This window comes from Talpa europaea (assembly GCF_964194135.1).
Source record: "Talpa europaea genome assembly, chromosome: 10".
In the NCBI taxonomy this organism is placed as follows: domain Eukaryota; kingdom Metazoa; phylum Chordata; class Mammalia; order Eulipotyphla; family Talpidae; genus Talpa; species Talpa europaea.
In genome coordinates this window covers 49,056,668-49,200,846 of record NC_140077.1, presented here as the reverse complement: position 1 = coordinate 49,200,846, position 144,179 = coordinate 49,056,668, and the positions used below count along the sequence as shown (strand labels likewise).

At 36.7% G+C, this 144,179-nt stretch overlaps 2 protein-coding genes and 1 pseudogene across 4 annotated transcripts; 1 reads left to right on the top strand and 2 right to left on the bottom strand.

Moving 5' to 3' along the window:
• Window positions 1–37,627: 37,627 nt before the first annotated feature.
• Window positions 37,628–54,364, top strand: NRBF2 (nuclear receptor binding factor 2; the record flags this gene model as incomplete). Of its 2 annotated transcripts, XM_084244680.1 has the most annotated exons (4): window positions 37,683–37,712; window positions 48,113–48,197; window positions 51,985–52,025; window positions 53,650–54,364. In XM_084244680.1, 4 exons carry the CDS (start codon window positions 37,683–37,685, stop codon window positions 54,358–54,360), a joined length of 867 nt encoding a protein of 288 aa, XP_084100806.1. In that variant the 3' UTR covers window positions 54,361–54,364. The 2 variants fall into 2 exon arrangements, with proteins under 2 accessions (XP_084100807.1, XP_084100806.1); XM_084244681.1 differs by lacking the exon at window positions 48,113–48,197 and having other exon boundaries at window positions 37,628–37,712.
• An 8,780-nt stretch (window positions 54,365–63,144) lies between these two features.
• JMJD1C (jumonji domain containing 1C) lies at window positions 63,145–104,631 on the bottom strand (the record flags this gene model as incomplete). The annotated part of the gene is made up of 22 exons (XM_084244829.1): window positions 104,596–104,631; window positions 103,187–103,330; window positions 102,903–103,089; window positions 101,124–102,793; window positions 97,954–98,126; window positions 95,491–97,691; window positions 90,283–90,484; window positions 87,473–87,687; window positions 86,490–86,642; window positions 83,388–83,477; window positions 82,992–83,122; window positions 82,578–82,791; window positions 81,622–81,836; window positions 80,363–80,641; window positions 79,334–79,502; window positions 78,670–78,760; window positions 77,746–77,876; window positions 77,272–77,394; window positions 73,925–74,064; window positions 71,527–71,703; window positions 63,479–63,610; window positions 63,145–63,234 (listed from the first exon to the last, which is right to left on the bottom strand). Exons 1-22 carry the CDS (start codon window positions 104,614–104,616, stop codon window positions 63,145–63,147), a joined length of 6,948 nt encoding a protein of 2,315 aa, XP_084100955.1. The 5' UTR covers window positions 104,617–104,631.
• An 18,191-nt stretch (window positions 104,632–122,822) lies between these two features.
• LOC311178719 (small ribosomal subunit protein uS2-like) lies at window positions 122,823–123,586 on the bottom strand (annotated as a pseudogene). Its single transcript has one exon. The product of its transcript is annotated as a small ribosomal subunit protein uS2-like (transcript).
• Window positions 123,587–144,179: the final 20,593 nt, after the last annotated feature.

Sequence of the window (144,179 nt, the reverse complement as noted above, 5' to 3'; positions counted from 1 at the left end):
CGCAATCCAGCGCTCAACTGCTGTGCCACCAGGGGAGGCCCATTAGGTCCGTTTTTAATAGCAAGATATACAGTGCAGATTTGCAGCAACATGGATGGCGCTGGAAGGGATCATGCTCAGCGAAATAAGCCAAAAAGAAAAAGAAAAATACCGGATGGTCTCACTCATAGCAGGAATCTAGAAAACTTAAATAAGGGACCAGGAAAATGAATAACTATAAGAAAGTGAAAATCAAAATCAACAAAAAACTATGAACCAGAGACACTTTTAGGGGGGCGGGGGCGGGAGGGGAGGGATTGGGGTCAGAATGGGGGGGCTGCAATTGTATGGGGAATATAACAATAAAATTTATAAAAAAATAAATAAATAATAAAACAAACAAAAAAAAGATATACAGTGCAGGCCCACAGCCCTGCGGATCTGCTTAAGTTAGGGGATATACTCAGTATATAGAAAGTAGGTGTCTGAGTATCCCAACTGCTGTTTCCTTCAGTTTTTTTGTTTTTTAAAGATTTGTTTATTTATTTATGCATACAAGAGCTGGGGTACAGGCCAGAGATATGGGGGTGGGAGGATTCACCAGAGACAGAGTGGGGAACAGAACAGGCAGGATGACTGAAATACACTGCTGAGGGGAGCAGTGGGCGAGACAGGAGAGGTCTGCTTTGCCATGTAGGTTTCTCTCTGCAGAAACTCGTGCTGCAGAGGCTGCAGATTGCTTCACAGTGCGGTGCTTAACCCCTTGCGCCCAGTCTCCTTCAGTTTTGTCATGTTTTAGAGAATAAAATTTGACCTTTATGTTTATCTTAATTAGTAATAAATCCATTTCGGCTTATCTAAATTAATTAGTAATAATCCAGTTGCCAGAACTGTCATTTTATTTCTAAGCACATTTAGTCTGTTTGTAAATCTGCAATTGCATCTTTGCAACTTGAACTTTTAAATGCGTTAAAACTAGAAACTAGACATCCAAGATTTATTTATTTGTTTACTTATTTATTTGGCAACATATGGCCTAATAAGCACAAATGCAGTCATCCATCTGTGCATTGCACTCAATGTGGTGGGAAAGGAAGAACTGTCAGGCACACCAGCACTTAGGGGAATCCCTTTTGTTTTTAAGAAATGCTTCTTCAAAGGAATCAGCACCCCTGCCTCCCTTTGAGGACATGGCTGTGTGGGAGGCTCTGTTAGTCTCCCTACAATGACAAAACTGAGCTGGGGTTGGTGCTTCCCTCAAAATGCACAGTCTGGGCAAAAATACAGACACAAAGCATGCACAGAGAAGAAATCAGTGTGAGCAGAGTGTGGGCTGAAGAATCCTGCCTCCTAAGGAGGTGACAGTCAAATGACGCTGGCTCATCATGTGTGTCAAAGGCTGTGCTGGGCAGGTAAATAGCAATTAAGCATTTCCCGCCCACTCACAAATTCCTTGCTGGAACCACTGGCATTGCAGGAGCCTCTTCCACTATTGGGGCCATTCATATCCAGGCTCTTTTTAAAGAAGGAAACAAATAAACCTCTTAATACATCAGGCACTATTTTGGAATGTTTTCAATAATAACCACAGGAAATCTGTAACTTTTTCCCTCTTATGCGCTGGCATTTAATCACTTACACTTGTCTTGTTTTGTTTTCTGTAAAATGAAATGAAAATGCAATGGTCCAACAGTAAGTGCAGAATCATTATGTAGTGACTAAATACTCACTATAAGAAAACCTAATTGAACAGGATTTCTTTGGAGCAGGACATGTGCTCCCCTAAGCTTTGCACACAACTGTTCGGAAAGGCAGAATCAAAATATTCTTGTTTGCACAAAATATGAAGCTATATAAAATACCACATATAAATGGGTTCCATGAGGCAATATTAAGTAATACATATATCAAAATGAGACAATTATGTCAACTAAAATGTGATAAAATTAATTAAAACTGTGATAAATTTCAAGTGCTAGAGAATTAAAGGAAGCAACAATGAACTGGAGCAATCAACTTGCTGTGAATGACTGAACAATAAGGAAAGGTTGATACAACACATAGGCATAACTTATCCTTAAAATATAAGGCAAATAATATTTCCACTGAGGAAATAAGCTACCCAGATTTGAGAAACAGTTTGTCAACCTGTAATCTTTAAAATGCTATCTTTCAAATAGTTGTGTCAGATTCAGTCATCAACATCTATATTACCCAAGTGTTACGTTCTAGAGGAAAATATACCTTTGCCCGTATAGGTTCTTATTTCAGATATTACTTCTTATTGCAGTAAAACAATATATTAAACAAGCTTCTCCTTCTCTCCCTTGTACAATAGGAGTAATAACTATATTTTTTATGAAAGTCAATTATGCTCCAGAGAGTTGGAGTATCTATGAGGGGAAGACAGAAGGAGGAAAGAAGAGACAGTGAAGACAAGTGAAATAATTAAATAAAACAAATTTTGGATTGTTAGAAGTTTTGGTCTAAAACCTGTCAGCAAGGAGAAGTGCTGCATTTTGGAAGTTTTTTTTGCAGGTTGGGTAAATCAGTGAAGTGCCCACCTTGTGTAGGAAGAACGGCAACCACTTATGTGTCATAACTGAAGGAGCATAATAAGATCATCAAGTAGCTCTTCCACTAACCTGCCTCAGCCCAGTAATCTCCTCAACCAGTCACTATGAACTGACAAGTATAACACTTATATGTAATAACTTTTAACATTTAATCTTTCCCCAATGGTTGCTGAGCACAAAAGCAAACAGGAGATATTGTTCCTAGGTTTAATACCTAATTATTCAGAGAAACAAAAATAAAAGTAAATGAGATAATATCAAAATATATTATGAAAATCTGTCATTAAAATTATGTGATAAAATATCAAGTGCTATAGAATTAAGAGAAAAAAAGAATTAGAACGATTATGGACGGCTTTATTAGTGAATGAGTGAGCAAATGGGGGTATAAGATGTGGGATGACAGCATGGAGTAGAAGGAAAGATGGGAGATCTACAAGTGCAACAAGAACGGTGACAGAGGTAAAAGACCACCCCCCCTCATTAAAGAAAGTATTGAAGGCAATGTGGACAATAAGTAAATTGACAGAGCAGGTTCAGATGAGGGGAGCCTCTCCTTTATGGTCTAAAATCCTCACCTTTACAATAATTCAAGATGTTTGGTGGGACTGGATGGGGTGGCCTTCTTTCATTATCTCAAACTCACTGAGTACGTTTTCTCTTGAAGGCAGAGAGAATTCAGCCCTCAAGAACCCAAAAGAGAGCATTCTTTCTGGAGAGTACGGGATGAGGATCATCAGGGTCAAGGTATGTCTTGTGAAATTAAGAATGAATGAGGGCTACACCAGGGCATGCTATTAGTCATGTTCTAGAAGCATGTGGGTCTCTGAGAAGGAAAAGGCAGGAAAGCCATTAGAAAAAAAAAGGGAAGGGCCTCCGGTGGTGCAGCGGTTGAGCGCTGGGTTGCGAAGCTGCCCACAGCCTCTGCAGCGCCGGTTCGATCCCCGGCTGCTCCCCGGCCACCGGAGGAGGGTCCCACATGGCGCGCAGACCTCTCCTGCCGCCCGCTGCTCCCCTCAGCAGTGTACTTCGGTCCTTCTGCCTGCTCTGCTCCCCGCTCTGGCTCTGGTGAATTCTCTCACCCTCCCGTGCTTCTGACTGTACCCAGCGCATGTATAAACAAAACAAACAAATAAATAAAATATGCCTCTATAAAAAAAAAAAAAAGAAAGAAAGAAAAAAGGGGAAGAGGGCCTCTCTGGAGGCCTAGGGATTAAGTCTCAGCGCTATCACCACTACAGCCTGGGTTTGATCCCCAGCCAGGGAGCTAACCAACATGGCACAGCAGACATCGCCTATCTCATCCTCTGCTCTCCTTAGCAGTGTTTATCAGTAAATCCGCCCGTTCTGTTCCCCACTGTGTCTCTGGTGAATCCTCTCAACACCATTCCCCCCGCCCCACAACTCTGTCCTATACCCTAGTTCTTCTACACAAAAATAAATAAATAAAATCTTTTTAAAAAATAGAAAAAGAAAAAAAGGAAAAGCTGAATTAGAAGAGTGATCATTAATTAAAAGAGAACCTTTCTAAGATATACTTTGTATGGAGTCTAGAACTAGTCCATTCAGAAAAGCAATGACCCTGTGTCTCATTGCAACATAGAGTTCCTAAAAAATCAGAAAGTATATAAGATGAGTAAGGTCAAAAGATTTGGGTTGTTAGAGATGAAAGCCTGGGTCAAAGAAGGAGGGTTCTCTGTGACGGGATTATCACTCCAGGAGTGTCAGCACTTTAATTAGACAATTGCAAAACTGTTCTGTAATTGGTATAGTTATCTCTTCATTCACAGAATGACAGTATCCTAAGGGCTGAAAAGGCATTGGGGATACTTTTAATCAGCTATCAACCTTCAGAGAGGTTTTCCCCAAAGTATTCAAGACTAAAAGCAATCTCTTCTCCTTTTTAAAGTGGAAGAAGGTAAAATTACTACAATTCCCTTCCAATAATGAAATAGACTTTTCTTTCCAAGAAATTCTCCCACAACCCAATGCCAAAAAAAACAGCTTATACTGAGAGGCACGCCTACTTTGATACAGTTTAAAACTGATTTGCAGAGACCAGACGTTGTGGGCTCTGTTCTTGGAATAGCCATCAGGTACTAGTTCTCTCTCACCACAGGTTCTTGGATTCCTTTTTGCCTCTTGTAGTTGAATGTATATATGCATATTTGTGTCCATATGTATTATAAATATACACATGGATTTGTGTAAGCATATGGATATATACATGTATGTGTTTCTTAGCTCTATACACTAAAAGGGCCAAGAGGTAAAGGCCCAAGTAGCAATGAGCATACCTAGTACCACAATTGTGGTCTCTAACACCATTATCCACTAAAAAGAACCAGAATTCTCAGAAAAATGTCTGATTTCAGAGACAGAACAAGTTATATGCAAAAAAAGTCTAATATCTTTCTGTGCTACAAAGTAAAAAAGTGATCAAAACACTAAAGAAAGTCTGTTACAAAGGCCAACTTGAATGGGCTACTCCTGGACAAACTGAACATCAAATTTGAACACAGAATGTCCCAACATCAACCATGAATTACTAATCACTGAGTAAATAGGAATTCATGTGTCCATTTCAAAACCACATAGATAGATCATCATGTGACTATGATTGATAGGAAGGAAGGAAGGAAGGAAGGAAGGAAGGAAGGAAGGAAGGAAGGAAGGAAGGAAGGAAGGAAGGAAGGAAGGAAGGAAGGAAGGAAGGAAGGAAGGAAGGAAGGAAGGAAGGAAGGAAGGAAGGAAGGAAGGAAGGAAGGAAAAGAGAGGGCTCCTACTTACAGTGGAATGCAGTGCAGATATGGAAATAGTGCTGGAGTTGTAACTTACCATTTTGGAATTATCCTGGTTAAAACTAAAATAAGAAAAATATGTTTTAATTGAACTAAGGAAGAATTTTTAAAGAATACTAAATATTGGATTAAATTTTGATGAGACACAGGATATTTATATTTTCCTATCAAGACTGTGGGTGAGGTGGAAGGGGAAGAAAGATTATGCAAGAGACTAAGCAAGTGAAAGGGGGAAAAGTTAATTATATAATGGGAAAATAAGCCAACACCTTAGCCAGGGGATGAAAAAAAGTTACTGTCACCAACAATAGACAGACAGATACTATGTGCTTCAGATGCAATGTCCTGGAGGACACATCACCTATGGATTAATCTAGTAAAAGGTGAAAGATTTATACAATCTGAAGAGAAACCAGAGAATATGGATTAATCCAGTAAAGAATGGGCACGCAGACCTTTCCTGTTGCCCACTGCTCCCCTCAGCAGTGTACTTCGTCAATCTGCCTGTTCTGCTCTCTGCTCTGGCTCTGGTGAATTCTCTTACCCTCCCGTGCTTCTGACTGTACCCACTGCTTGTATAAATAAATAAATCTTAAAAAAAAAAATCTAGTAAAGAATGTACAACCTAAATTTCAAGGAAGCATCAGACAAACACAAAATGAGAACTACTGTATCCATCTTAAAAGAAAAGAAGGGGGAGGCACTCTATATTCTTTTTAAATGTCGTTAAAGAGATGAGGAAAATGGGCCTCCCTGGAGGCACAAGGGTTAAGATGCAACCTATGAAGCAATCCACAGTCACTGCATCACAAGTTCAATCCCTGGCCAGGGAGCTACCCACATAGCGCAGCAGACCTCTCCTGGCTTGCCCACTGCTCTCCTCAGCAGTATATTTCAGTAGATCTGCCTGTTCTGTTCCCCACTCTGTCTCTGGTGAATCCTCTCACCCCCCCACACCTCTGGCCTGTACCCCAATTCTTGTATGCATAGTGTTCCATATTAGCGGAGGCTAGAGAGACTTGAGAACTAAATGCAATACCACTCCTAGACAGGATCCACTAGAAAAGAAAAAAGTCTATAAACTGGAATTGATCATTAAATTAGAATATGGATAATAGATGATAACAAAAGCATTGTATCAACGTAAATTTAAGAAGTAAATATTTTGAAACTATTTCCAAATTAAAAACTTAAAAAAAAATGCTTTGCTATTCCATGGCTGTAAGGACAAAGGAATAAAAAGAAATAATGTCATAGAATGAATTGTTCTATTTTAATTATAACTGCAAATTAGTTTCTTACCTATATGAATGCAAATATTTATTTAAAAAAAAAAACCTTTTTGAAAGTGACATTTATAGAAAATGTCACAAGTGTCTGCTGGATTATCAATGTCTTTTTCCATCATGAAACCTTGCAGATGGAGTCAATAGAACTGGCCTGTATACAAAAATTTCCCGCCCAATATACTGATCCCACCAACACTTAACAGTATCAAATCCCAGATCATGTTCCCCTCTTCAAGCTCTTCCTTTAAGTTTTAAAGAACAATGCAATCTTCCCACTTGATATATTTTTAGAATCCTCCCCAAGTCTAAATCTGTAATAACAAAGGAAAACAGAGTATAGTTAGGAGTTCACAGTCTAACAACATAAACCCACTGTAGAGTTTTCTTGGACTCTATCATTCCTGCCAAACTCTAATTTGCATAATACAAATTAGATTCACCTTTTTCAATAATCACATATAGTATCTCTTAATGCCCTTCAAGAACCATGCTTGCTTTAACCTCTGAGGATATCCTTTTTTTTTTTTTTTAACAGTATAATTTGAACTATTTACATTAGGAAAAAGACTGCCGGCAATATGAGGTCAATACTGAACCTAAGATGAATTAGAAACATTTCTTTTAATGTTGAGATGTACTTTTGCAAAAAAGACTGAAGTGGAATCCAAAATATTTCATTCTAGATCATCAAAATACTCTAAAGAAGCGATTACAGAACTTGTTACAAGCTGAACTCACAGTCTGCCAGATGTCCCACGTGCAGAAAAATCTCCTTCAATGCTGGTCACTGAAGACACCTAGAGGATGTATTTAGAAACTGCATGGGAACAAGCCAGCAAATGCTAACTGCTTCCTACTGCTGCCTCTGGGTTTTAGTATTTGTTCAGGATATGGGGTAGAGGAGGGGAGCAGTGTTAGGAATCAGGCCTTTGGTACTGAAATCTGGGAAATTAGATCATTAGCACATGCCAGAGTAATTGTTTGTCATGCTTAATGTGTTATAGTAACTCCGTAAGTGCATGTTCTGTGACACGTTAAAATTGGGGAGAATGAGTGCCATTGCCTAAAAGAGAAAATCATTGAAAAAACAAGACAATCATTGAAAACCTGCATTGTAAGTGATAATCAGAGAAGATTGAAAATTTTTAAAGCATTTTTTCTAATGCCTTATTTGCTTTCCTATTGTTTAGTGTTACTGCTTGTATCTATGGATTATGTAAACTTTAAGAATTTAAAGACATGGCCTCCCTGGCGCAAGGGGTTAGTGGCGCAGCGGTTGAGCGCTGGGTTACAAAGCTGCCCGCAGCCTCTGCAGCGCCGGTTCCATCCCTGGCTGCTCCCCGGCCACTGGATGAGGGTCCCACATGGCGCACAGACCTCCCCTGCCGCCCGCTGCTGCTCCCCTCAGCAGTGTACTTTGGTCCCTCTGCCTGCTCTGCTCCCCCGCTCTGGCCCTGGTGAACCCTCCTGCGTTTCTGACTGTACCCAGTGCTTGTATAAATAAATAAATCTTAAAAAAAAAAAAAAGACGCAACCTATGAAGCTATCTGCAACCACTGCAGCAAGAGTTCAATCCCCAGCCAGGGAGCTACCCACATGGCACAGGAGACCTCTCCTGACTCGCCCACTGCTCCTCTCAGGAGTGTATTTCAGTCAATGTGCCTGTTGTGTTCCCTATTCTGTCTCTGTAAAACCTCTCACCCCCCCCCACACACACACACACAACCCTCTGGCCTGTACCCTAGTTCTTGTATGCATAAATGAATAAATCTTTTTTTTAAAAAAAGAATTTAAGGACACTGAAAACTCTTCTTTGGCTTACAACAGGCCCCAGTTTAGTCTCCCATTTGATGGAAAGGATAGCTGAGCCACCTTGGCTCAAGGACCTTCCAGTATTCTTTCCAATTAGCAGCAGGCTGGTGGAGACAGTGCTTTACTGCTTAAGGAAGCTGGACCTGCATGATCTGGGGCAGGCACGGAGGATGGGAGAGCAACAAGCAGTCACAGCAAATGTACTAATCGGTTAGAACACAACTACAATTATAACAAAAGTTACTATTTTTAACACAAACTTCCACGGCACAGAGAGAACTTTCAATATTTCAAGCAACACTTATTATAAGAATGCAGACTGTGTCTAGGACTCCTTTATAAAAGAATTCAGTCAGAGCCCTCCTTAATTTAGGTGTCACACTATTTTATGAGTAATTTTCCTTTCTTTTGTTATGTTTGGATCAAGGGAATTACTTCAGGGGCATCTGCTTTATTGACCCAAGTATTGATTAAAAAAAACTGAGCTCTCTGCCTCAATTTTTCCTTCTCTTCTGTTGGGTAAGGATCAAGGGACAGGAACAAGTTTTTCACCAATGTCTGGAAGTACTTACCAATAAGAAACTCAAATATGAGGCTGCATTTTTATATCCAGACAGGGTGTGGTTGAACATAGACTTGGAACTAGGGAACATGTGCATTTGACAATTTTCAATTTCTTTTTCAGGGAGGAAAACAATGGGTAGATTTGTTAGTTCCACCATAGTAAGGAGGAGGAGTTATTAATACACATGGGGATGGCATTATTGTTCAATCTTTATTGAGTACCTACCTAAAATGGGCAGAACTAACTGCTGTGAATATTTGTGATTCTTATACATAATGTATTTCAGTCTGGGGCTTAAATGATACAATTCATTTAAAACAGGCAAAAAACAAGCATAATCAAATGTTTTGGGATGCTTAAATATGTGCAGATGATGTTAAGAGATGTCAAAATAAAGTGGAACCAAGGGATACTGCTGGAAGTTTTAATATAAAAATAGTAATCCAGAAGACTCATAAAAGTAGAAGAGACAAAGGTATAATTTAAAAGAAATTAACTTCTCTTAGGAAGTATCTCACAATCCTACACCATCTAAGATTACAGAAGCTGCATTTTTTTCTTAAGATTTTTCTCAATTTGGGACTCCCTGATAGCACAAGGGGTTAAGTCTCAACACCATGAAGCTATCAGCAGCCACTGCAACATGAGTTCAATCCCTGGCCAGGAAGCTAATCCACATGGCACAGCAGACCTCTCCTGTCTCACCCACTGCTCCCCTCAGCAGTGTATTTCAGTAGATCCACCTGTTCTGCTTCCCACTGCCTCTGGTGAACCCTCTCAGCCCCTACACCTGTGGCCTATACCCCAGTTCTTCTATACATAAATAAACTAAATCCTTAAAAATAAATAAATAAATACATACATAATAGATCTACATGAATTCAAATTTTTGGAAGAAGTATAACATATGCTACAAAAATCTTTTCTCCCACTCTTGTCCCTTAGCAACCAATTTCCTGAGTCAGAAGCAATCAATGTTACCAGTTTTTTTCAGAAATCCTTTGTAATATATATAAACATACACATATCTTTCCCCCAAGCTTCTTTTAGTCCTGTACCTTGCATTTTCCACTTAATATATCTTTAAAAACATGAAATACAAAGAAGTCTCATTCTTTTTCATAGCTGCATAGTATACCATTGTATGAACAGGCCATGATTTATTCAATGAGCCCCAACTAGTGGATATTCAAGTTCTTCCCAAAGTTTATTTCCAAACTCTGCTATTACAAAAATGAAACAGTATATAAAGGTATATACTTATATCTGGAGACCAAATTCACTGTAACTGTATTCTGTCAAAGGACATGTGCATGCAGCTATTGCCAAAGATTCCCCAAAGAGGTCATACCATTTATACTGCACCAGCATTGTACACAGGTGTTTGTTTTCTCACCCTCACCAAAAGAGAATTTTTAAAAATATTGACTGCTTTCTCCTTTAAGCCTGAATATGGTAGTTTCCAAACCCCTACTTAGAGTTTAGTCTCCAAAAACCCACTATACTTCAACATGAACCCTCTGCTGCCATCTGTCACTGTCTCCACCACAAAGCCCACAGACATTGCATTCATCCTTACGTCTCTGCCTTTGTTCATATCAATTCCTCTACAGGAATGTCTTTCCTCATCAATACCGTCCCTCCAGCCACCCCGCCTTACAAAGTCATGTTCTATCTTCACCTCTTCCAGAAGCCCTTCCCAGCTCTCTGGCCCTTACTCACTCTTCTCTTGTAAGAGTTTCCTAATAGATGTGCCATTAAAAGGGCTACAGATGAATGGACTGATTGCTCTCCCTCAGTCTCCAGATAGTCATAGTCTGGGGCAAGAGTTTCTGGATTAGTCCTGTCCAGTTGTTCATTTTCTCCAGAGTTCATATGAAATCATCATTACCTATACATCCTTTGATGTGAAAAGAGAAGAGGTTTCTAGATTTCCTATATTCTTACTGGGTTTTGTTCCTTTGTTTTAGAATCAAAAAGTGTCTCTCGTTTTGTTTTGGTTTTTTTATGTATACAAGAACTGGGGTGTAGGCCAGAGGTGTGGGGGGTGAGCAGATGCACCAGAGACAGAGTAGGGAACAGAACAGCCAGACTGACTGAAATACACTGCTGAGGGGAGCAGTGGGAGAAAGAGGAGATGTCTGTTGCGCCATGTGGGTTAGCTCCCTAGCCTGCCTTAGTGGCTGGTGATAGCTTGACAGCACTGAGACCTTTTTTTTTAAGATTTTATCTTTATTTGTTTATGCATATAAGAATTGGGGTATAGGCCAGATGTGCAGGGAGCTGGGGGGAAGGGTGAGAGGATTCACCAGAAACAGAGTAGGGAGCAGAACAGGCGGATCTACTGAAATACACTACTGAGGGGAGCAGCAGACAAAACAGGAAAGGTCTGCTGTGCCACATGGGTCAGCTCCCTAGCTGGGAATGGAACTCATGTTGCAGTGGCTGGCAACATGAGTTGCCACCACCAGGGAGGCCCGAAAGTCTCTCTCTTGAGAATAGCAGTTGGGTTTTACTTGGTGATGTAATGGAAAAATATTTTTCTTTGAGCAGTATTGATCAAGATTTCCAATTCTGGGCCTCCCTGGTGGCACAAGGGGTTAAGCGTCAGTATTCTGAAGCTATCCACAGCCTTTGCAGCATGAGTTTGATCCCCGGCTGGCCGGGGAGCAACCCACATGGTGCAGCAGACCTCTCCTGTCTCACCTGCTGCTCCCCTCAGCAGTGTACTTCAGTCAATCTGCCTGTTCTGTTCCCCACTCTCTCTGGTGACTCCTCTTACCCCCTGCACCTCTGGCCTGTACCCCAGTTCATGTATGCATAAATAAATAAATCTTTAAAAAAATTTCCAGGGGGCCTCCCTGGTGGCACAAGGGTTAAGACACAACCTATGAAGCAATCCGCAGCCACTGCAGCACTAGTTCAATTCCCGGCCAGCCAGGGAGCAACCCACACGGTGCAGCAGAGCTCTCCTGTCTCCTCCACTGCGCCCCTCAGCAGTGTACTTTGGTCAATCTGCCTGGTCTGTTCCCCACTCTGTCTCTGGTGAATCCTCTCACCCCCCACATCTCTGGCCTGTTCCCCAGCTCTTGTATGGATAAATAAATAAATCTTTAAAAAAAAATTTTCAAATTCCAGGTTAAGTGGGTTATATTTACAGAGGAGAAAACTGAGGTCCAGAGTGACAGATAACTTGCCAAAGATTATGAGGAGAAACTAGGAATAAAGACCCACCTTGGACCAAAGTTGAGAATATATCATAAACCAATAATTAGAATTAATTCCTTTTTGTGTACCCAAGTTGCAAAAGCCAATTTCATTCTGCCTGACTTCAAGACCTACTTGTTTGATCACCATGCCACACTATTCCAATAAAAGCTTGCTGATATACAGAGGGGGATCTGCTGAGCAAAAATAAATAAATAAATAAATAAAAAACTACCTTCTTTACGCTTCAATGACAAAATAAGTCTTTGGGTATCAGGCATTGTTACAAGCCATCATCTTTCCACAACTGAATCTCTAAACCTCCCAGTATCTACACTGATGCTTGTCTTACTCCTTCAGATTATAATAAGGGGACCTCTGGGGGTTTCTCCTCTCAAAGCCCAGACCTCAACCCCTCCTTTCCCACGCATTATTCACTTTCTCTTTTGTGTCTTTGACCTCTCCCTCTCTGCTGGATCATTCCTGGCAACAAACACAGTTTAGTGCCTCCCATCTTTTTAAGAAAATCAAATCAATTTTTTACAAAAAACAAAAATAAACTTAGTTTATAAAACCTAATTGTGGTTACCAAAAGGGAAGGGGGGGGTGGAGTCAGTCAGGTAAAAGAGTTCGATTGTAAGGTGAAGAATAAAATTGGACTTTTAGTGGTCAACTTAATGTAATATATAAAGATGCACCCCAAGACATATGTTATAATGCCATATTACTTTAATAAATATCATTTTCAAAAATCATTCTTTGACCTACTTCCTACCATCATGCCATCTCTCTGGACTCTGTTTCCCTTCACAACCAAGTTTCTCAGGGGAACTGTCTAGAGACCCAGCAATTCTTTGTAGAATCAGGAAAGTTATTCTGTTCCCTCTGACCTCAAAATGAGGGTCCCCCTACAATCCACACTCCATTGTCATTCTATCCATTTATTCCTGGTTTTTAATTGATTAATTTTATTTCTTTTTCATCATATAGTTTTGAATAAAACACAAAGGGAAAAACACAAAGGGAAGTCTGCATGCTATACCATGCCAGTACATGGTCTGCTTTAGGTTCCTTGTTTGTCTTCATAATCTTTTCTAGTTTCAGCCATCATTAACCATTAGTAAATACTGCCATTGGTTTTTTTCCCCCTCCACCACTCATCATAAATAAAATACACTGTAGTGCAACTGGATAATTTTCTAATTCCTGAACATTCCTGAGAACTTGTAACCACCACAACTACCTTAGGCAATCCTTTCATATGGTCAGAAAAATTCACCAAACCCTGCGTGCAACTTGAGGTAGATAGACAAGGTTCTTACTGCATGCAGACAAAAGATCCTGCCAGAGATGACGCCCTCATCACAGGCCCCAGTGTCTCAGCTGTGGCTGAGTCTTGACCCAGCTCGTGTCACCTGTTCTGGCAGTCACTCTTGGTAGAAAAGGACACCATGCACCAGAACTTGATATCTAAGGTCAGCTGTGGTGATGGGGATCATATTAGCAGCACCTCTTTTTGTAAATATCACAAAAGTGAGGCAATAATAGAAAAGGGAGGCTCTTAATAGCTAACCCTTCTATAGTTTACTATATGTCAGATATCACACTTTAAAAACATTATTTCATTTTAAGTTTTACAAGTTTTACAATAAAATATCATCATCATCATCATCATCATCATCGTCATCTCCTCTATCTTTACCGGGGAAATTAAGGTAGAGAAAGATTAAATTACTTGCCCAAGTTCACAAGTAAGTAACAGAACGAAGGTCTGAAGTCCAGACAGGAAGCACCACATCAGCTCTACATCACAGTGGCATAGATGCAAAGGTGAAGAGAAGGAAACTGACAAAAGAATTAAAGCAGGGACTCTACTACCACTATTGTCTGCTCATGAGACATTTTATGCAAATCAAAAATAATCCCTCAAGGTGGACCATAATCCCAAAACTTTGTGATCAGACAGTATTTGTGTATCAGTTTTAAAGAAGTATTTCTCCTCCGGGCACAAGCTCCTGCTAGGACATGAGATTTGGCTAGTGATGCAAGGGCTGGATTTCAACACACACAGTATCCCTCTGCTGGGAACTCTGGACACACAGCTATGCATGATAGGTCCAAATTAAGGACACGAGAAAGAGATAGCACAATTATATGGCTCAACTTGATCTCTTACATAACTATATTTAAAGATTATGTCAAAGATCTACATGATTTAAAATGAAGTCCGGTGTATGTAATCTGTGCCTTGCTTGCCCCATCAGCCTATAAACTCAGGGGGTCAAAATTAATTTTGGTGACCTAATGGCCATGACTCTAAATATAACCTCCCCATTCCTACTTCCCCAAGAAGAACCTACCTGCCCCCAACAGAAGAAATTTCTGGAAAGCCCCAAAGGGGAGCCACACATGTCCCTACAACCCAGATGGTAATACAAGACACCACATGGTGTTCCATCACCTCCTGCTCAGTTCCCACTTGCCAACATCACTGGCTTCTTCTAAAACCACGCAAGAAGCCTTGCCAAAGCTTTTTAACAGTCACCAAGTTTATCAGCCCTCAGAGCACCAGAGAATCACAGGGAGCAATGCAGCAGATAGGAAAATGGTCTTCTCCCCAGGTCTGTGCCACCATCTTCCCACCTAAGCTCCAGCACAGTTCTATCTACATCTAGAATCTCCCAAAAGTTGTTCCTACCCCAGGTTCAGAATCTCACTAACTCTTTCTGTCAGTTTTTGATCTTTACTTTTTAAACATGAGAGACTCAAATCCAATCTAAGGAACTAAACAGTAAATAGATATTATCTCTCCATTCATCCATCCATTCATCTGATTAACATTGATTGAGACCAACTCTCTGCCTAGGTACTAAGGAAAAAAAATATAAAATCAGGTATAGTTACTATTCTCATAGAGGTTGTATTTTAGAGTAGGCAAGCAGAAAACAATCAAATGAATCAATTAATTAAAAAGAAGCTATTAACTAGTGACAATAGCTATGATGAAAATAAAACAAGATTATGTGACAGGAAGATACTGGGAAGCTACTTTGGATAAGTCACTATTTTTCAGTCCTATCAAGTCAAATAGCCTCTATTCATGACAAATCTCTTATGACAGCACTTATAATTCTAAAATAAAATTCATAGATGATACAGTCTAACACATACACACAATGCTCCCTATAATCAGAAGAAGATATAATTTATAATAAAATATTCATTTCAATATAGAAACAACTAAGTAGGAATATACTTGCAAACATAATGAGGCTGTCAGATGTTTGCTTCCCATATATTGAGTCACCATGAATGCAATAACCACAAATGCCCACTGATTACAGGATTGTTTCAAGCAACTCAAATACCACCTGGCATTGCCCTTGGTGACATGATTTACCTAAATAAGGAACAACTCTGGGTAATGCTTCAAACAAAACAAAGCATTATCTTTCATCAATTTACATAGTAATTGCATCTCCAGAAATTTCAGTGGATGTTTATGTTAGGCAAAAAATACATAGCCATTGGATATCTGTGGGTCTATGGAATGAGTTCTTGGAACAGATAATTATAAACAGGTTTTTACCTTACATGACTGTACAGTGGGACATTCAAAATCATACAGTATGTAGGTTGACCTTTCAATAGAAATACCCTACTACATACATATTGACATCTGGCATCACCCCATCACTATTTAGTGAACTCCCCAATCACTGTGACAGACTTGCTCACACATTAGTAAGCACTTGGATTGGTGCCACCCCCTAAAACCACTAGAATAAATGATTAATAAAGGACTTGCTAAGGAGTTACTCTTTAAGAACTAAATGACAAAAAGGAGTGAGCCAAGGGGAGGAGGAAGCATTCCAGGCAGAGAGAATATCTGGTCTACTTTCACTCCAGTGCTTTAAAAAGCATTCAAGGAGCAGAAAGACTGGTAGGACTAGAATTCATTTAGTGAGTAGTGTGGCACAAGAGGGCTTTAGAAAGGTGGACAAAAGCCAAACCATATAAGCCCTTACAGGCCAAAGTAAAGATTCTGATTTCAGGGACCTCCTTGATGGCGCAGAGGTTAAGTCCCAGCAAGCGCTATGAAGCTATCGCCAGCCACTGCAGCATGAGTTCGATTCCTTGCCTGGGAGCTAACACACATGGCTCAGCAGACCTCTCCTGACTCGCCCACTGCACCCCTCAGCAGTATATTTTAGTGTCTACCTGTTCTGCTCCCCACTCTGTCTCTGGTGAATCCTCTCACCCCCCACACCTCTGGCCTACACCCCAGTTCTTCTATGCATAAATAAAAATAAATCTTAAAAAAAGATTTAGATTTTATTATTAGTATGACAGAGACTTGTCAAGGAGGGTTATTAGGCAAGGGAAGGTCATTATTTAACCTTAACTACTGTGTGGTAAATAATACTTTTTTTAAAAAAGCAGAGTCATCATAATGCAGGTAAAAAGCAAACAGAGTCAGGACGCTGTTGTAGGTCTGGCCTCAGGTGCTTTCAGAAAATGAAACCACACCCATTTGCCACAGACCTCCAGGACAGAAACTAACCAGTCACCTCTGGGCTTAGGCTTCACTCGATTTGCATTTTATTGCATCCATTAGAATTAGAGTGACTAATGTGCACAAATGACCTGATTCTCAGCTACACCTAATTGATGAGCACTATCTTGCTTTTTTTTTGTGTGTGTAAGCCATCCTCACTCACAACTCAAAAACACGACTGAAGTTTTACTTGGTTCTGTCTACTGGGCTACTGACCTAGAGCTCAAAAGGAACAACTTGTTCTAGTTCAACGAGCTTTCGGTTCCTCATTTAACAAAGGTAGTCTGGGGAAAAAGTGATGTGATTTGGCCTAGGGTATCAGTAGCAAAAATGAAAGAAATGGGTGACTTCTACAGTACGTTTGGGAAAGGAATCAACAGGACTTGGTAATGAATTGGAATTGGGGGTGCTGGAGACGGAAAATCAAAGATGACCACTGTGGATTTGCTATGAGCCTCTGGGTGCTTGTTGGTGCCATCAAATCTGAAGAATAGTTTTTATGTGCACTGATGTGTATCAAGAGTTCTGGTTGGGCATGTTCTGTTTGAGACACCTGTTAGACACCCATGCCTATTTTCAAACAGGCAAATAGGCCGTCTGGAGGTCAAGTGGAAAAGAAAAGGCTGGGTTACAAGTCAGGATCCACTGGCAAGTGGATGGAAAAGCAAGCCTGATGAGATTGTGTAAGAGGAGAGAGTTTGTGTGCAGCAGGGCAGAAGCCCCTGCACATACCTCTAGAAATTGAGTGAGAGTGGGGATGTAGTTCGAAGAAAAATTAGGGCAGTCATATTATGGAAAGCAAAGCTATGGGGAAGGGTACACATTTCATGGAACCTAAGAGCTCTACTATTATGAAGGAATCTTAAGTTAAAAAATGCAAACTTACGACAACAAAATTAGGTACAGAGTGACTATTGACAATGAGAGAAAGAAGTTACCTCATGATAGGTTTTTTTCTATATATTTTGGCTTCATGTTGACCATAACATTGTATAATAAGCTTTATAATATAATTGTCTATGGCTTGAATAGAGTTTGATTTATCCTCTAGCATTGTTGATTGAATGCTTTATTATCATTATTAATAATTTATAGGGTCGTCTGTGGTGGCTCAAGGGGTTAAGATACAACCTATGAAGCTGTCTGCAGCCACCGCAGCATGAGTTTGATCCCCGGCCAGGGAGCAACCCACATGGCTCAGCAGACCTCTCCTGACTCGCCTGCTGCTCCCCTCAGCAGTGTATTTCAGTGGATCTGCCTGTTCTGTTCCCCACTCTATCTCTGGTGAATCCTCTCACCCCCCACAACTCTGGCCTCTACCCCAGTTCTTGTTTGTATAAATAAATCTTTAAAAAATAATAATAATAATTTATAAAGTTCCAGCTTCACAAGTCGTAGTTTGTACTGTCATGTACATTTTTAGGGTTGATGTCACATTTGGAAAATATCTACAGTTGTTTCAAAAGGTGTAGGATATTTGGGCACTCTAAGCTTTCCTCTATAGTAACTACCTTAATGTTTAACTACCTTAATTTTTTTAATTGATAGTACTCAATCATTGTTAGCAATTTCTTTGTTATAGTGTCATGTTAGAAGTTTTATGTTCAATTTATCAGTATCGGTTTTTCATGTTATTAACTGAAAAATTCAGGCCATAAAAAAGGCAAGGCATAGTTATTTGGGATCAAAAAATTGCAACTGAGGGTACACAGTTTCAGGCAGAAAGAAAGTGTACCCCCTAGAGGGACAAAGTCAGGGTTTTACCTGGGGGAAAATATATAAGTGGTTAAAGATAAGTGGTTAATATTAATAAGCTTAAACTATTCTTGGCTATAATTGGTTACTGATTCTCTGGACAGGATGAACAGAACCTGACTGATTAGAACTTCTAACTTTAATTAGAAGTTCATAATTATATTGCAGCACTAATTACAATAGGTGAAACCTGGAAACAACCCAAATGCCCAAAAATAGATGACTGGATCAAGAAGATGTGGTGTATATATACTCAATGGAATATTATTCAGCAGTCAAGAAAGATAAACTCATACCACTTGCAGCAATGTGGATGGAACTAAAAGGAATTATACTCAGTGAAAAAAGTCAGAAGGAAAAAGAAAAATGTCGGATGGTTTCACATATAGCAGGAATATAGGGGAACCAAATAAGACATCAATGTAAAAAAATAATAATACAACACACAACAAAGCAAAAACAGACAATTATAAGTCAGAGACATCCTGCAGGGGAGGAGGAGGGAGAGGCATCAGAGGGAGAAAGGGAGAACAGGGGACTGAGGTGATGGTGCACGGGTGCATTGGTGAAGGAAACCCTATGGGGACTACACCTGAGGGGATGGAGGGAAGCAAATATTGTTTAAAAATGAACAATGATGTAAAAAATTTAAAAAAAAACTTTAAAATTAAAAAAAGTTCATATTTATCAGTTCTATCTTGATGATTTGAGGGTTTCTCAAACAATTATTTCCTTTACAGTTTCTTAAAACAATTACTTTTGGTGTAGTTCAAGGAGACAGATAATGCAATTTCTCTGTAATGATTCTTTAAAAATGGCTCATAAATGTCAACTTTCACTATATAAATTTTAATCTCTTCCCTTTATTCATTACTTCTTTTCAAAATGTACCTCCTGGGCCTCCCTGGAGGCGTAAGGGGTCAAGTCTCAGCACTATGAAGCTGTCATCAGCCACTGCAGCATGAATTCAATCCCTGGCCAGGGAGCTAACCCACATATGATGCAGAGAAGAACTTTCCTGTCTCACCTACTGCTCCCCTCACAGTATATTTCAGTCAGTCTGCCTGTACTGCTCCCTACTGTCTCTGGTGGATCCTCTCACTCCCCACACCTCTGGCCTTCACCCCAGTTCTTATAACAATGAGATATCCACAGAAAGTGGAGGTTTCAGATTCCCTGTTCCAAACAAGGAGAAGTGGAGCTGAGCAGCAAGGAGAAGCTAGAAAAGAATGGGAAAATGATTTAGAAGGAAGACTGGAAGAACTGGAGGAAGCATGTGGAGGAGAGACATGTGAAGAAAAGTCGTGCTTGCTTCTCAGCCTCAGATTGTACCAGGGACTTGGGGAACATGTAAGGAGAGAGTTAAAAGAGACAGAGACAGGGCCTCCCTGGTGGAGCAGCGGTTGAGCGCTGGGTAGCGAAGCTGCCCGCAGCCTCTGCAGCGTCGGTTCGATCCCTCGCTGCTCCCCGGCCACCAGAGGAGGGTCCCACATGGTGCGCAGACCTCTCCTGCCGCCCGCTGCTCCCCTCAGCAGTGTACTTCCATCCTTCTGCCTGCTCTGCTCTCCACTCTGGCTCTGGTGAATTCTCTCACTCTCCCGCGCTTCTGACTGTACCCAGTGCTTGCATGCATAAATAAATAAATAAATAAATAAATAAATAAATAAATAAATAAATAAATCTTTAAAAAAAAAAAGAGAGAGACAGAGACATTGATAAGAGAGACCCATGGGCAATGGCAGCCTTTTTCTAGATATATTTTTGATTTTGCACTTTTCCTTCCAGATGTGCCGGGACCCTTCTATACCTTTTCTGTGATTACCCACCATAAGGTAGCTTAGACTGTGGCAAGCTTTCCGGTTTCAGTGGCCTAGTTTGAGCAACCCTGTTTGGCTGGGCATTTTCCCACGAGGGGATAGGTAACTTTGTTTAATTGGAAACTATTTTAACTATCTTCTTTCCCTTCTATTGCACACTAAATCTATTAAAGTTATTTTCTATTAAAGGCCTTAAGCACTACGAGTATGTTTTGTCTTTATGCAGTGGATGGAAGAACCCATTTAGAGCAGGCAGGTTTGGGGGTCCTGGGGTGATCCTCAGCCTGTCTGCTAATAAACTCAGCAATTAGGTAATGAGTCTCACAAAATTACCTTTACTTGAAGAACACAAACTTTTCACCATGATTTGAATATATTTTTATTAAAAATTTTAATAACTGGACTTTCTGGTATTTCAAAATAAGTCAGTGTTTTTTCCTGTTTATTTTTCAAGAAGTGGTCTAGTGTATGTTTACTGGACTTATTTTAAGTAAACATGGCCTCCTAGTGCTCTGTGGAATGCTCTTGACTTTTGAAACATCTTAATATATTTATCTAGTCCAAAAACCCCCCAAAAATGACAAATGCAACCTTTAACTGATTGGGTTCTCATAGCAGTTTGACCATTTAAAAATATTTTTAATACATCTATTTGAGAAGTATGTTTTCCTATAATGTGTTCTGTTTGATTCTCTGTAAATATTATTAGCTCAAATTTTGGGGAAAGTGAGCTCTGTTATTTTTCAATATTGAATAAAATCAGTGCTCATCACTACAAACCAGAAGGGATGAGCATGACAATGATCCAAATCAACGAATCCATCAAAGTGAACAACCTCCTGACCTTCTTGTGTGTCCCACTAACTATACAAAGTTTGCTTTTCTTTACTATTACTTTTACATGGAGAATAAAATTTACCACCGTAAAATATGTTTCTTTGTCATAAGAATTATTTTAGGCTGTTTATTTTTAAGAAACATCAGACATAGGGAAGGCTCTGAAAACTGAATAGAAGTTATCCTTTTGTAAGAGACATTTATGTGTATAAATGAAAATATCTATTTATAAGGGTTTCTTACTGAAAGATGAGGATGACCAAATCTCTTTACCTCTTATCAAGGAGAACTCAGCAACTTAATCTTCATAACTGTCTTACCCTGTTGACTATGCCTTTCCCAGCAGTTGTCCATAAACCCGTAACTAGTCTTCCCCTTTCCTTCCCGAATCCTTTGTCACTAGCTGAAGATGTTATTTAAGGAGGTGACTTTTAGGTCATTGAGGCAAGTTACTCAGTTTTACTGGGTCTCTCCCATCTATGCTAGAGATATAGATTCTTGTTTGTTTTTCTGCTGTTAATATGGGTATTTCAGTCAAGAAGCCAGAAGGAAGTGTATACTGTATCAAATACTGCCAAGAAACAACTACTGTATTTAGCAAGTGGAGTTCTTTGGGGACACTGAGGATTCTCATTTCATTGGAAGGGACAGAAGTCGTATTAGAAAAGGATTAAGGAGAGAATGAGAGATTAGTAAGATTATTACTAATAGTTTGGCTCTGAGATTTAAAGGAGTCATTCCTAAATGATTAAATCTTTTTATTTTCTGGGTGAAGTCTGATATAAGATCATTAGTTAAGAGTGAGGATGGCATGATATGCAGGACTAAGAGAAGAAATATGAACAAACTATTACTTTAGAGTGTACATAAGAGAATATACTAGGAAAGGATAGTAGGAATGTAGGTGACAGACCCAGAGTCTTCCTAGCCTCTCAGCTAAAAAGCAGTTACCCACAAAGGTAACTAATTTTCCAAGTGCAACTTGCATCCACATAAAATATTTAAAAATCAATGTCACCTGCAAAGCAATTTTGAAGTCACTAGAAATGGAATTCCTCAAAATACCACAACTAAGGTTCTTTACTTAAATTTTAGAACTAGCCATCCCTTGGAAAGACAGTTCTGGATGAGAAGGTATTGACCATAAAAGTGAATTCAGGTTTCTCAACTTTCAATATGAAGATGGTTAATGCTTAACCAGGGGATAGTCAGGGATCCCAAACTGTTAAGAGATCCAGCTGCCCATGTGCACAAAGGCAAAGAAAGTAGGACTCTTAGTGTGATAGATTTGGTATATGTGTGGGCGGTGGGGTGGGGGGAGGTGGTGAAGGGGAACAAAAAGGAGGAGAAGGAAAGAAGAAGGGATTCCAAATAACAGAAAACCCCCAAAATTAACCAGCTCTTAATGGGCAAATGCCCAAACAGGCTTGGCCTGAAGTAGGACTGCTGAGGCCCCAAAACCTGCCATAAATCTAAAGTAACAGGACAAGGAACCAACAGACAGGAATTAGGCAGATCCCAGGGAGCTGAGACAGGAGAGAGAGAAAATGCAAAATATACCACATGGTCCAACATGAAGCCAAAATAACAACTGCCATTGTCTCCACCAAGGACCAAAAGCAGCCTCCCCCCATGCCTCTCACCCACTTGTTTCATTTCCAAGTCTCTCCTCAAAATATCTCTGCATGTGTTTCTCCTCCAGGTGTGTGCTCCAAGTGTTTCCTTCCAGCAGTACCAGGGTAAACGTCAGTGGCAAAAAAACAAGAGTGGGTGCTCACCTGCCTTATGTGGTATAAGGTCCACTTGGTCACTCAGCTCTGCCCCTGGTCCTCTGTAGCTCCCTTGCTCAGGAAGTCTGTTCCATGGCATACTGGGACTTGTAATACACGACAGCTTCCAATAAGTGGAGGTGAAGGAAATGGAACCTCCCTTTAATGGCAGTGTATCTGTAACAAGATCACCCCCAAACCTTGAAATTACAATGACCTCCTGTCTTCTCAAGGTTCTGAAGATCTTAAGGCCAAGTTTTAATCAGTGGTCAATGTGTGATAAGCTTTTCCTCACCCAGAGTCTCTACAAAACATGCTGAACATGCAATAAACAATAACTGCCATATAATCTATACAATCAGTTGCTCTATAAAGTGCTCCTTGAGGAAGAGAAAGGGAGGGTCTGAGATCAGAGCCTCATATTAAATGATGACATGCTAAATTTAGTCTAAAACTGGGGCATAGTTTACATACTCACATCTAACAAATTGAATCACACTGCTCAAAAGATAACTGGGAGATTGATAAAACAAATTCATTCCTAGTGCAATACAAGTATTGGATCCAGGAAGGGGATTTCAAGTTGTGTGATAAATGCCTTCTACTCTCAATATTGTTGGTATCTCTGAATGCATATAAATGCCTTCATTTGGAGATATGTGAAGTCTATATTACAAGCCCTGAATGCTCTGATCCTGACTAACTTTGTTTTGAGGATGCTTTGATTATTGCTTCTTGATAAAAACAAATCTCTTTTCACTAGTACTTAACGGAAACGATGTCAGAGAGTACAAAACAACCAAAGCTATTAGTTCTGGTAGAGTTATTAAATCAAGTTCATTCAATCATTTTTAAGTATAAGTACACCTGAAAGATATAGTAGTTTCAGTTCTGGACCCCTGCAATAAAGAAAATATCACAATAAAAAGAGATGTGCCTATATACTTGGAGTCTGGTATTAAGTATTAATTTTACTGTGATTTGTGTGGAAGAGTGCTGCACCTCCCCCTGCAGTGACCTTTAGGGCTAACCGTCCCTAGGTCCTGCTGGGCAACCAGCGCGCAGGGGGAGAACAGCAAAACCCTACCTGCTGCACCTCTCCCCGCAGTGATCTTTAGGAATGGCTTTAGCCACGGTCCCTAGATCCGGCTGGTCCCAGCGCGCGGGGAGAGAACAGCCTGAAGCAGAGGAAGTGCAGCGGAAGTTCCCTGAAAAGGCAGAAGCTTATCAAAAGATAACTAACGACCACCAAGAACCACTACAAGAATGCTAAAAATCTTATCCTGTCTTTCTAGAACTACAAACTTTAATCCCTTATCTGTCTTTCTAAACTTCCTCCTTTCTTCTATAATGGTCATTGCTTGTTATGTAGATCACCTCCCTGATAGTGATAGACTGAGCCAGCGAGCAAGCTAATTTCTTTGATATTCATTCCTGTGCTTTTAGAAAACATATATATACTAGTCACAAACTTAAAGAAAATTACACTCAGATTTTCACTCTTGAAGTGTGTCTGTTTGTCATTTCTTTCGCCGACTCCCTGACCACCCTGCACGCTTCTCTCAACCCTGAGGTGGCCTCATCGTCTACTGCTGTGCTGGTCTGCCGCAGAAGAGGTTGGCTGGACCAAATAAATTAGTTTTTTTAAAGTCTAAAGTTCAAGTAAAATTATTTTCAATTACTTAGTCACAATAAATAGTGTCAACACAGGACTATGACTAATTGAGTGTTCACCTATTCTTGGAATCTTTGACAAACCACAAGGCACATCTGGGAGTGAATATATTCAGGTTTGATAAGTCTTAACATGAAAGTACCAGTATAGTCCACTAAATATCCATTTTCACTTTCATTTGTTTAGAGTCACTAAGTCCTATTAAAATGTATTCCTTTGTTTAAGAATTTATCATCCTCTTGCACACAAAATATTAGGTGAGTCAGTATGTTGGATAATAGAGGCAATTTAGAGTTAAATTTAGACTGCATTTAGAGTTAAATCTTTTATTTGAATCAAGATTATTCCTACATCTACACAAGACCATGCTCAGTTTTAAAACAAACAAACTATAGCTAGTTTCTATATAAAGTAAAAGCCAATCCTATCTTTTATCTATTATGAAATTGAGAGTGGGATAGGATTTGTTCTCTCTTCCAGGACAAGGAGTGACCCAGCAGGAAGACAGGTCTTCATACCTATTATTTATAGAAGGGAGTATTATCTTCCTACTTGCTACCAATGATAGCAAAGACCTTTCAGAAATCAAATCATTATATGGTTATGATGATCACTTACAAATTTTTTGGATTTAATGAGATTGGTTCTTCAGACTTAGATATATTTGTGTCCTGTATCATTCTTGTGCACACATAAAAAGGGGAACAGAAGTGAACACAAAATTGGTTCAAGTATTTGTAAAGTGATGCAACTATCACAACTGCGCCTGGCTGTCAGTAGCTTAAAGTCACCTGATTTTAGAGATGGGAAAATGGGAAAAATCACAACAGGAAGCACCTTGCTGGATACAGAATTAATTTCCCCACAACTGGAACACTGTGCATATCTCTCCAATGTCTCCCTCCTCCCCACTCTAGACAAAGTCACTGTCCTAAACTTGCATTTTGTCTTCTTTCCAAGTTTTACCAAATATGTACCAAAAATAATACATTCTTCTTGTTTATAACAGGTCAATAAACAGAACTATACCATATATGTTCATTTCTGATTCTTTTACTAAACTCAAACAGTTGGGGGCCTCCTTGATGGCACAGGGGTTAAAGTCTCAGCTCTATAAAGCTATTGCCAGCCACTGAGGCACGAGTTCCATCCCCAGCCAGGGAGCAGACCCACATGGAGCAGCAGACCTCTCCTGTCTCTCCTGCTGCTCCCTTCAGCAGTGTATTTCAGTCAGTCTGCCTGTTCTGCTCCCTGCTCTGTCTCTGGTGAATCTTCTCACCCCCCACACCTCTGGCCTATACCCCAGCTCTTCTATACATAAACAAATAAATCTTTAAAAAATAAAATGTGGTATGTGATTATGATTTAATCAAGGAAGTTTACTCTGCGATATTTGAAAAATTCAAGAGAATTTTGTAAATTATTTTAATGTCATGACCAAATACTCTCCAATTAGTCTATTTTCCCAATTACTTTTCTCCCTTGCCACAAAATCTAAAATGGAAAAGAAGACTGTGGTGGACACAGCTGTCCCACTGTAGAAGAGTTAAGAGTCCTGTGAATTTTAGAACTGGCAAGGGAGAGTTTCAGCGTGGAATAACCTAAGTGTCTGGCCAAAGCTAAAGTTTGGCCAGCCTCCATGTACGCTGTGAAAATTCTTTGGCCTCAGTTCTATGTCCTAAGCTCTGAGGTTGCATCATTCTTCCAGTTTTTTCTGGACCAAATGTCAAAGCAAATGATGTAAATAAATATGTCAGGATAGAGTGTGTCAGGTGTCTGTTACAACCTTCCTTCTTCACTCTCTTTTTCAGTGTTTCAGAACCACATCCCTATATAGTTTCTCCCATTCACCCTAAGATTTTTTCAGTTCCGTCAAGGGTGGAGAGAATATAAAGAGTCATGAAAAAGACCTTCTCAGAAGTAAAGAGTTTAGGGACCTCCCTGGTGGTGCAGGGATTAAATGTCTCAGCGCTATCAAGCTATCACTAGCCACTGCAGCACAAGCTCGATACCCAATTAGGGAGCTAACCCACATGTCTCACCCGCTGCTAACCTCAGCAGTGTATTTCAGAAAAGATGCCTGTTCTGCTCCCCACTGTGTCTCTGGTGAATCTTCTCTTCTATGCATAAATAAATACAAATAAATCTTTAAAAAAAAAAAGAAGTGAAGAGTTTAGTTAAAGTAAGAGATAAAAGATTCACTTAATGGTAAAATTTGTGCATGTGTGTGCTTTGCTGGTCTACTATTTGACCCCTCTTTTTTCCATAGCTCTCACATGACTGCCCAGGCCTGTGAGTCAGAGGTCTCCTCTGTTACTGTTGCTTTGATGGAATGGCAACAGGGAACAAGGAGGGACTGAATAGATTAACAAAGGACTTATCTTGGCAACTGTGTAAAAGGAGGTTGGAGGCAAATCTCTGGTAGAAAGCTTGAGGAAGAATAGTCTCTAAACTTCTGCCTTATAATTTCAATAATTTCACCTCTACCATTCCATGCCTAAGTATCCTCTCATGTTACATTATCTAAAGGTAATCAAACCCTTCATTTTTCCAATATCTCATGATTCCCTGACTCCTTCCCAATATGTGGCAAACTGTATCCAGTGCCCTCCACAGGGCCAGAGGTAACAATGTGGGCTGTGGGAAGGTGGGGGTGGGGGAGGGAGATCCTGCAGCAGCATGGGGACCCAAGTCTGCAGGCTGCAGGGTGGGCTCCACTGGGAGGCTGCCATGCTGACCCGGCACTCCCAACACTGTCTGAGGCTCCAGGGATCCACACCTGAGGGAGCAGGTGGGGGGGAATTCCTGTTACTCAAGGAGTTAGTGCCTACTCCTCATGGCTACCCTCTGCCTTCCTCACACGGCCTGTTCCTACTCAGTGTGGTTTGTGAAGAGTTCTTGGCAAATACCCCAGAGAATAGAGCCACTAACGATAGTAACTCCCTTTTTAGATTCAATCTCTTGGCACTTAGGATTGTGAACTTAGGAAAACCCAAAATAATATATATAATTACTGTGGGTTACCCTAACAGTCTATTTCTTATCAACATTAGATGTCGCTCCAATGGATATTTAGGTGCTTGTATGGAAAGTACTGGGCATATAACCAGACAGACTGAGATTCAAAACCTAGCTCAGTTATCTACTAGTTTTATTCACTGGGCAAGTCCTAATTTAAACTTTGCGAATGAATGAGCAAAAAGACATTGTTAAAAAATTATTTATCAAAATAAATTTTAGAGGTCTAATTGGCTTTATTAAGCAATTCATGAACCTGGCAGCATCTCACAAACAATAGAAAAGTTTGCAAGGTTTTTGTAGTCAGAAAGAGGGTGGGACAAGGTTATTAACAAAAGGCAAAAAAAGCTACCTTTCCTTAAAGGAAGGCTGGGTGGCTCTTATCATTAAGATTACCTCATTTGTGCTGACCAGGAAACTCCAGGATGATTGGTTTAAAATTTCACTAAAATGGCCTCCCTGGCGGTGCAAGGGGTTAAGACAAAACCTGTGAAGCTATCCACAGCAACAGCAGCACGAGTTAAATCCCCGGCCAGGGAGGTGACCCATATGATACAGCAGACCTCTTCTGTCTCGCCTACTCCCCTCAGCAGTGTATTTCAGTCAATCTGCCTGTTCTGTTCCCCACTTTGTCTCTGGTGAATCCTCTCACCCTCCCACACCTCTGGCCTGTACCCCAGTTCTTGTATGCATAAATAAATAAATCTTTTTTAAAAATTCACTAAAATTTTGCAGTTTTAGTTAAACTTCAATTAGGTTAGGAATTAGTGTTGGTGGGCCCATCATTTTAGGCCTGTTGTTTGTTTGTTTCTTTTTTTTTTTAGCATAGGAGTGCTTTGAAACCTGCACAGTAGTATACAAAGTTAAGTCACAGCTATTGGGAAATCAGAATAATGTCAAAGTTTCAGGTTACGAAGAAATTTCAATCTTCAAGAAACACTTGAATCAACATGCTGCTTATCCTCTCTGCTCCATAGTCTTAAAAACAAATAACTGAGGGCCTCCCCTGGTGGCACGGCAGTTGAGCTCTGGGCTGCGAAGCTGCACGCAGCCTCTGCAGCGCTGATTCGATCCCCGGCCGCTGGCGAGAGTCCCGCATGGCACCCAGACCTCTCCTGCTGCGCCCGCTTCTCCCCTCAGTAGTGTATATGGTCGGTCTGCCTGTTCTGTTCCCCGCTCTGGCTCTGGTGAATTCTCTCGCCCTCCCGTGCTTCTGACTGTACCCAGTGCTTGTATAAATAAGCTAAAAAAAAAAAAAAAAAACCCAAAAAACCAAAACCCCAAATATCTGAAATTACAGCTAGTTTCCATTTAAAGTTAAAGGTAATCTTCCCTTCTATTCAGGTTGGAGTTGCAAATGGAAGGATTTAGTGGTCCTTTAATTATGAAGGAATGATGCAATAGAAAGATGAACCCTCATAGCCAGTACTCATACTATAATAGGAGAGAGGGTCATTTGTTACATGCAAACTATGCTGGTAAACTGGTTTCCTCTTAAGTTAAATCACTGCTTTTGTCACTTAAATTTTATTTTATTTTTAAAAAGATTTATTTATTTATTTCTACAAGCACTGGGTACAGTCAGAAGAGCGGGAGGGTGAGAGAATTCACCAGAGCCAGAGCGGGGAGCAGAGCAGGCAGACTGAGGAAATACACTGCTGAGGGGAGCAGCGGGCGGCAGGAGAGGTCTGTCGCGCCATGTGGGACCCTTGCCAGCGGCCAGGGATCGAACCAGCGCTGCAAAGGCTGCAGGCAGCTTTGCAGCCCAGCGCTTAACCACTGCGCCACCAGAGGAGGCCCTGTCACTTAAATTTTAATTTTATAGTCAAAGAGGTTAGTTTTTTTTTTTTAAACATTTTTTTTAAGAGGCATGTATTTTTTTTATTTATTTATGATTTTTATTTATTTGTTTGTTTGTTCTGTTTTATACATGCACTGGGTACAGTCAGAAGCACGGGAGGGTGAGAGAATTCACCAGAGCTAGAGCAGGGAGCAGAGCAGGCAGAAGGACCGAAGTACACTGCTGAGGGGAGCAGCGGGCGGAAAGATGTTAGTTTTTTAGATTGAGGCATACTTTTGCCCTGTATTACTCTTGTGCTTACATTAAAAGGTTAGTGAAATAAATCAATTAAATTTTTCTAAAACAATACAACTTCATCTTGTCACCTTGTAACAATTATAAGATCACCTAATGCCAGAGATGGGAAAATTACAACAGTCAATACCTATATACCCACCATCCTACTTAGATACAGCGCAATTCCCCACTGTTGTGATCCTTGTGCATACTCTTGTCAAACCTGAACTTCAGAGGACGGGGAACAAGGGGCTGAGGTAGATAATTCTAGGGCTTCGGAATCTAGGAAAAGAAACAATTAAGGGTCTCTACCCTTTTCCTGCTGTAAACTCATAGCAAGGCATTATAATTTTCTGGAGAGCTATACCATTTGTGTAATTTTTGTAAATTAACTCCTCAAGGGTCATTTGAGTCCACACCTGATTTACTCAAGGAAGATAAGTTTTCTAAGGACCCTGTCCTCACCCCCTAATGCTCCTCCCACCCCCATTTGATTTAATCAGCAGTGAAAATTAGCTAAGCTATATTTTTCAGTTTGTCTAAAGAACCAGATTCCAACTACTCCTAACTGGTGTGAGCAGCCTTCAATGTGTAAAGAAAACAGAGCATGTCATGTACTCCTTAAGTTCGTGACCCCCAAATCACAGCAACTTCATTATAATTCCAAAAAAAAAAAAAATCTCCACCATTGGGAGGAGATGAGCTACTCTTTACTGAATGCATCTGAGTATGTTTATTTATTTTTTTATTTTTTTGCTGCCAAAAAAAGTTTATTGGCAATAATTTCAAATATATTTTGCAATCTTCTTGTTTAATCATTTTAGAGTAACAATGTGAATAAATCACATAGTATTTATGAATGATAGACAGCTGTAAATAAATCTAAATTATTATTTTTTTTTCTATATTTTTTACATCATTCTTCATGTTTGTACAATGTGTGCTTTTCATCTTGGTTATAGTCCCCGTGAAATTCCCACCACCATTCACCAGTGAACCATCACCATGGTCCCCTGTGTTCTTCCCAACCCTGTTTTGGAAAGCTGTTTGGAGGGTCCTCAAAATGCTAAAAATAGAGTTTCCATATGATCCAGCAATTTCACTCTTACATATCTACCCAAAGGACACAAAAACATTAATTTAAAAGAACACCTACACCCCTATGTTTATTGTAGCACTATTTACAATAGGTAAGCTATAGAAACAACCCAAGTGCCCAAAAATAGATGACTGGATCAAGAATATGTGGTACATATACACCATGGAATATTACTCAGCGATCAAAAAAGATAAACTCATGCCATTCGCGGCAACTTGGATGGAGCTGGAAGGAATCATCTGAGCATGTTTAGATGACCAGCAGATATCCAACAATTCCCAATGCCTCCAACAGTCAATCACCAAGCTCTCCTTTATATACCTTCTGCCTTTTTTCCTCCTTAGAGACCTTTCCCAGACAGGGCAAGGGAAGACAGTCTGCAGAGGAGTTTACATTCTTTGTTCCTAATTTATAGATAATAAACTTCTCTTCCTCATGTAAAACTTTGATCTGATCTATTTGGGCAAGACCAAGCCACAGATTTACTGAGTTTGATGACAAAAACTATCTGTGGTGCCTGCAAGTAAAACCGAGCAATGGGCTTGCTGCCAGAAACACACATAAGCCCATCTTGTGGCACTGAGAAAAGAGTTTTGTTTAGTTTTGTTTTCAATTGCAAGATTGACCAGCAAGAAGATGAGGCAAGATTCAAATCTGTCTCCCCTATTGGGATCTATGACTGGTTTTAGAGAAATGGAGGAGGGGGCAGCATGAAGTTAGGAAAGTATAAAGTTATGGACGTGGCTAAGTCTGACTGGATAGTTAAATGGGATTATATAGGGAAAGAATCCCTCACTGTGGTCCAGGTTGTCCCTTTTTTTCTGTTTTCTTGGTTCCATGTCAGTAGTATCTTGGTTCTGCTGGCTTGGAATTTGGCTTAAGACCAGTTAGTTTTGTGTATGCTAGGGTTGTATAACCTCACACTGACACAGGGCACAAGAGGCACTAAAAGTGGCCAAGGACACTGCCCAAATAGTTTACCGGTCACTGTCTGATCTCTTTATCTGTGCATACAACGGCAAGACTACTCACGTTCAGGGAGCAACAATAATGGGATTTATTTAACAAACCGGGGAAAAACAAAGTGTAATCCAGGCTTAAAAAAATGGCCATTGACCTCATATGAAGCAGTGTCCAGTGTCTTCCACTCCTAAATAAAAGCAGCTAAAATGATGTCTTCCCACCATTGAGGACACGGAGCTCCTCTCATGAACTATAGGCCATGTGTTCAAGATGGTGTTGTTCAAGATGGTGCTTTTCTGCCTCTGCCGACTGGGGCAAGCAGCAGTCAGACTCTAGACTAGGTTCTGACTCACCAAGACAATAGAAGATATAATAGGAGACCTCCTGGGCTGCCAGGACGCCCCAGGGCAACACCAGACCAGGGACACTCAAGACAGCAGCTGCAGCAGCTGAATGATCCAACAAAGGGCTACACTTCCGTAGTTTAGAAAGGCACCAGGCCCTGGGTCTTCGCCTTTTTTGCTGGGCTGTAACTGCAGCAAAACTGGGAACAGTTTCAGTTGCTCGGCTAATTGTAAAGCCTCTGAACTTTTCCTTTCCGAGGTTGGCTGCTGGAGGCCTCCACTTTCAGAGACCAGTAACAGCCTTCTGGAAGATGAGGTGGGTGGAGGCTGGAATCCACTGACCCCAAATACTGAAGATCTAAAAACCTTGAATCCTGAAGACTGGATAAATCTGCACCCCCTTGGGCAGTCACTTATATTTCTTATCTGTTGCCCCACCCAAAAATATGATGTTCTTTAGCATTTTCCTTGGAGCTGTTTATCCTTGCCAGCAACCCCTTTCAGGGGGCACTGCCTGTAATAGTTCATGGCTTCAGCCACTGGTTACAACACTACTATAAACATATCCAACAGAGACCCGGGATTTCCACCAAAAGGTGCAGTGCCTCCACCCTGATGCCTTGGGGGAAGTTAGGTAAGTTTTATCTGAGGACAGTTTGACCTAGGTTTCTGTAGTGCCCTACAACAAGATATATGTAAGCAGTGCCTCTAGCTCTTTACCAAACTGGTGGTTCTGCCATGATTTGCTGACCCCTCTTCCTCCTGCTGCTGCTCTCGTATCACTTTGCTCATCTGTCTTGGGTCTACTGACTTGGTTGCTTCCATGTGTCCAGTACTGCTGTTGCTGCCCCTGCTACTACCCTCAGTTATTGTCCCTCTGGCAGGCCAGGTAGGTATCATGACTAAAGAAGAGAGTGGGCTTGGGGAGAATTCACTGGGCAGTCCATAAACAGAGGAGGCGTGGGAGGCTCATAGATTCCCTTTCCCACAACATAAGAGGAGGAGGGAACCCCAGATACCTTACTGACCATGTGAAGGTGTTATAGGACGGGGAGAGGGGCAGCCCAAAACCCCGCAAACCTGCCTATTCTAAATGGGTTCTGCCATCCGCCGCATCAACACAAAACATATGAGACTTTAATGGGAAGGAACTTTAATAAAACTAGGAAACAATACAGGAAAGGCAAAAAGTCTAGTTTCTAAATGAAGCACCCAAAGTTACCCATCCCCTCGTGGGTAAAAGTCCATCCATATGGGATTGGCCCAGAACAAGGCCCCAAAGCCTGCTAAAAGTCTAAAGCATCTTCCAGTGGGGACCCACAAAAAAGGGTCACAAACAACCGGACAAGCCCGGAAGGAAAAGAGCAAAATCAACATCAAGATAAAAGCTGCCATTGTCACCTCCCCACGGGTCTCACCCACATCTGTATCACCCAGTCCACGACCAAAAGACAAGCACAGTTTCTTCACGTGTCTCTAGGCTCCATGTGCCTCCTTCAGGTCTCCTGGCTCTATCCTGCTTCCTTCCTCAGTCTCTTCTGCAGCTTCTTTTCTTCCTGCTCAGCTCCACCCTCCCTTGGGTGGGGCAGGGAACCTCCCCCTTTCCTGGGGACCACCCTGTTACAATGGCTCCTGATGCTGACCTGATCTTGATCCTCTTTTCTGAGCTCCTGTGCTGAGATGAAAGAAAGAATAGATATAGTGAAGATTCCTAAAACAGACTGCCCCAGGATTCTCAGAACCAGTCTCAGGATCCTCCTTCTGGCATGCAGAGTATTTTAAGGTAAGAGCAATAAAACCCCTAGAGGTTGAGGGAATTTTGTCTATGCCTGAGTCCTGTACGCTTCCCTAACCTGAGAAGACACTGTCACTCTCTAAGCTTTTCCCTTTCTTCACCAAGAGGCAATTATTATTCCCCTCTTTCAAGACTTGGAAGAATGGAGTCTTTAAAGACTCCAGGTGAATATTAGTCTCTAAACGTGTCTTCTCTATCTGAGAATTTCATCTTTACTCCTAGAGTAAAATGAGGTCTCCCCTTTCCCCTTCTTAGCACCTTGGACATCTCAACACCAAATTTATACGCCTTTCTCGCAATCAATCTCAGGATCTGCATAATCATGGTAGCTGCCCCCCCCCCCATGCCCATGAATGATATTACATTTATTTTTTCCTTTCCTAACCTATCTCGTGTTGTTTTCATTATTCATCCAGTTCAAGAAGACCCCAGAGTCCTGGGTCGGGGTGTTCCCCTGTGCACTGACAATAGAGAACCCACACTAGGAAACCACAGGATCTGCTCGCTTTTCTTCTTGTAACTGAGCACACTGAGGACTTATAATTAAACAAATTATGTGGTCATCAACCCACACTCCCACTTGATGCAGGAATATCCTCAACGGCACCTCTGTCAAATCATCTTTCTAATTCACTTGAATTAGAACTAGGGAGAACACTATTACAATATACATCCTCACATAAACATCTTCACATTTCTTTATTTTCTATGCTTGTGCTAGTACTTCTATAGGAATTATAAAAGTCAAGGGTACATACATTTTACATTTTTCAAGGAATAATTCTTTTTTTAAGATTTATTTTTATTTATTTATACATATATAAACTGGGGTGTAGGCCAGAAGTGCGGGGAGTAAAAGGACTCACCAGAGACAGAGTGGGGAGCAGAACAGGCAGATCTACTTAAATACACTGCTGAGGGGAGCAGCAGGTGAGACAGGAGAGGGCTGGTGTGCCATATGTGGGTTAGCTCCCTGGGAAAGGAACAAACTCATGCTGCAGTGGCTGATGATAGCTCGATAGTGCTGAGACTTTAACCTCCGAGCCACCAGGGAGGCCCACATTTTACATTTTGATATCAGGGAACAGATTATGTAAATGTTCATACCCTCATGTTACAGTCATTTATAGTAGGGGGCTAATAGTCATGGGAAGATAGATTACAGTTCAAACAAAGGAAGAACTTTTTAATAGCTTAAAATATTCCACAACAGATCACTCTTTCTTGATGGAGTAGTAAACATGCAAGAGATTGGAGTATCATCACGCTTCTCTAATCATGTATATGATTACAGCAGTCAATATCTAAGGGATATATGAAATTAAGCCTCGTGGTATATTCTGGAGAAGCACCAGGAACCTCTCCAATGTGACAAGTCTGCTAATGGTAGGCCCTTTGGGTTTGGACTTTTTCACATGTAATACATTTTCCATGTAAGCCTCAGTGCCTTGCAGAACCAGCATTCAGATGTTCTCTCAAAATCCGTTGGCCCCATCTTGCTGAATTGCAGCAGATTTACTGCAGGGCACTTGTCTTTGATTCAACAATAGGCATGTCTACTGCCCATTACCAGGCATGGCCTGATAATTGCTATAATCCTCCAATGGCATTCACAAGAGATAGACTGGCTTTTCCTTATAGGCAACGAAGTCCTTCATGTATCTGAAGGAATACAAAACTGCCAGAAGGAAAAATAGGCAGTGGCAAGCTTCAGGCATAGCTGTGCTTTCCCAGACTTCAAACAAAAGAGACTGGAGAGTACTAAGAATGTTATTGGAATAGGCCAGGGTTCTTGTGCTGCCTGTTACTACCAAAAAGCCAATAAGCACAGACAGGAACTGAATCTATATAAGCACTTTGATTTTTCACATTGCAGGCCACTGATCGGGGTGAATGGTGGGCATAACACCACGAAGAGACTGTTCTGCCATCTCCCCCTAATTGGCCTTTTTATATTGAGTTAAACAAAGGCACTGACTCATAAGCAAATAGCCCATTAGAACAGCCTGTCACAGCTGATGTTTCTGGTATTTGTCATGTTCAGCCCCCAGAACTTATCATCAGCCTCTTGGTTACCTTGACCCTGGTACAGCTCATGGTGTCAATGTCCGACACTCCTGTGGGCGTCATCAGGGCAGGACTCTGTTTACAGCTAGGCTTTTTGTTTAAAGAAAACAGATCATTACTCACACAGCGTGTATGTGCAGCCTATGCTATGCATACAGATTCCTATACTAGGTATGATGCCTTTCCCTTCCTCTCTAGCCTCTTATATGTAGGTTTGCAACCTATTCCCTTGATGATCCAGTGACATCTAACATCATGTTCTTCATAAACTGTGGCTGTTGGGGCCAACAGCATGACAGCAAGCGGCCTAGAAGAGGGCTGGTGTGTGCAATGCTGTGTCATTTGAACATGATCATGTACATTCATTATGTCTCCTCTTTTGCTGATCTAAATGAAGTCACTCTCAAACACTGGTATGTGCTTGAATATATCATACACCACCTTTCTTATCAAGCCATTGCTGAGAATCCCTTTGAGGTTTTAAACATACCCACTGTGGATTGAGTAGTTTGGTGATATGGATCACTACCCACGGCTCGAATTTATCAAGAAAATTCTGCCTCTAGAATTTACCTCCCTGAAGGAGTTGTAATGTTTTTTTCCCCCCGGTTTCATCTGTTAATGACCAGAAATTTAGTGACATAAAACAGCTTGTGGGAGCCCCTAGCCCAGGACTCTGCAGCAGGGGGCTCCGAGAGGAGATAACATTTGTTATCTCACAATTTCCATGGGTCAGGAGTCTAAGCCTAACTTTGAAGGCTCTGGATCTTACAAGGCTGCAATTGAAGTACAGGCCAGGATGGGGAGGTCTTACCTTAATTTTGGGGTCTTCTTCCAAGCTCATATGGCTTTTGAGAGAATTCCTATCTTTGAAGTTGTAGAACTCCTGGTCATTCTATTATAGCTCCCTACCTGTTCCTCTACAGCTCAAATAATTAATTTTTATTGTGAGTGGATTCACTGACAGACCCCAGTGAAGTGGTTTCGCACATAATTGTTAAATGAGTCATTACTACATTTAAATGTAGCTATTTGTAAACAATATTATTTTCCTTATTCGTTTTTCAGGAACTTGAGGACAGAGCCCTGAAACATTCATATTTGTCTCCCTTTAGGTGTCTAGCTCAGTTCCTGTTTTAGCAATGCTCAAATCTGCATTTTGAAAAATAGAGATTAGGGGCAAGAACAAAGGTGGGTATAGGAGAGCAAGAAAGGGTGTAATTAGCGTGAATTTGAGGAAAGTCAGGCTGGAAGCAAACAAGGGAGGCCCCAACACCAGCCATTTTATCTAAGCTCCACACAAGACTGCGCCTCCTCACGTGACGTCAGGGGCGCCTTCAAGAAGCTGAAGCTACACCTATCGCGAGAAAGTTACGTCACTCGGTGTCCCGCCTTCCTCGAGTTCTTCCCACTCCCTCGTCCTCACTCCCACCTTGAAGCAGCCGCGTGTGACGTCAGGACGCGACGCGTGCGTGGTTGCGGCGCAGGGGGCGGGCCCGCGGCGCAGCGCCTGAGGAGGAAGTGGTGCGGGTTGTTGCTGCCTCAGCGCGCGCCGCTGTCTCCCCGGGCGCGGAGAGTGGCCGCCGTCCCCGCCGTGGGTCGCGCTGCTCTCTTGATCCCCTCCATGTGCCCCGGCGCCCGTGCTCCCCTTCCTCAGGCCGCCGCTTGTCCCGGGGTCTATGGAAGTAATGGAAGGACCCCTCAACCTGGTGAGTGGCCCACAGAGGACAGAGTTCACCGTCGGGCGCCTTTGCCTCAGGAGCCCTGTGGTGGCCCTGGCTTGCCGCTGACCCTCGAGGGAGGGTTGGCGTCGGTGGTCTGAAAGGCCGGGGGGCTCTGGCCGCTCCGGGCTAGCTGTCCCAATCCTTGCCCCCTCCGGGGGGTCCACGGGAAGCTCCTGTGTCCCAGTTCCCGCCTCCTCCGGGCGCCCCCTGCCGCAGAGTCCTGGGCTAGGGGCTCCCACTAGCCGGGGCTGCCACCTCCTCTCCAGGCCGGAGGAAATGCCTCCATGCGCCACGTAGCCACCTTCCTGCAGCTTGGAGAGACACCGAAGCCGGCCAGGGCAGAAATGGATGGTAATACTGGTTTTAACTTCCAACACAGAGGGCCTGAAGTCTGAACCTGCCCACTCTGGAGAGGTGGAGTAATACTCCCTCTCATCCTCGTTTCCCCCCTTTACCTACTTTCTTCTGCATCCACTGAGTCTCCCAGCACCAGTAACTTAGAGGCAGTTGGAAAAAAATAGCGACTCGTCGCGTTTAGCTCAGCTTCATCATTTTAGTTATGGAAAATACGATTGTTCTTTTATTTTCTCAGAAAGAGTGGTGATGGCTTCTATGTTTACGTTTTTTAGGCAGTACAGGTGTTGCGATCAAAACAACGGGAAAATTGAGTTCTTTTCTGACGGGCTACTGCTTGTTTTGGTTTTCCGTTGAGGTAGTTACCTGTTTTGGATACAAAAGTCGGATGACTTAAAATTGCAGACAGCAGAAACTTGAAGAGTCGCAGGTTTGCAATTCAGTTGCAAAGGTGGGATTGGAAAAAAGGAAGTGTGGTTAGTTTCTCAGGTTGAAATTCTGACCTTTAGTGGTCAAAGGGCTCTGGACTAGATTGAAACCATTCTATAGAAAAGCAGTAAAGGCTCGTTATTTAGATTGTGAAGCTAGATTGCTTGGATTCTGGCTTTGTCATTTAATAGCTTTGTGACCTTGGACACATTAGCTGATCTCAGTATGGTTTGTTGTGAGGATTAAAGGAGTAAATAGGTGTAAAATGCTTAGGCTATTGGTACTTGACACATAGTACAATGTAAAAATTAGGTATTATAACCAAACCATAAACCATTAATTTAAAATCTGACATGTAAATGTTTGTACTTGTTGAGCCTGAAAAAATGAGATCCTAGGACCTGAAATTATGGTTCCCAAATGACTGGTGCCAGGTTATTTGTTGTGGGAAGTGCCTTCCACTTTTACTGAGTTGAGGCCTCTCCCCATTAATAAAGAGTTGTTTATACTTAAAGAATTAGTCCAGATTTGTGAGTTTTTAAGAACCAGGGAAATACCTTGCACTTTTCTTGTTTTTAAGGTGACATATAGTTGTAATGAAATAATTGGATGACTCAATACTGAAATTTCACAGGCATATTATTAGAAATAAACAGCAGTTTACAAAGTGCTTCAAAGTTCAAGTGTCCTTGCAAAACGACCATTGGTTCAGTTCCAGTTAGCTTCACTTTATTTGGCTGCAGGCTGCAGACTATCCAGCCAACTGTCCCACTAGTGTGGTCACTTATGAGAAGATTGGAACTGGGTGACAGTTGTAGATGGTGCAGCAGAATCACCAGTTTAGGACAGATTTTTTTCTAGTGGAAAAATTTGAAGAGTCTTGTTAAGCAGGCTAGCATAATTCCATTATACAGTCATCAAATTTATGTGGACAAGTATCAGAAATTTGGCATCTTGAACTCTGAAATCATTTGAAATGTGAAAGACCTGAGTAGTTTGGTTGTTTGTTGGAAGATAATGATGGGGCAGAGGTTAAGATTTACTTGAATCTTTTTAATTGTAAAATTCCAGCCAATGACAGACTTTTGAATTTATTGTCACTCACTTTTGAAAGACTGGGTTTTTTGAAGACAGCACACATTCTTTTATGTAACAGCCAGCTTAGAATCCACTGAGTCAACATGAGATACAGTTCTCAGTACAATGATTTAAGGAACGCCTTTGAAAATCATAGTACAGACAAGCTTTTTCTAATGCATCATAGTATCATCCACATTTATTGCATAGTGACTTATGATAGTACTTAGATACATAATCATGCATTCTCAGAACAATATTGGAATTTAGTAAGACCTGTTTTCCAGTTTTACATATAAATAAGTCTAGATTGATAGAAATTAAGTACTTAGATTAGTGACTTAAATACATTATGGCCCAAAACTTACTTTGTTATCTCTTTCTATTAGCATCTCGCTCTAAGTGATTGAGCTAATCAGCCACCCATATCACCTCTCTCTAGCACTGTTTCTATGTTAATGTACTCATCATTTTTAGTTTAGTATGATCCTTATACATATACAACTGTAGACTTGGTGTCAACATTTAGTGCTTCTGCTCTAGTATTGATTGATTTATATTTGGTTGTCAGTAAAGGCCTGTAGCCTCATTTCCTCACAGTGAATTTTTTTCCAGTTGTATTCAGAAATATTTGACATGTATCAATCAGTGTATAAGCTTAGGCATATAGCATGATGGCTTGGTTTAGATATATTGTGAAACAGTTACCACAATAGATTTAGCTAACATTCATATATAAATACAACAAAAAGAAGACAGTGAAAGAAAAAAGCCATTTTTCTCGGGATAACTTAGAATTTGCTGTCTTAACTTTCCATACACCACACAGCAGTGTTTTACTAATTGTATCTATCTCTAGTACTTATCCTATAACTGGAAATTTATACTTTTTATTACCCCCCCCTCCCTTTTCTGGTAACCACAAGACTGATCTCTTTTCCTATGATTATTTTTTTAAGATTTATTTTTATTTGTATATGCATAGAAGAACTGGGGTTTAGGCCAGAGGTGTGGGGTGGTGAGAGGACTCACCCAAGACAGAGTGGGGAGCAGAACAGGCAGATCTACTGAAATATACTGCTGAAGGGAGCAGAGGGCAAGACAGGAGAGATATGCTGCTCCACGTGGGTTACCTCCTTGACAAGGGATCAGACTCGTGGTGCAGTGGCTGGTGATAGCTTGATAACACTGAGACTTTAACTTCCTGTGCCACCAAGGAGGTCCTATGATTTTTTTTTAAGACAACATATATGAGATAACACAATATTTGTCTTTTTCTACTTGACTTAGCATACTTCTTTCAAGGTCCATGTTGTAAATAGTAAGACTTCCTTGTTTTTTATGGCTAAATAATACTTTATCGTGTATGTTGTATAGAGGTATGTAAGTATACATACCAAGGTATAAAGGTATGTAGGTATACATTCTCAGGTATGTAGGTATGTATTATTCATTCAGCCATCTGTGGATACTTCGGTTATTTCCATGTCTTGACTTTTGTAAATAATGCTGCAGTGAACATGGGGGTACAGATATCTTTTGAGTTAGTCTTGTTGTTTCTTTTGAACAGATTCCCAGAAGCAGAATTGCAGGATCATATGGTAGTTACATTTTTAATATTTTTGAGGATCCTCCAATACTGTTTTACATAGTGGCTGTACCAGTTTACCACCTAACAGATGTGCACAAGGGTTTCATTTTCTCCTCATCTACCAGCATTTCTCTTTCTTTTCTTGATGATTGCCATTGTAACAGGTGTGAAGAGATATCTCATTGTGGCTTTAATTTGCATTTCTTTAATGAGTTGTTCAGCATCTTTCAGATCTTTTGCCCATTTTAAAATTTAGTTACCTGCTTTCTTGCTGTGTTGAGTTGTATGATTTCTTTAAAATTTTTGGATACTAATCTCTTATCAGATATATGGTTTGCAAATATTTTTCCCATTGCAGGTTGTCTTTTCATTTTCTGGATAGTTTCTTTGGCTGTGTAGAAGTTTTATGGTGTGATGTAGTCCTATTTGCTTGTTTTTGCTTTTGTTCTTGTGTTTAGGTGTCATAACCAGAAAAAATCAGTACCGAGACCCATGTCAAGGAACTTTACTCCTATATTTTCTTTTTTGTGTTTCATGGTTTTAGGTCTTACATTGAAGACTTTAATCCATTTTGAATTAGTTTTTGTGAGTGGTATAAGATAGGGGATTCTACTTTTATATGTGAATATCCAATAGTTTTTGAACTTTAAATAGATTTATTTCTTCCATTTTTTTACTTTTTGTCAGTATTTAATATGGAAAAAATTATAACTTAAAATTACTTAGTGTGTATTTAGGCATTCATGCAATACATTTCATTGTTTTTTAAGATTTTATTTATGTGTATAAGAACTGGGGTTTAGTCCAGAGGTGTGGGGGGTGAGGGGAGTGGTGAAAAGATTCCCCAGGGACAGAGTAGGGAGCAGACTAGGCAGGATCTACTGAAATAAACGGCTGAGGTGAACAGTGGGTGAGGCAGGGGAGGTTGTGCCATGTGGGTTAGCTCCCTGGCTGGGAATGGAACTCATGCTGCCGTGGTTGATGATAGCTTGATAGTGTTGAGACTTAACCCCTGCGCCACCGGGGAGGCCCTCAAAACTTTTAATTTTGACAATGTGAGCATAGGTAGCAAATGTCAAAACTTGTGTGAGAATTTCTGGTTCTTTTGTTTGCAGGCTGTCTGGGAAGTGATGTGAGACCTTAATTTATACATGACAGTTGCTCTGTTTTTGCTTACCTACTCTGCAGATGCTTAAGGATAGGGTCCCTTTGACTACATGGAGAAAATTGCATTCTGTTTTAAGTGTTTGACCCTTAAGACAGATGAGAATGTGTAGTTACTGAGCTCCGCTCCAGAGTGGTAATTCTTCTCATCCAAGAACAGGAATCAGATACCATGGTCCAAAGAATGGTATTGTATATACCTGGAATCTTTTAACAATCACATGTTAGTATAATCTTGCTTGGAATATTTCCTTGTTGCCCTGAAAACTTTCAAGAAAAATTTAGCCTGTGTCACAAGATAGCCAGGGCTTAATGGAATCACTCTGGGGAAAGGTGGTAGAACACTTAGCTGATCCAACATTTACTAAGTGCTGGGCCTGCCATTGGGCACTTTACATGTATCATTTATTCTGTCCTCACCGCAGCTATGTGAGATATTTCTCTATACTCTCAGTTTACAGGGGAAGACATTGAAATGCAGTGTAAGTGGTGTTTGTGGGATTTGGAAACAAGATTCCAAATAAAATATTGATCTATTAGATCAGTTTTTGCCTATTTGTTTTGAGTGATCCACAATTAGAAATTTTTACATAATGACCAGTATATGCATACATGTATGTATATTGCTGCAGAGTTGCTACATTGTGGAAAGTGCCTCCTGGAGTTGTCCAGGATGCAGGTATCCTCAAAATTTCACCCAAAGTAACAAAAAATTTAAAACAAACTTTCTGCTATACATGATACACTCTCGTTTTTACTATTAAATTTTTTTAAAGTGCTGTTTGTGACAAGACTGAATTGATTTTCCACATCACTGGTGAGTTGTGTCCTATAATTTGTCTTCATAGCCATTCTGAAAAAAGCAACCTAAACTGGAAACTTGAGGAGGAAGAAAGCAGCATTCTGTGTGTGAGAAATTGATCTTTAGCTTTAAAATTGAAAACAGCTCTTCCTGGACTTAGGTAATACTTGAGCAGTTATCTTTGGTGTGATTATAATACATTGATTAGGCAGTCAGTTCAGACACTACTTGCTTGTAGGAGACTCCTAGTGATTTAATTGGGGAAGGGAGTGTGAACAAGTTTTTTCCCTTGCTTTCCACTGAACATCTTACCGCAAGCTTTAGGAATACATTAGCTTCTCCTCTGCTACCTATTTGGTATTGTGTTTGGTATGGTGTTCCTTTTCTTTTAATCTTTACATACTGTTTTCCCCAGAGGTATAAAAATAAATGGAAGGTAATGAAAGACACTATTGTTTTCCTTTGAGAAAGAAAAAAATATTGAACCTATATTTGTAAAGTAGTTGGTATGTAGTAGAAAGTGCTTTTTAGTGAGGGAAGTTAGTAATCCAGTTGTTAGTGCTTTTGTTGGTTGCAGATGACAGAAATTCATTTCCAATTAATTTAAGTATTCCTTTGGTAAAGTGGGATAATTTATTGGAATCATAAGAAAGGTATAGGGGAGAGCAGGGGTATAATATAGGTGGATCTAAGAGCGTACAGGACCTGAGGCTCAAAGATAAATCAGATTCTCCCTCTCTTGCCTCTTGACTGCTTTCCTCCTCTTTGCAGACTGTTTTCTACCTGGCTAACTCCTGATTGTCACAGAAACTGTATCCCACTACATAGGAACAAGAACATTTCACACAGAGGGGAGTAGAGCATGTAGAAAGTGTTGGCTATCTGAGAAGAAGGATCCATCAAGGGACATATTTGTATTGGGCACACAGAGTAAGACATTACTCTTTACCCATTTGTTTTACCCACGATGACTAAATTTGAAGCTGTTTTACTTTTGAGAAAGGTTTTCAAACACTTTCACTCAAGAGGGAATAGGAAAATTTTGTTTAAAGTGTCCTAGAGATTGAAATAATAAATGGGGTGTACCAGTAACACATTCTCTTTCTCTGTGTGTATGTATATTTATATATTATTTTAGATATTTCAGAGTTCTAGTCTGTAATTTCCTTTGAAATACGATAATGTTCTGTCTGCATTTACCAAGTTTTGGGCTTGTTGCTAACCCTCACTGTAATCTCTTCCATTCTTCTCTCCGGTTAACCATTCTTTCAACCATCTAGCCACCTGACAAATATAGGTAATTACTGTGTGTCAGGTATTATTCTGAGCCTCAAAGACTCAACAGTGAGTAGACAAAATTCCTAGTCTTATGGAACTTTCTTCTGATGTTTCTCATTTTCAGTCTGTTGTCTTTCTTTTCTTTTTTCTTTTTTTTTTTTTTAATGTTTTAAGAAAGTCATTTTTATTCCTTGCTGTTAATTCCAATATATGAGTCATCCCTGGGTCAGTTTCTGGTATCTTTTTATTATCAGTCAGTTTTACTTACTTCATATGTGTAGTATATTGATACCACACATTGTGGGTGATGTTTGTAGAGTGAATGTTATCTTCCTCTTAAGAGTGCTGAGTTTGACAGTTAAAATACTGGCAGATCATCTTGATCTATGCCTAGTTAGGCTTTATTACAATGGATCTGTTTTAGTCTCACCCACAATGACTAGATTATGGTCCTTACTACCAAGGCTAGTCTTTCTGGGGCCCCACCCGAAAGCCCTGGGTATTCACCAACATTACGATATTCTTTCTAGGTCCAAACTGCAACCTATCTCCCCAGTACTGTGTGGCTTTTGAAATCTTTGCTTGGAGCATCTGCTTGGCCTCCTAGAATTGTGCCCTGCATGTATGCGGAGCACGTATTTGGCATTGGCCAAGGACCTAAGGGAATTTTTAAGTGTGTATTTTTAGGGTATCTTCCCTATAGTTAACCTCCAATCCTGGATCCTCCTCAAATTCCAGTCCTTTGGCTCTAACTCATCTCCTCAGCCTAGTAAAGTGCTGCCTTCTGCTTCGGCTTTATATTCCTACACTCCACTTTAGAAAATACCCTCATAAAGGAAGCTGGGATGAATGCAGGTCTCACCTTGTCGCATTTCCCAATTCTTGAAAATACAGCATTCTGTTCTTTTTGTTTAGTATCTGTAAACTGTTTTTTTGTTTTGTTTTGTTTTGTTTAACTTTGCAATTGTTAATAGCTGGAGAGTAATCTAATGCCGGCTACTCCATCATAGCTGGATCAGAAATCCATGTTTCCATGAGAATTTCTAAAAGAGTCTTAAAATTAAGTCTATTTATTGTAAATCCTAAATGTCAGAAAGTAGTTGAATGTGAGATTGTAATATCATGCTCCATATCATGTAATATCATGTAATATCATGCTCCATACTGAAATGATAGTGTATCACGACTTCATAAGGAATTGACGCATTCTACCTACCTCTTTCCCTTTCCCTTTGGTATTCACCATTTTGTTCTCAGATTCTAGCATTTTATTACTTTGTTTGCCTTGTTTATTTATATTCTACTATGAGTGAAACAATCTGTATTTGTCTTTCACTTTCTAATAGCATAATTATCTGGGTCTATCCATGTTGTCAAAAAGGCATGACAACAAGGCATGTTTCATCTTTTTATAAACAGCTGAGTTACTATCCATGCCACAACTTCTTCAGTCGTTGGCCAGTGGGCATTTAGATTGTTTTCTGTGTCTTGGCTATTGTATATAGTGCCACAATAAATGTATCTTTTTATTAAAGTTTTTCATATTCTTCAAATAGGTAGGAGTAGAGTTGTGGAATCGTATGATATTTCTATTTTTTAACTTTTTGAGGAAAATATGTTTTCATTAGAGACTGTACCAAATTACATTCCCCATTCCCACCAACTGTGTATAAGAGTTCTTTTTTTTCTCCACAACCTTGCCAATACTTATTTCCAATCTTATGGATAGTAATAGTTATTCTTACAATCTAAAATTGCTTATTGTAAAGTGGCTTTGAATTATTGGGTGGGGTTTTTTTGGGCAGATTTATTTTTAGCTTTCTATTTTCCTAATAAGAAGTGATGTTGAACATTTTTTGCATTGGCCATTATTGTATTTTCAAAGAACTGTTTACCCAGATCTTCCCCTTTTTTTATTGGATTATTTTTCCTGTTGTTGAGTTGTATGAGTTCTTTATGTATTTTGAGTATTAATCCCTGTTGGATGTATGATATGCAAATATCTTCTCCAAATACGTAGGTTGCCTTTTTGTTTTGGGGATTTCTTTTACTGTACGGAAGTGTTTCAGTTTGACGTAGTCCTATTTGCTTTTTTTTTGGCTTTTGTTTCCCTTGCCGTTGGAGTTGAGTCTCCCCAAACATCTCTGAGGTTGATGTCAGTGAACATATTGTCTATGTCTATATAATCTGTGGTTTCAGGTCTTATATACAAGTCTTTAATCCATTTTTAAAAAGATTTATTTACTTATTGAAGATTTATTTTATTTATGCATACAAGAATTGTGGTGTAGGCCAGAGGTACAGGGAGGGAGAGAATTCACCAGAGACAATGGGGAGCAGAACAGGATGGTCTCCTGAAATACACAGCTGAGGGCAACAGTGTGCAAGTAGGAGAGGTCTGCTGCACCATGTGGGTTAGCTCCCTGGCTGGGGATCCAACTCAGACCCTAGCAGTGATAGCACTTAACCCCTTGGCCACCAGGGAGGCACTGTGCATTGTTTTAAATAGTGATCTTTTTCTTTGAAAAAAATAGTGATTTTTTTTTTTCTTGTCCATGACTATTCAGTTTTCCTAACACCATTTGTTTCCTTTCTCCATTGTATGCTCTTGGCTTCTTTGTCATTAATTAACTGTTCATATTTATATGGGTTTATTTTGGGGTTCTCAAGTCTGTTCCATTGGTGTGTGTTTCTCTTTTTAGTCCATATTGTTTTGATTACTATCACTTTGTAGTATAGTTCAGAGCGAAGAGTGTGTAATACTTCCATTTTTCTTTTCTTCAGGATTTCTTTGGCTTTTTGAGTCTTTTGTGGCTCCATACACATTTTAGTATTTTGTTCTGTTTCCTTGAAAAATAACCATTAGGATTTTGATAGGCATTGCATAGATTCTCTGTATTGTTTTGGGTAAGATGCCCATTTTAATAGTGCACTTCTTCCAATCTGTGAACACAAAATATTTTCAATTTCTTTGTATTTTCCAGTTCTTTTAACACTGTCTTACACAGTATTGTCTTATACCCCCTTTATTAAGTTTACTCCCCAGTATTTTATTCTTTCTGATACAGTTGTAAATGGAATTGTTTTCTTAATCTCTTCCTGTTACTTGTTTACATATAGAAATGCAACTGATTTTTGTTTATCGATTTTGTATTCTGGCACTTTACTGTATTTATTTATTCTAGTAGTTTTTTTAATGGGATCTTTTGGATTTTTGATGTATTTTATGACATTTGTGAATGGTGATAGTTTTACCATTCAAATAGAAGGAGTTGATATGAAAGAAGCTTGAATTTTACTATGTGATAAATAATTTTCCGATTATTACACTTTTTTAAATCATACAAACTAGTGAAGGAGGCTTGTTGCAAATTGACAAATACAAATTAGATCAATATTTTTAAATGACATTCTATGACTGTAACTATTGTTTAATTTGTAAAGAACAGAAGAATTTGGGTCACTGGAGTTGAATGCCTGGTGTTAACTTCAAGATGGTTTATTAATAGAGTTGAGAGAAATTGTCAGTCCTTTCAGAGATTACAGTTCAAGGAGCTTACTCATTACTTAAGTTATAGATAGAGCTGTGATTTTTTGATGTATGGCAACAAACAGCATTACTTCTTGACTTTTTTTTAAAAGTTTTTTTTTTTTCCTAATTCGGGGAACTTAGTAATGTTTGTCTTCTAGGCCCATCAACAGAGCAGACGGGCAGATCGTTTATTAGCTTCAGGGAAATACGAAGAGGCTATTTCTTGCCACAAAAAGGCTGCAGGTGAGTATTTTTTGTAAGAAACACTGAATCAGAAACTGGAGGTGAATTTCTTTTCTCCAATATCTTCCAATATACTTTATTTAGAATGAAAGTCTTGCTAGTTATGATGTGTTGTTGCCTTGCATATACAAGGTTGTACTGACCTACTGGAATATTAGCTTGCATTACTCTCCAAGTGAATTTGTGGATTCCCAGATTCTCCTATCCTGATCTTTCTAAATCATGACTATAGGATGTACTATATATTGTTAATTGATTTTTGTACACAGCTTTTTGAGCTTGAAGATATCTACAGATAGAAGCTGATTGCAAAATGACAGCCATTTCGTCTTACTTATTTTAGAAAAGGTATTCTGGATTTCAGGTTTCATTTTGGGTTCTGAAACTATTAAGTAATTTAATTCTAACCGATTCTTTTTCACTGAATTTCTAATGTTAGGAACGCTTTCAGAAAAGAAGCTAAAGAAAGATCATAGGAAAGATTTTAGATGGGTTTGCATTACTATCTTAGTATCATACTGAAGATAGTATTCTTTTAGCTATGACATTTAGAATTATTAGCTGCTTATCAAAGTCCTCATTTTATGCCAACTAGTCATTCATACAACCTGGCATATGTTGACCAGAGAAATAGAGCTTCAGGATCATTTGTAAGTAGACTAATTTGTTTGCCAACAAACCTAAAAGTTCTCAGGAAAGGGTTTACACTATATCCAAAATGAATGTTGGTCACCTTTCATTGAGCAAGTCCTGTAGTCTTTCTCCTAAGGCAAGGCGCTTTTCTTTCCATCCAGGCCAGTAAGCTGATCAAAGCCGATGTTCTTTCCTGACAGTCTGCTGCTCCTCTGAAATGCAGACCACACAGTGGATAAGTCCTCTATGTCAGTGATTTTTGCTTTTAAGTCAGTAATTTTTAGAGAAAATTTTAAGTCTCACATTTAAAGAATTTCACTGAAGTATACCTCTTCAACTGTAGGGCTGCATGTATGTACTCCATAATCTACGTGTATTTTTATGGTGGTTTTATAAGACATTTAACTTGGGAGCTAATGCTCTTTAAATCTTTTGTTATCATGTGTTATTGTGTATCAGATTGTTGAATTTGTAGTCACTCTAAAGACAATTTCTGCACTATTTATGAAAGCCCTGTTATAGATGAAAATTATAGTGAAATGATACTTAATCCAGAGTGTTCATGGTTACTCATATGTAACCTGTGTTACAACAGTGATCAGTATAATTGGTGTGCGGAGTAGAAGGATATTCTGAATATATAAAAAGGCAAAAAGTTTCTTTCATTCCTAATCTACATCCTGTCTTTATTTGAAGACTTAAAAGTTAATGTTGTTTTTAACCACAACCCACTCCCCACCTCCCAGGATTTAGCATTATTAGGAAAACTTTTCTCTTTACAGCAGGTATAATTACATTGGTGTAATTCTCTTTGATACAGTCTCTTACAGTCCTGTTTCCGAAGTGGATATCATTTCTTTCAGGACAGCTAAAAGAGCAATAACTTAACTGGGGAAGTTGTTACCAGCCATTGACAATGATTAGAATGCAAAATTTTCAGAAGATGAGCTGCCCTCTGAGAACAAATTTTAACTAGAGCTTCCCAGGAAATTATAGTGATATGAAAATGATTCTGAGCACATCACTTTTTGTTATTCTGAGGCAATATTTGGTATGTATGTACAGACAGGCTGTATAATTTGTACTTTGCGACTAGTTTAACAGATTCATGAGACACTAGTAATAGATTTTTTTTTTTAAGAAGTAATAGATTCTTTAGATTGTTAGTCCTCCCCCAATCATTATCTACTTTAAATTTTAGCCTGTGCCATAATTAAATGAAGTTAATTTTGACCAGAATTGTTAGTTTTTTTTTTTTTTTAAGATTTATTTTATTTTATTTATTTATTTATTTATACAAGTACTGGGTACAGTCAGAAGCGTGGGAGGGTGAGAGAATTCACCAGAGCCAGAGCAGGGAGCAGAACAGGCAGAAGGACCGAAGTACACTGCTGAGGGGAGCAATGGGCGGCAGGAGAGGTCTGCGCGCCATGCGGGACCCTCCTCCGTTGGCCAGGGAGCAGCCGGGGATCGAACCAGCGCTGCAGAGGCCGCGGGCAGCTTCGCAACCCAGCACTCAACTGCTGCGCCACCAGGGAGGCCCCAGAATTGTTAGATTTTTGGGGGATAAGTATGACTTTTCTAATTGATCCTATTGTAAATTTGTGAAGCAAGTCCACGTGTATGTAATCAGACTAATAATTTTTTTCTTTTAAAACAATTTTTTTTTAAAGGCCCAGGTTTTAACTTCAGATGTGGGAAATACTTTCAATGGCAGCATGTGGCTCTTGTTGAGTTCTTTGTCCTTTGGGAACTTACTATCCTTGGATATCCTCTTTTGTCATGTTAGTTTCAAGGTTCTACAAAGGGAGGCATTCCAGCTGGTTTAAGCTTGGTTTTGTGAAACTGTTCTATTTGTTAAGAAACTGGACTTGAGCAAACTATAGTTCTGCAAACAGCTGTACACACAATAGGAAGAATGTCTAGGAAAATTCATCCAAGCTGTATCAGAGCTAATAATGTCTCAACAGAATTAAATGTGTATAGAAGGAAAAGAAGTAGCCTATATGCAGCCATACAGACTTAATAAAAGACAAGAAAAAGATGAGGGGGGAAAAATGTAAGTTTGGCTGGAGCAAAGGCTATCCATCAGGTTTTCTGTTGGGGAGGGAGCATGCATTTAATCTGGTAAAGAACTATGATAGAATCTGGCAGACAATAGTTCTGAGTCATGAATTCAGAAAATCATTTAAATATTTGGACTAAGATTAGACAGAAAGCAGTGTCTTCTGGTATCTGCAAAAAGGAACCTAAGGCACGAATAAGAGATGCTTAAAATAAGAGATGCTTAAAAGTTTTTAGTGAACTAATTGTACGTGTTAATATAACTTGTTATTTATGCCCCTCTTATTCTAGTCAGGATATAAAATACCTTGCAGAGGAGTACAATAAAATATATAATTTAATATATGTAGATAAAGAATACCATGGAAAGGTGAAATGGGAAAAGATTGGGAATATAGTTGACAAAATATACCATGAGTTCTTACATGTTCAATAAAAGAAAGATGTTGCCTTAAGCTTTCTAGCAATCAACTCAGGGAAGAAAATTTTGGATGTTTACAGTGATCACTTAATTCAAATAGATTAATTACCCGAGAACTCATACTACAATCAGAGTCTATTTAGTTATTGGCCATTTGTGGTCTTAATAATATATTGTCCTTAACTTAATTATAATGAATATGTCATATAAGTACTTAGGACTTTTAACTACCTAATGGTGGTTGGCTGATAATGTAGCTCAGAAATAATTCAATAAAAGCACTTCTATAGAAGGCCAAAATAATATAGTTTACGTATTTTTATGGATTAAAAACTCATTAATAATTAATAATCTCTTGATATTTTGTGAGCGCATAATGATAATGGGGTTTTGATAGTTTCATGTTTAATTTTAATTCTCTTGGCCCATTTTTCTGATTAATTGTAAAATCAGATATGATTACCACTAATATCTTTTTTTGGATAAGTTAGGAATCCTGTCCTTTTTTTAAAAAAAAAAACTCTTTACCTTCTTTTCAGGAACAGGATAATTGTGCAGCAGAATTGCTTATAAGACCAGTTCTCTTTGTCATATGAAGAGTATTGAAACTCTTCCTCTAACCTGTTAATTACAAAAATGACACTCAGATTTTTTTTTTTTTTTAACTAGCATATCTTTCTGAAGCCATGAAGCTGACCCAGTCTGAGCAGGTGAGATACTTCCTCGACATCTGCAACAAGGGTTAGAAATATTTCCTTGTGAATACTTAAATCAGGTATCAAATTAAGCATGGTGCCCCTCTCAAAGCACTAATCAGAAATAACAGCAGTTCCTCCAATTATGTCATTTTGTTACAACTCTGGTACGAAAGAAAAATGATTCCAGTCAGGGCCATTTTCTGTGTGGAATTTGCGTGTTCTCCTGTGTCTGCCTGGGTTTTCTCCAGGTACTTCAGTTTCCTTTCATATCCCAAATACATGCACACTAAGTTCATTCATCTACCTAAACTGTCCCAGTCTGAGTGAGTGTGTGTGTTGAGGGGTGGGGAGAGGGTGTCCTGTGATGGAAGGATATACTGCCAGGATGTGTATGGCCCCTTGCAACCCTAAACTGGAATAAACGGGTTGGAAAATGAATGAGCACAACTTATTATTTATTATTAGAAGTGTTTTAGGCCTTAATTTAGAAGTTTGGTGATGTTTTTGTGACCAGAAATATGTGTAGAAACTTGTTTATATCAATTATCTAGAGGTAAAATAGGTTTCATTTCACACACACACAAACATACACAATTCACCTAAAGTCACAGTTTTTGAGAATCTGTCAATAACCTCAGGTCAGGTCATACTGTATATTAAATGGGCAAGAGTACTTAAGAATGGAAACTAAAACTAAAGAACCATTCCTGGCATGGCAGGCAGAAATCTCTTTTCTCTAGTGGTTACACACAGACTTTAGATTGCTAAAAATGAAACCCCTTTGGAGAACCCATTTAGAGAGTGGGCCTTTCCTGGTCATTAGCTTAGTTGACTGTTAGTTCACAGTAGTTAAACCAGCCTGGCCAAATGGAGATCATTTGGACTTCCCTTTCCTTGTCAAAGACAATGTAAGTTGGAAGAGCCCCCCACTGCCTTTTCCTGATTTCCTAAGCAAAATTTGTTTCCTTGGTGACTTAATTGTCCTCTTTGTTTGGGAAGGGCCTGTTTAGGATTTAAATTTTTCTTTATCCAAAGATGGTTTCTCATTATGAAGGTACAAGTATGTTGGAGGTACTTGGTAAATATGTGTCTAGCTGAATTAGCAAATGTTTCCATGAAGGGCTATGAGTGGCAAGGGGGGAAAAGACCCTGTTCTACTTCAGACTGAATCAGGTGAATCTAGAGTTTGTATTCCACCCCTTCGCACTGAATTCTGACTGCAGCACTTCTCGTCAGACATGTAATATGGGTGTTTGTTGAGCCTTCTGAACACCCTGTTGACAGAAAGACTAATTGCAGAAGTAATGTTTCAAGAGGCAAGTCTTCTTGTTTTCTGCTGAGTACGGTAGCATTACAGAGGGGTAAGGCACATTCAAAACTGAGGCGATTCACCATGTTGATCTGGATTAGGACTTCTGACTTCCTGAATGGTGTATTGTTTATAAATGAATGTTTTAGCTGATCTAGAAAGAGTTAGATAATTTGAAATTTTTTTGAGGGGCTATTGAATTGCAAACATAGTGTATTAATTTTAAGTTTATTGGATTACTTAGAAAGGAGGATCTGAGAATAATATTTACTGGACATTAGAAGAGAGTCTTAAAAGTTAAATTGTACCTTTCCTTCTGTATAATAGGCTCATTTATCACTGGAACTGCAAAGGGATAGCCACATGAAACAGCTCCTCCTCATCCAGGAGAGGTGGAAGAGGGCACAGCGGGAGGAAAGACTGAAAGCCCAGCAGAGCACAGACAAGGATGCAGCCGCCCAGCTCCAGGCAGCCCACAAACCCTCTGCTGAGGATGCAGAGGGACAGAGTTCCCTTCTTTCTCAGAAGTACAACCCTTCCGCAGAGAAGCACCTGCCTGAAATTCAGAGGGTCTTTGACAGGGATCCAGACACACTACTATTTTTACTTCAGCAGAAGAGTGAGCCAACAGAGACATGCATTGGAAGCAAAGCCCCAAAAGATGATAAAACCATTATAGAGGAGCAGGCAACCAAAATTGCTGATTTGAAGAGGCATGTGGAATTCCTTGCGGCAGAGAATGAAAGATTAAGGAAAGAAAACAAACAACTAAGGGCAGAAAAGTCCAGACTTCTAAAAGGTCCAGTAGAAAAGGAGCTGGATGTAGATGCTGATTTTGTAGAAAAGTCAGAGTTATGGAGCTTGCCACCACACTCAGAAACTGCTACAGCCTCCTCAACCTGGCAGAAATTTGCAGCAAATACTGGGAAAGCCAAGGATATTCCAATACCCAATCTTCCTCCCTTGGATTTTCCATCTCCAGAACTTCCCCTTATGGAGCTCTCTGAGGATATCCTGAAAGGACTTATGAATAATTGAAATGGAGGCCCATAGAAGAACTAAGAAGGAGAAAATACAACAGTACAGTTAATCCAGAAGGAAAATCAAAAAGGGAAAACCACTGCAAGGGTAATCCCGGAGATGCTTCGTTGTCTGGCTTACTGTGGAGAAGAGGCATTGCCAGGACTCGGAAAACAGTCACTGTGAAATATGTCGCATATCTTGATTTACTGACTAATGATTCCAGACTTGGCAGACACTAAACTTTTGGAGGTTCACTTTCTCCTGATACAAACCAAATGACTTTGTTGCTTTTCAAGCAACGATTGTTTTTCTTATCTTCAGGGTTAAAATGCGTAAAAGTATGTTCTGTGTAATTAATCTATAATGTCATAAATGATAATGCAAAACCTAAATAATATGGTGGCCCAAGAAGCTGCCTTGTATTTGAAACCTGCTTTTTATCATGCATTGACTGTATGCATTTTGTTATGCACATTTTGTTTAATGTGGTGTGCACAACACACCTTTCTAGATGAAACTCTGTGTGCCACACTTTGCACTACTCATAACATAATGATAACCTCAAGACTATCAGGAGAAATATTTAAGTTTCCATTTATGAAGAAAGGAACCAAATTATTAGTTATGCTTTTTTTAAAAAAAAATTACCAGTTTACATAATTAATCAGGGTGCATTTTAAGTTCTAACTTTATTATATAATGCATCATTTGAAAATTTCAAGGAAATATCCTTTTTTTAAATGATGCCTGAGTGGAAGTAATGCTAGTTGGAAGTGTTTGATTGTAAGAAATCAATAAAGTAATTTGTGTTTTAAGTCTGTTGAATGTGGTTGGTAGTTACAAAGCAAGTTTTGTGGCTGTTGTGTTGTAAATTTTGAATATGAGGTTGAACAGATTAACTCAGATTTAGTGTTACAGATTTTCTTCAGTAGTTTAGCTAGCTTTCCCTAGAACTAGAGTGAAAGAGAACAGTTTCTTGAAGTTTCAATATGCCTCCCACCACATATAATGTAGTAGCCATCCCGAAAGAGTACAGAGGGTAGGAAACACTGCTTGGCGGTCTCTCTGCAGAGCCCAGTGCCCTTCCAGTGGTGGGACAGGGAAGAGGAGGATGCAAGTGGAACATCTGGGTACAGGCTACTGTGTGTGGTTAAAGCATGGGTTTCATTTACTGTGTGGAATTGTGGGAGTGCACCACTCTGCCTCCCCTGGGGGACCAGGGACAATTTGGGTTGAGAGGGTAGGTTTAAGCTTAACTGTCTAGTAATGAGGCTAGTAGAAGTAAGATGAGATGATGTGACTAGTCACATTTCACCCATCTCATCTCAGCACAGAGGAAACCAAAAATATTCTAGTTTCTTGAAAGAGTTCTCTAAGTCAAGTCAGTGTCCATCTGTGTTGCATCCCAGACTCAGAATATTTGCTTCCTTAACCTTCCTTAATAAAACCTCAGATTTAAAAGTTTGTTCAAAAGTAAACTATTAACCTAGCCCTTTCTAACAAAGGAGCTTTGTTATATTTTGACACAAATGTTTTGTAAATCACTCTACTTTGCCACTACCACCTTCTCCAGCCTTTCCATCCTGTGACTAAGAGCAGTTCAACATGTTTTTTACAGAACCTGTTCCATACATTTCCTGATCAAGTGCATGTTAAGTGACTAATGTTATTTTAGAAGTACTAATTTGTGCTATTTAGTACCCTTGTTTAATCTGATTCTTAAGTTTTGTGTGAGCCTTTACTTGAACATACCTGCCTTTTGACCAAGATTACACCATACCATTGCAACATGTTAGTACAGTCTCTTCCAGAGTAGATAAAACAAAAAATACTTTCTTCAACTGTAAGAACTAGCCGCTGGGCGCATAGACCATGTCCTAACTGGGGTTTTTAGATGTTCTTGTATCTTCTTTAGCTCAAGGCACCAAAAGGATTTAAAAGCTTGCTTTCACTAACAAGGTTTTGTGCATGTGCAGGAAATTTAGGTGCTCTTGTCCTTTCTTACTGAGTGCTGACCTTTTGCTGCTGAATCCAGATAACTAGGTGGTAGTAAAATGCCAGAAAACCTGGTCCTGAGTTCTTATTTTCAGCTTTTCACAGAATTCACTTCTTTCAGAAGGTAAGTGTATGTAGTTAAGAATCTTAGTTACGCTGCTATACTACACAGGTAATCATCAGCTGGAAATCATACAGATGAAATAGGAAGAAGACATTTCCAAAATAATCTCAAAGCCATTGTCTATCACTGGTATACTATCAAGGTTATCAAAATAATGAGAATATTTCATCACTAGGTAAGTCTATTCAAAATGTTAAATACATTATCTCCTTGCTTTGAACAACTCTAGATGCTTTTTTGTTTTTATATTGGATGGCATAATTTTTAGGGCCATTAAGACCTATTTATGAAGGAACAAATTGAGGCCCAAAGATAGAATTATGTGAAAATGTACACAAGATGGGGAGCAGAGCAAAGCAAAAAAGGTCTTTCCTAGGAGTCGGGCTATTTTTACTTGCCAAACTGGTGGCTGAGTTGTCATTTCCTTACTGTCAATTTCTTTGAATGGCACACAATGTACCACTGTTATTCTGCTTCCCATGAAGTTGGGAGATCTGGTGAAAATTGGGTTTGTCCTTAACACTCAGTTGGAAAAAGCCTAATGTCTATTTTCTGTGCTTTTTTCATTTATGGGGCTATGTGTGATGCGTAGGGTGTTTCTATACTCAAGAGTCAAGACAAACTACTAATAGACTATATATATAAAGATCAGAAGTGATCTTTATCATAATCCCATTGTGGCCTAATTGGAAACCTCTGTAGAAGCAAGTGACATGACTGCTTAAGAGTACTTTCAAGTTGTTTGTTTTTGTAGCCAGTCCTATTAAGTCACTGCGGACCAACAGTGCCATCTAGTGGATGGGGATAAACTGGTTCTTGTTTATCAAATGGGGTGTGGTGGACTACGGTTAACAAAAATTTAGTTGGTAACTAGTAAAACGTACTTTAAATACGCTGTTTAGTAAACATTCTCATTTGCATAGCTTATGAATATGTATAGAGGAAAAAAAACAGTGTAATCCAAATACAAGTACCAGATATTTAACAAAAACCACCTTTCCTTTGGTCACCGTAACTAAAGAATAGTGTAACCTTCATGGACGAATTACCGGGATCAGAGGATGTCTGGAACTTGGACAGGATCAGATCATGCTAAAATATGAAGAAATCTTGGAGAGGCACATGTGAATTGTCCTAACAAAAGTAAGTAACAGCATTTCCTATCTGTGGTTATGCAATGCTAATTCTATTTGTTGGGTCATAAAGCTATTAGAAACAGTTGAAATATTGAGACAATTTTCACTGAAAAAGCAGTCACCTGTCTTACCTTTTAAAATATCAGCTGAGGGTAGTGGCTCCTAACTTGTTGAACACCACAGAAAATATTCAACACCAGGAACAACACTAGGTATCCACAGGAGAAGTGAAATTCTGACAACAGATTTAAAACTGCTAACAGTTGGGAAGATGTAATTGTAATACTTAGAACAAAATGCAGACTCCTAGGTAGCCTAAGTGAAGCAGTCTATGCTGGACCAAAATGTCCTGCATAGTTCCTCAAAAGTTCCAATGACCAGGAATTTCAATGAACAGCAATTTCTCACAGCTACAATTTCTAGAACTTGTACATTTCTTTTAAAACACAACAGTGTCTTGGGCTCAATCTAAATGGCTTTAATTGCTGCTTTCATTTCTCTGGAATGGAATGTGAAATACACATCTCATGATAGTAGATGTGCCATCCTAATATCCTATTTTTTCGATCTTGTAGCTTGATGGGCTTTAGAAAGCTTTGATTATAAGAATCTTGTCCAGCTCTAGAATTGTTTTGAAATCACAAATTTGATTATCAGGAAATAATTTTAGTATAATGTGAATATTGTGCTAAGGGGCATTTCACGTGCAAGAGAAACAAAATGACGCCTCTTAAACCAGGAAGCATAACACACAAAACACTTGCCAACACCACAGACACTTGCCAGCTACCTTTCTTCTTGGTAACCAACTATCCACTAGCCACAAATGTCCGCCTCTAATGTTAAGAGTTTTCCCTCTGATTTCAGATAACCTGCCTTTCACCACCTCACAATCTCTCAAACTACAACCCTTCTAATGCCCACTTCTACTTCCAAAGCAAACTCCCCATGTCTTTCCAAAGTGCCATATTTGTGGTTTCTATTCGAAACAGTTGAAACTGCTACTATTTTATTTCAGTGTATCACTGATATTTTTTTAATGTTATGCCCGAAACCCATTTTTCCCCTTTAATTAAGTCTTAGAGTTTTTACTGGGCTTTGCACAGTGCAGTAATTTTTATGGACTAATGAAAATCAATCTCCTTTCTCAAAAGGTTGTAGGCTGGCTTTCCCCCCACATCTGCAATGTTAAAAAATTAATTAAAAGTATTTGTTTCCATGGCCTCCCTGGTGGTTAAGATGCAACCTATGAAGCTTCCATAGCCTCTGCAGCACAAGTTCTATCCCCTGCTGGTCAGGGAGATACCCACATGGCACAGCAGACCTCTTCTGACTCGCCCGCTGCTCCGTCAGCAGTGTATTTCAGTCATTCTGCCTGTTCTGTTCCCCACTCTGTCTCTGGTGGGTCCTCTCATCCCTGCACCTCTGGCCTGTACCCCAGTTCTTGTAGGCATAAGTAAATAAATCTTTAAAAAAAAAAAGTATTTGTTTCCATAAAACGAGTAAATTATTTAAAAATCTTGGTGAAAAGGTACCACATGTGCCACAGGTGGATTACCCATTTCCCAAGAACTAGAGGACAAAATCAATAGGTTAGCTAAAATTTCAGTTACCTGATTATGAAAAGCACCTCAGATCATCAGAGTGTCTGGTGTGCAAATAATTTGTACTTTAGAAATGGAGAAGAGACTACACTTCCATGGCTGTGACATACCCTGGAAGATGGCTTTTGGATTAAATCCTTGAGAGGGATTTGTCCACGTCACATTCCTTTCCTACAAAGGCAGTTCCAGAAGTTGATTTTTTGTTCCCTGTAGAAGTCCTGTAGAACAAGTTGAAGAGTTAATTTTTGTACTTCACATTTGAACACGTTACGTCACAAACAGCTAATATATACATGGATATGTCCACTTTGCTGTTCTCTTTTATTATGTTTGTTGAAGGGTTGTGTAAGTACTACCTCTTCTGCCTTGACCCAAGGCCACATGTATTATACTCTTTTAATACTTACCGTATTTAGTATTGGAAGAATCCTGAGGGATTATATTACCAGTACCAAATATAGTGTTGAATGAATTTGCCTGAATAAACTATAAAATACAGCTCTGTCCTGTGATCTCCACATTGTAACTGTTTTGCAAGGCACAAGTGACTGGGGGCAATCCCTGCATGGCCTTTATCATGAACTCCTTCCACTTAATAAACCCATATGACCTACCCTCGTACCGTTTCCCTCCATTTTCTGCAATGGCCTGCTAGGACCTGGCAGTCAGTTCCTCACTACGCTGGTGGAGTACTTGACTAACCCTCCATGGGAATCAGTCCCCATGTAATTTTGCACATCTTCATTCCCATTCACTGATAAAGCTATCCATTTTATCTGTTCAAGTCAAAGCCCACGGGGACAGGAATGTTAGATGCATTTGTCATCGGAATGTAACTTTACTCAAATGTAGTCCAATTCTGACCGCCACATATAATGAATGCATGTTGTTCTTGGTGTGGTCTGTTGATCCTGGGACTGAGGTCTTTATCATGGACAAGACACAGGAAACAGGAAAGACCAAAAATCCTGCAGCCTTTGCAACTGTTGTCTCATTTACAAAGAGCTGACTGAGCAGCTGGTCAGTTGTGAAAATCTTCCTAGCCAGGAAAGGGAAATCACTTTGTAGGTAGTCGGCGATCAAGAGTTTACCAGCATTTCATTCTTGTTTGAAAGTCATTTTGCTTTCATTAAAAAAGTCAGACTGGTTACTATGAGGCAAAATATTTTATTAGTTGCTGTATCTTCCATATAGTTTCAAGGCATAACAACATTATTCTGGGGTAATTTTTGTATAACTTGGGATATCATAAGTTTTATAGTTAAGCGGAGTTTGAATCTTGGTTGACAGGCCTGGTGGCCTGTAGTTCTCTATCTTGACCATTCGCTCACCCCATTCATAGTGCATAGTATATTGATTGGTTGTAGGATGGGTTAGGCAATCATTTTTTCCTTTCCCATATCTGACAGTCCTCATGTGGTCTGAGAAAGCATCTTTGCTAGACTGGCATCTAGAAATAGAGCATGTTGAACTGATAACCTACAGTATGTAACACACATAGTAATGACATGAGAGCGATTTTCCTCTGAAGCTCACCAGCAAGACTACTTAAGATTACTTATTGGCGAGTTTATTAAAAGTCCATAGGCCATCTACCAAAAGGAAGTAAAGGAAATTTAATAATGATTTGTTATGATCCCTAAATGTGTGTCAGAAGAGAAATGGACTTGGATACATGTAATTATTAATCAGAAAAAGGAGTAACATTTAGACCCAAATGATAAACTAAGAGTTGTTTAAATATTCAACACAAGTTTTTCTTTATGAAATCTCCTCGATTTGAAGTTTTTAAATTGCACATTAATACATACTCTATTACTCTCTGGACAAAATAGGTGTTTACCACCCTGCATACGGGTGCAGAAAACAAGGTAATGGTCAGGAGTAATTCCATCAGGCATATAATCAGTGACAACCGTCCTACTCTCCAGAAAGTCAAATGTCCTTCATCATGTAATCATGGTTCTCTCTCACTCTAGGCTTACCAAGAACAAGAGGTCACTAGCACGGAATTCAGACCAGAGGTAGCATATTCTCATCAGGTTGGTTTGCTCTGAAACAAGCCATGCTGCTTGTTTTGTTCTGCCATAGTTTTAGCTACTGTGTAGGAGTTATAATATGATTAAAGGTGGTTCAAACAATAGCAAGAGAAGTGAAAACTTTTTGGGTGAAAATTTCCAAAAGAACTCTTGGCAGACTTTTGGTCATCAGTAAGTAGTCTACTCTAGATTTAATACCTTGACTTTAAATTAATTTCACGCCACAAATTAAATCAGATGGGACATATGAAAGCATTAAGCAAATATTCACTGAGTGGAGGCACATTTGGAAACATGGTACTAAAAATTCAACTCAACTAAGAATCACAATTATTCAAAATACCCCATAGGCCAGTTTTTTTCTAGTTAAGTAGTCATCTTCCATTAGCTCTTGTGCATTAATATGAAACATACTCATTCACAATCTTGGCAGAATCTTGCTGAGCAGAAGGTCGCAAAATAGTCTACATGGAGCTAAAAGAATGTCAATATTGGCAACTGGTTAAAACTAACTTGCAAAGTCACAACTTGGACTACCACTTTTTTTGTGTGTGTGTGCGCCTTTCAGATGAGAAGGCTACCCCCCTTGTTATCCTGCAGGTGTCAGTGGAGGGCTACATATTTCCAGTAAAATTCAAATGGTTAGATTCAGCCTCAAGCAGCCAACTGATAATCAGACATTAAACCAAGTCTGCAAAGTAAAGAAACTTAGTCAAATTACACAGTAAAGAAAAACTCAACAATCAACCTAGGCTGATTGACTTTAGATTCTTCCCTGCCACCTGCTTGCCTGCTCTCCTTTTCACCACCCTGAACACTCTGTGAGCACCTATCTCTGCTATCTGAAACTGTCCAGGTACATACTCTTATAATCACTGCTTTCAATATTCATGTATGGGTTTCTCTATCAATTTAAATGTGTTAAAAAATAACCAATGTTGCTGTTTGCTTTGGTAGCACATATACTAAAAATCCTCAATGTTGGAATTAACTGTTTTCTTTTGTTTAGTTGGGCCATAGGACAAGTAAGCTGAGGCACTTATTTGTGATGGCCCATAAAGTCTGAACAAACCAGTTTTTGATAAAGTCTTTTTAATGGAAAATGTAAAACCCCTTTCAACTTTAATGTACAAAGCCATATGTAACACTTGCACTTTAACAAATAAAAGCAAGCCAATGTTTTAAAAAAATACATCATTAAATGTATATATGTATATATTTACATAGCATATTAAGTTTAATATTTAGCTTTAAAAGTTCACATAAATTTTACCAAAATGAGACAATTTTAAATAAATTACACCTTTTGAAAATGTTTAATTGTACAGTCAATAGCTTCAACAAAATATTGAAGTGTCTGTATTTAGTATCTACTTTATATACTTTATATTTTACAAATTTTACAATTATTTGGCAGTAATTTGATTATGACATGAATGCTGTGCGATTCAGCAATTTCCCAAAATGCAGGCAATAGCTGGTGTTTGTGTCCTATTCTCACAGTAACTGTCTCAATGTAGTGAAAAATATCAGTTATTTTAGTAAACTGTACAAGGTCACATTTACACTTGATCAACAATATAGCATATAGAATTTTGTAGTTTTCCAAAAATAAATACATCATTTTAAATCTGGCATTTTCACAAACATCATATACACTATAGTACAAAAACAGCTACCAAGTGCTGCTTTCAAAATTTAGCTTGCTTTAATAACTAACATGGAATCACAGGAGTTGTGACATATGCTATACTGCTGCGGTGTCAATAACAAATAGCTATTACAAATAGTTTCTTGGCACCGATGGTTTTATGAAGCTTAAGTCAGTGTGTATACATAATCACCATTCAAGAGTAAATAATCCCAGTTTAACAGTTTAAAAACATCAAACTGAACCACATCTAATTTTCTTCCATATCTTCTACTTCATCTTCATGTATCTTCAAAGCTCTCACCATTTCCTTGACTGCATGATATAAGATATTTTTAACCTGAAAGAGATAATTGATATTAAAAATCACATTAGCTGAAGATACATTAACAAGTGAAAATTACTAGATTAGGCATCAAAATGTTTAAAAAACTTGTAAGTGGAAAGTTAAAAATAAGGACCACTAAAAGCCATACAATTAAAGGAATATTTATGTTCATCTCTGATCATGTCAAATAATGTGGCAAATAGGCAAAAATGCTACGCATTTAATAGAATAGACGTTAGTTACAAAATTCTCTTACCTGCAGTTTATCATCATAATTGATTTCTTCCTTCAAAAGTCTCAGTTCTTGGGTTAAATGAAATGACTGTACAAGATGTTCTGGAGACACAAAGTCTTCAGTTACCTGAATACAGCTGTGAAAATTCTGTACCTATCCCCAAAACAAAACAGTAAAATATGAACACAAGGAACAATTCCACCAGGAATTTATTTTCCTCAAAACATGAAATGCATTTCAAAGCAGATGACAATGACACTGAAAAGTGTCTTGTAGAGTATGTAAATGGAGTCTCTTTCAGAGAGGTTGATAATCAGGTCCTAAATTACCAATTTTGTTGAGTAGATTTCTTGGCGTTACTTAACCAAACCAAATAAACCAAACCCATCAACTGTAAAGTAACTTTTACCAATCAGTGCAGTGAAACTAGATGATTGCTGTTGCTCCATTTTAGTCATTTCATTGTTGACTTTTATACCTGACAGTATATTAAAAGAAATGAAGCCTCGATTATTTGTGAAGAACTGGAATGAAAACTCCAGTTCAATACAGATCTACTGACCAACAGTTTTAGGATTACCCAAGGATTTTTTTTGTGCCTTTCTTTCAAATTGGCCAATTAAAGATACCCTTTAAATTCCTGTGGCATTGGTACAACTCTGTTCAAGTCTCTTCCTAAATGGTTTTCCCAGGAAGTCAATTAAAGTATTTCTGTATTTGTCCACCCATGTGCAAACTGATTACATACTTCATTATTTCTTAGAACTGCATGCTATTAGTGCTCAGTAGAATGACAAAGGACCAAGTTCACACATTTGAATTTTATGATTTTAGGCTGTCAAATAGTTATATTAAACAAAATTATAAAATTCCTGGGAAAGGAGAAATAACTGAAAACTTTTAAAGTATGAAAATTGGTAGGAACCAGAAGAGGGAGATAGTAGAGGAAGTGGGGAATGGAGACTGGGGAAGAAGTCTATACAATAGATGCTGTATTTCACAGAGCAGGAAACTAAAAGGTTCATGTGTGTTCCAAGATAGATCAGTAAATAAATGGCAAGACAAAAGGAATGCAGGTCCTCTGACATTTAATAGATACATTATAGACATGTTAACTCATTCATAATAGCATAGTTTCCAAATGCCCCCCCCCCTTTTTTTGGTCTCTCACTTATTTGAACATGCTGTAGGGAATAAGTTCCTCAAAAGTTGTAGCATGTGGCTTTTAGCATGTCTGCCTCTATTGCTTTTATAATTTCTCTCCTCACTGATATTCTAATTTTGCACACATGTTATTTTCCTTACCTCTTGTCTATAGAATCCATAGTCCTCTGAGCATATTTAAGGCATTTGACTTAAAGTTTATGACTAGTAAATCTAATGTCTGGGCTTCCTCAGAGACTTTTTTTTTTTAATTTATTTTTCCCTTATGAATAGGTCATACTTTCCTGTTTCTGTGTATGCTGTAATTTTTTTTTTGTTGAAAACTGGACATCTGAACAATATAATGAAGTAATGAGTCTCTCATCCCTCAGGTTTACTGCTATTGATTGTTAAAGGCTGCAGTCATCCATTTGTTTTGTGACTTTTCCAAACTATTTTGCAAAGAATTTTCCTTGTTGGGTGAGATCACTGAATAGTCTTATCTCAGAGGTCCAGCAGCGATCTGCCAGATAGTTCCTTAAATGTCAAAAACTAGCTGCCCCTTTCTTCATTAAGTAGTCTCCCTGGTTGCTTTAAGTTTTGGATTAGATTCCCGAGTTCTAAAAATGTTGCTTCTGTCGGTCTTTGCTAATTTATGGTTATTTTAAAATCATTTTTTGAATAGTGACTTTAATTGGTGATTATAAGATAATATGATGTTTACTGATCTCAATATGAATTTTACTTAAAGATTTAAGGGATACAGTTAAGAGGCAAGGCTGTTTTAAAGTAGAATGCTTTTGAACTACTTAGTTAAGAGGCAAGGCTGTTTTAAAGTAGAATGCTTTTGAACTACTTATCCCTTTTAGGTCATCTTTGGGTCATACACATTATATTTGATTGCACACTGCCTTCAAGGATCAATTGCAATCATAAATAGGAAATGATAAATGTTAAGAAAATGTAACTCCTTTGTGTTCATAGTAAGACAGTTGTTATTTTGACTAAGATTGCTATGTACACAGTGATTTATGACAACTTAAGAATGAAATGATTTTACTGAAGTCCTTTTAGTCATAAATGCAGAGAATTTACAACTTAATATTATAAACTCACTGTGAATGACCAAAACCAATCAAGCTAAGTAGTTAGGACAAATTTAATCACTTAGGATTTTGTGTTATATCATTTTTTAAATTGTTGCTGTTTTAGCATTGTCTTTGGTCATCTGCCTGTTCTGCTCCCCACTCTGTCTCTGGTGAGTTCTCTCACCCTCCCGCGCCTCTGACTATACCCCAGTTCTTGTATAAATGAGTCTTTAAAAAAAAAAAAATGTTGCTGTTTTAAATTAAGGTGATCCTCAACCAAAGGATATAGCTGAGTTAAGTCCAGCTGCTCTAGTCCAGTTGCCTACAGATACATACTAATTTCACAGATGCTGTCATATTTGCCAATAAAATACTTTAAAGTCTAATTCTAGAGTATTTCTTAGAATACAAAGAAGGCATGGCTATGATACTCTGCCTGCACTAGTTGAAATACACATTTGAACACCCCTCTACAGATTCTACTCCCTACTTTAGCTTCTCAAAGTACTCACTTTGCTGAACAAAGAACAGAATTTTGCTTCTTCCTTAATAATGCAAGCCTCTGTCATATAGTTTAACATTGGGTGAAACAGTTTTTTGATAGGTTCCTTGGGTTTGTAAGGTCTTCGTTAGTGTGGTTTTCAAAGTATTGTCCACTGACAGCAACATGTATATCACCTGGGTACTTATTAGGAATGTAAAATTTCAGATCCCTCATCAAACTCACTGAATTATAAACTCCTGAGGGTGGGGCCAAGCAATTTGTGTTTTATCAATCCCTTCAGGAAACACTGATAAATACTACATACAGAGAGAGAAACACTGGCTTAAGAATGGGACTATTTTAAGGGACACCTGAAATCTGCTAGAAGTAATGAAGTCATCAGTGAGTTTTCAGAACTGCCATGGAGTAAATAAATTGTAAATAAAAATGCATCTGAAATCCAAGTAATAACATGAACACAGTTCTTATTTATTTTGAATTCTCTCTCAAAACTGTATTATCACCACTGGTGGCAGAATACACATACACACTTTTAACAGAATACAAACAGTTGTATGGTCATTATCATGTCACATAAAAGGTGACAGAAAAGTCTTGTTACTCATAGCTAGCTAGGAATTCTGTGCAAAATATGTAGCCGACAATTTTTTTGTGTTGGGTCACTTAGCAAGTTAGTGTCAGAGCTCAGAATAGAACTTTCCAGTCTAGGAGATACATTCTGCATCAGTTTATTTAAGCATAACATTTTTTTAATCACAAATGAATTTTTTTCTCTATTATCTCAGTGAAATGTCTACATACCTATTAAGAAAAATGTCCTTTTATATGTTTGGAAGTTAGATTTTAAACCTAAATAAACTTTCTGAAGTAGCTAGATTGGATATATATGGAAATAGGTGAAAATATACCTATTTGTACAAAGAGGTAGGAATGTTTGTGTGTGCACACACATACATAATGGAAAGTCATACTCTTGTTTTCTACTACACCTGTGCAAAAGTAACATTAAATAAGAACCTCTTTTCAGGCCTTCAGACTTTACAGGTATCTCTATTACTTCAGGCATGAGAGAGAGCAATGAAAGAAAATGCATCAATTCCTGTCCTCATGAAACTTAAATTCTAATGGGACTTAGACAATTAAAAGGGCCTCCCTGGTGGCGAAAGGGGTTAAGACGCAACTTATGAAGCAATCCACAGCCACTGCAGCACGAGTTCGATCCCCAGCCAGGGAGCTACCCACAAGGCATGGCAGACCTCTCCTGACTTGCCCACTGCTCCACTCAGCAGGGTATTTCAGTCCTTCTGCCTGTTCTGTTCCCCACTCTGTCTCTGGTGAATCCTCTCACCCCCTACACCTCTGGCCTGTATCCCAGTTCTTATATGCATAAATAAATAAATCTTTTAAAAAAAAGACAATAAACAAAGTAAATTATGAAGCATGTTAGAAGGGAAAACTACAATGGGGGAAAATAAGGAAGGGAAAATGACAGGGAGTTAGGGGATACAATGTGCAGTTTCAAACATGTTAGAAAAGACCTCACTGAGATGGCATGTGAGCAAAAGCCTTAGAGAATGTAAAGTAAAGAAGTAAGACCTAAAAATACCTGAGAGAAACAATTACTCCATGGAAAAGGAATAACAACTACAATGGTCCTGGGATGGAAACTTGCTAGTGCATATGAAAACAGCAGAGCATTAGGTAGCCACAAAGGAGAGAGGGAAAGAGCAGTGGGAGAGGAAGATTGTATCTGTGTGTGTGTATGTGAGAGCACGGACAGGATACAAGTACAGATTGTTTAGGGCCTCTGTGAGGCTTTAAACAGAGTGATATGTGAACTAAATTTTTTAACAATTTCTTTGCCCACTCCTGAGAAAACATGGCTCATCTCCCCCTCTACCCCTGACAAAGCAGCAGCAGCAGAAATTTATACTGCCTGGAATCCCTGTGTTAATAGCGGCTGTCTATGAGGAGAGCAACTGGGAGCAAGAGAGAAAAAGACTGAATTTTTACTATGAATCCATTTGTACTACTGTTTTTATTATTTAAATAATGTGGATAATATTTTCAAAAGAAATAGTAGTTTAAGATAGTCCTCAAAAATTCTACTGGAACTGAATATGAAAAATTGAATCTGGACTCATACTTTGTACTACATATAAAAATGAACTAAAAATAGTTTTAGACATAAACTTAATGGTGACAACTATAAAGCTTCTTAAAGAAAAATGCAAGGAAACACTTTCATGATCTGGGGTTATAAAAAAAAAATTCAGATACAAAAATAAAAGAATGATACATAAAGAAAAAAACTGATGGGCCTCCCCTGGTAGCGCAGTGGTTGAGTGCTGGGCTGCGAGGCTGCCCGCAGCTTCTGCAGTGCAGGTTCGTTCCCCCGGCCACCGGCGAGGGTCCCACCAAAAAAAAAAAGAAAAGAAAAGAAAAGAAAAAAAAAACTGATAACTAAAAAATTCTTTTGTTCTTTAGAAGACACCTGAAGAAAATGGAAGGGCAAGCCATACTTTTGGAGAACATATTTGCAAAGTTCAGAGAAAAGACATATATAAAATAGGTAACACTCAAAAACTCAAAAAAAATCCAATTACAAAAATGGACAAAATATTTGGACATACATTTATCAAAATAGATGGCAAGTGAGCATATGAAAAGCTGTTCAATACATTTGGTTATTAAGAAAATGTCAATTACAACCTCAAGATACTAAATGCATTCTTACTCAAATATTTAAAAACAAAAACTGACAATAAATACAGATAAGGTAGAAGAGGAAAAACAACTCACATACACTGTTTTGGAGAACAGAAAATGATACAACCACTTTGGAAAATAGCCTGAAAGTTTTTATAAAGTTAGTCAAAAACTTGTCATGTGATCAGACAAACCTACTAGTAATCTCATATTTACCCAACTGACATGAAAACCTAGGTTCTATGAAACCTGTAAGTGAATGTTTACAGTGGCCTTATTTATTTATTTATTTGCATAGAAGAACTGGGTGTGTAGGCCCAAGGTGTGTGTGTGTGTTGGGGGGGGGGGAGCCCCGGAGCCAGGAAGGAGGCAGGATTCACCAGATATACTGAAATACACTGCTGAGGGGAACAGTGGGTGAGGTGAGAGAGGTCTGCTGCACCATGTGGGTTAGCTCCCTAGCTGGGGCTCAAACTCAGGCCTTAGCGGTGATAGCACCAAGACTTAACCCCTAGGCCACCACAGAAGCCCTACAGTGGCTTTATTTTTGCTTTAAACTGGAAACAACTTCAATGTTCTTCAGTTTGAATGAACAAACAAAACTGATTCATCTATATAATAAACGACTTGCCCAACAATAAAAAGGAACCAACCGATATACACAATATGGATGAAACTCAAATGATAAGTAATAGAAAGGCTATATATATGTAGGATTTGAATTATATGATTGTGTCATAAAGGCAGAACTACAGAGACAAAATGTTATGTGGTTATAGGAAAACTATATGGGAGAAATTGACTAAAAAGGGACAGGAAGGAAGTTCCTGGAGTAATGTATTCTATATTCCTATTGTCTTGTTATTTGAATATATATTTGTCAAAACTTACAGAATCATACACTGTAAAAAAAAAAAATGTTTGTAGTGAATCCCAAATAAACTTGAATCATAACTGATACAACCAAAAAAAGAAAAAAAAGAAACACAAAATATAACCATCTCTGAAATAATCATCTAAATCTATGAGAAAAAATAACAACTGAACAGAAAAATGCATTAATTTAATGAATACTTTTTTCCCCTGGGATATTACTGCAGAGAAAAAGATGTATTATTGCAATGTTTATATTTCACTATCAGAAATGTCATTTGAGGGCCTCCCCTGGTGACGCAGGCGGCTGAGCACCATATTGTGAAGCTGTCCGCAGCCTCTGCAGCGCCGGTTCGATCCCACCCAATCAGTGAGGGTCCCACATGGCATGGCAGACCTCTCTATTTCGCCCGCTGCTCCCCTCAGCAGTGTATTTCGCCAGTCTGCCTGTTCTGTTACCCACTCTGTCTCTGGTGAATCCTCTCACCCTCCCGCGCATCTGGCCTGTACCCCGGTTCTTTATGTAAAATAAATAAATCTTAAAAAAAAAGAAAAAGAAGAAAGAAATGCCATTTGAGGTCTAAGAATGATAAATCTAACCCCAAACTTTGAGATCTTAAATTCAGCATTAACACAGAAGGAATTTTTGTGCTTTTGTTAAGGTATCGTAAATGCTTAACAGGTAGTAAATATATGTATCACATAAAGTGTGGGAAATCTTCCCTGTTAGAAGTATACACATCAGCTACATCTAAATCACCACGGTGTAGAAAAGATAGGAAAGCAGTTACTACAGGGGTTAAGCTGGACTGTGGTAATCCCATTCTGCTAATAGGAATCTATTGTATTGCAAGCTTCCACTCCTATCATCTGTTTTGTGACATTCTTCCAGGTGCCACACAGTCAAGCCACAGAAACAAAGATTAGGTATTATTTTAAGTTGTAAGTTTTGTCAATTGATAAGCTTTAAAAATTATACACCATCTTTCTTTGGACAAACTATTGTTATGTTTGCAAATTTAAGAGAGGTATTAAGTACATTTAAAGCATGAAGTGGGCTTCCCCGGTGGCGCAGCGGTTGAGCGCGGGGTTGCGAAGCTGCCCGCAGCCTCTGCAGTGCCGGTTCGATCCCCGGCTGCTCCCCGGCCACCAGAGGAGGGCCCCACATGACGCGCAGACCTCTCCTACCGCCCGCTGCTCCCCTCAGCAGTGTACTTCGGTCCTTCTGCCTGTTCTGCATCCTGCTCTGACTCTGGTGAATTCTCTCACCCTCCCGCGCTTCTGACTGTACCCAGTGCTTGTATGAATGAATGAATGAATGAATGAATAAATGAATAAATATATATTAAAAAAAAACATTTAAAAAAAAAAAGCATGAATTATGGGAGTCTGGCCAATAATTCATTCTAGTAATACTTGCTATCTTAGAAAATGTATCTCTAAGCCTTGAAAACCCCTCTTCCACTAAAATTTAAGTTTATGATATCTTTTTTCCTTGTTACAAAATGTCTTAAAGATCAGATTTCAATCCACTGAATCATATGTGACACAAAAATTGAAATATGGAAATATAATTTAAAAAACTTAATATATCTCTAAGTACTGGAAAGCTATTTTAGTGATTTCCTAATGGAGACTAGTTATCACTTTCTTGTTTGTTTTTTCATTTTTGTCTATATGATTAAGTTAGAACAACTGCTTTAAACTGGTTCTTCCAGTAAGAGGTATATTTGAAAAATTTTTTTATATACCTGATGAAGTGCTCCTGCTGGTAAGACAATGGCATCACCAAGGAACTGAATAAGAGTGCAGGTTCTGACTCCATATTCGTCAAGCAGTCTTTGGCGGAGCTTTCTGTTCACATACCAACTTTGGTCACGTATTGGATCATGTTCTGGTAGAATTTCAAGGCCTTGTTCTTTTGAAATCTGTATGGATTAAAATAAAATTATAGGGGTCTCCCTGGTGGCACAAGGGGTTAAGCACAGCACTATGAAGCAATCCACAGAGTTTGATCCCTGGGCCGGCCAGGGAGCAACCCACATGGCACAGCAGACCTCTCCTGTCTTGCCCGCTGCTCCCCTCAGCAGTGTATTTCAGTCAGTCTGCCTGTTCTGTTTTTCACTCTGTCTCTGGTGAGTCCTCTCACCCCCTGCATCTCTGGCCTGTACCCCAGCTCTTGTATGCATAAAAAGAAATAAATCTTTAAAAAAATAAAATAAAATTATATACCCCAATTTAAGTGAAGGATATGTAAATACCATTCAGTTAAATTTCATTTTTCTTTACAGTCTTTTGTTCTCACAATTTTATGGAACAATGAATGCACAAAAGTTAATACTGTACACTGATAGGCTTTTAAAGTGACTCACACTCCCTCACCACCTCTTCCTCCTCCTATGAAGCTCTTAAAAGGAATCCCTATGATTAAAAATTAAGAAAATACTTGAGCAATGGGTCTGAACCAATAATTTCAGGTTGATCTATTACTTTCATTCAGAGTATCCAACAAGTAAATTAAAGGGAAGATTACTCAAAACTTAAGTTTAGAGAAAATTTTCAGTCTGGAAGAACAGGATGCTTAGCTGTCCTGCGGAGAGGCCCAAGTTGGCTCCAGACAAATTAGCAAAGATTGGCACATTCCTGACTGACACACCTCTACCAGCACCCTCATTGTCTAGTCTGTGAAGTACAGGGGCCAGGGTGGACATCATGGTTCCAGCTAGTCCTGGCTTGCAGAGCTTTGAAACATGGTTCCCTGACACTGGCCTGGTGCCTGACACTCTACATCGAGTCTTCCAGACAGCTAGGAAGGAATGTGATCCTAACGCAATTTGTGAGAGGCCTGAGTAAGGGAAGTGGCTGGAGTGAAATGCGCAGCTAAGCAGAATTTGGGAATGCCGGAATCAGAACAAGTGTTATGGGAAGGGAAATGAGGGTGTCTGGGAGAGGCATCCTGGTATACAGTGGGAGGATATAAGTGGGGGGAAAATGAGCAGGATGACCAATGATGACAGCACTAAGAGGGAGAGTAGCTTATTCACTCTGGTAGCTGAGTGCAAGTCCAGAGATGCATGAGATGGCCACATTTATTTGAAAGGAGAAGGTGGAAAAAAGGGAACCCTTGTACACTGACAACAAGAATGTAAAACAGCAAGCAAGTTTCTCCAAAAATTAATATATACATATATGACCCAGCAATTCTGCTTCTGGGTATTAATCCAAAGAATATGAAAACACTAACTCAAAAAGACATTTGCAGCCACCATGTTAACTGCAGCACTATTCACAATAGTGAAGTTATGGAAACATCCTAAGTGCCCTTCAATAGATGTATGGCTAAAGAAGATGTGGTATATAGACACAATGGAATACTACTTAACTAAAAAAAAGATGAAATCCTTTTTGTGACAATATGGATGGATCTTGAGGGGATTATACTTACTAAGTGAAATAAGTCAGATGAAGACATATACCACATGATTTTACTCTTTATGTGGAAGATAAAGAAACAAGCAAACATCAAAAACAAAGACAAATCCTTAGATACTGACAAGAGAATGTTGGTGGATGATTATACTGATCTTATAATGTAGTAAGTATATACAAATGTTGAAATATAACTCTAAACCTGAAACTTACACTATTAAACTATATTGCTTCAAATTAAAAAAATTTAGTTCATTCAAGTATCAGAGTCATAAGATGTGACAGAGTAGAATTATTGCCAAGGGTCAACAGTCAAAAATATCAAATTAAAACAATAAAAACCGACCTTCTTTAGCTATTTTAGGTATTTTTGCAGTAACATTGGCTTATCATACATGTTTTTATGATACATGTGATAAAACTCTCAAATCATTACTTTTCACTACAGGTAACATCTAAGTCATTAGCAGCTTAGTTGTTTATTATGAGGGGTTAGAGAGCTTTAGCAACTGGAAATTGCCATTTAACACCTCAACATGAAACAGGCTTTAAAAGGAGCAAGAGAAAAGAAACTTTGACTTTCAACAACAACATATTCCTTCCCCTCTTTATGTAAAGATCATTTAATAATTTTCTACTTCTGGATGCCAAATGAAGTTGCATTAAAAATAAATCCTTGCTCAAGGTGAAGGGGTAAAGTATTTGTATCCTATATTATACCTTTTGAAGAAATTCCCTTATCTTGTCAACATCTTTCCCAGCATAAATATGCCACAGAGCACCAGGTATTTCACTTGAGTCCTTCAATCGTTTTCTTAATATATCATCCAAATCTTCTTCCTCAAATTTTTTGAGTATTCCTGACACACAGAAGAATATTTTCAAATTGATTAGTAAAGACTACTAAGAAAGCCCAGTGTTCTAAAATTGATTTAGCAGAGCAGCATAGTGCCTGACTAGATAAGACTCCAAAAGATGAGATAAACCTAGTTATACATTAAAACTATTAAAACAAAGCAGAAAACATTGACCCCATGTAACTGAGGACAAAACAACTGTAACTTTCCCGGTTCATTTGTTTTTTGCAAATCAAAGAAGAGATAAACACTCAAACAACTTTCTTCCTGACCCAAAAGAGTAATCATAACAACAATTTGTATTCACAGAGCATCTTATAACTTACAAAGGACTTTTATTAATTGGGTGGCCTCTGTTAACTACTACTTAAGCAAGGACTATAACCTCTATTTTATGTCTGAGTAAAAAGGCTCAGCAAGGTGAAGGTATTTTGCCATGACTAATAAATGGCAGAACAAAACATCTTATAATTAATTCCTGGGAGGTTTTGTATATTATCATGGCTAATCTACAATATAATCAAATGTTAATGTTTCATGTGTTCTGGGTTTAAGGAAACACCATACCAGTCTTCTAAAATGCTGACTAACTAAAACCACTAAATACTACAGAAAAAGGATGTTAACTGCGGGCTTATTTATCCTCCCACCCCCACCCCGCCCAATCCTAATTTCACTACTGTGAATAATTCAAAGAAACATTCTTTTAGGAGGAAAAAAATCTATTCCCTGACACACAAAAATTTCATTTAGCTGGTTTCATAGTGAAATCTTTATCTTTAAAGTTGGCTATAAGGAGTTTTTATTTTTAATTTTTTTTGTAGTTTCATCTATTTTTTTAAATTTAAATGTTATTTTTATATTCCCCATACAATTACAACCCCCTTATTTTTACCCCAAGCCCTCCTTTCTCCGCCCTCCACCCTCCATAGAGTGTCTCTTGTTCATAGTTATTTGTTGATTTTGATATTTTCTTTCTTATAGTTATTCGTTTTCCTGGTCCCTTATTTAAGTTTTCTAGATTCCTGCTATGAGTGAGACCATCCGGTATTTTTCTTTTTCTTTATGGCTTATTTTGCTGAGCATGATCCCTTCCAGTGCCAAGGAGTTTTTACATAAACATTTATTAAGTATTTTCACAATGTTCCAGACACTGTCCTAGGATGTTGATGATTAGAGTTAACATGTTATTCATTAAGGATCTTAATAAATGTAGGCAGATAAAACATGAATATCACATTGTGGTAAGTGTAATCAAATGAGTATAAAAGGTACACAAAACTGATTTAGTCTCAAATGTTATGTGTCTGTTACCTGTGTTTATTTATATCGATACAATTATAAGTTAGAAACCTGAGACTGATTTTCTAACATTTTTTCTTTATACCTTACTATGAATTAAGAAAAGGGAAGGTTAATGGATCATATGGAATAAAATGCCCACTGGGATAGAGAAAGTTTACACTGTTTAATTAAAATCTGTGGGGGAGGGAGAAAATTGACAAGTTGAGCTAGACTCAGAAGATGAATATAGGAGTGTGCCGGGGAGACAATGAAGTCAGGAGATATTGTAGGTGAAGGAAAAAAAATGTTTTAATTAGGTCAATATTTCTTGGTGTGCTTTTAATATTATTAGAACCCTTAAACATTTTCTTTGTGACCACCTATAAAAATTAGCCAAAAATACAGATAAAGAGGAAGAGATTTAAAATGTTCATGAAAAAAAAAGTTAAGTGTTTTCATGAAAGCCCACATATGCTACGAATGAGGAATGGGAGGTATGCAGGGACAGTGATGGACAAGAAAGTTCCAGCATAAGGACATAAAAGAATAATAGTGGGAAAAAGCAAGTGCATCCACCTTTATTGTATGCTAAATGGTACAGGGGATGGTTTGAACAAATTACTATGACTATGAGGTGCAATAGAGATAATTAACTCTGTGGCATCACAAGCTTTTAAGGCAACGTGAAACATAGGTCAAAGACATCTGTATTAGAGCTGGGGCTACAAACCAATATACCTGACTTATAAGTACTTGGGATTAGGGGAGGCAAAGAATTTTTATCTACTAAAACCATAGAGTCTGCTAAGGGAGCTAAACAATGAGTTCTATAGTATGGAGGTAATTTAGGATATGTATTATAGAAGCCGTGAAACACAAAAAGAATGGCTACTATGAGTGACCAAATCCTCAGCACTTAGCCAGTAGGCTATATATTCTGGACTCTTGATACAAGTGGTGGTTGGAAGTCATGTATTGAGAAAGCACAGGAACATACAGTAGAAAAGATAGAGAATAAGGTCTGTAACTCTAGAAAAGCTTACAATTCTCTGAGATGTTAACAGCCAGATGAGTAGTGTCACAGAAGCGATGGCCAGTACTTGAAAAAGAGGTAGTGACTAACACTGACATTATAGAGGGGCAAGTACTAAAAGAGAAAGAAACCACTAAATTATCCAATTGTGACTGGAAATGAGAGTCTTAGCAATAGTAATTTCAGTGGGGTGGCAGATACAGACTCCAACTTGCAATGAGTTGAACAGGAGGAGACAGAGCAAAACATTTGTTATGTGGGCAGAAATAATAGGATCACGGCAAGGAAGAAAACAACTGAGTAAGAGTTACACTTTTGACAAAGGAGGAAGAGTCTAAATAGAGATTTCTATTCTGAAGAAGCAAATAGAGAAAGTTTAAAGACCTATGTTTGTAAAGAAGATAATAACTGAATAGAACAAAATTACAGCGAGAAATCCAGTGGATGGAATCTAAAAACTATAAGCTGAATAGAAAGGTTATTTCTACTGAGGAGAAAAGCACCCTTCTTCCTCTGATGTTGGAGAGAAAAAAGAACACTTGAGATATAATCATCACCCAAGGACTTAGTTTCTGTTTTCAATAAATGTTTATAGGTGACCATAACATTTTATTTTCTTAAACATAATATTTAATGACAGAATAGGAGCAAATAAAAACACTCATTTTAAAAAATCCTATTATATCAAAAAATGTCAAGCAAATCAATTAGTAAAGATTAGAATATACTTATACCCATTAGTAAAGAACAGAATATACTTATATCCACTTGTAATTTTTTTTTTTTTTTTTTTTGCAATCTTTGTTGTTAACTCAGAGACTGACATTCTGGGTAGTACTAGTATGTGTATTCAACCATTATGCCAAAGACCACTATTATTTAAATTTCTTTACCTGCTTTTGAGAGAATGCCATTTCCTTTTGCTATGCCAACATAGACTAAAATATTCACAACATCAGAAACTTCAACATGGAGATTTGTTGTTCCTATATCATGATCTTTAGCAGCAGCTACACCTATGTATAAAATAAAATTTTACTTCAGAATACTTCACATATCCTGGAAATGACAGCAGTTTTACTGTAATTTGAGTTTTAGTCTCCTTGTCAAAATCTTTACCCCTCCCCCACCCATACTCTATGAAATAGCCTATAAAAGTCAAATTAGTAGAAAATGTAAACATTTTGCAAGAAATTAAGTATATGTAGGGGCGATTAATTCCTAACATACTGTTTTATAAAGACATCAATGGATTATTAGAAAATTTAACAGAACCTAAAAACCATTAGATAACTTATCTCTACATAAAAGATAGTTAAAATTCCAAGGAAGTCTAAGTTGAAAAAAAAAAAAATATTTATACCTACCATAAGCACTACACAACCTGGGTCCCAGATCTGGACGCACAAAAAATCCTGGCAAATGAGAAGCCAAATTGAATTTTCCCTCTGGATTACAATATTCTGGCAATGGCAGACTTTTTAAAAGATCTTCATATCTGAAGAATAACAACATCACCATTTTTTTAAATAAAAACTTGCATTTTTTAAGTGCCTTCAAATATGTAATTTTCAAGTTGCTCAAAACAGAAGGTAAACTTTCCCTAAGGGGTCTTAACAGTTAACCTTTCTTTGACTTCATTCAAGGTTTCAATGAATGTATTACACAAGTACCGAACAGAAATGATTCTAACTAGAATTGTAATTGTTTCCTAATCATAATAGAAAATTCAAAACACCAAGGGAAGGGAGGTTCCAAACGAAGCCACATACCCTTTGACAAGAGCATTCATTTCCCAATTGCTCTAACAAAGACTATCCTTTGCTGAGACAAGAGAGAATTGATTTTGATTTTCAGTTATTTATTTTTAATTGCGGAAGACAATACCTAGAGGTCACATTTGTTGCTATTTATCCTATTTCTGGGAGTAAGTTTAACTTCAAAAAGCTAAGATTCGGGCCTCCCCGGTGGCACAGCAGTTGAGTGCTGGGTTGCAAAGATTCCCACAGCCTCTGCAGTGCCAGTTTGATCCCCAGCTGCTCCCCGGCCACTGGAGGAGGGTCCCACATGGTGCGCAACCTCTCCTGACACCAGCTGCTCCCCTCAGCAGTGTACTTTGGTCCTTCTGCCAGCTCTGCTCCCCGCTCTGGCTCTGGTGAATTCTCTCACCCTCCCGCGCGTCTGACTGTACCCAGTGCTTGTATAAATAAATAAATAAATAAATCTTAAAAAAAAAAAAAAAAAAAAAAAAAGCAGCTAAGATTCAAAATAACAAGTTCCAAAAGATGTACCTTGCTGGCATCATAGCCTTGAAGTCTTCTCCTGATGGGCAATCTTTCAATTTTAGAACAACCGTTTCTCCATTTTTTGTTTTTTGCCGTTCTGTAAAGAAAATTAATTAATAGCTAATAATCTGTCCTTTTATTTTAATATTTGGAGAGGAAGAAATGGTAAACGAATGCATGACTGCTATATGGTATTTAATGAATGCTATGTAATGACTTCATTTTCTTATTTTGCCGGGTAATAATAGGACTCGTGTCTTATATACACACAGATAGGATATATTGGGACATACTGCATTACTCACTTGAAATACAAAAAAATTCTTTCTGTTAAGGAAATCACTTTAAAGTTGCTAAATTACAATCTTACATTTTTACTTTTAATTTTTTGAAGTACTGAACACAAATTATATAATCCAATTTTCAAGGGTTTACAGAGTTAAGATATTCCTGGTATACTATATAAGTAAACAATATAAATGGCTAATTTATTTCAAAGGAAATTAGGGTGGAATTAATAAAACACAATTTCTTTCTCCAAGTTCCTATATCTTTTCATGTAACAAAAAACTAAAATTTTCAAAATTTAAAAATCTGTTTAATGTTTGAAATTTATCATTAGAGGGATATATTTACTTAAGAAAACAGTAAAACAAATCAAAAAACATACTTGAAACTTCTTCAAAACCATCCCAAAATTCCTTAACATTGGCATTTGAAATAATGCTGTCTTTGCAGTTAAGGAGATCAGCTTGATGGTCTCCAAAATCAAGACTGATGGATTCCGCCTTCCACAAATTAATGTTCATTTTCTTATGCACACCAGAAACCACTGCAGGCTTATAAATAAAGGAATAGATAACAGTTAAAAGATACATAAAAACTTCCAAAATTTAAATATACATATAACAAAATGGATACTGCATTAAATTTCAGGAGTATTGAAAAACTGAGTAACAAAGACTAGTGAAAATACTTCGACCTGGAAAGATGTTCACAGTTAAGAGAAAAGATAAAAGGAATAACATGATGCATATACAGCCGTTTTTGCTAATAAAATATTGGATGAGTAGTGATTTTCAGGAGGTCTGAAAAGTTATACTTGAAATTTCACTTTTAGGCAGTAGAAATATGGATCAACATTAAAGGTAAAAATATCTATGATTTTCATTAGTTTAACAAAAATGCTTCTACTATATTATTATTTTAATAGCAGATAAGAATCTGCTAACTGGACTAAAATACAAATGTCAAATATGACAGGGAACAAACTTAGTAAACATATGACTTTATTAAAAAAAATCTGCTGACGATACATCAAATATATAATATCAAATAATCTTTGTTTTCCTGTTGATTCACACGTTTGACGAAAAAGAGAATTAAACAATTATTCTGATAACTCTTGATATTTTTGTTATCTTACTTCTGTGTATGTGTTAAGTATGCTCTCTCCCCTTTATTTCTAAATTATGAGAGCTTCAGTTTTACTAAGAGTGTACAAAATCAGCTTCATATACTCACTGTGGCCTCGGGGTTAAGTATCAGTGCTATCACTGCTAAGGCCTCCTGCCAGCAGTGTATTTCAGTAATCGCCTGTTTGGCTCCCCACTCTGTCTTTGGTGAATCCTCTCACCCCGCCATACCTCTGGCCTGCACCCCAGTTCTTCTACGCAAAAATTAAAACATAAATACTCACTTGTCCATGTTTCCAACATTCTTTGAAAAGCTTCCAATTATTACTATTCTTATAATCCTTAAGCCATAAAATATGCTTCTCACAGATCCAAGAATGTGGTATATCGCTGTGTAATTTACTGTTTTCATTCATGGCACATTTTCTGCTTTCTTTAGGCTCGTCTTTAAGCTCTGGTTTTACATTTATCTTAGAAGCTTTATTTGGTGGAATTTTGTTTTCAACAACTGAAGCAATTATGTCATCAAGAATGTTTGGCATAGTCCTTCCACTTTTACTACTCTATTAGGAAAAAATGGTATTGAGAGTTTTAAATTTTCACATTGAATTACTATAAACACAGCAACCAACCAACATAAATAGGCATGCAATCAAGAAAAGAAAATAATATTAGTAGATACGGATCTTTATTTCCCACATTGTTTCTTATGGGGAGCTGGTGTGGGAGCTAGATTGGTGGTTTCAATTTGAAAAACTTATTTGTAGAAACTTTAAGTGTGGCATTCCTACCTTTTAATATTGTTAGGACTAGAGACAGAGGTGAGAGATAGGGAAAATACCAGATATACTTTTAAGAGCCACTAAGAACTTGCATATACCAATGCAGTTATTCTTTTTTTTTCCTGGCAAATAATTCAAACAAAAATCGATTTCTAGACATATTAAGTAATAAGACATTTACTACCATAGGTTATTTTTTCCCCACTAGATATATGGCTTTCAAATTTTGAAGGGGTACTTAAGGCTCTTCTCACATCAAAATGCTATATTCCCAACCTTTTCCACCTGGGAAAACAGATCAAAATCTTAAGTTTTTAAGTTATAAGAGCTATAACGAAATTAGGATCATGTCTAGCAATTTGGTGTATTTGATTTCATCTGCAGCTACTGTGAGGCTCACAGCCAATAGCCAAGTCTCCAAATAATTTAAATTTAAGGTCTATATGAAAAATAAAAATTTGGGGCCTCCCCTGGTGGCGCAGCGGTTGAGAGCTGGGCTGCGAAGCTGCCTGCAGCGTCTGCAGCACCACCGGTTCGATCCCTGGCTGCCGGGTGAGGATCCCACATGGCACGCAGACCTCTCCTTCCGCACCCGCTGCTCCCCTCAGCAGTGTATCTGGTCGGTCTGCCTGTTCTATTCCCCGCTCTGGCTCTGGTGAATTCTCTCACCCTCCTGCGCTTCTGACTGTACCCAGTGCTTGTATAAATAAATAAATAAATCTTTTAAAAAAAGAAAAACAAAAATTTGGCATTATACTCACTGGAGTTCCTGTTGAATACACTGGTGCAAAAGCAATGCCTGCATCTGTAGAACCCACACGTAGCTTGCCAGCTGTTGTGGTCAACAAATCCCTTAAGGTTGAGACTTGTTCATTATTCTGGGACACCGGGGGTGGTGTACTGCTGTTTGGACAATCAGGATTATCCTGATCCTTGTCTTCTTTAATTTGCTTTTCAAGGGTAAATTCTTTGTTTTCTGAAATAAAAACAAAATTAAAATAAAATTAAGCATGATGCTAAAGTACAGACAGAAAAGTAGCACCCTGCATCATACAGTGGAAGGTAAGAACTGATGTAGTAGTGATTCATTCACATGAACACACATATAAGATGGATTAGGTTCTTCAAAATGGAGTCAAACAGCTAACATTCCTCAGTATCTTAGACATGCAGATGAGTCTGTATTTGTCATGACTGAAAAATGCTATCGCTAAGATAAGCAGAAACTATCTATCTACAAATCTGCTCCCTTGGTGGTCTTATTGACAGGCTCACACAGAATCATTTCTGACAGGGAGATACTTCCTAATAAGACAAATGTTTAAGCCTAGCAAAATGCATAAGACAAAAGTAAATTGTTGTCAATGAATAGTACGTAGTTGATTACATTAAACCTTGTAGGGCCTCCCTGGTGTCACAAGGGGTTAAGCACAGCACTGTCAAGCTATCCATAGCCTCAGCAGTATAAGCTCGAACCCCGTGGCCAGGGAGCTACCCACATGGCACAGCAGACCTCTCCTGCCTCGCCTGCTGATCCCCTCAGCAGTGAATTCTAGTTAATCTGCCTGTCTGCTCCCCACTCTGTCTCTGGTGTGTCCTCTCACACCCTGCACCTCTGGCCCATACCCCAGAGTTCTTGTATGTATAAATAAATCTATCTTTAAAAAAACTAAAACAAATCCTTTTAATATACTTATGACTATTCATTATACTTAACCTTTTTTCTCTTCTCTGGCCTTCTGCTCGGCAAGATCTGCTAACCAGTGCAGTGGTGACTGAGACTCTGGAGGAGTTAACTTGCTGTCTGTGCTTACATCACTCCCTGGGCTGCTGTTGCCATTGCTCTCAGACTTCTGTGGGGTATTCTGCTGTTGAGACTCAGGCATGCACAGAGAAATTTTATTACTGTGATTAAGAACATTCTGTAAAACCTAAAAGACAAGAACAACTGAGTTTTTAAAATATGATTTCTTCAATTATTCAGAGTAAAAGTAGTAGTTACAGGAGTCAGCCATTGCTAACTCATTATCCAGTAAAATAACTTATAAAACAAATCCTAAATTGGATTAAGTATCAGGCTAATTAATATAACCATATATTTTTATTTGAATAATTCAAGATTTCTACTCACTTGAGACACACCATTCATCGTAGGAAAATTTCCACCAACTTGTATATTCTGTTTGTTAGTACAATGACAATGGGATTTAATACCATATTTTTCTCTAAGAGTGTGCATTGCATCTAGAAGATCTGTTAAAACTATAAAATAAAATAGTGGTTAATAAAGCTTCTTCATTATACTCTAGTTTTTCCTTTTTAAAATGTTCTCTTTATGACTTTTTCCACTGAGCGTAGGCTTGTCTCACTAGCTTTGTTACACAGAACTGTAATAACCGAGCAAAAACAATTCAATATTAGATAAACCTTACCTTTTGATTCTAGCATACTCCTACATATTTTTAAATAATCTGGAGCAACCAAGAACTGTTATACCACTAAATAAACAATGTATATTTGTACTTACCAGAACCGGGTATAATTTGAGTTGGCATTAAATGTTTGTGATCATGAGGCTGTCCTTTCACACACTTCATCCACGCATACAGTTCTTTATCTGTAAGTTTACAATATAACACTTATTATTTTACATTAAGATTGATGGCTTGCATATAAAAAGTCAACAATAATATAAAACATGAGAAAATAAGATAGTACTACCATTTTGAGATTTTATTTTTTTGTTAAAGATTTATTTATGCATACAAGAACTGGAGTGTAAGCCAGAGATACGGGAGGTTGAGGGGCTCACCAGAGAGTGGGGAGCAGAATACGCACATCTACTGAAATACACTGCTGAAGGGCGCAGTGAGCGAGACAGAAGAGGTCTGCAGCACCATGTAGGTTAGCTCCGTGGCTGACCAAGAATCGAACTCCTGCTATAGTAACTGGCAGTGAGTGGCTTGATAGCGCTATCTTTAACCCCTGTGCCACCAGGGAGGCCCCATTTTGAGAAATAGTATACAAAACTGATGTTGTACAGTAAGTTGTTCTTTATTATCATTAAATTATTATTTTCCTCTATTTTCTCTGTCTTATTCTAGAGTCTCTGTAAATTTCCTTTAATCGCTCAGCTATTTTTCTGTGCCAAACAGTGCTTTTTCCTGATCTGAGTACACTAACCTGATGTATCAGTTTGAGGCAAACCAATTTTTTTCTTTTATGTCTTAAAGACACATACAGAAACTGTCACGAGACCTGTAAAAAAGCTGCCATTAGATATGTAATATTCAATTGCTATTATTATATTCAAAGAAGGCTACATACCTGGAGTTGCAAACACATTAAGACATAGCATGAGGCATAATGCTACACAGGAAAATACTCAATACCTTGATCTCTGGAGATTATCTCTACAAATTTATTGACAATGACAGCCACTTATGTAATTACAAGGACTTCAATAAATACCACAAAGTTCATTAAATTCAGCATAAAAAGATATAGAGCTACATTGTGGTTATGAAGTCACAGATTAAATAAAATTCAAATCTAGTCTAAAACTGGCCATTAAAAAAAAAAAGCTTCCTATGGGGCCTCCCTGGTGGTGCAGAAGTTAAAGTCTCAGTGTTATCAAGCTATCACCAACCACTGTGGCATGAGTTCGATCCCTGGCCAGGGAGCTAACCCACATGGTGCAGCAGACCTCTCCTGTCTCGCCCACTGCTCCCATTAGCAGTGTATTTCAGTAGATCTGCCTGCTCTTCTCCCCACTCTGTCTCTGGTGAATGCTCTAACTCCCCCAACCCTACACCTCTATCCTACACCTCAGTTCTTGTATGGATAAATAAATAAAAATAAATCTTCAAAAAAAATTAAAAGCTTCCTGACAACTCACCAAAGCCTACATGGTAATCTGTTAAGTGCTTCTTAATTGCTTCTATTTTAGACACTTATGTTAAATACCACTATAATCTAGTCAATTTGGGTTTATTAAGAGGATACATAGATGACACAAAATAAACATATAGGCTATACTAAAAAAAAAAATTCATGGTGACTGGCTATATCTTCAAACTAACAGTACTATGAGAACTGACAGTAACACAACTGTGAAAATTAATTTCTTTTAATTTGGCAAAGGAAAGTAATATAGAATGAGGAATCCAAAATGACTGTCACAAAGTTTTATAGCAATGCAGCTGTTTCTATCACCTGAAAGTTGTCAAATACAGTTTTATGATTTTGGAGATAATGAACTGGCTAAGATACATTCCTTATTATGCATTTCTTCACATTTTATTCCTATCTTCTGCATATCAGAGAAACACCTAGTTGTAGATGTTTGGCTACGCACCCCCACTTATTCAAGTTTCTTTGGAAAGCGCTGGATTTATAAGAAAAAGGATTAGAACAGGTAAAGCCAGTAATCCTATCAATGGTAAAGATGCTGATAGCTAAATCATGATTCATTATATATAGCAGACCCCTTATTGGTGCAGGGATTGCCTTCTGAGAGGCCCAGTCAGCACCTAAAACTGTGGATAGTACAGAATTCTACCATAAGAATATGTTTTGGAAAACATATATAAAACTGAAATAAGTTATGTACAGTAAAGATTGATACCAATAATAAAACAGAAGTTATAACAAGATACTGTAATAAAAGCTTTGTGAATGTGGTATCTCAAAATATCTCACTGTTCATACATACTACTTTTGGACTGGGGTTAGCCTGACTATAGATAACTGAAACTTTTAAAAGCCAAACTGTGGTTAAGGGGGAATTATTATGCAACTATGAGAAAAAAAGAGTTGCCTGGAATAAAAATGACATTCTTTATTTCTAGACACTGAACATGCTACACTAAATATTATTTTACTTCTACAAATTGACTCTTGATATTTCTTTAGGACTTTAGCTCAACAAAGAACTCAATACTTTTAGATTACTAATATTAGATAGCTACTTCCAAAATTGCCTTGAAGACACTTTTTCTAAAGCACTTTCAGCAAGAGAAAAGGTATATTACTTCCATTATGAACTGTGTATTATTTCCAGCTATATTAATTAACATGAAGACCACTATCTTTGTGCCTTTTATGTAGAAATCACCAGTAATTTTAAAGGCTGTTTTCATGTATAATTAAGATTTTTCATTTTCTAAGGCTGGAGGTAAATGTGACTAGTAGCAACACATTTTTAAATATTTTGATTTGAACTTTATGGACCAATATTTGGAAAATTCAATTCGCACTGGGAGATAGTCAATTGTGACTTTGTGCAGGACTATGTAATTAATGGGTTCCTTCACATTGGAATCAAAAGCAACAATGCTGAACCTAAATTTACACTACATTAGGAAACTATCTGCTTCAACACGATAGTGGAGCCACTCATGCTAAGGAAATATAAATGCAGTTTTATTCCAGAAAATCTGGCCATTAGTAAAAAGTGGTCATTCCCTTTAAAAATGAACTTCACAAAACTTTCTTAATCTGATATGTTCATAACTAAGAGAGGCAGAAAACACACACACACACACACCACTAAACTATTATGGATGAGTGACTCTAAAGAAAATGAATGTTATAAAACATTTCAATGTATATAAAGTTATAAACTGACCTCTAGAACTCTTCCTTTCTTTTGCCTTGTAACAATCTAAGCAGACCACAAATCCACATTTTTGGCAGACCCAATGAATGTTAAACAATGTTGCTTCACATGCATCACACATCTCCCGGACTCCTCTTACTGCTCTTTTCCAGGCAATTTTGGCTAAAATACAGAAAATACATGTAAAGGCAAACATGCTTTTGTTTTATACAATTGTGGCTAAAATATAGCAAAAACAAAAATTTAAAGGCAAAGCAAGAAATCTGAAGAATATGCTAACTAAAGATCAATAGCAGGTTTCTTAAAGTGATTGCTATTTCTGCCATTATGATATAATTTAGTGCAATAAAGACACTTTAATACAAAATAAATCCCAGTGTTTGTTTGCCACATGAAGACACAACTCATCCCAAATTATTTAAGCTTTTAATCTGGTTGTAGTCATCACAGATTTATATGGGAGCAAGTATCTCATAATGTAGAAAGAAGATATGTTAATTATGTAAAGCACATGACTTACTAAGTGTCTAAATGTTAGCTACCTTTCTTTCTCTTTCCTTAAATAAGTGTTTTTTCTCCCATTTGGCAATATTTGGATTCATATTTGGTTGCATAAACAGAATAATAAAAGCTTCCAATGAATGGAGGCCACCAGACTTCCTACAATGCACAGGATAGTGCCTGCAATAGAATTTTTAAGTTCAAAATTTCAAAAGTGCCTCAACTGAAAAATTGCTAAGGCAAATTCTTCTAATAATTACAAAGTGCTACTGGGATTTCACAAACTGTAAATCCTTTAATTCAACCTTAAGTGGAAATTGCTACCTTTATTACAATTGGTGCATTTCCACATAAAAAGGTATCATTATTAAATTAAAAAAAATCAATGATTAGGTGAGATTAGGACTTTCCCACAGGTTCAACATACTTCAGATAGAAATTCTTAAAATGAAATTTGTAGTTAACATGTTTTAAGTACTTAATATCCTTACCATCCTTTTTCACCCAGGACAAAGCTGTTTTTTCAGACGTTACTAATTGGCAGAACTTATCACCTATTATATCCAAGATGTATTTTGAAGTTTCTATGTCTAGGTCATCATCTTCATAATTCTCATGTGTCCATAAACTCACAGCTTCATCATCATATTGGTCAGGAGAAGAGAAGCCATCTATTCTAACAACTCCATTTTTACTAAATGACAACCTGAAACATTAGAACATAAATGCAGTGGATTATCAAGGTAGAATTTCATTTTTTAAAAAGTTGAAAATTTAAAATTAGTTTCTATTTTAACATATAAATTATACTTATAATTAAAAATAGAAAATAGTGTAGCTTTTCATATATACACATAATATTAATTGAACTTAACAAATTTAAATGATGCCCATAATGTTACAAATGACAATGGCAAGCAACATACTTTTAGGTTACATCAAGAAATAAGATTCTTCCCTATCACTTATAATTGACTCCAGTCAAATGAAAAATATTCCCAAGTGTTTGATGAATGACAAGAGTTAAATACTGGGCCTCCCTGGTGATTCAAGGGGTTAAGCACAGCACCGTGAAGCTATCCGCAACCTCTGCAGCATGAGTTCCATCTCTGGCTAGCCAGAGTGCTAACAATATGGCACAGCAGACCTCTCCTGTCTCGCCCACTGCTCCTCTCAGCAGTGTAATTCAGTCAGTCTGCCTGTTCTGTTCCTGACTCTGTCTCTGGTGAATCCTCTCAGCCCCTGCACCTCTTGTGGGTACCCCAGTTCTTGCATGCTTAAATAAATAAATCTTTAAAAAAAAAGTTAAATGCTGGCTAAATGCTACCTAGAGCAATACTGCTACTTTGCACATAATCTCAAAGCTGAAAATCCCTAAATGACCTTAAGATCTTCTTTCAGTTACACATAAAGTTCTTCATTAATTAAAATGACAATAAATGTGACTTAGAGGAACAAAGATAGAAACTCTCAATAATAATTATTAGTAACCCAATTATTATACTTAATTCCTCTTAGCATCTGATATATAACTAAGTATTCAATTCATAGAAGTATAGGGTGAAGGGCAAAATCACTGTTCTTTTATTGGTTGGTGATTATTCCTCAAGCATGTGTACATACATACTCTCGTTACTCTTAAACAGGGGATAACTGAAGTTCACTGTAAATCATTTTATATTTTTCAAATTGGCAAGAACAACAACATTCTCATTACTCTCCTTTCTCGTATCTTTGTTATGTTACATCTTCCCTCTTTTAAACCAAATTTCTCCCTTTCTTTAACCCATCATATTCACTTTTATGTTGTTATACTACTTTTGATACTTATTACATCTTTTGTGCATTTCCACATGTCCAATTTTTCTACTATTCTTTGAAATTTTTCTTTCGGGATTATGGGCTAGAAAGACTATGAAGCAAAGAAGAAATGATAAATTGTTCTGTTCCTACAAATATGTATTTTGGGGGCTTTTACTCGGCATCAGCATGGTAGTATATTTGCAAGTAAAGCGTCTCCTAATTTCTTAGAAAGAATATGGTAATGATAGTAAGGAAAATATTGCAGCTAGTATTAATAGAGAATTTCATGTGTTTGGTACTATAAGGATGTTGCTTACTTTATTATTTTTTATTTAATCTTTACAAAAACGCTGAGACAGAAACCATTATTATTTACATTATGTTGAGACAGGTGCAGTTGGAGACCTATTATAGTTAATAAAGTCATTTAAAAGCTCAGATATAGAGCAAAGATTAAAACTCAGGAATGACTTATTTCAGAATATGAGTCTTTAACTAGCTTCTCTTAACTAGTTGGGTTGCCCAGTTCTTCTTGAGTTGAAATGTTATGCATCTATCTATAAGTTTTTAGTGTTAAAGTATTTAATAATACTAACAGTATAGCAGTATACATGTATCTTATTTTAATATTTACTATGAAATCTCTGAAATATGAGATGGTACTAATACTTGTCATTTTATGACTCATTTTTATATATACATATGTTTTAAAAAACCAAAAGTATGGGTATTCCAGTGCAACACATGACTTAAGCTTAATACCTAGATTGTTATTGTTCAACTAAATTCACAGATTATTTATGATCACTAGCCAATAAGTATATTTAAGCACTATATTATTTTTACCAAATTGTATATATTTTTTTAAAAATTCCTTCTATTAAAAGAAAATTGTTGTTTTTTTACTATTTTCTAGGAAAATAAGGAGGTAGAAACTTGGAGGTAGAAACTGAAATATTTCTGAGATATTTCTCATTGAGAATAAATCAAAATATTATGATATACATAATCATGCTTTCCTGAGTCTCAGCCTGCCCTCTAACTCATTTTACAGATGCTCATTTTTCTCAACAATTCTATACCTAGCAGCAGTCAGACAGCTAGAACAGAAGCAAAATTCCTAGGAAGGCTAGGAATCATCAGAACTCATCAGACTTCTGTTTCTGTCCCCCTCATTAACCCTTCCTTTATGGTAGAAAAATGCATGATATATTTTGCATGAAAATAAGTTTTGATAAATACTGTCTTTGCTTCCAGATATTAAAAGTAATAAAATCATTGCATAGAGTGAAAAGAGAAAAAAAGCATAAAGCAGAATAGAAGAGCCATATGGAACACAAGTAGCAATGTGAATTTGCACTCAGTCCAACATTCTCGTTTCAGAAACAAAGAGGCTCAAAGACTCACTCCCACAATAAAAGAAGCCATCAGAATGATAGCATAATTTCTAATACGAAAATAAAAAAAAATTCTCTCCCAACTATGTATTTTTACTTACCGTCTAAAGTAGTAAAATCTACAAAATACTGGTGAGTGAGTTGATTCTTCTCCTTTTTTATTCCGAATGAGTCTACATTCTCTGCACTTTTGTAAATTAGGTCCTATCTCACAGCAGGAGTCATCCTGTAAAAAGGATTCGCCAGTTTGCTTCAGCTTCTTGACTTTACGCCAATCTTTTAATACTGAACGAGGGATGCCAGCTGTAAAACCAGTTGGAAAATATAAGCAAGGTTATATCTCTGTAGACAGGTACATTCCCCCTTAAGATAATATTCAAATCTATTATACAACTGTGCTGCTATATTAAGATTATAAAAAAGAAGCAGAGTTTTAGTTTCAGGTATTTTAATAACATAGTAGTTATTTGTTTACTTACCATTCTACTAACCAAATGAAATCTTATGTCAGTATACTACAAATGAGAAAAAGTAATTTCCAGCTGACAGAAATGCTAATACTTTAAATACTGAATATTGAATAAACATTAACACATAATTAGATAATAAACACACAAATCATTCAGTCTGTAAAAATATGACCCTTTTGCACAAAAATTTATTATAAATTTGTATACAAACTCAAGATCCACAGGAAAAACCTAAACCCTAATTTAGTACTTTTAAGGCCAGTTTCAATTCTACCTATAGGTGTTCTGAAATTTTTAATCGGATTTTCCAAGGTATGACTCATTAAGATAAATGGGGTATATATACACAATATGGAATATAACTTGCCTATATAAAAAAAGATCGTGGCATGTGCGACAACATGAATGAAACTTAAGCTATTATGTTAAATTAAATGTCAGGAGAAAGACAAATACTAGAGGAGTTCATTCATATGTGGAAAAAAAACAGTAAATAAAAAAAACAGTAAATGAACAGATAACACAATCAAACTCTTGGAAAGCAGAACTAGAGGGGAAAAGAGTTTGGGGTGGTGGGTATGTGTGTTACCATCTATTTGAAGAAATGTGAATTTTTATTCCTAAAAGTTTTGAACTGCATACGGAGCCACAAAAGACCTCAAATAGCCAAAATAATCTTAACAAAATGGAGGAAGAGTGTTGCTATCATACTCCCAGATTTCAATCTGTACTACAAAGCTGCACTCTAACTGGAACTCCCTCGCCTAAGGGTTAAGTCTCAGCACTATGTCCAGGACAGGCCCACCAAAGGATATGTGCCTTCCTATGTTCACTGAAGCACTGTCTACAATAGCCAAATTAGGGAAACTTAAGTGATCAAGGTCAAATGGTGGGTTCGAAAAATGTATATACTATTATTCAGCTCTAAAAAAGATAACTTTTGCCATTTGTAACAACATGGATGGAACTGGAGAGAATAATGCTAACAAAATAAGTGAGAAAGAGAGAGCAAATACTTGATGGTTTCATTACATGAGGAATACAGATAAAAGAAAAGGATCAGATAAAAAGAAACCCTAGAAAAATGACTGTGAGGACAAAGGAGGAAAATACAGTGGGGACAGGGGCACAATAAATGTTATCGTGGAAGACTATGGGTATCTTGCTGGAGGATGGTGTAAGGACATGCATGTGAAGAGTTGTGATCCCATGCCTCTGAATTGCAATGTTGTAAACCAGGGTCATCTGAACAAAATAAAAGCTACCTCCGATAACAGAAATAACGTTAAAAAAATAAGTGAATTTGTAATAATGATATTTGAGAGAAGGGCTAAGATTTCCCGCACATTATTTCTGCCTTACTATTATGTTCTCCATGTATTATCAATGTACTGTTGGAACAAGTACAACTTTTGGAAAAATAGAAAGGTTTGAAAGTAAAAGAAAAAAGCCGTACTAACTTGGATGTCTTTTTTGATAAAAAGTGTACCAAGGATGTCTAAAGAGGGAAAAAAAAACTTAATGCACTGAACAGTCTGATATCTGGAGAAAAAAATACTCTTTGTAGGGACAAAAAAATACTTCTTGACTCTTATAAGTGTATTTATATAAAATATTAATATATCTTTGGGTCAAACTTAAGATTTACAGTTTACTATTTCTGTCATGCTGAAGTAATAAATTGTATTCTCTACTCTTTTATTTTCTAATCATGACCATTTTGTGGATCAGAAGCAGAATAACTAAACTACTCTCCTGAAAACTATATACTTCTTGCAGAACCATGTAGTAGAATTCTCCTGAGCTTATACTATCACTTACCTGTTGATAATGTGAAGCAGTACAATTTCAGAAAGATCACACATCTTAATGTAGGAAGGATTATGTTTAAACTCAAAGATGGTCCATTTCGCATAGGATCCAGTTATTAAACACATCTAGAATTTCTGTCTAGCTCTTTACAATTACATGCTCTCCCCTCTTCTATTTCTAAATTAGGGGAAGGAGCCATTTGACTTAAGTCTCGATGAGAAACACAACTGTGTGTTACTTTCACACACACACACACACACACACACACACACACACACACACACCCCTCTTATAGAATAAACACATTTCCAGAAGGCTGTGTGAAAGGCTTGTTATTTCTTCCAGGTGTGTATCGCCTATGGACTATACAAAAATTCAGAGCTTTTAGAAGTCAGAATGAACAACAGAAATCATATACTACTGAGAGACTTTTATTTGGCACAATTGCATCCAATCATTTATTTAGTTTATGTATTAGACTAAATTAAACTAAATGCAATCTATTCCTATTCTGACTAGAAAACAACTCTAAACAAACATGCTTTTAAATTAAATAAAAAATTGGGAACACTTCAAAGTATGGATAACCATACCATTATGAACAACTTAAATACTATAATAAGGAACCAGACATTATAAAGCAAATCTCAAATCTTGACACAAAATACAGTTAAAGCTCCTTTTTCTTAAAAGAAAAAAAAAAGAATTATAAAAAAACAAAGGGACTGCTAATATAGACAGATTTTGTTATTACAAATTTTGCTTCTAGCCAGGCTCACCATGACTCATCATAACTACTCCTTTTATGAATTTTACCATATTATTTGTATAAGATGAAATAAAACTTCATCTTGCCATTAATTTTATATATCTAATTTACTGGTGATGTTTAAAATCTAAAAGCCTGAAATTAAGACAACAAAAACACACCTATGGATATTTTTATTTCCTTTATTTCCTTTAGTTCTCTATATAGGTAAATCTTCAAACACCTGCTCTAAGCAATAAAAAACTAAGGAGGAAGAATATAAGAGAAAAATACAGGGAAACCTCTAATCTCTGATATCAAAGCCTTAAAAAATATTTTTTGAAATATCTTCTGGTTACAGTTAAAAACAACTGGTTTTGTGTATCACAGGACTTAAAGACATTTAAATTTGATGGGCAATTTCAATTCATAAAATAAAATGTAAAAAATAAGTCAAGGAAAACAGCTGGATTTTAATTATCAGTATTAAAGGAGGCAGATATGAAAATAGTCTGAATAGATACAGCAAAATCTACTATAACTGGGTTTTGAACTTACTAAAAACTACCATTATCTGTGTATTTAATATATAATTATATACATGTAATTGTGTATTTAATCTTATTACATATTTTAAATGGTGAATTAATTCACTTTTTGATCAATTATGTCTGATGAACGCCCCAATGAACATTAAAAGGATAAAGGTCATTATTTACTACAAAGAAGGTACTTAACTCAGGATTAGATATTTCTCGACTTACGAACTCCCAACTCAAAGAACTTTTCTAGGCAGCCTTATACAAACCAAGTCATAGTTACTTAATATTATTTTGGACTTGGAAATAAAAAAAGATACTTAAAATATCTACTCTGATGCTAAATATTAGTAAGCAGGGGAGATCTGTCTTAGAACTCTTACTTGGGAAAATGTATGTTCAATCTCAAAACGAAAACAGCGCAGGTATTTCATTAAGTTAATTTTATAAATTTTACTTTATAAGGGTTTCCTAAATGTTAAAATATGAAAGTACCTAGTCCTGTTTTTTGCAAATTTAACTCAAGTATTTGAGTACCTAGCACCAAAGTAAACATATAAGATTAAAGAGAAACAATTATTGACCACAACAAGCCTCTTAAGAATTCATTGGGGAAGGAGAACATATGAGAAAGAAAAGCAATACTATATACAATCCAATTCTCAAATAAATGGTAAGTATCCTGTATCCCTCGTTGTCAATCTCCCTCTCTTCTGACTATGTTTGCACTTCAGTCTGTCAGCCTCTCTCTCTAGTTGAGCTCGTTTTCCTTCGTTCTTTCACTTTCTGACTGTCCTTTTCTATGATTCCATCCTCCTGTTTTTCTCTCCTTCACTTTGCCTCTGATTTCCACACAGGCATGTGGGAAAACCTCATTCAGTGATAAGGCCCCAAATAGAGCTCTCAAGCATCCAAATGCTTGTGAAAGTACTTCTTGAATGTCCACATTGTCAGATATCTCATATATTGTATGTGGATGAATACAGTGAAACTATTAAGTGCTTTCTGCATTGTGCAACATACCTAAAAAGAAATAAGCAAACTGAGAAAAACTACTTCTAAAAAACATCTAGAATCACTTTATAGTAAATATTATTGGCAAGTATCACTTATTTTGCCCTGCTATAGCTATAAGAAATATAGTTATCAGTTTTGAAATTTACTTGTTTATGAAAGTCTTCTTGATTATAGATTTGAACACACAAAACCATACCCCCTCTTCCCCCATTTTAACTTTTACCCATGGTTAAGGATGGTTTGAATGAGTAGTATTAAGTTAAATAGAGAATATTTTCAATAAGCTTTCACATTTGTCACCATGAAAGAAAGTCCACTTATACACTACTTTGAATGAATTCTATTCTGAAAGGATTTCTTTTTCAAATATATCTTGCTGTAGAAAAACAGTCATCATTAGGAATCTCCTTTTGGTGTGATACCACAACTACATTTTGAAAAGTCATATAAATGTTCAAAATTCTGAATAACTAACATATTACACATTAGGATTTTTGCTAATGTAAAACATGTATTTCTACAAGTCTCTCAAAACTAGAGAGAGTAAGTCTCTCTTCCTCTTACTATGTTACTGCAGAAATGAGGCCATGCACATAATTATGCTAGAGCATATAAATAAAGACAGAAGATGCCTTTAAAGCTCACTTATCTTCACAAAATCACACCATTACTACTAGAAAGGTTCATTTTACCTGAGGGATGAAAAGTAATTAATTTACTTACCACTATTGTTGCTCTGCAACTTCAATTTACTTTTCTCTTTGGCAATCCTGCTGAGAACCCCATTGGGTTTTAAATCTTCTTCTGTTTCACCTTTTTTCTTCTGCAAATCATTTTGCTTCTTTTTGTAGGTTGGTTTAGGTTGCCTTTTAGTCCTTTGCTCTGACTTGCTTTCACTTTCATCTGAGTCTCCACTTTCAGAGCCAGATTCATAAGTTCTTTTGTTTTTTTTCCTATTGACTTTATCATCTTTTATGTACTTATCAATTATTATCTTACTATCCACACAATTTTGTATGTCATTAGATGTAGAGGCTATTAAATTGACAGAACATGGCTTAATAATTTCTGAAACAGAATTACCTGAATTTTCCACTTTATTAGTATTTTTATCTTCTTCTGAATGTCTAGTAAGCCAGGCCTTTTTCAGTTTAGTATGGTAGTTTGGTTGACTTGTCTGGGATGCCTGCCCACTTCCTACAGAGTTAGCTTTGTTTATTGTACTACAGACTGCACTGCTCTCCAAGAGAACAGAGGCTGAAGATGTCTGACTTTTCAGAGCATTAGACTCAGTCTCACTGACATTACTACTTTTATACTGAGCTGCAGCCAATGCTGCCTTGTGCTTTTTCAAATGGACAAAATCAGTTGTGCCTGAGAACCCAGAACTGGGCTGAACAGCACTTTCTGTCTTACTACTAGCTGGTGTAACTGAAGCTGTGGTGCTGACCCTGCACTCTTGCGTTTGAGCCACTGAATGACTGACACTTTTTGAAGAGGTACATTCTAAGGATTTAGAGGCCAAAATGGTATTTGATAAAGAGTAAATTATTTCCGAATTACCCCAGCTGGAAACACTGGTGGTAGTTGCAGCAGATGTGAATACATCCGTCTTAGTATTACACACTGTATTTACAGCAGACATGACTGAACTGGGAACACTGCCCTGTGAGACAGCCTGAAAGTTTTTTTCAGATTTTATGTGAGCACTGTCTGAATTCACACTTGGCAGAACGATTCTTCCAGTTTCTCCAGCTTCTGCTGGTTTGAGGCAATCTGTTTGATTTGCCCCAGCTGAAGATCTTTCACTAACTCTATCTTTGGAAGTTAACTGCATTGTTGGCATGCTATCAAATTTTGTACTAGAAGGTGGACGCACAATGACAGATGCCATAGCCGCCTGTGACTTTCCACTGCTTTTCTCTACATGCCATTCAGCTTTCTCTTTACTGATGTTATTATTAGATTTCCACATTTCTGTCAAACTCTGCTCCGAAGAACTCTTAAAATTTGCCTGAGAGTCTTTTGGTTCGGGAATAAGAGTTGGAGGCTTTTGTGATTCTTGAACTTTCCCACCAGCATTTACTGGCATTACTGGAGTTAAAGTTGGAGGGGAAAGGCTGCTGTAGCTGCTTTCCTTTCTTTCCAGGCTGTGATGAATTGGTGGGTGAAATACTGGTGCTCTATGTAAAGCAGGCATACTTCGGAGTGTATTTGTAGAAGAAACTGTCAAATGAGTAGGACTCCTACAATCATTTCTGAAGGTTGTTACTGAGTGAGATGCAATTTGATGGGGAAGATGTTCTGGTATTTTGCCTACTAAACTTTCTTCCGGTTGGTGTTTAATCAAAGGTGGAGGTTTTGAAAGAGATGATATAAATGAAGTCAGAGTCTGAGGATTAGTTGCTGCTGCAAGGGTATTACTCTGTTTTTCACTGTAAATATTTGAAACCTCCTTGGATGGGTATGACCTTGGTGGTTCATTGACCACACTATTAGACAACGTAGTGAAATAGTTACTTTGGGGCAAACTCTGAGGCACTGAGTGCTTCATTTTATAAAGATCTGATACTGAGCATTCTATATCTTTGTCTTGTTTGATGATATGGCTTTTAGGGCTAGAAGATGATGATGCTACTCTGGAATAATTATCTCTCTCACCCTCAAGCCCCTTGACTTTAGTTGTAAATGGAGCAACATCAATACTTTCTTGTAGAATTCGGCGGTGTTCCTCCTTATATTTGTTTAATCTCTCTCCTGTTTCCTGGGGTGGCCTCTGTAATTGATTCAATACAGGATCCACAAAGTGCCTAAGCAAGAGACCATCTTTTCCAGTCTGTGACCTGTTTAGATCCAGGTCATTTTTTGCTGATGTGGATGCAACAGAACGTAGAGGCTCAATAAAGGCTTTTCTCTCCAATTCTCTATAAATAAAATACACAAAGGTATCTGTAAGCACTTTTTATTTTATACCAGATAATTTCTTTGCAATATCACTATTATAAAAGTAAAACATGACTTTGTATGTTCTCTAGTATTATTGAGTAAATAGGAGGTATATCAAAAAGGTAAGAATAGTATCTTGTCATAGCTTAAAGACCCCCATAAACTTAAAATTGTCTAGTTAGAATATGAATTAAAAACTATAAAACAGTATTTATAAGTTCTAAGCATTAGTGCACTTACTCTTTATGATGATCTATTAAACTTTTTGTTAATGGTGGACTGGAATGTGCTGTGATTTTAAGTGGCCGATGAGGCTCTGCACTGGAAGGTCTGACAGGAATGTGACTAAGCAATCCAATACCATCCGCTGAGGTCACAGGGGTGGGTTGATGTAACCAAGGACTAGGAGAACTCTATTAAGAAAAAAAAATTTCAATTACTAGAAAAAGCTAAACACCACATCACAGGAACACTATAATTGTAGAATGTTTAAGCAACATGTGATTTTTTCTAAATGTGTCTTATTAAACAATATTCAATCAACATAATTACATGACTTTTTCCTTATAATGTCAAAAATTAATCAGCATTAACATAGTAATGGTTATTTATTTATTGTTTATTTTGCTAAAAGCGGACAGTAAAATCAGTCTTCAGCTTACAACTGATAAAAACTATAGCTTGTAAGATTTCCAATAATTCTACCACCAAAATACATATTACTAACAGAAAAAAAACAGAATTTGTATTCCTAACATATATTTCACCAGAAATAGAAATTATAATCAAGTTTATGTGCCAATTTTTATGGGGGAAAAAAAACCCCACAAAAACAACTTTTAAAACGTAAAGTTAATTGGAATTGACAAAATACTGCATTTCCACATCCCAGCTACAATTCACTGTATGTTGCGAACACTGTTGGGCCATTAAACGTGAAGGTGTAGCAACAGAATAAAGTTAGTATTTTTTGTGTTAATATGCTGCCTTTCTCAGCATTTTCATGACATGTTTGGTCACATTTATGTTTAACCTTACAGCTGTGTAATTACATGCTTATGAACTGTTTCTATACTATGACTCATGGACATTCTTCTAGAAAATGCTTTATTAAGTTTACCAACAGAATAACAGATGATGGAAAATATAATGCTTATTATAAACAAGGGGAATAAATTTTACATCTCAAAATAATAAAATAAAAGTAATGATATTCACAATGCAGATATTACATTATAAAATTAGACTGAAAATCTAATCTTAGATCTTTATTTTTGCTCAAACTGTTACTTAAATTTACTCCTTTATAATTTTACACTACAAATGAAAATAAGATATGCCTATTTTTAGTTTCTCAAGTTTATGACCAGTTAATAAAGCATTTTATATGTCCTTATATAGACACAAGCAAGACAACCACATCGTCTGAAGCCACATACATGACACATACTAAACAATTTCTACATTTAATAAGATCTGTTTTCAGGGTTTAAAAGTCTTATGGAAAAAGACTCAAAACTATTTGACAACTCCTGGCTCTTATGCGTTCTTCTGGCTTCCTTCCAGTAGCAGCTGCAGATATATTCACAATACATGAGTGAAGTGTCAGAGCAAAAAAGTGGGTGCACTTATACTTGGATCAGCAGGCCTTCTTTTGATTCTGGCAAAGAATATCTTCTAGTGATAGGTGACCAACTCTTCACTGGCTTCTGCTTACTTGTTCTAGGAAGATTTCTAAGTTCAATGGTATCATCGAAAATGGGAATGGGAAGCTTATGCCAATGCAAACATAATTCTCTTAGACCTGAGACCCTGCCAAAATCAAATGTAGGAATGCTGGTGCAGAATAAATTGGTGAAGCTCATTAAGAATTTCTTGAAGGCCAAAGCACATATGAAAGTGAAGCCAAAAGGAGTTGATGCTCATAGTGGAAATAAACAATAACAAATACACTTCAAAAATTTTAGAGGTCTGCATTACGCCACTAGCCACTTGGTTTTCTTTACCACTAAGGTCAATAATCACAACTTGGGTATCTTGGAAGGTCTCATGACTACAGTTTATGTCATAATTGCTACCCAAAATGTTAATAGCAACTCTGATAAAATTTTCACATAAAGAACTACATCCTTACATCTATTGGCACTACACAAAGGTTCTATGCAAGCAGTCTTATCGCTGAAATAAATGAGAAGCCCATTAGTATTGCCTCCCAAACTGCCACTCTCAGAATATGTCTACTGTAGATCATGCGCACCTTGAAAAGTATCAAAAATACTGATGTTCATTGAAGCATTATTCACAATAGTCGAAAGATGGAAGTGATACAAAAAGTCCAAAAAATGAATACATAAAGAAAATGAGGTTTACATACAATGGAATTTATGTTGCTTAAAAGAAAAAATCCTGTTATATGCTACAAATGGATGAACCTTGAGAACACTATATAAAAAAAAACAACAATAAAGGACAAACACTATGATTCCATTCAAATGAATTATCTAAAGTGATAAAAATGAGAAAGATAAAGAAGAAAGGTAGTTGCTAGGGGTAAGGAAAGGGGAGGGATCTAGTATTTAATGGGAACAGTTTTTCAGTTTTGCAAGACAGGAACTTTTGTATAAATACAGTGTGAATATACTTTATATTATACTACAGACTTAAAAATGGAAAAATAAAAAATTTAATGTTATGTTTTTTTACCACACTTAATTAAAAGTGTTTAATAAGATTCTGGGGGACACTTGAAGACCGTGCTTGGCTGCATCAAAGACTAAGTCATCTCCAAGAGTTCAACAGTGACACAGATTTGGTAGTGTCCTTAGTGTTCATTTCTTAGTATAAAAATACATTTGGCTAGAGAAATTGCATATTCCAGGAAAAAATTAAGAGCCCTATACCATCACTGTTAGCAATATTTCATTAGGTAGAGAATGTCAGGTCCAACACTACTGCCAAAAATTAGGCATCTTCAACCCTGGAGAGAACAATGGGCTTAGAGAGCCATATTTTGTAATATAACATCAACACTTCAGGTCTGTGGACTTAACAACTTGTCTTTTAAGAGTAACTTGATACATATCAAAGGTTCTACAAATTTATATAAATTTTAATCTAAAATTTTCACTTCTAATAATTATAAATATATGCCATAATTAGTTATAAGGATATTCATTTTTCATAATAGGTAATTAGTAATGACCAAAAAGTTTTACTTCTTTAAATAGCTATTTTTATAAATAAGCTTTTCTGGTATCTCAGAGTCCATAGCTCCAAAGTTATTAAACATCAACAGTTAATTCTTTAAAAAAAAAAATCCTAAAACATCTCAAAGTAAGACAACTGAAAAATTGTTCATATGTTGAATAAGAAGTATATAGTAATATATGGCAAAACAAAGCATAACTTACCCTCCTTAATGAAGATTCAGCATTAACTGCATTTTCTGGGTGAACCCACTTAGAAGAAGGTAAACCAAGTCCTGAGTATGCATGTGTTCCATTTGGGTATTGCCAAATAATTGGATAAAGTCCAAGTTGATTGTATGAAGCAGATGGATGGGCTTGTCCAAGAAGATGAGGTGACTGGTGCTGTAACAATTGTTGCTGCTGGTGTGCTAATGCCAGGTGGCTCAAGCTGCTGGCATGAGCAGTCTCTAGACGTGGGTGGCCACCAAGTAAGGAGGCAGTAGGCACTCCAGGTAACACAGCAGGAAGTAAATGAGGATGATGAACAGAATGGTGTGGACCACTAGTCAGAGAGTGAGTGTTAATGGTAGGTAATGGAGTTTGACTGGATGATCCAGCCAGTAAGTGGGGTGTAGGAGTTAAGGCAGGGTGATGGGTACCTGGATTTAAACAGGTTCTATGGGATGAAGAATGAAGAGGAAAAGGATGCTGGTTTAAGAAAGGTGAAATGTGATTAGCTCCTGTTTCTGACCCAATAAGTGCAGGATCTCTATAAACTGTGAAATGCTCATTTTTATCAATGATTAGAGGACTCTTTGTAGATTCCAATGTACTACCTCGAGTAGAAACTGGATGAAAACTACATCTTGATAATTCTTGTTCTATTTTATTTGCCAGCCTTCTTTCACCAGTAGTTTGATTGTTCACATAAGTGGCCTTAGACTTTACAGAATCAGGAGAATGGGTAATTTTAGGTTTAGCAACTTCCGGTGAAGGATTGGATTTTGTCTTGTGAGTATCTACTGAAGTATTAAGTTTAGATTTTACAGTCTCTGGAGGTGGACTTCGCTTATGCATTTTATCTTCTGTGACAGAAACTGCATTGAAAGACATGTAAGAGACATACTGATTTTTTTCTTTTTCAGTATTCAGGTGTTCATTTCCTGAAGAAGCACTCCTAACATTTGATTGGGTTAAATCTACTTTAACTACATCATTGACCCAGCTCTGCTCAGAATCTTGTTTTGCTGCTTCAAAATATTTTGCATTTGCAGAATGTTTTGAATCACCAACATTAGGATCCATTTTTTGAAGTGTCTGAAGACCAAAAGTACTTGAGTTTTCCTGAGCCACCTTTTCTGAATTAGTGTCACTTGTAATATCAATAACACATTTTGGTGTAGGTGGTCTGGATACAAACTTCTCCTTTGGTAATAATTCCATGGTATGGGTTTTTTCCTTACTGCATTCCTGAAGAAGCAAATCATTAGGATTATGATCAGAAAGTGAGGTCTGCTCTGATGCACGGATAATCATTTTTTCTTGAAGCTGAGAATCAACAGACTTCTGCTTCTCTGCTTCATGTTTATCTTCTTGTATTTGCTCCCAGGGAGGCTGGTTATCTACTAGTGTCTCTTCTCCTGTCTTTTCATTATTCTGGGGTTTCCCTTCTTCTCCATTTACCTTTGAAGTGTTTTTATTTTTCAACTCATTATCTGGCTTCTGCTCCGAGGAATTATTTACTGTTCTCTTATTTGAATTTTCTGAGTCACTGCTTTCAGAGAAGTCTGAAACATTGTCAGTTCGCAGTCTTTTCATATTTAGTTTCTTTTCATCCTCCTCAGGTTTCCTTCTTTTATTTAGCAATTGTTTGTTTTTACCTTTAGGATTTTCTGTAAGATGAAAAAAAAAAAAGCCTTATTTCTATCAATATTAAATAGGCATATTTTCAGTGTGTTTTAAAAAATTAGTTCTTAATCCCTTCAAAAAAGTGAGTCCTACCTCCTCGTGCTATATAATCATATTTTTCTTCCTTCATCTTCTCTTCATCTGGTATGCTGCTATCTGAGCCCTTTCTCTTATTTGGACGAGTATTTCTTTGTTGCTGGTGTGTATTCTGCTTTGGTATAGCAGCTTGGGAATTCATTGCTGGCCTGGGACTATTTGCTTGGGCACGTGTATAATGACCCTAAAAATAACCAATTAACAATGACTGCTTACTAAATGATCCTGGATAACCTAAGAAAAAATATTTTACAATAATTCATTATTAATAACATACATACGTGAACAGCGTTGCTATTTTGACTTGCACGAGACCTTCGTCGTGATGTAATGCCAATATTTTCACCTTTTAACAAAGAGTGAACAACATCATCTAGAAAGGTCATTTGAACCATAGAAGGATCGACATTCTGTGGTTCTAGTACCTAATCCATGACATAAAATAAGAAAAAAAATAAAAGCAATCAGCTAGCTAATGTAATATCAGGTACAATTTCTTTACTGAGTAGAAAAGTTTAAAGTCAGTTTAGGATTCTTAATTTATAAGATATTGTCAGATGAACAATGTATCAGTTTTAATCAATAAAGATAAAATTACTTTTTTCACTGCTGAAACCCGTTTCATTTGCTAACCAAAAATTAAAAAGCAAATATAATCTATTGCAAGTACATCTTGAGAAACAAGTATAAGAATCAACCAAGAGTATGTCAAGTCATAAAAAAGTTAAAAATAGAAACTAATTTTCAAAATGAAATTATAAAGTAAGACTACCGTAAAAGCTTAGGAAAATTAAAAGGGTAAAAACTGGGTAATAATAACAACAGCTGGTTAAAGAAAGAACTAGTTAAGAAATGCAACACGGGCCTCCCAGGTGGCGCCGCAGTTGAGCAGTGGGTTGCGAAGCAGCCCGCAGCCTCTGCAGCACTGGTTAGATCCTTGGCTGCTCCAGGGCCACAGGAGAAGGATCCCATATGGTGCAAAGACCTCTCCTGCCGCCCACTGCTTCCCTCAGCAGTGTACTTCGGTCCTTCTGCCTGTTCTGTTCCCTGCTCTGGCTCTGGTGAATTCTCTCACCCTCCCGCACTTCTGACTGTACCCAGTACTTGTATAAATAAATAAACAAATAAATCTTTAAAAAAAGAAATGCAATGCAATTTTGTGCTTTGCTGAGAGGCAAATCACACCTTTTATATGGGGAAAAAAGTAGATACAATCAAACACTGTAATTTAATTAGCATTCAACGAGAACTCCATATAAAACTTGTACCCTTAATACCATTAAGGGAGCATATACAATCTGAAATTTGATATGAAAAGAACTAGTGTGCATTAACATTTTACTTGGTGAAAAGAAATCATTTTAAAAATATTGTTTATCAATAGAGACAGAAAAGAAAAAAATTAACCTGACCTAAGGATTTAAAAAAAAAAAAGAGATTACATAAAAGAATTTGATGCCTCTACTTCAAAGAATGATCTTACTAGTATTAAGGAAAAATTGGCCTCATTTATCTCCCTATGACCTAAACTAACCCCTACGTAACTTACTAGCATCACATGACCAAATAAAACCTACTGATGAAATCTAGTGTCAATTTGTTGATTGCTGATTCATTCTGTGGGGGTGGGATATATGGAACATTTGGATTATAAATACATGTTTTCAAAAATATTAGCTGAGTTACCTACCTGATCATTCATAACGATCATGGTGCGAGTAAAGAGATCATGATGAGTAATTATGCCAGTAAACCACTGGGTGGCAGAGTCTTGTCTATATACTCTTACTCTGTATCCATTTAACGAATAAGGACCTTTAAAAACACATACACACAAGAAATAAGGATTATCGTCAAAGGAAACATTTTCACTTAACAGCTATCTTTTAAAGACAATTCACTCACTGAGAATTCATCTGCTTCCAAGACCGGACAGGGCAAGGTTGAGTAAATGCTGGTTTATCAACTCTACCATCATCAATATTGTCATACAACAAGAAGAAATGAGTATGAAACTCCACCAATAAGAAAGGAACGAAAGATTGAAAGTGAAGTTCTTGCTTGCTTGCTTTTTTGCAAATCACCAGATAACCAGAACTGTTTGCATTATCTGTACAGCATGTTCTTTTTATCATTTTTATCTAAGGAGTTCTCATTTTTGTAAAGCCAAACATGGTTTTTTTTTTTTCCATCCCCCCAAGGACTGATTAATCTCAATACAGCTTTAAAGGTTTTTAAATTGTTTCATATGGGCCTCCCTGGTGGTACAAGGGGTTCCGATGCAACTTAGGAAGTTATTCCCAGCCACTGAAGCACAAGTTCGATCCCTGGCCAGGGAGCTACCAACATGGAATAGTACACTTCCCCTGGCTCACCCGCTGCTCCCCTCAGCAGCGTATTTCATTACATGTGTCTGTTCTGTTCCCCACTGTCTCTGGTGAATCCTCTCACCCCCCACAACTCTGGCCTATACCCCAGTTCTTGTATGCACAAATAGATTTTTAAAAAAATAAGTTGTTTCAAATCTGGGCAAGTTGAAATTTTTGAAAACCTCATTTTAATTTGTAATAAAAGTTTACAACTTAATTTCTTTTTTTAAAAAAAGGCTAACGTACTGCAAGCATCTGTTAATAGAGGTCTTAAAGAACTATCTTTTGGAGAAACATGAGTTACATGGTAGATGAGTAAATGATAATCAAATACTAGTTTTCAAAAGCTGGATTAGAAGACAAGTGAATATATTTTAGAGCCAGATCTTTTTTAATTTATCATACAAACTCTAGTACTAGATACATACACTTCCTAAAAAGTACTTTATACCAGAAAGTATGTTTCTGGGATCATGGATAACAAGAAGACAGTACAAAATGTAAAGTTACTGTGGTCTAGAAAGTACTATGGTCACAAAGCTACTAACAAGTTTGGGTACATGACTATATGCTTGAAATGTAAAGGTAATTTCAAACCAAATATTTGAATGTTCTACCTGCCCAAACTTTACCATAAAAAACCACAAATTTTGATTCCTCTGTTACAGGTAGGAAAAGGTGCCAAAAGTCTTTAAAAAAAATAAAGATTGTTAAATGACATTATAAACATGACACTAGAATTTTTTTTTTGAAATAAAGATATATGGTGTACTTGGGGATTAAACACACTTAAAATACACATAGACAATTTCTTAAAAATGGAAAAGAATTTATTAAGGGGTGTGTGTATGTATACACAAACATGAGTATATATCAAATAGTCCTATTAAAGGTCACTGCGAAGAAGAGGATTATGGAGATAAAAATGGTTTCAATTCATGGGTAATAAAATTCTGTCAAATATTTGGAAGTTCAACAAGAAATGTGAGGGCGGATAAAATGGTACACTTTAATAATATATTAATTTACAAGTGCTTTCACAATTTACAAATGCTTTTTTAATCTGTTAAATATTGCTTTCCCATTTTTTTTTTAAGATTTATTTATGCATACAAGAACTGGGGTCTAGGCCAGAGGTGCAGGGGTTGAGAGGATTCACCAGAGGTTCAGTGGGGAGCAAACAGGCAGGATCTACTGAAATACACTGCTGAGGGGAGCTGCGAGCTAGACAGGAGAGTTCTGATGCGCCATACGTGGGGGGTTAGCTCCCTGGCCTGGGATCTGGATCGAACTCAATGCCTCAGTAGCTGGTGACAGCTTGATAGCGCTGAGACTTTAATCCCTGCATCACCAGGAAGTCCCTGCTTTCCCTTTTATAAAAATTACAAGAAGGTTTTTAGTGAAAGAGCTAGAAGTAAACTTTTTTTTCTAATTCCTAAGTTGGTATGTTCTTCCAGTTATAAAATAGTCATACCCTTTAATGTTCAATATTTACCAGTTTTTAAAATACCTGTCAATATTAGACTAAAACATCTGTAGACATAATTAAAACATCTGTAGATATAATTGCACATGACGTATAAATTAAATTCACTGCCACACTTGAATATACAAACTCTCTTCTGTTTTTCTACCTACAGAAGAACATCATTTTTTCTGGAAATGAAAAAATGCTTATAGAATAATTCCAAATAAGACCAGGTTTCATTTCCACTAGCACACCAGATAAGCCGACTGTTCCCACCACCAAACATAATTTGGAGATGGTCTCATAATTAATTCTGCTTAGGATGAACATGGTCTGTACTGCTTTAAGTGAAGAAGAAATAAATTATTTTAAAAAGCTATCAGCCTGGTTTCTTCAATTAAAAAATGAAGAAAAAAAAAAGAGATAACCAAAAATTAACATTTTTTGATCACGTAATTTGAAATAAATTTATAAAATTACAAAAACCAATCCTGATATGAAAGGAAATTTGAACTGTAGTAATCCATATTGGATATTAAAGACCTATTAATTTTTTCAGTACAACAATGGTATGGTGGCTCTTTTTTAAATGGAAAAATGTGGTGCATTTTAAAAGTCTGATGGAAGTAAACATCAGTGTGGATGGGACAGGATCTGTCAAGGTTTATAATTACTGGGGCTGTGAAAGTCACAGAAATATGCCATTTCTATGTTTAATATTGTCCATACTAAAAAATATTTGTTAATCTTTAGCCCAAGAAGAATAGGCAGATGATCTGATACTGTAAATACCCATACAAAATGAAGCAAAACAGGCATAAACTTTGAGATTGTTTCTTCTAATGCCCAGTATAAGGCATAGAAGTTGAGGGTTGGCATAAATATGGAATTCTAACAAAATTCCTTATTAAAAATATTAACCAAAATACCGATACTATCTACCATTATTTTTTCAGCTTCAATTCAATTTCACAAAAGCTTATAATTACAATATACAATTTTACTAACAGAAAAATCACTATGATTATGAAGGTCACATGTTATATAACAAACTTGTTACTTAAAAAAAAAAAAAGGGAAAGAAACCAATCTAACAATAATATTGTCACTAGTGAGGAAGATGATCTGAAATGAGATGGTCCCAATACATTCTTCAGAAGAAATCAATCACGGCCTTGAGCAGCCCTCTAATGCAAATAAAAAAAAAGGTTCCTTCTCCTAGAAGGATACAACTAATATGTAAATTTTCCTATCAACAAGACACTTGTGTGGTTATAACTTAATGCCAGACATTTAGTTCAAATTAATAAACTTGTAACATTATCAACTTCTTATTGAAATTATCATGGTTTTGCTATTATCTTCCCTGGATTTTATGTACACAGCATAATAAAATATTAGTGTCTTTTATATTACATGTAATTGAACTAGCAAAACCAAATATGAGAAATTGTTCAGCAGCTCTGCCCCCCTAAAAGACTAACTTTAAAATAATTACCTTGCATAAAAATCTCCTGAACCTTTTGTTCCTTTACCCAGATTTCCACTTCTTCCTGAAGTTGTGGGTTGTCCCTGAGAACCGGGTTTAGGCTGTCTATGTCGTCCTAGAATTAGAGATTAAAAGAAAGGTCCAGGTTACAATCTCCTAACATCAAATTTCCTTCCTATAGATTCTAAAGTCTGAAGAAAATTCCTATATCTAAATGTATGTAAAAACACAAATTCATAAGTTATATATAGTTCATTAGTAAATTATATAACAATACAAGAAATTAATCTGTGGTAAGATGTGATCTTTGACAACAATGCCCTAAAGTCAAAATTAGAAATTTATTAATGTGTTTTCTAACTTGAAGGATGACCTTATTCAAATTACCTTTAAGGGTACCATTATGAAGCAATATACAAAAAACGAACAGCCAATCATCTAAAGTTAGTAGCAAAAAAACCAAACTGACTATTTTAGTGGCAACTCATATATATACACAGATGCATTAGCCTCTCCCCATCATGCCTAAAATATTAAGAGCTTTAAACTTCAAGTGTCATTGTCCACTGTATTGATTTAAATTCATCAAAATCAGTTCTACTCAATTTTATTTAACTAGTAACTTCATTGTTGAAAGTTTTATTTTTCCAAGCCAGTGTCAATGCATCCAGGCAATTAAAATTACATTACTGATGGTATTATCCTCATAACACGGTGGCTCTAAACATAGAAACAACCGGTTCTCTCTCCTTGGAGATGTGAATCACAGAGTCACATGGTTTCCCACAATCTGTTGGTCCCCCGCTGGACTCTCTGACATTCTGTTCTCTCTCTCTCAAAGCACCTCTGCTGCTCCTGCATTTGAGATCAGCGGCAGGAGCCTAGAGTAGAGCTGGGAAGAACAACAAAGCAGCACTGTCAATTGGTGGCCCTTTTAAAAGTGGACTTGGCAGATCATGGAAACCAGTGAACAGAAAGATGCTAAATGAAGGGAATTATATGTGTTAAATGTGAAAATAATTTGGCAATATGTAAAAGTCAAAATGTGGCTAAAGAGTACAAAGAAAGATCTCTAATCATCTCTTTTCTTCTCCAAGCTTTACCCAACTTAAGTCTTCATTTCACCACTACTTTAAGGGACCACTCTCTTTTTTGAATAATACTGTGATAAATATTGATATTATCCTTATACCTAGTTAAAACAGCAGAAATAAAAGCTTTTAAAGTTATCAATTATGGGGCTTCCCCGGTGGCACAGTGGGTAGAGTGCAGTGCTGTGAAGCTGTCTGCAGCCTCTGCAGCACGGGTTCAATTCCCAGCCCACCAGGGTGATACCCACATGGCGCAGCAGACCTCTCCCGTCTCTAAATAAAGTTATCAATTATGTTCCTTGGGAAAAAATACAGAAGTGCTACTTTACAGGAGAAGGAAACACTGGAGTAGAAAACTATCATACAAAAATCAGGCTGTCATTTTATGGGGGAGTGCAGATATGCTCATAATACGCCTTCCTTCTATAAACAAACTTTTTAGAAATCTCTTTTCTCCACTTTTCTTTAATGATACCCTGCACACTTAGCTAATCTTACCACTTTAGAATACAATATATCATTTATTTATTCTATCATTTAGAATAGAAAATAGCATCAAGACTAATCTTTATGATGCTCATTAGGCAGCCGAACTGTCTATGACAGACAAAACTTAAAACACAGGAAACTATTTCTCAAGGAAAACAATTACCATTTTTAGTTAGCTCTTGACAGGTATCAAGTGACTTTAAAATCTCAGTTTAACTTCCATACACAGATCCAAGCTTTACTTCTTGGTGTCAAACACAAGCCTAGTTGCTTTTTCTACCTGATAGTCCTACAAGCATTTGAATTCTGATTTTAGGTTTCCACAGCCCCAACTCCTACAGTTTAACCCAAGTTTATTACAATTGCTCTTTTCACTCTGATTTTAGATATTTAACTTGTAATGAAAAGGGTGGTTATTTGTCTAGAAAATCACATGGCAAGGGTATCATTGTTGACTTAAGTTTACTGGGATCTAATGCACCCCAGTCTTCATATTTTGGGAAAGAATTGGGTTTAAACTGCTAGTAATGCAGTACAACCAATGTCTGCTAGACAGGTACATATATGGTCTATAAAAACAGTTATTGCAATTTTATATCTTAAGACTCCTGGAATATGAAGTTTGTTCAACATTTATTTATATTTTATTTATTCAATAGGTTAAAACAATGGGTTTTTTCAAGATCATAAAAGTATTTCAACAATGAACCAATTATTTTCTAGCCAAGTCATACTGATTTAAAAGGATAGGCAAAAGCATATCATTAAAAAAAAAAAGCAGCATATCATTAAATTCTGAAATGACCTTGTAAGTTAAAATCTGTTTATTAATTTCCTCACTAATAAAGCAGTTATTAATATCTGCCCCTTTCTATGTTAGTACAGTAAGATTTTTGAAAAAGTACTTAAACCAGTTTTCTTAAAACATCCAAATATGAAATCTCCATGGTATTGGAGGATAAGAATTGTTAAAATCCAGGCAAATTAACTCAATACATTGTCTGGCTATGATAGTAACAATACACTATTCAACGTCTCCCTCTACTTACAGGGCTTTGAAAGTTACTTGCGTTTTTGTTAAGTCATATTTTTCATTCCTCTTTTAAAGGCATCCATAATAAATTAAATGATCAAATCTTAGAACAAAGTTAATAGCAAGTAACCAAATGAAGTGATTTTTCTCTAGCCACTGACCAGCTATGAAGACACTTCCATAGACTGCAACTGACTTAAGAATGAGTTAGTGTAAAGATTAAAAAAACAGCCTAACTGCATAGTACTTCACTTTTCAGTGACTGCAACAGTTGCCTACCCATATAATTTTTATATCAAATAACTCAAATAGTATGTTTTCTTTAATTTCCCAAAACCAAATCATGAAAGGTTTAAAAAAAGGGGTTATTGTAAGAAGTCAGAATGGGTTAAAAGCAAAGAAATGAAAAACATCAGATGGAAGTTATCTTTCTGTAACTTTCTCACATTGGTTATATGAAATTCCATATGTAGCAACGGTCTAACACTTATCAAAGAGGGGAGACTTAGGATGTTAAACTCAGGCAATCTTATAACCCAGACAGCATGAAAGAGAAGATAACTGCTTTGTCAATGTGACTTAGTTATGACCTACAAATTCCTAAATGCTGTTATTTTTTCTAGGTAAAAAATACCCTGAAGTATTATTTGGATGACAAAATTACAGATACTTATATGTACAAAAGAATATGACAAAATTTATTTGGGGGGGGGGAAGCATTCTTCCAAAGATAAAAGTTAAAATGCAGTTGGAATCTGTATTTTGACAGTAAGATCACTGCTTTAACCTATTTTTCAAGTGTTTATTTTATCTCACTTGAAAACAAAAAACAAATACAAAAGATCACAGCATTAAAATATTCAGATATGCCTGGCTAGGGTTAACAGGTATGTAACACATTAAGTGTGAGATTTATCTTATAACAAAGTGCTCCTTACTTGTTTTTTCTTTATGTTACACATACACTGGACTTAACTACCAACAGAAGAGCCAGCAGAGGCATGAATTAGGTAGTAATACTCCACTTGTTAGTTTCTATCTAGGTGACTTTGTTGATTGGCACTAAAGTCCTAACTTACATCTAGAATAGCACTTTCATATTAAGATATAAGATAATAACACCAAACTGGAGTTGTTCCTCTCCCTATCTGATTTCTCCTATCTAATTTCTGATAAAGAATGACCTAATGCTTGCTTTCAAATTAATAATGATATATGGCTTAGAGTGAATTTTCCCCCTGCAATAAAATCCTTGATCTTTGTCATGACACCTAAAATCTTATAATATTAAATTCCCCCCATAAAAGTCATATTTGATTATATTTTATGAAAGCGTTATCACAAAAGCAACTATCTGTTTTTAAATGTCAGGTTAGATGACTGGACCTGCTTTGCCACACTATTCTGCCTGAGTCATAATTTAAATTCATGCTTCAGCATGAAGCTACAAATCATAGCCTGGGTTGATACCCACGTTAAAAAAATACAGATGTTACATTCTATGTATGATGAGAGTAGCATCAATTGTAATCATACCAATTCTTGTATAACTTATGAAAGAATCTACTTTGGTAATAAGGAATTGTTAGGACAGGAAATCAACAAAGTCTGAAAGCTACTACAAAGATCTTCAAAAAGCACACTTGTCTAAACCATATGTAATTTAATTAACTAAAGCCCCTACTCAATAATTCCATGTATTTTCAAGATTTAAAGCAAGCATTGGCAAAGTTTTACTATGAAAGGTCACAGAATAAATATATTACGATTCGAGGGTCATACCATCTCCATTTCAACCACTTGGTTGTAGGTCTTAAAAAAACAGGAGGCAGACTAGACTGGCCACAGTTTGCCTAACTACAGGTTTAATAGGTTAAATGAGAAAAAAATAAATGACTGGTACAAAGCAAAATTAAAAATTCCTATCAATGCACATTTGATGACAAATAAGTCTGCAAATTCTATTTCCATACATATCTGTATTATATATATTAATGATATAGAAAAATAAATCAATTTTCATTATTAAGAGCAATTATTTTTATTATGCACATTATATACAGACATTGGTATTCATAAGATAGGCATATGCATTAGAAAAAGTTTCAAAAAGATCATCTTCCAACATTAATCAATATTTCATCCATCTGACTTACTAAAACAGCAGAGATTAGTTTTTAAATGGTTCTGCATACATAATCTTTTAAGATAAAAATATAATTCTTTCTATATTCACGTAATCAAGGAAATTATCTAATTTATATTCTGAAACCACATTTAAATCTAAATTTTTAATAGAAATGATGTAATTAAGTAATACAATTAAATTAATTTTCATTTATACCACAATGGAAAACAGTCTAGAAATTTTAAGTACTAGTCTTAGCATTAAAATTTTATTCTTCATTAGAAATAAACAAAAATAGGGCCTCCCTGGTGGCTCAAGGGGTTAAGAAGCAACCTATGAAGCAATCCACAGCCTCTGCAGCAGTTTGGTCGCTGGCCGGCCAGGGAGCAACCCACATGGCACAGCAGACCTCCCCTGACTCACCCACTGCTCCCCTCATCAGTGAACTTTGGTTAATCTTCCTGTTCTGTTCCCCACTCTGTCTCTGGTGAATCCTCTCACCTCCCACACCTCTGGTCTGTACCCCAGCTCTTGTATGCATAAATAAATCTTAAAAAAAAAAAAAGAAATAAACAAAAATGAAGACGTGAATGACCCAGACCCCATATTGTCCAAATTGAGCAACTTCAGCCAATAGTTAAAAAAATCAGAAATAATCTGTTGTATTATATTTTCCCTTAAAAAATAACATTTATGTTAAGTAGCTTCACTAGACACTGTGGTCTAAAGTACACATGCGAAATTTAAGACATAGCAAAGCATGTTTACAGGGAAGTCATTTTAAGGTTTGTTATGCACAAGATGAAAACATGATGTTTTAATACCATCATGTTTAATTGAATTAACTTTTACCATAAGAATGTAGTAGAATAACAAATTATATAAATATTCAGAAGGTTCTACAAACATAGTATCCTAGAGCTAAAAGTCTTATGTTTTTACAGAATGAATATTGCAAATACAATTGGAGCTTTGGGCTGTATTTGTATGGCTGGTTTACAGGAGTATAGACATATAAGGTGTACATTTATAAAATTTGTGGTTAAAAGACCGAAAATACTTATTTTCATGTAATTTATGTGAGAAAGCAAATTAACTATCTCTGATGAGATTAAATCAATGATCTCATTTACAACTGCCTCCTAAGAAACACAGAAATTCATTTAGGGAAGGGGAAAAAAAGAAAAAAGGGAAATGGGTAGGGAGGACCCAAACAGAGACAAACATAGTAATTCTTTGCTTCTCTACTTCCTCCAAGGGACTGAATATTTGACACTGAGGAAAAAAAAAAATGATTGGGGTTGAAGAGGAAGAAAATGTTACCACATCCTGCCACAAAACTGTTTCTAAATACTATCAGAAAAAGGCCAATATTTTTCAAATAATTCACCTGATATTCTCCCTTTTTGTTATTTATATATATATTACAGAATTGTTCGTTTTTGTACAATATTTGCTTTCTCCTCTCAGGTGTAGTCCCTGTGAAATTCCCACTACCAATTCACCCATGAACCATCACCATAGTCCCTTGTACTCTTCCCTCCCCTGTTTTACTCCCTCTCTCCTGCAGAATGTCTGTGATTTATAGTTGCTTGTTACTTTTTTTTTTCCTGATTTCTTAATTGGTTGCTCTTTATTCCTCCTGTAAGTAAAGCTATCAGATATTTTTTCACCTGACATTTTCTACTACATTAAGATTAATGCTATGTCATTTCAAAATTGTTTCTAACATAACTCTGAATCTGTATTATCAGTTGTGGTGACTATTTTTTAAAATTTTATTTATTTATGCATACACGAATTGGGGTATAGGCCAGAGATATGGGGGGTGAGAGGATTCAAAAGAGAAAGAGTGGGGAGCAGAACAGATGTACCTACTAAAATATACTAAGGGGAGCAGTAGGCAAGACAGGAGATGTCTGCTATGCCCTAAGTGGGTTAGCTCCATGGGCATCTTTAAACCCCTGTGCCACCAGGGAGGCCCCCAGTTTTGGTGACTTTATTCTTCAAAATACATTATGACAAAAGTTAAAAATTTCTAGACATAACTTCATTGCTAAAATTTCAACTTTTAAGCAGAATCATAAATGCTTATATAAACTAAACTCAGTATTTTGGAGTCAAGATTATTAAAGGCTTTATATATCTGCAAACAAACAAATCAGAATTTAGGTGGTATATAGGATCCACTGAATTCTGATCCCTAATTTGTGAATTAGGGATTTTTTAAAGCAAGCTTTAAATTTTTTAAAGCAAGCTTTAGAAATAAGAACGTGTTGCATACAGCCTGACCTCAGGGTCAAGAAGCCAAAGACAATGAATGGCTGTAGAAATCAGTGAGCAAGCCTGAAGTCAAGCAATCCATCTACAGGTAGATCTTGTGTTATGAAATACAAGGAGACATACTATTTCTTTTTCTTAAGGAGTTACTACTACAGTGTTACCTCCAAGTCTTTTTGTCATTATCTTAATAATCACCTTATTAATCTATTACTATAAAATAGTAATCACTTTTCTAAAATATCCCTTTTGATATCCTAATAAAAATAATCTACCAATCTTTCAAACTGTTTAATTCCCATACTTTATGGCTCCTAGTTTCAGAAAAGCAATTTTATAAAGTACATGAATGTTAAAAACAATTATATGTGATCCTTTGCCATGAGAACTTCATTTACTTTTATAAAAACAGGGAAATATTAGTTGTAATTAATTTTAAAGAACTAGTATAGCTAAGACTCTGTAGCCTGATCCCATTGTATTAATCACTAAGGGGAAAAGGGAATCCATAATCCTCAAAAATCTACCTTGCAGCTTATCGCCACTTTTAAACAACTGGCCATTGGACAGGCATACAAATATTTTAGGAGTATCTCCTTGAAACTATCCCCATTTGGTATTACTTGCCACCACTTATTAATAACTAAACAGAAAATATTGAAGTTTAATTTAAGAAATGTATGCCATGAGAAATTTCAAAAAGCAGTGAAAAGGTTCTTAACGTTTAAATAGTCTCTAGATTTTTCATTTCGTGTGTATAATCTATGTAGTCACTATGGCTTCATAATTTTCCTGAATTTGTACAAGCTGAAGTATATGATAATGTTAAAAATATTCTCATTGTATTGATTTATAAATGAGCTTCAAAGCTTATTTTCTGTCCACTTAAAAATCTTTTCCTCCGTTCAAATATTTAGAAAGCCGTAATTTTTGAAAGTTCAAAGGTACTGTAAACATAAGAGAGAAAGACTGTAATCACAATGATCTCTATTTCCAAAAAGCTAATTTTCATACATTCTGATTTAGAAAAATGACTTTAGTTTGAAGGCTTTGACCAAAATATTATCAATACAAAAGTTAAAATCAAAACCTCGTAAAGTTTGCCGAAAGTTTAATTAATTCTTCACAGGTAAAAAATGCCCATCATTTATACCACAATACCACTTGTGAGCATTTATCCAAAGAATATGAACCATCAACACAAAACCTATGCATTCCACATATTCATAGCAGCATTGTGTAGAATAGCTGAGACATGGAAGCAGCCTCAGTGTACAATGATGGATGAATGGGTCAAGATGATTTGGTATATGGAATATTATACAGCCATAAGAAAAGGATGAGATACAGCCATTTTCAACCAAGGAGGTTGAAAGGTTGCCAAATTATGTGTAGCAAAGTAAGAATGATTAAAAAAAAAAATACTGGACATTTACAAAGCAGTCAAATCTAGTAACTTGAAATACTTAAAGAAAAAGTCAGCCGTTATCAATAAATATTTCAAGGGTTCTGATGTTAAAAGGGAGGAAGGAAAGAGAGAGAACAGGGGATTATAAGGGATAGGGGTGGGAAAAAATATGTGTATATATATTTTTCTTCATACCATGTTAACTTATATTTTATCAAATATATTTCCACAGGAATAATCATTTTCACTGACAAAAACACTGCATGTAACATTAGTATAGATTTAAAAAGACTAAATAAACAAAAACACATTCTAGACTTCAAGTGAAACAAAAAGACAAATTTCAAATAATAATAAACAAACCAGGCAAACAAAATCAATGATCAAAAAAGTATTTTAATATTACCGATGATCAGAAATTATTATCTGGAATTAAAATATTTCCCCCCAAAGGAAATTCACTTAGGCAACTGAATACACCTTTAAAAACAACTTATCTAGGCTTAATAGATCACTAATGATTTTAACATTCACTTTCTGCACTACTTTACCAATTTGAAAGATAAAACTGACATTTGAAGAATGATTACTTTCCCTGGGCTTCCCTGGTGACATAGGTAAGTTTCAGTGCTATCAAGCTATCTCTAGACATGATGGCATGAATTTGATCCCCAGGCAGGGAGCTAACCACATAGTGCAGCAGACCTCTCCTGTCTTGCCCACTGCTCCTCTTAGCAGTGTGCTTCAGTCAATCTGCCTGCTCTGCTCCCCTCTCTGTCTCTGATGAATCCTCTTACCACCACCCCACACCCCACCCTGGCCCCAGACCTCTGGCCTTTACCCCAGTTCTTGTATGCAATAAATCTTTTTAAAAAAACCAATTATTTAAAGACTCTTGATTGTTGGCATTACCAATCTCCAATCATCCTAGGTGAGTAGTGTCCTTGGGTTTCAATATATTTAATTACATCCTAAAATTACTATGTCTTATGGGACAAATGTATTTTCAGTAAAAAATACATACATAGGAGTATTTTTTAAGATTTATTTATGCATAAAAGAAGTGGGGTACAGGTCAGAGGTGTGGGGAGGGTTAGAGGATTCACCAGAGGCAGAGTGGGGAGCAGAACAGGCAGATTGACAGAAATACACTACTGAGGGGAGCAGCGGGCTAGCCAGGAGAGGTCTGCTGCTCCCTGGCTGGGGATCGAACTCAGCCACAGTGGCTGCAGATAGCGCCACCAGGGAGGCCCCTTAGGAGTATTTTTTTGATGTAGTTTTTACAGAAGACCCTAAAGACACCACTAGAAACCAATTAGAAATAATGAATTCAGAAAAGTTGCAGGCTACAAAATCAATACACAAAAATCTGTTGCATTTCTATTCACAAACAATGAGCTGGGAGAAAGAGCAATGAGGGGAAATACCACTCCTGTTAGAAGCAGAAAGTATAAAATAGCTAGGAATAGATTTAACCAAGGAAATGAAAGGACCTGTACACTGCAAAACACTGTTGAGAAAACAGTGAAGGCATAGAGAAGTGGAAAAATAGTCTGTACTCCTGGATCAGAATGACATTTCTATCAAAAGTAATACAGATTCAATGTAATCCCAACTAAGATACCAATGACATTCTTCACAAAAACAGAAAGAAAAAAAAATTCTAAAATATTTATAGAAACACAAGAAACCAGGCCTCCCCGGTGGTGCAGCAGTTGAGTGCTGGGTTGCGAAGCTGCCCGCAGCCTCTGCAGCACCGGTTCGATCCCCAGCCACTGGCAAGGGTTCCACATGGCACGCAGACCTCTCCTGCCGCCAGCTGCTCCCCTCAGCAGTGAATTTCGTTGGTCTGCCTGTTCTGTTTCCTGCTCTGGCCCTGGTGAATTCTCTCACCCTCCCGCGCTTCTGACTGTACCCAGTGCTTGTATAAATAAATAAATATTTAAAAAAAAAAAAAGAAAAAAGAAAAGAAACACAAGAAACCTCAAAGAGCCAAAATAATTCTGAGAAAAAAGAATGAAGATATAGTATTATCATGCTTCCTGATTCCAAACTATACTACAAAGCAACATCAAAACAACATGGTGTTGGAATAAAAACAGGTACACATTCAGTGGAGTAGAACTGAGAGCCTAGAAATAAAACCACACATACATGGGCAACTAATTTATTACAGAGGAGTCAAAAGCTAACAATGGAGAAACGGAAGTCTTTTCAACAATTGATGCTGGGAAAACTTGACAGCTACACATTAATTAAAATAGATCACTATCTTACACTATACTAAAATTGACTCAACATGGAATATTGAATATAAGATCTGAAACCATAAAATATGTAACCAGATAAACACTTCATTGGTAAGAAAAAGAACAAGTATTATTACATACACAATGTAAAAAATGATGAACTCTTGCCATCTGTGACAACAATGATGAACTCTGAAGGGAATTATGCTAAGTGAAATAAACCAGAAGGAGAAAGATAAATATTGTATGATTTCACTCTTTTGCAGAATATGAAGAAAACAAACCATTAGATTCTAAATCAACAGACTGATGGTTACCAGAGAGGAAGAGAATGGTTAGAAGGGGCTGATTGGTTGGTGACGGTAGTAAGCATGGTGAGAAAATGTGATCTTTGAATGTATATTGTTGTATAAATCAGTTACCGCAGGAAAAAAAAAGGGCATATTTCCTTGTGATTGTCAACAGTAAAAAAAAACTTAACTGACAAAAGTATTTTCACAGAGGTTAACCTAATTTAATCTGAACAATTCCTTTGCTAGTTTACTATTATTCTATTTTACAGATGTGGAAACATATCACATGACAGGAGGGCAGCAAGGATCTGTCTGATGTCAAAACCTTTCCCACCTAAAATTTTTCCAATTCATGCACTTGTAAAATCAAAATTTTGAATACTCTCGATTAGGTTTTAAATAATTTACTTATAATATTAGTAATACAATCACATAAAGTATATGAAAATCTAATTAAATGAATTATTTCATTGTTATTTTAAATACAGAAAATGATATCTGCTACATTAAAATCAGTTCACAGGAATATTACATTCCAAGATTTGTAATGGATGTCATAAACAACAAAAGACTATAATTTATGAACTTATCAAGTAAGATTTGGAAAGGGGGATACTACACTAATATACACATATCATATAACATCAAATCCTAACAGAACTACAAACTTGCTTTATTTGCTCAGTTACATCAACGTTAAAAATAAAAAAGCTTTTATTAACTAGGTCATTTTTATATTAACTTAAAATAAATACCATTTGGGTTTCTCTGTTCATTTTCCAACTGAAACTGACCTTTAAAAAAAACTTTTCTTTGAAAACACTTTTTATCCAGAACTGTATTTCTGTTTTTAACTACAACATGCTATCACTGGTGTAAAGTTCTCTTTTAGAATCACCAGAGTAAAAATTAGGTAAAGCCCTTAAAACCACTTGAAGGAAAATGTGTTTCCTTCTAAAGCCACATGTTAATATTCTTTGCGATACCTTTAGTAATAGTTTTGAACTTTTTATGGCAGTTCAAAAGTCTGGGAGGCAATTTTCTTTCAAGCTATTTATCAGAATGGCTTTTACACAGCTGAGTCATATGAGTTCAACTTATTGAGTCACCTGCTTACAGCATCTGCCAACCACAATTTACTGACTGCAGCTTCCTCAAACTTACAACTGAACAAAATCAGGAAGGCCTGTGAACTGTTTAATGTTTTCCAAAGTAGCAACTGAAAATACTCTTTCAGAACAGCCCAACTTAAAAAAAGATCTCTTTTCCTGGATGACTCCAACTATGGTACTCTCTTACTACCTTGTGTTCTCCCATCCAGACCCCAGAAAAAAAAGGAGAAAGGGTGATTCAATCTGAGAAAGAAAATGATATGCTTGCATAATATGTTAGTAATGTACTCAATTAAAAATAGTTCCTAGATAAAAACTAATACTGAGCTTGAATATACAGACAACTGTGTTAATGACTTCTGTTTATGGTGTGAACATTTACTTTAGAAAATATTTTTTAAAAAAGACAAAGGGGTCTCTCTGGTGGCTCAGGGGTTAAAGTCTCAGAGCTTTCATGCTATCACCAGCCACTGTGAGAATCCCTGCCCAGGGTGCTAATTCACATGGCCCAGCAGACTGCTCCTGTCCAGCCCTCTGCTCCCTCAGCAGTGTATTTCAGTAGATCCACCTGTTCTGCTCCCCAGTCTGTCTCTGGTGAATCCTCTCATCCCCCCACACCACTGGCCTACACCCCAGCTCTTATATGCATAAAAAGAAAAAATTTAAAATAAAAAGACAAAGGACATTCAAAATTAAAACATCACCCGCTTTCACTATATCCAGTGTACTTCTACAGGAATAATGCACCTACAAACTTGAAGAACTGTATACCATACTTTCCTGAGAAACATTTAATACAATATAGTACAAAATGAAATAATCAACAAGCCCTATAACATGACAGACTTCCATTAGCCAAGTGACTTAGTCTTTTATTGTATGGTCCCCTAAATAAATATATGAGAAGTACATTGTTGTTCAGGAAAAAAAGAGGGACTTAAAGCTACAACTTTAAAGTATGTACATTTTAGGGCCTCCCTGGTGGCGCAAGGGGTTAAGCGTCAGCACTATGAAGCAATCTGCAGCTACTGCAACATCTACATAGTGCACCAGAACTCTCCTGTCTTGCCCATGCTCCCTCAGCTGTGCATTTCATCAATCTACCTGTTCTGTTCCCGACTCTGTCTCTGGTGAATCCTCTCACCCCCTACACCTCCAGAAATATATCTTAAATAATTAACAGAATTTACTGAAATCTTGAATGAAAATGTTCCTAAAGTTCTTTCATTAAGTAACATGTCAAAATTTAAGATTTTTTAATCAATACTCATGACTATTATCTTTGATTACTATAGTATGATAGTCTTAAGCATACTAATATAAAGTACTAATATAAAGTATTACTGCCTCTATACCAAACTGTCACAGAAAGGCAAAATTTGAATTATAAGTATTTTCAGTTCTCTTGTCCTGTTAAATTCCAATCTACCAGCATCATACTTTAATCTTTACTTTTTAATTGAATTTGCATTGTAACATAAATTTTAGATATGTATCACTAAGAATCAACACATTTATTATACTACATTAAATTAACACTAAAAGTTTTGCTCTATCCTTCACCATACCTTTGTCTCTTTTTCCTCAATATACCCATGCCCCTTTCCTCTCATTTCTTCTGGTAACCACTAATAGGTATTATAATTCAAGAGTTTAGTTTTGCTTCATTTATTTCCTGTTTTTTCTATATATTACATGTGAGTAAAATCATATCATTTGTCTTTCTGACTTACTTCACTAATTTCCTCAGTCCATCCCTGATAATGCAAATGGTAGAGTTCCCTTCCCCTTTTTTTTAATAGTTGAATAGTATTCCACATCTTTACATTCCCATCAACAGTGTATAAGGTTCCCTTCTCTCCACATCCTATCCAACATTTGTTGCTGTTTATCTTTTGGTTAATAGTTATTTTCACAGATGTGAGGTGATAACTCATTTTTGTTTTGATTCACATTTTGCTAATAATGAGATGATCTTATGGGCCTGTTGGCCATCTGTATGTCTGCTCTGGAGAAGCTTACTAAACTTTTTTTTTTTAATTGGGTTGTTTGTTGCATGGTATGAGTTCTTTATATTTTTTTGAATATTAACTAACCCCTTGCTGGATGTGTGATGTGCGAAATCGTCCCTAATCATTAGGGTGCTTTTTTATTTCTGTGAATTTTTTCGTTCTATGTAAATTTTTTAGTTTGATGTAGTCCCATTTATTTTTGCTCGTGTGTGTGCGCACACAGTCACACAATTACACACCACAGACACAGAAAAGCACATAGGAAGGTGGGTTTGCTTTAAAATAATACATAAGGGGCAGTTATATCAAACAGTTGGCCACAAATTGTTAATTTGTGTTTTTTAAGAAAGTTTCTATTTTCTGTTAAGCTCATTTCCATTTTCTGCTTCAGAGTCTGTGGAAGAACAACTTAGGACCACTCAGTGATTGTTCCTTTTCATTCAGTGGTCTGAGTAGTGGGAGCTGTAGGCCAGTCTTTAGTGGCAGGCTGAGCACACTAGTGGTCAGTAGGAAACTGCTGTATAGGCACAGAACACATGCATGTCTTCAGACCAGTCTGCAACCTCAGGTTAAGTAGCATCAAAATTGGGAGCTGAGGAAGTCCATTCACACAAATTCCTCCTTGGTAACAGCCTTTTCAGCAGTAGCATGTGCTTCCTTTTTAATCTCTTCAGGATTTCTGTAGAAACAGAGATGGGGTGTAATCTCCCATAGGTATTCAAAGGAGATGTTGCCACGTGTACATAGTTCCCTACATGAAATCCACTGAGTGAGTTATTACAGGGCATGGCAATGTCCACATAGCACAGATCAGAGTCTGTGTTACAAGAGCAAATGGTAGGCAGTTTAACATAAGATGGCTCTGTCAAAGACAAGTGATCAGTCCTGGGATCAGTAACCACCAAGTCTTTGTTCCTGGAGAACTGCCTCGATCTGGTAAGTGAAGGCTCCGGGAGTGAAGCAGCCAGAAATAAGGGTGGCTCCAGTGGCGGCAGCAGCAAACTACAGCCCAGCTTGCTGGTCAGTTTTTCTGAACACAGTAACTGTATTAGCAGGGTTTTCAATGGCAACAATCGCATAAGCTGTCAACAGAAGCTTCTTCCAGGTTCTCTTCAAAATGTATGATATAGATGTCATTTTTCCTTTTGTAGATATACTGTTTCATTTGGAAACAAAAACTGGTGCTACATGGGGTCCTGCTGCAAAGAATTTCAAGACATCCTGCATCTTCATTTGCAGGACATCAAGGGCTCCGGACATTATGAAAGTTTCCCTTTAAGTTATGATGGGAACTGAGAACACCACCATACGGACCCTCTCTCTATAGTATAGAAAGTAAATTAAATTGGTAACTCTTAATGCTGTATGATAGGTACTTGGGAATTCACTTACTGTTCTATGTTTGTGCATGTTTTAAATTATCTGGTGAGGTTGTGGGGAGAAAGTTTATATCACATCATCCCTCTAGCTCAAAACCTTCCCAAGGTTTCTACTCCAGTAATCAGAACAAAATCCTCCACTTCATTAACCAGAACAAGAACCTAAATATGAGAGCCTACAAAGCCCTACTTAATCTACTACATTTCTTATCTCATTTTCTAGTAATTTCCACATAGTTTCCTTGCTGGTCTTTAAATAAATGCTTTTACTTTAGGGTCTTTCCATTCTTTCTTTTCTGACACTTTCAGATTTTACTTTTTTCTGTAATACTTATGGTCTTACCTACTAGTTATTTTCTTTCTGTCTGCCCCTTCCCTCTAGAAGGTAAGCTATATGAAGGCAGAGAAGTTTTGTATTTTTCATAGCTGTATCTTAAGTACCTAGAAATAGTTTCTGGGATATAGCAGATGTCCAATAATTGTAAAATCAAATTAGTCATACAAAAATGGACACATTTCTGAGGAAAGTGAAAAGGAGGTAAGGAATGGTGCAAAAACAGGTATAAAAGGGCAGGAAGTTAAAGGAATAACCTTTACGGGTAATCTTGTGTAACCTCAATTTCCTCTGTGCTTTAGGAAAAATATCATCTGCTAAGAAAAGAGGAGGAAGTTGAGTAATGATAATTCAGAAAAACTGCTTTAGGAAATGGAAGCTTAAAAGCACAGAAAAGAATTCCAACTGGGACTAAAGGCTCAGCTGACACTGGGCACATTACAATGGCATCAAAGTACTCAAGTATATCTTTCTCCTACAAAGTTAATGATTTAGAGTAAGGATTCCCAAAATAATTTTTTCAAATGATAGAAATGTTAGATATTAGCATTGTCCCACACACAGTTTGTTTGGGTACTTGAAATATGACTGAGATACTGAATTTTAAAATTCCATTTTACTTAATTTAACTAGTCACATGTTACTAGAAGCTATCAATAAGATCAGATACTGTAAAGTCCTTGGAGTTGTAGGCAAAAGACACCCTCAGTCATACTGAATTCATGAAACATTTATGTATAAATACATGTATTTTAAATTATTTGTCAAACAAAAAAGAATGTGAGAGATACACCTTGGAATGGATCAAAACCAAAAAGAAAAAGAGTAGTTCATCCCTTCCCCTTACAGAGCTGGTAATAAACATCACTAAGTACATGCCCTTGGCTAAAGCAGTCTCAATTTCTTAGCAACACCAACAATATGCCAGTCACTTGCTAACAGCTGATGCCAAACTTGACTGACTGATAACATATAAGCAACACTAAGAAAAAAAAATCTCAACAATGGATTTGCAGAAGAAACTTATTATGTGATTGAAATGAATTCCTTGAAAGCATAAGTGGATGTGGGGGAAAAGATAAAATCCCACATTGAGGTGTCCCAGATATTGTGTTTATAAAGCCTATATACTAGAGATTGTCTTAAAGGTCTTAGACTTAGACTTTATATATATGAGGAGGCCTTATATACCGTGTTTTTAGTCATCCCCATTTAGACATTACTTTGTACTTCCAAAAATGGCTATTCCATAAATGGGAGAGAGAAAAAAAAAGAGTTGGAAGCCTTTAACAACAGCAACATGTTATTTCATGTAGAGTACTTGGTTCTTGTATAAAAAAATCTAGAAAAGCAATTAATGTTTTAACCCCTTATTATTTTATACCATTTATGTAAGAGATAAGTGAGTACCCTTATTTAAATGCAAGTGATAGAAATGTTACCTGCTTATAATAATCTTTTTTTAAAAGATTTATTTATTTATACAAGAACTGGGGTACAGTCAGAGGCTCAGAAGGGTGAGAGGATTCACCAGAAACATAGCAGGGAGCAGAACAGGCAGACAGACTGAAAGCACTACTGAAGGGAGCAGTGGGCAAGACAGGAGAGGTATGCTGCGCTATGTGGGAATCTCCCTGGCTGGCCGGGATTCGAACCTGGTGCTGTAGAGCCTGGGTACAGCTTCACAACACTGAGCTCAACCCACAGGTCTAAAGACCTCAGTCAAAATATAAATGAAAAACTGATTTAGAATTAAGACAGGGTTGGTATAAGATTGTGGATAGCTAGGCGAAAACATCACCTAGCTATCAAGCTTCTTCTTGAGTATCAAGACTCAAGAGGAAGCAGAGCTATGTTAACATTCACAGAAAGGAAACAGGTAACTTTCTCACAATTAGAGTTCTGGCAGCATCTGTTAGGCCACAGTATTCATTGAACACTTCTAAACTGAGATATTCCTACTGTGAAGGCTTCCACTTTTCTGGTAGTCTTAACCTACAGTCCAACAGCTCTAAATAAAGAAGTGGGGAGGGTCACTGGGAATGTCTTTCCATCAGAATGACTGAAAGAGGTGCTAAAGGCATTTAACTGTGCCAAAGCCAGAGATGCCTACCATCTTACAATTCACTACAAGGCAAAGGCTCAAATAGTAACTGTGAATGTTAACTTTATGTGTCAGTTTTTTCAGGCTATGATATCCAGCTGTTTGGTCAAACATTAGTCTAGATAGTTGCTATAAAGCCATTTGCAAATGTGATTATTCTCAATCAGTAGACTTAAAATAAAGCAGATTACCCTCCATAATATGTGTAGGTCACCTCCAATCAGTTGAAGGTCTGCATGCTCGCATATACATATATCCTATTTGTTTTGTTTCTCAGGAGAATACCAATACAGCAGTCTATAAACACTCAACTTTATCACTTTCCTTTTTTCTAAACCCTTCTCAGAAAAAATGAAATGAAGAAAAATATACAACCAAATAGCTGGTCTTACTCCAACAACTGACTCCACGACACTGTATACATGACTCTACCACACAACTTTTAGCATATTTCTGTAAGTACATTTATGTCTCTCCCCCTGACCTCAAAGAGAATCATGACTTTAAATTTCTACTATCTAGGAAAGTGATTGGTGCAGTGCAATACATAAATGACTACAATTTATAGTTTAGCAATCGCTGGATCTTTTTTCCTTGCATCTTAAAAACATACCCTCTCAAAAGGCAGTATGTCCAGTAACAATGTCTATGTCCAATAACTTTCATGACAGGAGTTATATAATTCAAAGACTGAAGTGGTATGTCAGAAAATTTCAACAGTAAAGCAGAACAGTATATATACTTTATTATTTATGATGAATTATCTTTTTTGTTAGCAATCACTGGGACAAATTACACGTGTAAAAAATGAGGAAAAAAGTGTTACCCAAAGTAAACAAAACAGTGTCATACCAGAACAGACAAATGGAATAGAACAAAGACCACAGAAATAAATTCTAGAATAAATGATCAACTGAATTTTAACAAGAATGCCCAGATTATTCAATGGGGAAAGGAAAAAATAGGGTATTCACATGTTAAAGAATTAAGTTGGACCATAGAAAGTTCATCAAAAAGACCTCTGCATATCAAAAAACACTACTGAGAGAAAGAAGGCAATCCACAGAATGGAATATTTACAAAGCACCTGTGTAATAAGGGGTTGATAAACTCCTAAAGAACAACAAAGAACTTCACAGATACAAAGAACTTCACAGATAAGGAAATGGAATGTAAAATGGCAAAGATGCTTTGGAAGACACGATCCTCAAATAAAAAATAAAACCCCATAAATTTCAAAATACTCCAGCCATTTGATTTTAGGTATATGCCCACAGAACTGAAAGGGATTTAAACAGATACTACCCACCAATGTCCACAGCAGCATTATTTACAATAATTAAGAGATGGAAACAATCTCAATGTCTATCAACAGATAAATGATCAAAATAAAATGTGACACACACAAAGCAATATTATTCAGTCATAAAAAGAAAAAGTCTGACATGCTACAACATGGGGAAACCTGAAGACATTAAGTTAAATAAGCCATTCACAAAAAGGACAAATATTGTATGACTCAATTTACATAAACACACAAAGTACAGACCAAAAAAGAATAGAGGTTACTAGGGGAGAGAAGACCACATTAAAAAATGGGGAGTTACTATTAATGAATATCGATGATGAAAAAGTTATAAAATGGATGATAGTGATGTGATGGTTGCACAACCTTGTAAATAAACTTCATGACTCTGAATTATATATTTAAATGGTTAAAATGGTAAATTCTATTGTTTGCTTTTTAGATTTTTTATTTATCATTTTTTACATTTTTTAGACAATATTTGCTTCCCCCCGCCCCCCTCAGATTGAGTGCCCATAGGATTTCCTTCCCCAAGGCACCCAAGCACCATCACCACAGTCCCCTGTGCTCCTCCCTCCCTCCCTTTCACCCCTCTCTCTCCTCCTCCCCTGCAGGATGTCTCTGGTTTATAATTGTCTGTTTTTGCTTTGTTGTGTGTTGTACTGTTATTTTTTTTTTTACACTGATGTCTTATTTAGTTCCCCTATATTCCTGTTATAAGTGAAACCATCTGATATTTTTCTTTTTCCTTCTGGCTTATTTCACTGAGCATAATTCCTTCTAGCTCCATCCATGTTGCTGTGAATGGCATTAGTTTATCTTTTTTGATTGCTGAATAATATTCCATTGTGTATATATACCACATCTTCTTGATCCAGTCATCTATTTTTGGGCATTTGGGTTGTTTCCAGGTTTTACCTATTGTAAATAGTGCTGCAATAAACATAGATGCACAGGTGCTCTTTTGAATCACTATTTTTGTGTCCTTTGGGTAGATCCCTAGTAGTGGAATTGATGTTTGCTTCTTTTTAACAAATGTCCAATCTCTATACTTCATGAGGATAATGAGGTTAAAGTCACTCTGGTGACTGATCTGAAAAAGGCTGAAAGAAGAATCCTTATTGCTATTCTACCCTTACCAGAAAGGTATGGCTAGAATTCATTCAAGTGGGCTATCCAAGACACATTCTGATTGTTTACTTGATTTCATGCACTTAAAACCAAGCTCTGCAGTCCCAGTGGCGTAGCTAACTTAGATTCATCCTGAGTGAACTTAGGGGTCACTTACTCTAAGAATAGGGTCATCCCCCTCTGTCCCTTTCACAACCTGGAAAGAGTCCATAAACCTCCCTGGTGTCTAGGTTTATATTTATAGTTTTCTGTGTTTCTGCCATTAAATTATAAGCTTTTACAATTAGGAAAAGGCAGGATATTTGCATTTCTGAACATGGCACAGCAGGCCTTCAAATATATGAATAAAAAACCCTTGGTTCTTTGTATTTATTAAGGGTTAGAACTATTTGTTTTTATAAAGTTTTATGCTTTTATGGATTGCTTGTTCTGAGGCTTAGGGACACCTGAATTTTAGAGTCAATCCTTTTGGTAAGAGGAGGAAGAGGGATTCATCTAAAAGCATTTTGTTTTAAATTTTAACTTTGAGTAAATCTAGACTTCAAAGTATCTATAAGTATCTATAAGCACAAGTAGGCAGCTGAAAAAACAGGAATATTGGAAAACATACTTGTTTGGGTTCTTTTGCTAGGAAACAAATGAGATTAAAGATATGCACAGTTTTGGAGTATAGCTTGATGTCAGTGTTGGAAAAGTATAGGCAAATTGTGCATGCAATATATAAGGTAAGTTTTAATATATATAAGATGTCATCAACTCTAAGAAATATAAAGTGTCAAATAAAAGAACAATATGTATATAATAAACACTTTCTATGTGATGGCTCACAAAGGTGGGGTGGTACATAGAAATAATATTTTGGAATCAAAAGTTTTGTACTCAAGCTCTGTTTAGGCTTCCATTAGTTGTGTAAACCTAGATGTCAAGTCAAACGGCCCAAAATCTTACTTTCTTCACCTCTAAAAATTGCTATCATATATCCACCCACCCTCTTCCTTATTTCTTCCCTTTTCTCCGTTTAATCTTTCATTCTCCAAAACATTCTAGATTTATCATGAGATACAATTAAACCTAAAGATTTTGCAAAACAAAGAGGGCAGGTGGGCAAATCAACACTGACAAAGTCACATGGAAACTAATATTATGAGAAGCAAAACCAATGAGTAAGCAAAAGAACCTGTCTGCAGAAAGGAAATTGAGGAAGGGGGGCAGGAGTAAAGAAAAGGAATATGTTACTTGAGTTCCTGACTTTCTAGTTCCTAATTCCAGTTCATATAAGGTCCAGTTGTACTTTCATGCAGTAGTTACACACATTGCCTATTGTTATTTTTTATAATATCTTTCACCCCCCCTTTTTAATCTAGTTTCTAACTTCTGTTACCTTTTTATTTATAAGTTAGACCTCTCAAAGACTTGTGTAGATTAAATAAATTAATATATGTAGTCTGCAAATTTTACATAAAATTAAAATAATCTTATTTCCTCTTAAACTTAAATAAAATGCACATGGAAATATATGAAAATTGTCAAACTTCACCCTAAAAATGATATAATAACACTATATTGAGAAATAAAATTTCATCTTTGAGTTTTAAATAATATGGCCATGTTTTAGAAAGAAATTGCAATTAGGCAAATGAAATCAATATATAATATCAACCTACCTTGATTGGCAGAAACTAAAAAAACCTTTCTCAGTGGTAACTAGTCATGGCTTAGAATCTTTGAAATTTGATGTCTATAAGGATAATTTCACATACTTTAAATTCACAACAGCAGCCACAAAAAAAATTAAAAAGAGACTGGCAGATTTTTCAGCATATGATCATAGCAGATGGGGGACCAGAAGAAAACTATTGCAGACTGTGACTTATAAATGTTTTTAATCTGAATACTGAAGAACAGCTCATACATGGCCAAATTTCAGTCAAAATAACATGTTCCTGGATTCCATGGATACATTTTCAACATACCAAATTTGGTAACCAATTTTTTAATTAAAGAACTCCCTTTTTAATGGTAGCAGATATGCATTTGGGTATGTCTGGATAGCGGATTTGTGGGACTTTAAAAGCATATTTCATGACTATTTTTAAAATTAAAGCAATAAAAAAATCAGGCAGGTGGGAGATAAGAGGAGTACTTGAACAACGCAGAACAATAATTACTTAATATTAAAGCATGATGCACCAACTAGGCGGAAAAAAAAAATTACTTAAATAAGGAAGTAGAATGACTGTTTTAACTACTGGTTCCCCTTTTCTTGCAGTCCATCCTACTTTCTAGGCTTCAGCTTGGCTCTACTATTGCAAGCTGTTGCTTTTGACTACAAATGGAATAAAGCCAAGTACTACACAATAGCAGCTTCCTGCTCTGGCCTCATCTTCTAGACCACCCCCATGCCTGCCCACAGATGCTGATCCTACCAAGCCAATAATCCACCAACAGTCAGTTCACAGTTATGGCTATGATCCTGTATTTTTTAGAACCTTGGCACAGTGCATAATCTACAATCTCAGAGATCTCATTTTGTACTGATTTTATGGCAACAGGGCACCTCTTAATTTCAATGACATGCTAATATGAAAGCATAATCAAATAGAAAGGAAGATGTATGTGAAAACTCAGAGACTATTTGAGAATGAGCATACTCTATTCATAAGATAATTCAGAAAGACAGAAAAATACAGAAAGTATTGGGAAAGTACCATTAACCCAAACAATCCTGTTATTTCAATTTTCAGAATCTTCACTTGCATCTGAACTCATTTGTTCTCTTTTTGAGATAAACCTGTTTAGGTTGAATGCCTTGTATGCCTGAGACAAAATAATTAGTCAAGGATTAACTTGATTAGGTTAATACTGGTCAGAAATGGTTGTTTTTCCACCTAAAGTAAGTTCACAGAATTATAAGTGAATGTTGAGAAGACTCTTCAAAGGTCATTTAGTTAATACTTAAAAGACTTCCAAAAGGTAGTAGTAACTCCACACAGTCTCTCTCTGAAAACAAGAACAAGAAAAACAATTCTGTAACTTAGTAAATATCATTTATACTTTTTGAGATAAAAATAACTATCAGCAGTAAAAAAAAAGTTTATGACTTTCTTGTAAAAGAAAAAAGAAAAAGGGTTAAGGATAATTTGTGGATTATACTACAATAGGGTTCAGAATCTTTTCTAGTATCACTTAAAAAAATAATAGTTTATAAAGTCATGATGGAATCTTATTCATACATATTTCTTTAAAAATGGGGAGAGGGTAGAAGAAACATCACTACACAGATATGTTCTGTTATGCATTGGCCATAGTCTGTACTGATAGTAAAAAAGTTTATCTACCATCAGCTGCAGAAGGAATGGTAAGAGTTCCAGAAGACAAATAAGACAGACTGTTTGGGAGGGGGAAGGGGAAGCTGCAGATGGTGGCAGGGAAATGTTCAATGGCTGTGCATTGTAGGAAAAGGAGTTGCAAACATCTACCAAAAAGGATTAAAGATGATCTACAAAATGAGAAATTTAGATCATGTCTCAATAACTACATTCTACTGAGAATTACATTTCTATACAGCAATAAGACCTTTAATATACCATTTAATCTTTGTAACAATTCTTAAGTTAAATGGACTCTTTACATTATAGATGAGGAAACCATTTATTTATAATGCTTCAGGAACTTCTTCATTCTCACATAGCTAAAAGCAGATGGCAAAGTTAGGATTTGAAATTATTTCTGCATGAGTTAACTCCAAAATTCCTTAACCATTATTCTTATTTAGACTGATTCTCTAGGACAAAAGACTGGTGAAGACATAATTATCTGCTTCTGTTTATTTTAATAACAGCCACCACTACTAGGTAGAAAAGTTTGTTACTCTCTTGCTTCCCATGATTCATATGGCCTACCAAGTAAAAGCTACTTAGTAATTGTACTTAGCAATCCTTTTCCTTTTTAAATCTGAGTCCACAATACTGAAGTTATGTAGCATGGCATCTACTATTCAAAATCAAATTATATTTTCTAGCTGGACCGATAGTCTACTATCCCTAAATTGACCTCCTCAAGATTATACAGTCCCAGGGGCCTCCCTGGTGGTGCAAGGGGTTTAGAAGCAACCTATGAAGCTAACCACAGCCACCGCAGCATGAGTTCAATCCCCGGCCAGGGAGGTGACCCAAATGGCACAGCAGACCTCTCCTGTCTCGCCCAAGCTCCACTCAGCAGTGTACTTCAGTCACTCTGCCTGTTCTGTTCCCCACTCTGTCTCTGGTAGATCCTCTGACCGCCAGCACCTCTGGCCAATACCCCGTTCTTGTATGCATAAATAAATCTTTAAAAAAAAAAAAAGATTATACAGTCCCACTCTTTACAAATGTCTGCCTTACTCTCCTAATCTTTCACAACCATCTCCATTCAAATGAAACCCATTCACTTTTTAATCTCCTTCAAAAGACTTCTTTTACCATTTCAAGTATCTACTTGTTACAGGGCAGGGAGAAGAGCAACACAGCAACCCCAAACCTGCTTGCTCTAAATGGGTTCTGCAATCCGCTGCATCAAGACAAAACATACAGACCTTTAATGGAAAGGAAATTTAACAAATTGTGCGCAATACAGAAAAGACAAAGAATATAGTTTCCAAATCAAGCACCCAAAGTTATGCATCCCCTCGTGGGTCAAAGTCCAGCCAAACAGGATTGGCCCAAGGCAAGGCCTAAAAGTCTGCCACAAGTCTAAAGCATCTTTCGGTGGGGACACATAAAAAAAGTCAGAAACAAGGAAGGAAGGGAGGAAAAGAATAAAATCAAAATCAAGATAAGAGCTGCCATTGTTAACCTCCCCACAGGACCTCACTCACATTTGTTTCATCTAGTCCAGGACTAAGAAGACAGTACAGCTTCTTCACAGTATCTCTGCTCCTTGTGCTTCCTTCAGGTCACCTTCTGGCTTTTTCCATCCTTCTTCTTCCTTTCCCAGTCTTCTCTCCAGCTTCCTCTCCTCCCTGCTCAGCTCCACCCTCCTTTGGGTGGGGCAGGGAACCTGGAACCTCCCCTTTTCCTGGGGAACAGACTGTTACATACTGACTTCTTTCTTGCTTTTCCTAAGGTTTTTAACTATGCATTTTTGGCCCATTAAAACAAGTCTATTTCAGGCCTCGCTGGTGGTGCAAGGGATTAAGCACAGCACTGTGAAGCTATCCGCAGCCTCTACAATATGAGTTCAATCCCCAGCCGGCCAGGGAGCTACCCAAATGGTGCAGCAGACCTCTCCTGTCTCGCCTACTGCTCCCTTCAGCAGTGTATTTCAGTAGATCTGCCTGTTCTGTTCCCCACTCTGTCTCTGGTGAATCCTATCACCCTCACCACCCCCCAGCACCTCTGGCCTGTACCGCAGTTCTGGTATGCATTAAATAAATCAATCATTTTAAAAAAAAGTATTTCAAGGAAACTTTTTAATATAAATTCTTAAGGATTATAAAATGGAGTGGTAGGGGATGCAGAGTAAGAACTATGCTTATATTTTCCCCTCTCTCTTTCTCTTTTTTTTTTTTTAAGGTTAGCTGGGAATTGTGAAAACACAGAATAAAGTAACTGTTAAATGAATGAAATCCTTGGAGATGTTAGCTTCCAAGAGCAGATGTTTACATTTTTCAAAGACTCCTTTCTGGGGAAGAATCAAGTGAATCACAAGTCCACAGAATTCTTAAGATATGTAGACCTCTGGTCATCCTGTTTTCACTATAGTGCAGATGCTCCATTCTGGAAGGGTAAGGGTTTGGGTGAGGAGTCCCACTACTCTTTCTCCAGCATATCTTAAAATTCCTATAAAATGTATCTCTCTTAATAAAGAGTTCAGTCATCATTGCTAAAATTGTTTTAAAATTTCTCTCTTTTTAAAAAGCCAGTTTGCTAGCAGTTTCTGGAAATGATTTTTTTTTTAAATAAAATTAATGAGGAAGCAGTAATATGATACCAGGAAGAGAGCAAATCTAAGAGATATTCTGGGACAGAAAAATTTATATAAGTATTGAAATAAATCCTCTCCCAGGTCAAATTCTCATTTCTAAGATAGGAATGCTATGGTTTTTAAGAATGCTCTGAAGTGATTTATCTATGCTACATATTGAAGTTAGAGTGAAAGAAAGTTTTAAAGTCTTTACCCATCAAAAACAATACAAACATGAAATTCTGTTTCCTTCCTTCTGTAAACTATCAGCATTACCATCATAGTACTCTCCAGAACTAATTCGCTTAAAACTCAAATTACCAAAGATTTTCAACCCTTTATTAGTAGCTCAACTTCTGTCAGATATTTAATTCAACAAAATACAACATTTGACTAGTAACAATATAAACCAGTTAATTGTTCACCTTTGCTAAATGAGTGTCAACCTCATTTGCATTACCTCATACTGGTTGTGTAGCAATTCCAAAAATTTCTTAGGACAGTAACAAAAATTTAAAGGAAAAAAACATGCCTTCATTACACTCAGCTCCTTATACTGGTAACTTACCTACATAATCATTTGAGCTACTTTCAGCAAACCAGACGTGTTGTATGACTGGTTTTAATATCTTGGAAATACTCTAAAACCACAGCCAGTAAATTTGTATAATCAATGATAAACAGACTAGCCCTGGGAAAATTACTTTTACTGAAAGATTACAGAAATGATAAATATATGCATCTGACACAATCTAGGCACATTTATTAACTCTATAATACTGTAAAACTTTTATTTTCACATCTTTAAGCAATCTTTAGTACCAAAAAAACAAGAAAAATTTTAAGTTTGCACCACCATTCCCTTTTCCTTCAAATGCAATTTTCAAAAGTACAGAAGTACTGCATGTAGTATTCTGTAAAGTAGTTCAATGTTTATATTCTATTATGACAGAAAGTATAGAACTAAGAATTTTATCTTAGACCACTTATCAACTCATTATAACCCAGAACTTCCATTAGGGCCATTCTTTTCAGATCTGGGATGATTGCACCTTATTCTAGGAAAAATATGTCATTACTACAACAAATTTTAATATACAATAAGATAAATACAAAGGGTAGTTTTGCACAAGCACATTCTGCTTCAAATCTCTAATGATTTTGAAATCGTACCCTGAGTATTCTCTTCCTTTATTATATTTAAAAGCAAAGAGGATTGTGATCTCTAGAAACTACTGGACTAACAAGGCAGACCAACCCAGATTAATTGATATGAGTCATGTACAACTTTCAGGTAAGAAATAATCTCTTATATATCCTCTATGAAGCAATCAACCTGCAAATTGCAGGTGTGTGTATGGCCACAAGCCAAAAGCTAGGACAAGATGATTTCAAAATCATGCTAAAAGTTGAATGTTTCTACTTTTATCAAAATGTTTGCTTATATATGATTGATCAAAATTTAATGGAGTTTTTAAAATTTTTGCAATCATTCGCCATACTAAAGAAATAACAGAAATTTTAGGTCACAAAAAAAAAAAAAAACCTTAAGATTCAAGAATTTGTTTTTAATTCCTCTGTTAGCTGAAAAAGACATCTTACAATTTGCAGTTTCCTTTGACTTCCTTTCTCCTTTCCCTTCCCCCTCTACTTCAAAGAAAGTTAACTGTAGCCAGGCAAGATCAGGAAATCTTGTAGGAAGCAGAAATGCATTTGTGTGCACAGGGAAGGAAAAAACAGAATTAACAATACTATGGTATGCCGCTTCATTGACCCAATTAATATGTATCTATCATACTGTCTTTAAGATGTTGGATTTCTCTCATCAACTTTCCAAACTATTTATAACCTATCATGACTGTACCCCAATCTCCCAATTACCTAAAAGTCTGACCAGATCAACTAAATAAATGCTATCTGATATATTCAACACACTGAAACCACTCAAAGAGAGGAGGATTCATGTCAAACCAGTGACCTAAAAGTGAAAGGATCTATAAATAAAGCTAAGTCATCTGTTTCCTAACCATTACAGTGTATTTTATCATTTTGAAGTATAAAAAATGTAGGGCTTTGCAATGAAAAAGGAAACTTTAGAGAGGATGGAAGATGTACCTCTTTATAGAGGTACAGTTTCCCACATTAAAAACATTTAATTAGATTCACAGCAAAACATCATTTATGGGAATTTTTAAAATAAAGTTTACATATTCTCAATCACTCTATATAAGCAAAGCCTTTTTTCAAATAAGAATTTTTTCCTTATCACATTTTAAGACGTCTGTAAAGAATAATTAATACTCAGATTCAGAAAAAAATTGCCTCATGAAATTTAAAGCAGGGGTGGAGGGGAACCACACAGCCAAACAATTTTAAAAACTTGCTCAGTTTTCCCCCAAAATGCCTTTGACTTAGTTAAGATATATCAAAGCACTATTTATAAAAATATAAGCCATTAGCAGCTGCCATGTTTAAGAAGCCAAAGAATTTAATAAACTGTTTGGACAACTGGGTTAGAGAAAAGCACTCTGGGGTAAGTCACTGCAATTACACGAATTCTAATTTTTTTTTTCCTTTACCTAGAAAGTATTTATATTTCACAAATTCATTTAAATAAATAAATCTGTAAAACTATACTGAGTCATCTTAGGTCTCTGGAGTAAGTTTGCACTCTAAATGATATAGTAGGTATCTGTCATTTACATAATTGACAAAATATTTTTAAACCTCATTTGAAAAAACTGAGTACCATAATAAAAACACCTAAAAAGACAGCCCTATTGCAAACCATCTATTGCTTCTAAACTCCAAAAATTGATACATGCTGGGACATAAAAAAGAGCTTAGTATTATTATTTGTGATTTCTTTAGAACAGAAGAAATCTAATTATTTGTGAAAGGGATTTTAAATAGTTAAAATGTCAAAGTGAATCACTTCACCTCTGGAAGATACAGTCTCCTTCCTACTTCAGAAACTGATTTACCTATAGCAAAACAATATAAATAGCTTATAAGCAAAGACAATCATATAGTTCGCCAAATAACAAGTCTTTAAACTCCTCTGTCTCTATTTTGAATAAACCAAAAAATGTAATGGAATCTAAAACAGTTTAAACACTATCATCAACAATAATAAGCCCTATAAAATGTTAGCATTTTCTTGCACTCATTGTAATTTTAGGACACCTGGCAAATGGGATTATTTTTAAAAATAATTTCTACATAATGATTTCACTTCTCTAAATCAAATTTAAGATGAAAGTTACAGAATATTAATCAAAAACCACAAAATTAAAACATTAAGAGTTGGAAGGTTTCTTTCATTTTACCTAGATTCACCTACACTAATTCCCACAAAGAGTTAGAAATTAAACAAATGATAATAAAAGGATTTACTGGAGTTCATAACTGAAAACAAAACAAAAAACCCTAGGGAAAAGCTCTAACACTTCTACTATTAAACTAAGACTTGCTATGATTTTTTAATTAATAAATATTGTACACAGAAAGAAAAAGTTAACTGTATAAAAAACAAGGTCATTTAATAAAGAAAGATAATGTAGAAAGACAAAAATACATCTATGTACATTTCAAAATAGAAAACAACATTTACAGAGAAGGAATGACCTCATTTTGATAGATGTACTAGAAGAAGCATAACTGGTCTAATTCCCTAAGTATTATAACTCCGCATACACCAAATCACTGCTCATTAACTCAAGCCCATGTTCTTCCCAAGGAAACAATGTCTTTACATATTACTTTGACAACCAGTATTCTAAAATTAAACAGTAGAATTGACTTTTAGCTCCACTGGGGGGGAAAAAAAAGTCAAACTACTTCAAGTCACCTTTCCTTTAATGTGCTTATATAATTTTAATTGTTTCAGTAAAAAATAAACTATATATATAAATGCAATTTAATTTCATCTATATTCCAAATATACAAAGGGAACAAACTTCTGTGCATTTTTACTTATACCTTTCAAAATTAACTGACAGAACTTCATTAGAAATTTAAAAAAAACATTTAGACTACTACTCTTACTGAGTTTCTTCACGATTAAAATCTAAACAAATGTACTAGAAAATATTTTTCCAATGAAATGTTTGTGTTTAAATTGTAACAACTAAGAACTAAAATTTAGAAACTGAACTACTCAATTAAAAAAAAAAAACCTCAAGGAAAATTCCCACATAAATAGAAATAAAGTACTATTGTGCTAAATTAATATATATTCATACATTAAACACTAATCTTATTTAATTACATTAATTGATGCAATTCTTAACCTTTAGAGTCGAAGACAAAGATAATTAATACTATTATCTAACCAGTTATTTTCTAACAATGAACATTTCTTAGAATGGCAGTATTCCCACCAACAGAATGGCTACCTGGCTCATTCATAGCAGTAACAGACTTGCTGATAATTTAAAATTTATATAATGAATGGGCTCCTTGGAAACCTAGATGTAACTATAGTTGAATATTTAAAAGAATCTCAGTGAAGTTTAATAAATAGTTAATTTTTAAAAACAACCTAAAATTTCTTACCTGGTAGGGCTGAAAGGCACTATCTTCTGTTAAAAAATCCAGTTGTTTATCTACAAGGAATTCTACCGCAGTGATTGAACTGGGTATACTTTTTTCAACCAGAGGCTTGAAAGTCTGATAAAGAAAAAAAATACTAATGGTTATTTTCCAGGTTTTAACCTTAAAATGTGAAGAGGTGTTTGTAATACAATGTTATCAATATTATTACAATGATTTAAGGACAGCAATTAATATTATATTTTTATATTATAATCTAAAGTAATGCTTTTATCAATACAATGGAATATATTTAGCATTTATTATACAGGAATGAAGTACGTTGATAGGAATCAAAAGAAACATTCTAGTGTAAGGTTCACTTTAAAAAAAGAAAGGGATATAACCAAACACACATATATAAAATTTTCTGCTAATATTAAAAGAGAAATGGCTTCTGAAACGGGAATCCGAGTAGGAAAGCATATTTACCCTTAAGACCTTTTGTAAAACATAAGTATTGCTCTTTTTAAAACAGTAGTTATGACTGACGTACGTAATTTTTTCCCTAACTCATTCACACAAGGATTTTAAATGATCAGGATGCATCTGGTCTTTTAACTCCACCCCATGCTCTACCCACCCCCGCCCCTGCCTTAAGCACAAATAAAAATCCAGCTGCTTGGTGAGAGCAGCATGGGGGAAGGGAGCAGTAAAAGAGGTAAGTACTACACAAAACCCACCTTTCAGTAAAGTCCTTCCAGATTCCTACTACTGGGGGAGAAGAAAAAAGCTGGGGGAAGGGCGGAAATCAAAGGTCATTTGATTCTTAAAAGACTCATCTTTTACAAAAAAGGATTTTACTCAGATGTAGGGTGGGGGTGAGAGTGAAGGAGGCTGGAGAGGAAGAGGAAGGAAATAAAGGTTCTAAGTATGCATTTGGGGGGGGGTGCTATAAAAAACACTTTTGAAGTAGAAGTCTGAATAAAAAGCAAGTATTTTACCTACAAGGTAATGGCCTAAAAACTTAAAATATGAAAACAAAATTCTACCATCTTCAAATGTAGTGATTTTACTATATAAGAATTTAAGTTTAGTAAATGGAATTAACCACCAATTCAGCTACAAAATTACATGTATCACAAGAGGCAATCTTTCTTGCTACAGGGCAACTTGTGTGACCTTTTGGATATAAACCAAAGTTTTTGGCACAGACAGTAAAAATCCCCAGGAGATTCAAAGTCATGTTTTTCCCTTCTCTTATTATGTTTTAAAGAAACTAAAGATCTTGCTGATCACAACTAATAAACTCTGGGGAAAAAAATTTAGTAAATTTAGCTCGGTGACTAAAAGTTAATTTTGTTAAGAAATTTCTTTTAAAGCTTTCCATTCCAATTCACTGTGGAGTAACAGTATTTTTAAAAGCTAAAAGCACATGAGAATAAGCATTGTAAATATCTCTTACTGCTACACTATCCACACGATAAACTCACAAAAAATACCTTCACTTTCCTAAGTTGAAAATGAAAAACTTCTCTTTAATCCCTGCTATTTTCAGCATTTATGATTAGAAAATTGAATTACAGTGAGAACTTGCTACCCATGCCCCAGGGATAACCTTTAAAGTATACATATGTATCAAAATATTTTTACTTAGGTTAGAAATTACATTATCAAACTAGAAATTCCCAAATTATTTTGTTATCTCCAGCTACTACTGCCAGCTGACACATTCCATTGACTAAGATTTTATTCATAAAATTTTCACTGCACAAAATCTTATTATTTTACCTAGCAAGTGAAGAAAGTTTCTAGGCAAACCAAGAGCAGTCAATTAAACTTTAAAATGTATACCAGTTTGTGATCAACTGATATGAAATATGTACATTTTCCAAATGTATCTTTTAGCTTTTAATAAACTAGAAAATGCTGGCACATTCTCCAGAGGATTGCTAATCCTAATCAAACGCTTTATTTCTCTTCAAACAGTACTATGTCAGGTCAACTGGTGAAGGTTAACAAAAAGGTCCACAAAAGGTATTATCTAAGTGGCTAAAGATACAATTCAATTAAGTGGGATTTAAAAAAGAAGTAAACTCTTGTCTGAGTGCCTCTTTCTTAGGCAAATAATACAGGTGGTTTGCATTTCCTATGAGACCTAGTCATTTTATAATATGAAAAACATTCTTGTGAAGAGAACCTCTCACAACTGCTTTTTTAAGGGGGTCAGAGTTCTAAGGGTAAATTTCAACAGGCCAGTTTACCATAAGTTAAATTACTGAGTTAGAAATAAAACGTCTAATTTCTAGGCTAAAATAAATAACTTGGAAGATAGCTAACTGCAAGTAACTGGTAGAGTTAGCCACCAGAAATGTAGAGAGTGTTTTATAATGTACTATTTCTAATACATTAATACTTGTATCATTTACAAATTGGAAATCCAAATACTATGCTCCTTAAATAGCAAATAAAACCAGGACTTGCAAGTTTCAAATTGTGCAATTATACTTAAACTACAAATAAGTTCTAAATGCTGATAAACAATTTTTATAGTACTTGTTAAAGAAACATTTTAATATATATTAAATGAGCAAACCTAAAAATGTGAGCGTTCCTGCTTCATGGAAAAATTAAAGACAGTTAAAATACAGTTTTTTAAGTGGCAAATCAGAGATGTGGCCATTATTAATTTTGTATCCAAGTTGAAAACATTTCAAGTACATGAAAACACAAATATTTATAAAAGCCAATGGATCGACAGCTTTTATGGTGAATTTGTAGTAAATATTTCATGGGTCTAGGTGCACCGGAATGTAAAGAAACTAGAACTCATGCATAACTAAGTAATTCAAGACTCTAAAGATATATCATTCTATGAGGAACTTCCACAGCCTAAGGGGAAGCAATGAACCACCATCTGACGAAAGTCACAGTAGAATGGGGTTCTAATCACAAAATGACTATTACTCCAATACTGAAAAAGTTTAAAAAAATTGACAATTAATTTGAAACTAAATATTCATGACTGAAACAAAACATTTCTTCACTTTTATAATGGATTAAGAGCTCTTTTAAGGTCCTTTGCCAATGTTAGCTGTACTTTAAAAATAGTTTAAAACCAAAATACTTAGCTGAGAGCCTGAATTTCTAGATGGGCCTACACCACGCTATAGGAAGAATGCCTAGAACAACTGTATCCTGTTTGGGGCTCCATGCTGCACCACATTCCATTCACATGAGGAAGAGGCGAACAGATGAGCCCTCCTTGAAAAAACATTTTTAAAATAAATCAGCTACAGCCCTCAAACATAACTCAGCTGCTCAAACAAACCATGTTAAAAGCTTACCGCTTAACATTTAACTTGAAATTCGTGGAGTTTATGTCTGCAGTCTGAGTTTCCAACAATCTCCCATTAACATTAAAATTCCTTTTCCAAGTTAAAAAAAATCAGGTCATTAATTACAAAAATCTGATATAAATCTCACTAAAGGAAAATACTGAAGCAGGAAACAATACAAACAACATTTTAGGAGTCAAGGTTTACTCTGGAAGAAAAAAAAAAAAACCTGGAGTGACTAGAAAGAACAAAGTCCAAATTCCCACCCAAGTAGGTCTATTGAAAAACACGATACTGTTAGAAAACAAGTTGGGGGTGGGGACAGGAATACACCACACACACACACACACACACACACACACAACCCTCACAAAACAAATACCCCTACTTCCCTTAAAACATCATATTCTAAAAACACTCTCCTGAAACATTTCTGCTGTAATACTTTAAGCAATTAAATTCTAGTTTTTAAATTAATCTTTTTACAATGTTATGAAAATACTACACACAAATCTCTGAACAAATGAAATAGTTAAAAATTGTTAAAACTAAGGACACTAAGACTAGATCTATAAAAGGCAGTGACCTTAATTCCTAAGGCTGAACAACAAAACCAAATGTAAATTAAGACAAAAGAAAAAGGAAGCAGAAAAATACAAACCGTACTTTGTTCTTGAGAATTTTAAAGTATCTTTAAATTTCAAATCCACAGCCCCGCTTTAAAGGTCAAGAACTATAGCTGGTGTTTCCATTTTGTTGTCGAGCGGTGCCTAAATTCTTTTTTCGTCTTCAAAAATCACAGGCAAATGGCTCTCAAACCAAGCATTTCTAAGCTCACTTGCAGCGTCGTCATTGTATAGGAAGAAAAGCCAAGACCACAGAACGAAGTAGAGGCTGTAACCTAACAAGTCTCCGACGAGCAAATGACGATTTTCTTTCTGCTGTGGCTCAGCCCCGGCAATGATGAGGATTACAACTCGCTCTTTGTCATCAGCCCTGTGGTGTTAACGACTAAGAAATCCTGCAGCTGAAGCACTACTGCATCCTCCGATCTGGGTCAGGATAATTTCTCCCGAGGTCGCTTACATAACCGGTAAGATACTCCAAATAGAGAGAACAGCCATCCATCAGCTAGAGAAAGCCTTTCCCACTGTACTCCGTCTGCGTGGAAACACACTGCGGTAGCTTCCAACAGTGCAGACACCCAAATGAGAACGAGTACTTGGCTTAGGGCACACTGAGAGAAGGGAAGAGGCGGTGCTCTGTAAACTGTAACTAATCCCCCGTCACAGGTGCTGATGGAGTCACTTCCAGCACGAGTCACATTACTGGTGATTACTCATTTGGCTGCGGCCATAGAGGCTGGCTCATAATTTTAACAACAGACAAAGACAGACTAGTGGCGAGACTGAAAGCTCAAATTTACTGTCTCCTTCATAAAGAAAACGCAAACACAAAGTTTTTGCTTTCCAGATTTACCAAGATGAGACAGTGCAGAAAACAATAGTATGTAAATATCTCAAAAGTTTACAAAATGAAGCATGACTTTAAGCCATCAAAAATACTTGTGTTTGTTTTCAGATAAAGAATTTATATTTAGTTTATTTCTTAAAACTATATACTGATAGAAAAAAAGTGAGGAAAAAAGTTGAAAACACTTTTGGGAAATCAAATGACATAACGATGTCAGAGATACTTTACTCAGAGAAAACAACCTGATAATATTTATTTTGGCAGATTAAAAAAAATACTCCTGAAATTCTTTCTTTATAAAAAAAACAAACT